This window comes from Sinohyriopsis cumingii, chromosome 15 (genome assembly GCF_028554795.1).
Source record: "Sinohyriopsis cumingii isolate HCF-2022 chromosome 15, ASM2855479v2, whole genome shotgun sequence".
In the NCBI taxonomy this organism is placed as follows: Eukaryota; Metazoa; Mollusca; class Bivalvia; order Unionida; family Unionidae; genus Sinohyriopsis; species Sinohyriopsis cumingii.
Window position 1 is genome coordinate 36801834 of NC_142975.1, and position 144179 is coordinate 36946012.

The 144179-nt window shown below is 35.0% G+C and overlaps 1 protein-coding gene across 1 annotated transcript; it reads right to left on the minus strand.

The window, feature by feature from the left end:
• Positions 1–9461: 9461 nt before the first annotated feature.
• LOC149781619 (calsyntenin-1-like) lies at positions 9462–117736 on the minus strand. Its single transcript, XM_089935664.1, has 17 exons — positions 117550–117736; positions 99151–99300; positions 87472–87664; positions 85123–85346; positions 57063–57209; positions 49087–49278; positions 46918–47190; positions 36883–37064; positions 35914–36043; positions 35053–35207; positions 31880–32031; positions 28083–28396; positions 26526–26702; positions 24082–24227; positions 20300–20423; positions 17749–17930; positions 9462–14259 (listed from the first exon to the last, which is right to left on the minus strand). Exons 1-17 carry the CDS (start codon positions 117611–117613, stop codon positions 14101–14103), a joined length of 2964 nt encoding a protein of 987 aa, XP_089791790.1. The 5' UTR covers positions 117614–117736; the 3' UTR covers positions 9462–14100.
• Positions 117737–144179: the final 26443 nt, after the last annotated feature.

Consider the following 144179-nt stretch of genomic DNA (forward strand, 5'->3'; position numbering starts at 1 on the left):
CAATTGCATTTCACGCTAGGGTAATTTGATAAATCTATAGTCTGTGTATATCTTCCCTCTTCACGTTGCTGCTGTATCATCTCAAAATCATCGCTGATTGTTTTCAACATTGAGTTGAATCCCGAGACCAACTTGATGAAATTGTTCGATCGTAGAGATAATCTCGTTAATATTTTCCTGGTCCATTTTACAACAAATGTATCTTTTTAATAAAAGATTTTATCAAGACTAATTCGTGTTGCTGGATCATGTAAACTTATCGTTATGAATCCATGAAGGGTTTCCTGAGCATGTGAGAAGAAGTTTTTAAACTTACCTATGTCCATGTCGCCGGGACACCATGTCTGATGAATGTTTCGAAGCGTATGTGTATCGACAACGTTAATAATAACCAAGAATTATAGTTTTCTCTAACTACCATGGGAATCTTGAGTAAACTGCTGAGTGACGTAAATGACATCTGTGTTTTTATGTCTGACCCGTGAACATATTCTGGCTGGATTTGCTTTATTGTCAATCATGACATAATCGTAAACCACTAAATTGTTGATATTCCTGTTAACATCCTCGACGGATGGTGTTTCATCGATGTTTGTGATGAATTCAATAACATAGTCCTCAGCTGCTGAAGATTCATTAAATTCCTTGAGAACATTATAGCATCGTTGGTCATCAACAGATGGCGATGCTAAATAAAGTTTGTCCCATTTGAACCACCTCATTATCAGGTTGAGCAACAAATGAGTTTTACCAGACTAGACGGACCAATTATACTATTTCGAATATAATTTGGTAAAACTGGATGATGCTTGATCGGTGCTTGCTCACGTTTTGCTGAAAAGACAATCACGTTCATACAATACAGATATAATACTATTTATAATCATGAGTTTATATTGTGTTAGATGCAAAACAGTTATTGGTACAAAGTTTCTGAGAGCAGCCACGTAGAAAAATAACACGTCGGAGCTTAGTGGTAAACGTCTAAAATGAAGCACACAAAAGTAAGTTTGTTAGTATTCTTGTTGCCAGAAAAAGCCAGTGATATTGCACACGAGAAAACATCTGGAACATCATGGGCTAGGCATCCTGGGAAAAATATCTTCCACAATATAGTTATTCTGGTCCTGGAACTCGCCTTGATATTAGATTTGACGAAAAATATCAACAAATAACAAGCGATTTTCTTCTAAATTGCGAATGAACAAATGTGCCTTGTTCATGATATCGCATATGAAAATCCAGATCTAAAACAGCGACATATTGCATAGCGGATGTCAAGTTAATTCACACTCTGAATTCGATAAAGTATACAAACATACGAGAATCACTCTCGAATTTATTCATAAGATCGGCGATAAAAGGTAAACTAGCGTTGGGAACGGGAAACTAAACGCCCATCAATTACATAATGAGTCGATTTATTATAGTTCTAGAGAATAGTGGTTCGGTACATCAGCAATTAAAAACTCGCCGATTCAGCAGGTGTGGCACGTGTTGTTGCGACAGGCAATATGGCGTATGTATATTCCACGTCATCAAACACTTTAACATGGATGGTTTGATGTCAGCACTCCCAACGAAGTTAATCAGACAGATATCTTGTTTTCACCATATGATGTACATAAAGGCGCACATACAAATACACTTTGATTGTCGTACATGTTGCAAGCAAATATAAAGAGGCTGAACCGTTATCGTAAAAAACAGCAACTGAAGTCTCAGCAGCGTTTGAACGGATTTATCAAAGTGGACCTCGGCCGCATGTTAACGTTGGTCTACGGTAGCCACAATTGCTACAGATTGATCCTGGCAAAGAATTTCTCGGTTCAGTAACGATGTTATCAAACACTTGAACAACGATTCTTTGGACATCAAAATGCCTAACAATTATTGCACTTTCAGGAGAGATCTCGTGAATGGGTTGCGAGACTTCATTATGTAGTGGCCTCGTAAAACAATGAGGTAACGCGTGGAATTATCAGCAATTGCGAAAAAATACATACCACGACGAAAATCAGCAGATTAGCTACAACAACCAGTGTTGTGCAGCAAAGTAATGGTGAGGTATTTGTATGAACCTTGTGAACCTGAAGTGATACAGCAAGAGCAACTGATCCCGTGTGGAGTGTAACAACACACAAAATATACAGCGTGGTAAGATTTACTACAGAGCCACCAGCCCATTGACTAGATTTAACAGCTCCTCAAAGTGGATTTGAGCATAAACAATTACAGGTAATTCATGAAAACACCCAGTTACCACCAGACTGGATAAGGCGTCGCAGACGCTAGAGGGGTACTTCCCCATCACCACGCTCCAATAAAATAAAAGAAAACGTTAACAAGAATGACACGTGTTGAGGAACGAATCTCCTCTACGTCTATTATATTCAAGACACGTCGGAGAGACATTTTCGCGTATGTGGCCGAGACTACTATTGTGCCATATGTCATTAGGAAAATATTGCCACAACGTTATTGCGTAATGACGCAGTGACTATTTTGTCATTGTTTGAGCATCATGACGCATTCCACATCCAGATCAAACTGGCGTAATTGTTTTCTTTTAATTGTCATATCTCGCATAAATAGCCATTTTTTTCTTCACTGTGCTGATAATTCCTGGTTTGTTTGTGACGCTGTAAGCAACTCCAACACGTAGACAAACCTGTGAAACTGAGACATTTTGTCTATCCAGATACTGGTATTTGATATTCTTAATAACTGAGACGAATGAATTGTTATTGCATATTCCAGGGTCCAGCACGATGCGTTTAACTACAACGCCTGTTGTACAGCCTCTATTGGAACCTCGACGATGTCATTAAAAACGAGTTTTTGTCTCATGCCGGTTCAAAGAATATCAACGAGTATATTTGGTATGCGTGTATCTGTTGGTAGATAACATAATGGAACTAGCTGATCAGGATTTTTTTTAAACTTGTGAAGCTCAAATAATTTATGCCGAAGCGAATCAAAGACATTTCTCCTGAATACAACTATTTGATCATTAGGGCGCCATACGTGGTGATTCACCTGTAATCGAAGGAAGCTGTCCACGGTCGCCCACATGATAATTTCAGTAGATTTAGTTGATAACCAATCAAGAAACAGTGTTAAAACATCTTTGGATACTGTACAAATCCTAGATAATTATTCTCGGGATACATGTTTTCACCCATACGTTGATGGGTCCATGCTTCACCTCACATCTAAACAAATTGATACGTGCATACGCCGACACCACTTCGTCTGTTCTCGCTAGCAAGCCGGTGAGTTGGTGTCAACTCATTCATGTCGGAGTTTAAATAATTATATGGTACCTTTAGTTTTCCAGAACCACCTGGATCATTCAGATAGACGCTGCTATATCTCGTGATTTGATCGTTTACTGACGGTGATAATGAAGGTTCTGATAAATCGTTATTAAATTATTAAACAGCAGGTGCTTTAACATCAGCTGACGCGAGATAATTGCGTCTTTGTTCACCTTTTATTCGCCACGAATCCCAACCGGCACCGCTAGCAATATCGATAAATGGTTTCAACATATCCAGTTTACGAAGACTAATATAAGAAGACTCTGTGGAGACTCTAACAACGTCATTAGGAAAGATGTTAATCATCGATAATAGGCTTATTTGCGAGGATGTCAACATATATCTCAAATGAGTAAACTGAGGAGAATTGCCCTCGTAGTACATAACTATTGTACCCACATTTTCCATGATCACATTTATCCGTGACGCCAACAGACCTCGCGCGGCTCTGTCTTTCACAATACAATTTAATTCGGCTGGGTCCATTATTACTCTTGTGCAACGACGTGCATTATCGGATGATGAACTCTTAGTGAACTTACTGCAGCTATCATGGGCGTTTTGTGGTAACCAGACATGTTTGTGATTTGTATGAAATTAGCTCCGAGGTTACAGTTAATGGTGTGGGAATCTTAGCATCGAACATAAATCGTAATAGCGCTATTCGAGCCCAACTACGCTGCTTTTTGTTTAACAATGGTTCAGACCGACACTTGTATCCGGTTTATTAAAGTGTCAGCAGAAATCATATAAGAGGAATTATATTTTGTGTTCCAAAGACCACCATAGCCAAACCTCATCGAGAAATTCTTTCGGATTTTGACGCCATTCATTTCTTGTTGGGCTATATGAGCCACAACCGACGGCGTTGTGAAACAGTTAACGAGTAAATCATCGCTGTGACCGTCATATTTTACTGCAATCTGTGTCATCGTACTTTGGAGTGATTCCTTTAGATAAAAAATGCCAGATAGCAGAAGAAACCGATCAAATGTTGATTCATCGGACTAAGTCATCTCTGTGAAATAGCCAGACTAATACAGGGTCACGCTTACTTATTTTGTAGATATCCTCAAAAATATCGCAGTCATAGAATCAAATAAAATGGAGCACCTTGCTACAGTATTTACCGGAATTGTACAAAATGTATTTGGTTTTTGTTTTTACAATAATTGGTATCTTCAGTGTCTTTTTGTCTAAAATAACCACGTCATCTACCTTAGCTCATTTGATAAGAGTTTTCCCATTGTGCTATTTTTTATTCTTGATTCTGCAATTCCACTTCCTCGTCTCGAGTTTACGAAATGTTCTCTGGCACGTTGAGCAATACAACTTAGCGAGCCTGTTTTGATTGGACCAAGAGCAACATCCATATGATAAATTGCGTAAACAACAGCTGTAGCAGGATAGGCGTTTTTGTAGTAGGTGCTGTCTATCCCGATAAATGTTTCTGGTTTGGTATTTTTATCTATTATGACGACATTGTTATATCGCCGATATTCTTTAACAGGGTCGAGTTTATCACGTATGATCCACTGTGATCCATCTCTTATATGTTACTCACGGTAACAAGATAGACCTGAATGGATGAAATGACAACACAACACAATGTGATGAAAGATGGAAGTTAATGAAATGAATTAATAAAAACATGTATATACTCTACAAATACAGTGCGATACTTTCACGCTCTAAACATACTACTCATTCACTTACTTTACACAAGCATTGACAAATAGGAAAAGAAACGTGTTTCATACATTCTCATGCAATGAAGATGAGGTTCATATAATCTCATGTAATGAAAGTGATTCGAATATCATGTAATGAATCGAACATCATGTAATGAAAGTGACTCAACTGTACTCAGCTGAAACAACATATTCAGTTGAAACAAACATGACTCGTGACTCCGTCATTTGTACAGCTGGTATGATTCACAACCACGAATGACTATTAAATAGTTGGAAACAAAACTGCAAATTTAAACGTTTCGACCTGGTTTACGTGTCCATTGTCAAAACACACAGTTCTCTTGAATTCTTAGGTTGGCCCAGGCTTGTATTGGTCACAGACACCCTTCATGGATCCACCATGCACACAAGTTTACAAATCAGCTGTTCTGTCTTTGTATGGCTTTAATGGTCACACCAGCTTCCATCCTCATACAGAGGGCAAGACCAACAGTCTGATATACCCGTACATACATACGCAGAGACAGCTAAAACAACAAATTGGTCATAATAACAGTTATGGAAATAAACTCTCAAGATACATGCTACTAAATTAAACTCCTAATAGCAACTTGTAACAATTCAAAAGTTCATAACGTTTCGAATTTGTGTAATGGTAAAGACAAGGTTTCATGCTACAACATTAAAAACTGAATGTGCTTCACATATCAAATCAAAAAAAATGTTAACACTTACAACTATGGCTGTAGAACAAAAATGGGGAACGTACAACTCCTCAGAAGATACAAAAAGCCGGTGTATCAATTGGAGAAGAAACTTGCCTTAAATCTACAGGAGAATGAGTATTGGTAAGGGTAAAATACCAGTGCATACCGTGCTTTTGGTGTTTCCAGCAGCATGCAATATCCAAGGAGATAATGCCAGTTCAGTCACTTACCTAGAAAAAGAATTATCCACCCTAGGTAACTTTGAGCACATGTACGATGAAAATGAAACTGTTCTAAGGCGAAACCAAGTTATTTCTTACCTCATTCTGTGACACTCAGTTATCAATTTTATTCTGAAAAAAACGCCTTCTTGTCCTGTGGATGCTCATTTTTTTGTGAGCAAAATTTTAATTCATTCTTGAACCTATAAATATTCTATCATCATCTAGTTTAAACGACTAAACATGAATAGCGCCAATTTTCTAAAACTCATTATTTGCTTGTTTGATAAAATCATGCAAATGTAACTCAAATGGTACTTGTTTCTTATATTTGGTTAATCAGTCAAAATTAAATCCTGATGCTGATGGCTCGACTGCAGACAATCTTACAAACTAATTTTGTGTTGATCTTATGTATTTTTGATGGGATTAAAATCTGTTTTATATTTTGATAAAACTGTATTCCCGATGAGATGATGACATTGTTGTTGCAGTAATCTCGCTTTGTCCCATTTACCCATGGTATACAAATACTGTTTTAAATATATAATATACATCATGTCTAATTACCTTTCATCTAATTAGACTTTTGCTAATAGTATAATGTTAAATCAGACATAATAGCTGTAAGTGGTTGATGATAAGGTCAGCTATACAATGTGGAAATAATTGCCACAGTGACTATTGCAGTGTCAATTTACAAAGGGTCAGAAAAAGAAATACCAGACCTCTACCATGTCTAAATTGTGGGTGGGTGTAAAGGAAAAAGCTCAATTATGTGTAGCTTGTGGCGAAAGAAAACAGCGTGCGCTAAAAAGATACTTTGATATAACAAATGCAACTGATGACATAAAAATAAGAGACACTCAGGATTATATTGTTCGGTATGTCAAAAGTAAGGAAAATAATACGAGACAAAACTATTGTATAATGGAACAAGCAATAATTGAAATCAATAACACTGATGAATTTGTGAAGCATCCGATATTTACTAATTACGAAGCGAGCAGAGCAGGTGTTATACGAAACTGTTGACTTTTTAAAAAAAAAACAATTGGTAGTCATCAAATATAAATATTAAATAGGTTTTATAGGTTACAAGAAAGACAAGAAGTGGGTCTTCATGTTGACATTTAGAAATGTGTGATATTTTTGTACACTTTTCTTAATTAAAGGACGATTGTTCTTTCCCCGATACAAATTGGATTGTTGACCAAAAGCAACAAGTGATCCAATGTTTATGATGTATCGCTACCCAGAATTACACAATGTGCTGAATAGGCCGACATAGTGGTAGGTATGACATTATTCTTACCACTGTCCTATTTGCAAATGCCAACTTCGCCTAACATCATTCACTCTCTCTGAAGTACTTATTATCTGTAGAGCACTCCCATGACTTCTGGTGAAACAATGATTTTCAAAATGGCTCAACAGGACTTTCACTCTACTGGCTGAAAAGAATGTCCAAGATGTCAAGAAAACACTTCTTCTTTTTAATTGTTTAGTGTTTAAACCATCTTTGTAGCCATCTAAAAACGTTGTCTCATCTTTGATAATCTTTAGGAATAACATGATTTTAACATTATCTGCTATGGTGGATATATTGGTTTGTAACTTGGCACCATTTTTAATTCAGGAACAACAGACATAAGAAGTCTTCTGGTGTTAACACCATGTTAATACGACTTTGTTTTGGAGAAGCTTTGTTGTTGTTGTTGTTGTTGAAGGGTTTAACGCCATTTTTCAGCTCACGATAGGCTGTACATGGCAGCCAGTATTAATGGTAGAGGAAGAACCCGGAAAAACCCCAGGAAAGAACCACCGACTCACGAGAAGCTACTGGCAAGCTTTCTCACATACCCACATTAGCCGAATCCGAGACTCGAACACACCCAGAGGTGAGATGGCAGTGATCCGTAACAGAGAGCACTTTAGACCACTCGGCCACTCACGGCCCCTTTTGGAGAAGCAATGATAATAATTATTTCAAGATGGACGCTATGAGTAGCTATATCTGATAAAAGACTAATACCATTTCAATTTAGTACCAACTAGACATCATTAAGAAGTCTTTTGGTGAAACCCCAATACATGATCAGCCATCTACGAAAAGTAGTGATAACAAGAGTTTCAACATGGCCCCTGTGGTGGTCATATTTGAATCAGATTGGTACATTTTTCATTTAAGACCAACAAGACAACATAAAAGGTCATGCAGTGAAAACCCTGTTCTAATACAACCATTCATACGAAAGAAATAGAGACAACTTTTTAAGATGGTCACTACGGTAGGCACATTGAATGTCTGAATGGCATCACCAGGACATCATAGAAAGTTGTTTGTAACAACCTCACATTCATCTGACCAACCCTTTAGTAGAAGTAGTGATAACAATATTTTCTAGATGGCTGCTGTTATGGCCATATTGGACATCGGACCAGCACGGTTTTCTTTAAGACCAACTAGACATCTGATAAACTCCATTATTGTATTACTTTTCATTCAGGCATGTAAGCAATATGATTTTCAATGATAGTGACCATACTGGATATCACATCGGCACCATTTTCATTTAGAACAAACTAGACACCATAAGAAACCTTCCGGAGAAAAACCCATGTCGATGTGATTTGTGATCAGTAGGAATAGCAATCAAGATTTCCAAGATCGATGCTGTGAGCATTTGGCATCAGATCAGTCCCATTTCATTCAAGACCAAATAGGTATCATTAGAAGACTTTTGTGCAAATCCCTTGCTAATGACATCCATTTAGACACAGTGATAATAGGATTGTTAAAATTGTCACACTTGTGGCCATATATTAAGTCTACACTGACCATTTTCATTTTGCCCCAATCAGACTATAAAGCAAATGGGTGTACAATGTTTGATAGCATTTCCCAAGTAGTTTAGGAAGAGTAGTGATAACAAACTTGTTCCAATGGATAAAAGGATGATGGCAACAGACAGACAGACAGACCATCCCAAAAGCTCTTCCAGTGTATGAAGTTTTTTTATTAAAGAAAAACATTGTAAAAATTATGTCATTGGGACCATTTTTTGCCAGAGATGAACGTTTTTCAACAAATATTTACCAAGTTTCATGACTGTGAAAGGCATGTTTCACATAAATGAAGCAAAAGGCAAAAGTCCTGTCAATGGTATTTATGAGAGAAACAGAACAACAACACACATTTTGAAAGCTAAAACTATGGATAGGAGGAACATATTCACCAATGCATCAAAAATTTGGCTCTTTTGATGTACATTCTAATACTAAAGGTGGAGAATCAAAATAAAACCCTACCTTACGAGAGTTATCTTTAATCTGCAGTGGACATAGAGTAGGAAAGTAATTATTTATATCTTTATTCTTAACATGTATCAATATGTATTCTGTCATGGATTGTGTTGCAATACGTATCAATGCATAATACAGGCAAACTGTTTTATGCCTTACTCTGTCATGCCTATAATTTGCAGGCAAAACAAAATTGATGGGCAAGAACACTGGTTTTTAGAAACATTTATTTCAAAGCTTGATGCTAATTTAATTTCCAGATCGTCAGGAAAAGGTTAATGTACAAGAATGGTCAAGAAATATGAGCATATGTTTTGCACCAAGTTATACATTTCTTGCACAAGTAAATTATTTGCAAAGTAATGTCCCATATCCCAACAAATAATAATAATAATAATAATAATAATAATAATATTTGCAACAAGCCAAGTACAATTAGGGGTACATTTTAAATACAAAAGTACTCATTTTTCTAACAAAGTGAATAGTGACAAAATTTACACAATTTGATTTAAAACTTTAGTTCAAAGTTCACCGCCAATAATACTAGTAAAATAGAAATAGAAGACATCTTCTAAAAGGTCAAGGTATGGTTTGGAACTTCTGGGACTGAGAAAAAAGGTATCATAAAATGATTTAGTGAAAAAATATCAAATTTTGCAAATATCTTGTTTACTATAATTAATATTTTATCATTTCTTCTATTTAAATTGGAATGTCAAGTACCTTGTTCCTAATATTAATTTGTAGATAATATTATTTTAAAGAACACTTTTAAGTCAACACTGTCATGACATTATTTTCCAGATTTATAAGAAGCACTGAAGATTCCTTACATGGAATGTTTTAACATCTATCTTAACTAATGAGTTTTATCCTATTCTGTTTCTTTGTTTTTAAAAAAAACTTCTTTTGATTAAAAGTCAAGTGAAAATATCTTTTTTTTTATAATAACCACGCATTGGCTTTTTTAAAAAATGGTGTGAACAACATTTGCTTTAGAAAATGCAAATAAATTGTCATTCCAATAAAACTGTTAACAGTACATTTTTATTTTGCTATTACTGACCCTTTATAGAAAAATCCACATAAAATCTCAATGTATTCATGATTTTCTTTTTGTCTGAAATATCTTCAAACAAGATAAACAGTCCATAAGACTAAACAATGTAAAAAAAAAATTCCATGGAATGTTTTTTTTGTATGGTTTGGTTTGTTTTGGTTTTGATGTTCTGTTGTACAGCAGCACAGTAAGGTTATGTTCTTACAGACAATTGGGGCCTTGCCCCAGGTTTTAATGTTAACCTGAACAAGATCAATATTTACAAGTAATACAGAATAAATGAATAAAAAGCAAGTATAATATAGCATCACAAATTATCACAACAAATTAAATTCACAACACAAGACACCGTACAATGAGCTGAAAGCTGAAAACACAAAGTGATGGAATGGAAATGATTTTCAGGTAGTAAAATTTAAACCACTTACCTAAAGAATCATTAAATGCAGGTAAAATATACAGCATATAATAATTTTGATCCTTTGATGCTAAAATGCTTTAAAATAGTTCCCTACAATTAATAATCATGAATGAATTTTTAAATACATTATCTATTTGCACTGTGCTCTATGACTTAGTGCAGGTATGAAAAACCTCTGGCCTTCTCCAAACCAGTACTTTTATGTTTCATATAAACATTTGCTATTGCTACAACAGCATTTATAGAAAGCAGGGATAGATCATAAAAGACAAGGCAAAATGTTAAAGCTCTGCAATACAAAATGGTCACCCAAGTATTATCAGGTGCAAAGAAATCATTCTACCAGGTGTAAAGAAATCATTGCATGCTCAAGGCTGCTGACTGGTTTGATGACTATGTAAAACACATCCTAATCAACACTACTCCATTTCTTGAAGATTTCTTTCTGTTCATCATTTTTACAGTCTGTATCAAATTAGATCCCATGTATCTTTCTTTTTCTTTCAACAAAACATAAGGTGAGTTTTACTGTATGCAGTCTTTATTTATTCATACTTCTATGCAAATGGGCAAAATGCAACTTGTCTGCATAATGAACCTAAAGCTTGCCATCATTCTAAATAATTTATTTTACATATTTCATATATCGATTGATATAATGTGGGATCCATGGAAAGGCATTTTCTTGTGTCTGGTATATAGGTGTCATTCTAAAAATGATAAATTCATTTATATACCTTGCATTTGTGAATAGAAATCGACAGTGTTTGTGCATTAAAATGAGTTTTGATATCTGCATGCCTAGTGAGTTGGTTCCCACTTTCCTTCAACTATGTTCCAACCTATTCTTGCATACAGGTGCATGTGAAAGTACATTAAAAGTGCTGGTGCTAGAGAGCAAGGTGACATGTACCATTAATTATGACATCGATTCAATTTCTTGCTTGGGATTAATTATAACTCTCTAACCTCTTTGATCATAATAGTGTTATTCCATATCAATCTCTTTCAAAGAACCATGTATCTATACATACAATGTGAGATCAAGAAATAAGCACCTTCTGTGTTTGACAAAAACAAAACATAAAGTTCTCTGCCTCATTCTTAAGGCTTGCCCTTTTGTAAAGTAAATTTTTGTCTGCAACTCCCAAAAACTTCAAATAGCCACAAGACTTGAAATGAATAAAAACTAAATCCAAAGGGTTGGGTTCACAGTGCCTTGGATTTACAAAGTTCCACTATGACTGCACATGTATATTGTTTAAGTATTGTACAAAAAATAAAATAAAACGTTTTCAAGTTTGTATCCTTCCAAAAATCATCAATAATAACCTCATGGAGAGCTCATATGTCCAGCATAAATATAAAGCAAAAGATGTAAGCACACGTTTTTGTGTATTAAAAATATGGCACTTAAACTGCACAGACCTTGGTATCAATCCATACTTAAAAAGTTTGCATATACTGTTTAGTCTATGTATACACTTGTTTAACCTCTTTGAATTCAGCAGGATATTACTAAAATCAGAAAATGATATGTTTACAACATTCTGGCTATACCGTGTTAAAAGTTTTAATATGGAAAGCAAACACTGGTAAACATCAACTGATAATGAAAATAACTTCTCTTTGATTCTGCAGCTAGTTTGGAGTTTGATATCATATCACCTCTCCTTATATAAATATATGTTTGCTTGTAAACTATCGCAAATTTTAGAACCAAATATAATGAGAAAGCAATATAATGTAATGCAATGAAATAAACACTGCATTCATCAAAGAAAAAAATTCTGTTTTCAAAGTGAGGTAGAAACAAAGTTGTCTTCATCTAAAAATATAAAATACTATCACTGTTTCAGCTGAATTAGCATTCTGCTAAAAACAGAAAAAGTCTGTTATCACTTCCGCTACATGGACAAAAAATTAGACCACCACTAAACAGTACATGAAACTTAGGCATACAAAGAATCAACTCCACATCTTGACACATCGCTAGGTTGGGCAAATAGCTTTTTGATAAATTCTGCCTAAAAAGATTTAGCTTTATTCCAATTTGCTCAGCTGAAGAAAAATTATAAATTCAACCCTAGCATAATGTTTTCACTGAAACCATCTCAATTCTCCCAAGTGCCCAAGATTCACCGTCTGGGTCATTCAAGACTTCCTCCTATTCTGCCGAGTAAAATTGGAATGGAGAATACAATCTCTAAATACAAAAAAAGCACCTGCTCATACCTCCTAACTTGCAGGAATGTAACATAAAAAAATCATAATATACATATACAAGAGAACCTACCCACATACATATTAGAGCAGAGGACATTTAGCAAAAGATGAATATTTTGCAACATTAGAGAGAGGAGAGTCCATTTCATCCTTAGTGGCCTGTATATTACATACGTTCTTAAACAGCTGTACATGAAGATGTCATTTGGTACACATCCAAATCATTAACAACTACAACAACAACAGATGAAACTCGTGAGAATGTGCGCCATCTCAGAGGTCAAACAACTTACATACCTTGAACCCAGTGAAGGCACTTGTAATGTAGAGTATAATGTAGAGTGTAATGTAAAGTACACGTCCACAGAAGTAGCTCAATTTTTTTTGATCACATTAATAGGAACTCTGCGAAACATTAGTGTATCCTACCATATATTGTTAAGCAACTGCCTTCTCTGGGTACCATGCATGTTTAAATGAAACAGCCCTTCTGACTGACTCTCCACTTTTAATGAATAAAATTATTCTCATATTATAAATGTTTTTAAGAATATCAAAGTATGTTTGCTTAAAATTAGGACAAAGGAAATCCATAAAAAAAGTGCATACACATAATCCTTACCTAGTGAAAATAGCATTTTCTTCTATTTTCAAACTAAATAAACTAAATAAAATAACCACTAAAATTATCTCCCTTTCAAGACCAATTACTAACTTGTCATTCACAACAGCCATTTGTATTTCTTTTATAATAAAGATATTTCTATGTACACAGCATAAAGATTACTCTAAATTTTACTGACAACATTGATTCTGGTGAATACCACAAAAAGGACATCTTCAACTTCATTTAATTTCTGTCTGAAAGAATTTCTTTCATTGCTTCAGGACACAAGCATTAGAATTTTTTTTTAAACAGCAGACAATTTACCAATAAACATCTCTCGATTTACATACTGTTCACCTGAAATCTCTTAATTTTAAATCACATATTTAACATACAACATCTTAAACAATATTTAACAGTGTTTAAAAACATCCTTTAGGACTGACACACAAACTCACAAGCTTCATTTAAATTTTCATATAATTTGGTTTTTGCTGTATTTAAACAGGAAAAAATCATGCAAGAATTTTGTTCAGTAAGAAAGTGTTGAATCATCCCATTCTAATGTTTTATTTTCATTCTCGTCTTCTTCCTCTGAACTATCCTTATCATCATGGAAACTTTCTACATCATCATCTGTATCACTGTCGTCTCTTAAAGGTCGTACGCCATTTTCCTCGTATTCAAAAAGCTGAAAGATAAAATGTATTTTTTTTCTTCACACCAGAAATGTCTATTGATACTCAAACAAAGCTTTGAATTTAATGGGTACTTCTTTCACTTGGTTGCCTTGCTATTTTTTATTGCATTTGCAAATGATTATGGTAATTTATGGTAGTTTAACTGTTTCTTACACAATCATATTTATAACACTACCAGTTCTTATGGAGATATAATTTGCATGCCTTTTAACTTTTTTTCTTATTTAATTCCCTTTTTTTAATTTTATACAAAATACATAATTAAAATGATAATACAAAGCAGGTTTACCTTTAATTGAGGTAACAATACAATACAAATATCTCTCAAACACAATCAGCAGTTAATTAGGTTCTCAAAGAAATGCCTGTGGACATAGCTGTGATGGTAGACTGTCAAGCTTCATACAACTTAAAAGGTTGCTTCCTTGCTCTGGATAATTCATGGTCATTAGTAATTTCTCACACTCAGAGCATAAATATCTTCAGACTTCAAAATTTTTGACAATCTCACACTGCCTTCATCAGGGACTTGTATGTTGATCCACATGACCTGTAAAATTTGCCAATCTATACATGGAGTTTTTTTTATGTCACCTTGCTCTCGAGCACCAGCACTTTTAATGTAATCAGGCAAGAGCCCACCATTGATGTGGTTCAGATATGTGGATGATACCTTGAATAAACTCATGATTACCATGTTCAGGAGTTCTCTAATCAGCTCAACTCCACTGACCCACACTTCAGAACAAGAAAATGTCAAGCTACCATTCTTGGACACATATATGCATGTAAATGATGATGGATCAACCCAAGTCACTGTGTATAGAAAACCAACCCACACTGACCAGTACCTGAACTTTTTTCCAATCACCATCTGGAACACAAGAGGTCAGTAGTAAGATCTTTAACACACCAAGCTAACTCCCTAGTCTCTGATGAGACAGTGAGACAGATCAACTGGAGAAAGTAAAGCATGTTAAGTCAGCACTATGGGTAAATGGTTATCCTGAGTGGATTTTCAAACTTCCAGAAAAGCAGAAAAAAAAGCACACAAACCCAGAAGTAACCTAAATAGAACCAACACTGGCATGCCATATATCCTTGGTACATCAGAAGTCCCAGCCAGAGTATTCAGAAAACATGAGATCAACATATATCACAAACCATACAACTCTTTAAGACAACAACTTGCATGTGAAGGACAAAACTGAAAAGTTTAAAATTTGTGGTTTGGTTTATTATAGCAAATATATTGATTGTGATAAACATTACATCTGGGAAACAGACAGACTGTTAGAAACCAGGATTAAGGAACACATCAATAGGGAGTCATCAGTTATATATGAACATTGTAGGAATATGGGCCACTCTATCATTCCCACCCAAACCAAGGAGATCGCATCAGAGGACAATGTATGGAAAAGGAAGGTGGAGGCAACTGAAACACAACAGCAGAGGCCAACACTAAACAGGGTCAAGGGGCTTGATTTACCACCCATCTACATCAGTCTGATCATATCATGGGACCATTATAGGTGATGTGATAACATTAGTTGCTGATTAAAGCAGTGTTTGATTGCCAAAAATTTCGAACTCAGAAGATATTATACTCTAGGTATTGGAAATTATTAATGATCATGAAAATTTTCATGTTTGAATATAAGAAGGAAGATCTCATTAATGATATTTACACTGAAACTGAATTAAAATATACGACTAAAACACAAATTTCACTTGAGAAAACTTATTTAATTTCTATTTATTTCTCTAAACATTGCCACCAGAGGACGTAAATGGCATTTATCAAAAGTGTATCAGAAATTGTTATTCTGAATGTACTGAGAGTGTTTTATTGTAAAGCAAATGTCACAAAATATAGGTGGACACCTTAAAAGTTCAAATTTTTTATGCTGATTGAAATCTGCAGGTGCTACATCATTTTCGATGATAAAATGAGCAATATATAAGGGTTTTGTTGACCAATTTTGATGTTGGTTTACCTCACATTCAACAAATAAGGGTCGATTCTTTTAGCAATTTCTTGAAAAACATTGGAACCAAGCCAGCCAGTGTCATAAGCGACTCCATGAGTTATCCAGGTGCAAGTCAAAGAGGGGCTGGTGTATTATGAATATTAATGGTTTGAAGGGTTAGGGCAATACAGAATTGTATATTAAACAGGATCAAAGGGATAATCATAAATGGCAACATAATGAAAATTTCAATGAACATCAACCACAGGCGAGGGACAAAGTAACATGTGAGACTCAAAAATCATTGGTTAACAATTTTGATGAAAGATGGTGGGATGCTAGCAAGTTTTGCTGATATATGAGAATTATTACTTCCCTTTTCCTACACAAACATTCAAAAATACAAAAAGACATTATATCCGGGGAATAAAATCAATTAAAGTCAAGAACTGGTGACAGGCTTTTAGCACAGATCATACTGACATGCAGTACTCAGTCCTCTTAATCTATTATTGAACTTGTATTATCATGCCAAAGGACCATAACATTTTCAAAACTGTCCCACAAAAATTGAGTTCAGATGTTGAGCATGCACTTATTTGGTTTCATGGAATCACTAACAAACATCACTCTGACAGCCAGAGCCTATTTCTTGCCTTGTATATAAGAAAAAACAAGTGGGATCCGTATCTGCCTCCACATTATAAGCAGGCTCACGAGTTATCAAGGCATTCGAAAATTAAGTGGTGTACTGGTAGTTTTGGTAACAGTCTATTGTAAGAGCTGACTGTCATTGCTGGTAGGAAGGGTTCATGAATGGCAAACACTACAGTACAATCCAAATCAGTAATATGTTAATACACAAGATCAGGTGTGCACAAGCATGTTCAGCCACGTAATGAACAGAGTGACCTCATTAGTTGCCAGCAGCGAGCTCAAAAAACAATCTACTTCAATAAATGTTAACACCATAGCTTTCTACTTTTACAACGCTGTAAAAACACACAGCCATCTTATAAGCTGCCAGCAGCTAGCTCAAAAGCTGTATAAAAAAAATAGTTGTAAAAAAAATAATTGTTATACTGACTTTTCATTTTCGGCCAGCTACTTTAAATGATAATGAGAAGTCTGTGTATTATATTACTTTATCCCAGGCTCAAACTAAACTTTAACAAAGCAACATATTTAGCTGTTAACTTGGCTATAGTAAGACTCTCAATAATAATAAATTATATTTGTCTCACTACCTGACAATGTAGTTAAATTTGTCCTCCTATAAAATCTGTACATCAATATTTTTTACATACATATCACTACTGTCAAAGGATAATAGAAAAAAAATTATACAAAACAAGTAAATCTTGTCCCATCTCTGACAATTTTTGTCAAACCTGGTCATGTTTAACTTACCTAATATCATATAAAATGCATCATAATGAAAAGAAGCACAACACTCATATTTTGAATTTTAGAGATGTAGTTTTGGGCATTCTTTTTTATTCCTACCTCTTGATCCATGGGATTTACAGTGATGTTCAGCTCAGAGTTATCCCACTCCATCTCCTGTTTCTCATCCACCTGTACCACCTGTGTCCGCCTGTGGGCTGCACGGATACGGAATATGCCCAGAACAATCATGAACAGCAAGAAACCAACACACACAACAATAATGGCAATCATGCCAAAGTCTGAAACAAATCATTAACCAATTAAGAGTTTTTGTTTTTTTATGCTATCCTTAATAAGATCATATACACATCATAAATTGTTTTACAGTACTGTGAACTCTGAAACTTGAGACTGAAATATAGACGTGTTCACATAATAGCCAGCTGACGGCAAAAATAGGTTCAAGTTTTGATGTGTAGCTCTGTGATTTTGCTAAATTGTAGAAACTGTTTATACATTCTAACAACAACCATTAGCTATACTCTTCAATATTTTGCATGGTACTTAAAAAAGACAAAGTTTAGTCAACAAAATGAAAGAATTGAGCAAAATTGTTTCAAGTTAAGATTACCATAATTAACCCAAACATTCTAAAACTTTAAACTTTAACAGTTTTCTCTGTCAGTATAATTCATGTATTAATCATACATGTGATTTTACGGGTGGCAGAACAAAACTACCATTTTGAAAGCCATCTACTCCACATACCCTTTTTTATAGTTGAACTCTACTGCTTTTGAAAATGCTGAGCCTTTTAAAAAAGGTAATAATAAAAACGTTATTTTTACATGTTCTATCAGCACATTAGAGAAAACAGTCATTCTGGATTTAGGTAGATGTCTCCATCCTGAACTGTTCTTTGTGAAGAATTTGGTCAAAGGCAAAATATTAATGATAAACAAAACTTTCCCCTTCTCTTGGAAACTAAGAAAATCCAGAAATGAAATCTTGGACTTTTTATGTTCTGTACACTATCTTTTGCAAGCTTCTTTAAAAGGGCATACATCTCTTGTCTGCAGAGATACCAGTAGAACAAAATGGGGGTCCTTGAAAAAGGCAGTAGGTCCCTGAAGAGAACTGTAACCCTCCCTTATGGTGAAAAACACAACTGCATCATCCAAGAAGCCTTGAAAATAAAGGCTTAATCTGGCACCAACCTGACATTGGTAAGGGTTGCACTATGCTGGAGTTGGTACAACTCTCTAAGGGCAACTACCTCCTTTCTTCAGGAAGGGAAAGGAAATCTACAGAAGTCTTCATCTAGCCCTCACCCCCACCTCAACATAAAAATGATCAGTAGAAAGGGGCCTTAAACTGGGACTAATTTTTTAAATCCTTGGATAGGGAAGCCCTGGACTTTCAAGAATGGGGGCATGTCTTCACCAGTTTAGCTGTGCCTGGTACAGCAGCAAGGGCCATGTGCTGCTCATTCCATAAATCCTCCAAAGCCACTTTAACTACTAGCCCTCCAAACAGAATGTCTGCATCCAGTGGAGCTGCCTGTAAAAGGCTCTTGTTATAATCCAGCAAAACCTTAGATATTTCCCTCCGTGGTGAAGTAGCTCAAAGCACACAACAGACATCAAGTGCTCATGTCTCCATATATTGGACAGCCTCTTCGCAATCTCTGCAAAGCTGCTGGCAACAAAGTTTCCTTATTAACCTGAATGAGGCTGCTAAAGTAAGTTTGGAACATGAAGCATAAGACCTTGAATAACATCGTCCATCAAGATAGTATGATCTACCCATACAAGTTACAGAAAGTGAAACAAATTCACAAATACATGCAAAAATCAAAAAAGAATTATTTACCAACTGTATGACTAATGGTGGTGGCTAGAGTTGGTAATGAGCATGAGTTGCTGCCCTTTGTTTATTTGAGATAGAAAAGATGAATTTTCGTAATTTTAGCTGTGTTGGGTTCAGGAGGTAGCAGGCTTATATTCCTAATGTTAATGTGATTGAGGAATATATCTGAAGGAGAAATAATGGGGTCATCCAGATGTGATGAGAAGGAAGCAGGACCCTTTTCTGACTGTATAGGCCTGGCAATTTTTTCTGCCAAGTTTCAAACCTCAACACACCACAAACATCAAATGGAGCAGCCACTGTGCATATACACACTAAACAGATGGGGAGAGTGTCCCATGCTGACTTCAGCCCACATTTACCATCACCTTGAGGCATTATGTAAGATTGAAAGGAATAGATGCAAATAATAATAAAAAATAACCAAAACAAGAATAACTTAACCTAACATCAGTTTAAAAAGGGGCACAGGTACATAAAAATAATGATTGTGAGAAATTAACATATACAGCAGAAAGAAAGGATGTGATGTAAAGTCCCAATGTCAAATGACAAATTAATTAATGAAATATTCAGCAACCAAGAGACATGAGCAGAGATGCACCAAGTCCAAGGAAAAGGAGGATGGTATTCAAATTGTCAAAAGTGCATTATGGTAATGGACTGCGATGAAGTTTTTTTCTTTCTAAACCTCCAATTATTTCATTGGTGGAATTAATCTTGGACCAGGGACTAGCACCATCAATGCACGAATAGTAGGTAATGTATTACTGCTATTCAAATGTGTTTTGTGTCTTACTGTTTGTAGTGACATTAGCAGGTGCAACATTCAGCCCAGACATCTTCTCCATCTGAAGATCTTGCTGTTGAATCTGAGCATGTGCATGAACAAGTTGCACAGGTTCCTCACTGACAAGCATCACCTAGAAAAACACACATACAAAATTGCTTTAATGAGAATCAATCAACTTTCTTGGCATTAGAATTAGAATTAAGCCTTTTATTCTCAATACACTTTGAGAAACAAAACTCAAGTCCAAAGCCATAGTCAATCTAATTAATCCCCAAAATCAGCTGAATGTCACAAAAGTCCCTTTCTGAGACTGCTGCATTTTAATCATGTAGAGATACTCCAAGTATAAAGACTATCCATATATTGTGCGTACACACAGAAGGAGCCTATTATTACCACTCCAAAAGAAAAATAACTTTTTTATTCAAATTGTCTAAATATTATTTTCTTTCTGTGAAAGGATTTTTACTCATGTGACAAAACTTTGAATACATTTATTTAATTGATTTCCTTTGGAATCTAATGTTGATAACTGTTGTAACAGATCTTTAGCTATCTATATAAAACATGGTGTATGACACTGGTAAACATTTTAACATCACAAAATGAAGACATTTTCACGTGCCTTTAATAATTACAATAATTACATAGATACATAATTGATGTATTGGATTTTCCCAGCTCTCTGTTACAGACTAATTTATGGTTCTATCATGATATAAATATTGGTATGGTTTGATGTTTAACAGCCAAGGCAAGCGAGTCAAGTGCCTTGCCCAAGGACACATCATGGTAAGCATTGTGGGGTGATCTGATGGTAGGATTTGAATTTGTGTCAAGTTCAGCATGCTCACCACTGAGCAACTGTGCCTCCTGTCTCAATTAGTCACATTTCATGTTATGTAGAAAAGAGAATCAGACCTACTCTGCATTCCAATCTGTACGGTAACCCAATGAATGAAAATGTAGTTAAAATAGATCCAAACAGAGTAAAGTGCTATGGATCCATAAGTATGTAACAGATGTTCTGGTTCTCTCCAGATGCATGTATACAGTCAAACCTGTCTACTATCCATGAGAAAAGACACAGGAGTACCTCTGTATGAATGTTCACCTTTAAAAATTGTTTCTTTAACAAATACCATGCTCCAAATATGTGTATCATCATCATTATTATTATTATTATATCAAAATTAGTTTAATGTTCACTATTCAGCAAAACCATAAAATATGTGTACATGTTCTTCTCTCCCAAATTTGTATTCAACACAAAAATTCTGTATCCTGCACACATTATCTATCCAATAAATTAAATCATCACTAGGGGTGAAACGATTCATTGATACATTGAAGTATGAATACTTCTGCCATACTGATATACTATTACGTTACACTGAATTCTGATTTGTGGTTACTGTTTGCCCCAGACCAAGGTAAACAAAAACCACCAATTAGAGCATAGGATGTACTGGCAAAGCAACAGAAAAACTTCTGGTAAAAATGATCTGTAAAGTACCTATATCACACAACAGAAGCAAACTGGAATGTTTCTATTTATGCTGAGATAATTAATCAGGAACAAGTCAGTGGATTAAATAAATTGGCACAGAATCAATGAGGGGTCAGATTTAAAACTGTACAAGTCTGTCATCTTGTGTAAATTTTTATTTTATGTATAGATGGAGAGTGGATGTTGTCAATAGTTTTCCTTTTTAACTAACAAAAACAAGTACCTGTTGGCATGGCAGTTGTTTTGCATCTGCAGGAAGTACAATGTCATAGACTGTATCAGTATTCATCCACAATCCCATGCTGGTACTTGTTCTAGATGAGATTTTCCATGCCCGAGAAAATTGCACTATTTCTTCTGTTCTGACGATAGCATGTTAATGTCTTCCAAGTGAAGACATGAAATTTATGTATTTAAAGCATTCATGTAGTACAAAACAAACGGTGTGGTGGTCAAGATTACTCATGCATCTGATCAAATGGTGCAGCTGGGAGTGACTTAAAAGGTTGAATTAAAATCACTGACAACAAACAGGTAGTCAGTTTTGAAAGTTATTATTTTTTTATTTTGTCGATGATGAGAATGGCATATAAATATATGCCAAGTCTATGTCTGTAATCTTCATACTGGAAATACAACCAATATCATCACACATAAAAGTGCACCACCTACTAATGTCAGACCTTTTAAAGATGGAAAGACCATCCTGTTGATATTTGTATCAATAATGCATAATACAGAAAGCTGTTTATCATAATCTTATCAATACATGGCACAGGCGCATCGTTTCACCCCATATAATCACCAATTTAAATAACCAATGATCTTGTTTAGTTTTATGAACTATGATGAAACTCCCCTTAGATCATCAGTATTTTCAAGACAGTGCAGCATTTTTAGCACATTGTCACAGCAATGTAAAGACATCAACAAATATTTATATATGTAATTACTTTCCACAAGTAAACACTAACTTGCATTTGAAAGAACTCCAACTGTCTCCATTTTTGCCAGCTTTCGAACTAATTGATCCATTTTTGTCAAACCTCCATTCTAAAGAACCACTAATGGGCACAAGAAAATGGAAGACTGCTGATTGGCTAAAACATTGTTACATTTGTAGGTCATTATTCCAGACAAATTTTGACCAATCAGCTATTGTGTTTACATTATCAGCTTTATAAATAGATTAAAACAGCATGCATTGTGTGAAAATTGGCAACATATTTCTTGTGAAAAGAAATTAAATACGTATTGAAATATTTACTGGCAACTTCCCTTCATCCTGAAAATGTATCAACAGAACTTAATTCTGGAAAATACTGGTTACCTGGAGCAACTATAACATTACCCAGTCAGAGGAAAACACAATTTTTTGTTATTGACATTCCGTCTTAACTTCTGTGGTCTGACTCATACATGCACACACAGACACATCACATAGATTGATGAAAGGGAAGCTTTGTCCAGGGCAAAATGATGCCTAAATTACGGACAAGTGTCACTGTAAAAAGTAAACACCATTAGGAATTTGAGGGCTATGTGTAAAACTGCAACATTATATGTACATAATGTTTACACATTTCAAGGTTACACTGGGTATCTGTGTAAAACAAAACAAAGACATTCCTTTCTGATAGTTTCAAGACTGACAACATGCAGGCAAATTAGGCAAAGGTTATTTACAATCAATGCACACCAAATGTTAAGCAATGCTGTTACAGGTAGAAAATGCTCTCAGATATCACTGTATGAAACTACCTATGGTCCCAAGGACAAGTAAAGTTTTATTTGGTACAGCAAATTTTTACAAGGCCAGGATGAGTGGTTTTCATGAGTCCTGTGCAACCATCTTTCCTTTATCTGCCACACTGACCATGATCTTTGAATGCACAATATTGATTGGCTTCTCCTTACCTCCAATACAAGTCATCCACTAACCTTATCTGAAGATAATTTTCAATGGTATTTGCCATAATATGGCTGTGAATTATAAAACTATTAAAATGAACTCTTGATAATATGGAATTGTAGGTCACAACACATGTGGAAACAGTGAAAAAACAATGGAAAATGTTATTGAAACCCTGGTGTGAAGGTTATCTGTGGCCCTTTCAAGGTTAGTGGTTTCAACCATATTCTCTGGCAAACATTTTTATATTGTAAACTATGTATCAACTGATATCTTATTAAAATGTGTACCATGGGAGGGAGGGAGGGAGGAAGTAAGTAATGAAAGAAAAATAAAAGAAGGAATAGATCATTCTGATTCGGGTACCTGGACCTCCATTTCATTACTGGTAAACCTGCCATTCTGGGAGGAACAGCTGATGATGAATGTGCGACTGTTGATGTCTTCACCACGTTGGTGCACATACTGAATTCCCTGGATTACTGTTTCATAGTTCTTCACTTGATCAGCATCTATGGAAGGAAAACTTGTTTTAAGACAGGAAATTGCTTCCTTATTAAGCAAGAGCCAACATATTGGGCTTAAAAAGACCTAGTTTGTTTTGGAGTTAAAAATACATCAGACTAGGTTTCCACTTTTGCTGACTTGATCAAGTTTCATTCTGAGAGGGAGTGTCAAATGGTCATATTGCCAAACAACCTAATGACTTAAATTAAATTGCAAGCTGCATCACCAGGCTGCCATGATCTGTCTATGGTCCAGACACATTATTCCAATTGTCTTAACGCATTATAATCTTTTCAAGAGTTGATATTTCCAGACCTCTTGACCCTAATCAGTAGTTGAGTGAAGTAATATCCCTAGTTTTACCCACGAGTCAATAGTCTACTATACAAACACTGACAGCTGGTCTAACATCATTGCTTTTTCAAAACCTCACAAATAATGCATATGGCTTTTTTTCTCCAGTGTTGCTGATCCTTTGATTATCTGCCTTCCTTATCACCAAATGCAATAAGCATGAATTGCCTGATGTAATGTCAGTTCTAAGTGCAGTAAACATTTTTTGCAACTAAAAGTTAGGTCACACATTTGTGGAGTTTTTGTTCATACAAAGGCCATGCTGCCATGCAAAGTGGGTGACTAAGTCACCCACTTAAAATGTTAACTTTGCATACAAGTTTGATGACAGGATTTTTGTTTAAGTTTAAGGCAGACTTCCCCAACCACTTATTTTGACCACCCAATGAAGCAATTGTAATATGAGGAAACAATTTGTCATTCTGGACCCAAACTATCTTGGCATATATTTTGTTAAAACTGCCATCACTATGTCACAGGCTTTAAAGGAACAACCTTAAAATCAAAGTGAATTTAAATTGAACAATGAAAGCTTTTCCAACATCCTTTTCCTGACAAGAATACCAAAAATGGTGCTTATATCAAATTGAAAGTTGGTATTGGTATGTGTCTGAAGTTCCCTGTACTCTCCAGCAAGCGCCTGTATAATAAGATGATGGTGAGAATATACTCTCTAAACAAAGTATTTTATGAAGGCTTTCATAAAATATGGATCAGTGGAATGCATGAAAAATTCAGTGTCATTTCTTGCCAAAATTAATAGCAGACAACCTGCTGATGGTGAATAAGCCAAGACTATACATAAAACCAAACTTGTATAAAGTAGACATTTTTGCAACTTGGCAGGAAGGTATGAAAATGTGTAATTCTACTGTATATAGAATAAGATGGACTCCATAGTAATGACGATAACAGGGTTACTGTCTATACTCACTTATAAGTGAGGTATAACTGCAAACAGCATCAATCCTAATGTGCCAAATACATAATGTACTGGCAGATCTATGCAGGTTTCAGAAGTAATCAGCAGAACCACTATAGACCTTGATCTGCCTGTGCATTATTTTTTTGTTAGAATGGGAGTACCATCTATACAAGCCTTTAAGTCTAACCGTACACAACATAATAATGCTCTAGCGGATCAGGGTCTATAGCAGTTTGTTCTACTGATTATAAAATGTCTATTCAAGTTGCACATTGTGAGATGGTAGATTCTAGTCAATACAGTTTGCAGCTGGACCCAACATATAAGTGATTATATATGGTAAACCTGTTACCACTACTGCTTTGAAGCCCTATCTTATCATTTATGCTAATTGATCACAAATAATACCGCTTTATGTTATCTGTCAACACTTTTTCACAACAAACTTATATGCTTCTGATGTCATGGCTTCAATCAAAATTGTATACAAGCTTGAATTAAGGGCATCAGAACAATAGAACATCTCAGGCACTTCATTTATAAACAGGGAGGAGCCTATATGAACAGAAGTCAGGCTGACACAAGTCTATACAGTTGCAGCTAAAACTAACTTAGAAGCAAGAACTGACATTACCCCCTTTACCTCAACTGATAACCCTAATTTATCATTTATGCTGACTAATCCCAAATCCCACTGATTTTTGTTTGCTTGTCATCAGTTCTCCACAACATTAGACTTGAACATTGCGCATATCATGGCTTTAATCAAAACCACACAGACTCTTGGCTTAAGAGGAACAGAACATCTCAGGCACATTAGTTATAACAGCGATGATCCCCTTACATGAACAGAACTTGGGCATACACCATTGGTATGGAAAACTGTTATGCACATAAAAGTGATACCCTAAACCAGAGACCATATTTTTATTGAGTTCTTCTTGGAAAAGGAAATCATACAGTAAACGGTTCTGATGTGTTGTTATATATACAATCGATCAAAAAAGTAATCAATTACACTTACTGATAATAACAAGACCAGCATTGGTCTCGCTGCCTTCTAATCTCATGTTAAACTTGATCATCAGGTCCTGTGGCAGGGTCAGATGCTCAACATGGAGGTTCAACTGTGGCTCAGTGCGAATCATGCAGCGGTCCAGCAGAATGTTGTCCTTTGCATCATTCTTTGCCTTGGTGTCTTCTGTATAGCACAAAACAAAACATAATGGCATAGTATGAGCTTATGGTTAATTGACTGATTGTATTTTAATATCGCATCAGCACTGTTAGGCTATTTAGCGCCATACAAAATGTTATATGTAGAATCTTTTAAAAATTATAAAAAGTCTCTTATCAACCAGCGATATAAAAACCAAATAGTTGAAATTAAAATGATATGATGGTAACGGTGAAAAATAAAGCTTCACAATCAATGTGGGATGTAAATGGTATGTGTTAATGAAGACTGATGAAAAGGTATTGAAAAAAGGGATGGTATATATATTGCATAAAACTAATCTAGGTGATAGCATAAAAGTTAGAGTTTAGAGTAAACGTTCACTGCTTTCAGGAACTCTATAATACAAGTGATGTGTATTGTATCAAAAAGTTCCTTCATGTCATGCAGATTGTATACTGATCGCGCATAGATTGCAGGTCAAAACACTCTATCATAAAGTGCTTAACAGTGAATGGTTCATTGTAAGAAATGCACTCTGGTGAGTATTCACCTTTTAGTATGTGGGAGTGGGTTATATAAGCATGACCAATTCGAATTCTTGCAAGGACTAACTCCTCCCTACGCATGATTCTGTAGGAAGGAGTCCGTTCTCCTAGGGTTGGCTTGATGGCATAAAGTTTATTATTCACTGCATTATTCCATGATGCCTGCCAGACTTTGGAGATTAATGACCGATGGATCAAAACAGTTTAAACATTTGGATAAGGTATTTGGTCTTGGAACTAAATCAAATGCGCAGAAAGCATCATTTCTTAAAATTATACTTGTGCTTTATTGCGTGGAAAACATTTTTCTTCTTTCAGTCACAATGACTTTGATCTCTGACTTCTAATTAATAAGGTTCTTTCTCACCGTATGTACAAACTATCTACAAAATTTGGTAGCTATAAACTGGAGAACAGGTGTTACTGTGTGAAAATAGTTTTTCTTCCTTCCATTAATGTGACCCTGGTCTTTGACATATAGACCCAAAACTTGACAGGTTTTGCCTAACCCCAAAAATAAGCCCTCCACGTTTTGTAATACAGATTATTAAAATTTCCAACTACAGTGTGGAAACCATATTCATTTTTTTTAGCTACAGTGATCTTGGTCTTTGGACCCTGAAACAGAAAGGGTTCTTCCTTAGCCCAAGACAATGTTTGGTAACTAGATGGTGGATTTTAGTTGCTGTGCAGAACTATTTTGCTATAGTGTGAGAAAGTATTGGTTGGGGGGGAACATGGGTGCATTGAAACAGTGGAGAGGTATGGTAGGGCTTGTGGGTGAATAAGGAGACTTCTAATGTAAGTCTACAATGAAAACTTTAACATAAGTATAACTGGTACTGCATACACTTACGCTGCTGCAAAGTCTTGGACATTTTGTATTCCAGCCTCTGTCGTTTGTCACCAGAAGAGTTATTGTCAACAGTATACGATGGTCCTTTGGCTTCTTCTACATCTTCTTCTGCAATATCAACCTCCTTGTCTGGGATGGGGAGTTGTGTATCAACCTCAATAATTATGTCTCTGAAGATGAGGTCTCCACCACGTAATGATGTGGGTGTTGCATGGTAGAATTTCTTTCCTGAGATTGTAATGATAGGACTTTGGGAAGGCTGGACAAATACATAGCTTTGAACAGTTGCAAGGATCTCCTCTGTGTGACCACAGCTGTTAACAGATCCAACAAGGAACAAGTAAGATGTTATTACTATAATCTTTGTTTCTATTTCTATAATTTTCATCAATGTTTGCATCCTATTGCAAGTTTACACCCAAAACAGACTTAAAAAATTACTGAATTACACTGTTGATTTGAACAAATAGCATTTCCCCCAAACATTTAGAGCAACTGTTAATGTTGGTACTTTAAAATGAATTCTAACAGATGATGACATTGAGTCACAAATTGGTCCAAGTACAATAGCTTGGCTCAAGCTAGTGGGCAAGGAGGGGTCCAAGTATAATAGCTAGTGGGCAAGGAGGGGTCCAAGTATAACAGCTAGTGGGCAAGGAGGGGTCCAATTATAATAGCTAGTGGGCAAGGAGGAGTCCAATTATAATAGCTAGTGTGCAAGGAGGGGTCCCAAACTAATATTCTTCTGGCTGAAATTTTTTCCAAGGAATCCAAGATAAGACCATTTCTTCATTTCAACTGTCGTGCTGAAACTAACTCTGCTATTCCCTGGCTGTAACAAATGCCTCAAATTGGCCACCGTGGCAACCATATGAGATGTAATCAGTATCCTTTTCTATCTGGACAACCTAGAGACCATTAAAAGTCTTCTGGTGAAAAGCCCATGACCATTCAGTAGCAGTGAAAACATTAGATTTTCATGATGGCTATTATGACAGCCATACTGGGTGTAAGATAGGTACCATTTTCACTGAGGTCCAACTAGATATCAAAAGAAGTCTTTTTGGTGAAAAACCCATGTTAACATTGCCATCTATTCAGGAGCAGTAGCTATAACACGATTCTCCAAATGGCCACCATGGTGTCCATACTGGTGGTCAGATTGGCACACTTTTGATTTAGGACTAACATCTTACGCCTTCTGGTGATAACCCCATGTTGATATGGCATTTGTTCACTAGAATTGATAAAACAATTTTCAAGAAGGCTTTCATATTGGCCATATTGGATATCAGTGGTATTTTCATTCTGGAACAACTAAAAAGCTTTTAGTAAAACCACTTGCAGATTTGACTGCCCAATGAGAATTAGTAGTGATACTATTTTTATACTGGCTGTCCAAATCACAGCATTGACATTTTTTACAATGAAGTTTCATGTCAATCCTCCAGGAAGTTAAAATGTAATGATAACTAAAGAATGACTGAAGCTCAACTTGTTTATGAAAAGCACAGATACCAAAGCAGCTAGAATTGCTTTTTTATGTGACCTTCATTTACATGATAAAAACTAGATCAAGTGCTTTAGAAACCTATGATTGCTGCTTAATGTGGAACTCAGTTGTAAAGAATTTATGACGAAAAGCCATGATTTTACTGGGGGTCACCCCTTAAGCATTGAATCAAGTTGAATTATTGGTCTAGTGCAAAAATGGTGACTTCTCTGCCAAAAACGCACTTCAAGTTTTCCTTAAAAAAACTTACACTGATAACTATTTTGATTGAGAAATCAATGAAACATTTTACCATATATTCATAAGATGAGATCTCATACAACCATGCAATAGTCTCACTGAAATGGTCAAGACATGTACAAGGCTGTATGTAGGCCAAAGAGAGCAACTTTTGTTTCTTGATGAGAATCACCAGTGTAAACAGGTTCATGAATTAGACACACATGAAGCTATAGTATAGGCTAATAAAAATGAAAAATACGTATTTATATTTTTTTCCGAACTCTTACACAAACGCTGCCTTTTGAAAATTAGTCCCAGAATATTTGTAGATAATGTTTTGACTACTGTTTTTAACTAGTGTCAGATTTTTTTCAAATGACTGTCACTCATCTAACAAAACATTGTAAAATAAGTTTGCAGCCTTATAATCAATCTCTTTAAAGCACAAACAGAGCAGAGCATTCTATGTAGTTCTCACACTAAGGAATACATTTTAAATCAATAAATGTACATTTTCAAATGAAAATATATGTAATTCACTACTCCCTTGCATCTCCCTCAAACTCACACATTTCACTTTTTTATCTGAAGGAAGAAGTCACTACTCCCAATCTTCTGGCTCTAGTTTGACCATTACTTTATACTGATCAATTAGGTCTTAAACACATTTTATTACAACAGATTATACAAAAAGCAACAGTGCAGCTTAGGATTTTATAAAGTGGGACCACTGTAACATGTCAGTGCTATAGATTATACAAGAAGTAGCCACATAGTAAGGGACTATAAAAGGTGGGTCCACTGTAACATGTTAGCGCAATACATTACATAAAGGACAGTGGCTTAATGAGGGACTTTATAATGAGGTTCCCAGGTAATATGTTCTAATTATAGATTATACATGCAGCATTAACAGAATAAGGGACTTTGCAAAGTGGGAGCACTGCTACGTGTTACAGATTATACAAGAGGCATCCAAATATGAAGGGGCTTTGCAAAGTGGGAGTTCTGCTACATGTTACAGACTATACAAGAGGCATCCAAATATGAAGGAACTTTACAAAGCAGGATCACTGAAATGTGTCACAGCTGCTGCAACAAAGTGATAGGTACCATTACTTGCAGACCCTGGTGCAAATCTCTACAGAGTACAAATTAAAAAATCTCAAACCTGTATTGTTATTTCTTCACATTTAATCTAAACCAGTGACTTTATAACATAATTTGGGGAGGGGGTAATATGTGCATAGTCAAGACAGTATAGAGGCTGGTGCATGCAGCCAAGTTGATGGGTGCCATAACCCATAGATATAGGTTTGAATCTCCACAGAGTATGAATGAAAAATTCTAACTTCTATGATAAAATATCCTCATATTTAGAAATTCTGTTAATACAAAATCCTGTGTGTGTGTGTGTGTGTGTGTGTGTGTGTGTCTGCAAACACAGACACTTTTGTAAAAATTCCATGACAAAGAGCATGTATTAGCAATAATGTCACTTTATGAGAGACGGAAGTAATTGGAGAGTCAAATTTAAGGTGCTCCCTTAAGTACAAATAAATAAACAGAAGTCAGAGAGTTTAGTGGAGGGATATTAACAGCAGTACTGCTAATGCAAGATAAATATCAAAGACATTGTAGTATGCAGGAAAAATTCTTTGGAGACTAAGCCTACATGGTTTTGTTTTACCCTTAAAACAACTGAGGTGCACCTCTAGACTTGGTTAATTGGGCCCCTGACTTTGTACTGATATTGTCTGAAACTATTAAGAGTGTAAATATAAACAGAGCTGTGGGTCTGCAAATACACTGGCATCAGATTTTAATAACAGTGTCTTTCCACAAATATTCTAAAAACCAAGTTTTCATTCAGTAAAGGCTGACAAGTCTAATGAAGGACAGACAACACATAATGGAAGCATGGAGATGACAAAAGCTCACTTAATTTGGTGGACAAATGACCTAAAACATTTGTGATCTTTCTAAGGCAACCCTCAAATTCATGAGTTTTGTAAAGCAAAGAAAACACTGATATTGAAATATCTGACAAAGCATAACTTACTGGACACTGGTTTTAATAGATAGGTTCCTTCTGCCAGGTGTTGGGTATGCCCGACCATTACTGTAAGTTACTTCCTGCAGCAAACCTTCAACCTCTGTGGCATTTGTTCCCATGATGCTGAATTCAGTCATCTCATTGTTGAAACTTACGGCCTGCAAACACAACTTGAAAAACTAGAGAAATGGACAGCAATTTTCTATGTTAATATATCTTTGCTCACATGCATCCTACTTCTACTCCTCTGATGGAAATGAATACACAGAAAAAGGAACTATGTAAATTTCCTGTCCAATCACAAATGGACCAGAAATATGGCTTCCAGGGTAGTAACAAACTCAGCCAATCAGAATCAAAATCATTTCATTAATATGCACTGATCATGCTCATTAACATGTACTGATCTTGCTCATTAATATGCAATGATCTTGCTCATTAACATGTACTGATCTTGCTCATTAATATGTACTGATCTTGCTCATAATATGTACTGATCTTGGTCATTAATATGTACTGATCTTGCTCATTAATATGTACTGATCTTGCTCATAATATGCACTGATCTTGCTCATTAATATGCACTGACCTTTGATCTTCCTCATTAATATGTACTGATCTTGCTCATTAATAAGCACTGATCTTGCTTATTAATATGTACTGATCTTGCTCATTATCAAACACAAACATCATTATTTTACATGTACTCATTTGAAATGGAGAAAAAAATGTAGAATGTACACATGTAGTAACAGCACAAGTTTTAAAAAATGCCTAAGTCTGGTACAAGTTTAATTTAAAAATTACGTTTTAGTACTGATGAGACAATTTCTGGTAGTGATGCGCATGAATTTTTTTGTGATAATATGTATTACTTTGTGAGAAAAATAAAATTTGAGGCATTGGGGATCATCATTTATATTTTTTTTAAAAATAATAGAGGTAATGATAACTTGTAATTGAAAACTGGATTTCTTACACGAGTTTTAACATGCAAAGATTAATATGTTTGACAGTACTGAAGAGAGGCACTGTTTTCATTTAGGACCAACTAGACATCGTGAGAAGTCTTGTAGCACAAGGATAATCTCAGGTGCGGTGATAACAAGATTTTCAAAATGGCCATTGTGGTGGCTTTACTGGATGTGCAAGCAGCAGCATTTTCATTTAGGACTAAGCAGACATTATAAGAAGTCTTTTGGTGAAAAGCCCATGCCAATATGACTTTCCATTTAGAGCAGTGATGACAATTTTCAAGATGACTGATATGGTGGGCATGCTGGACTTTAGGTAGAAGCTATTTTCATATAGGACCAGAACAAAACATCATATTAATTTAGTTACAAAAAATTAGCATTAAGAGATTAGTGTTAGGACTGGTTGGCCTATTTTCAGGATAATGTGGATGGGTGGGACATCATGCTACATGTCTGCAGGCATAATGCCCCAGTGCTAGACATCACTATAAACTGTCACACTGCAGACATCATAGCGATGTGACTGAATAATTGTTAAAGCTACATTAAAAATCCAAATCACACATACACACATTTGGATATCACCCCATATTCAGGAGAAACAACCGTAACAAGATTTTCATGATGGATGTTGTGATGGCCATAATGAATGCCCACCATCTGACACTAGGCCAACTAGCTCATGAAATGTCTGTGTGATTAAAATTTAATGACAATCCTTCAGGTAATTTAGGAGAAATAGCAATAAAATAGTTATGCTAACAGATCGAACTCTGTTAACAACATCAAATCCCATAAACTCCTTTGGTCTATGACCAGTAAAGCTAAAGTCTATGGAACTAGTTATGTTCACATGAAGATGAAAACACCAACAGACAAAAAAATTCCTGTTTTTGCCACCAGAGCTAGGTACCACGAAAAAATTTGTACCAAAGTCTACTGCAGTATTTCATAACATACTGTAATTATGTAAAACAGTAAACCGCAATTTTATTAGGGACCTACAATTCAATGTTCTGGGGTTGGGCAATGGCCGGACACTACTTTAATTTCCATCTGTCAATAGCTGGAAAAATCATCTTGTTCTTATTTACAGCATGATAACATCATATTATATCCATGAAATTACTTACAAAAGATATAAAATATCTCAAGATAAAAGAAAAGAAAATAGTTCAGTTCCAAACAAATCACACCCCCTCTGAAAATTAAACTGGCCAATAATATATGAATCCGATATGCATATATTAATTGTTGTACAGTCTAAACTAAAGTGGGGGGATTACGCTCAAACTACAGCTGATACAGACATTACTGATAAAAATGGGAAGTGATACTATCCAATTTCTAGCTATACTATTGATACAATAGGCAGATAAATCTGAATAGGATGCCAACACCCAAGTAAGTAAATATAAACACTCAACAAACAATACAATATCTAGCAGACTTGAGAAATTATGTACAATTCATACAGAAAACAAAAGTGTTCCTAAAAGTCATTGGCTGAGCAGTCTTAGAAAGGAATACATATTGATAGACGCTATTAAATAACTCAAACATGATTGTGGATTGTTTATTTTCTTTTAATCAATATTTTCCCCAAAAAAAGTTAGATTTGGCCAGAACATTTCACGACATTCAATCTGTCCACGGGATTAAAGGATTATATATACAATTATATTTGTAATCCGTGACAGATGCAAAGTTTCGACAGGAACAAAAACAAAGGATAATTTTTGGAACTTTTTGACACATGTATAATGAAAAGACTGTTAATATCATTAAAGGTGCAGCAAGATTCCTTGGGAATTTCTGTACATTCCTTACTAATGCAAATTATCTATGTACCATTAAATTAAAAGTACCATGGAAAGTATCAATGGAAAAATACTGCAGTATCTCCAGTAATACCATGCACCACTAATTACCAAAGTCTCTATATCTGCAAGTGGTAAATTAGAAATATGTTCATGAAACAAGAATGCCCTTTCTCAGAGACCTAAACGTAAAAACTGGTAAGACATATGGACATAACCATCAACCATTTCTGCTGAGCATCAAAGTCAAAGCTGGTATAAAAAATTGTACAGATGGATGCATTTACCAGGTCACAAGGATGGAAGCATGCATCTACCAGGGTCATGCTATGTCATGGATAAAACCTCAGCAAATAATTTGTGTAAGACAAAGTCTGCTTACAGTGCCACTAGACATTTTCTGCAAAGCATTGAAGTCCAAGCTTTCCTGGCAGCTGTTCAGACACTTGATGACACGGCTACTCTCCATCTTTCCCTTCAAGATGGTCAGTCCAGCCAAATAACCCTTCAGGTACTGGACATACTTCTTATCACTACCTGTTGGCACAAAAAATTGTAAAAGTCACTAGCTGTAAATATTTGCAATTTTTTTATATTATGTTATTCATTTGGTTTGGATTCAGTTCATTACAACTCCTGCAAAACATCAGGTGGTGACATTGTGTTGACATCAGCATGTATGGAACACTTTCCTTTGCCAACCATAAGGCTAATATATTGTGTTGCTTGCATTTGGTGTGGTTACGTTCATTTTTGTGGGTATAATTGTCACTGTTTTGTAGAAAAAAAGGCATTTTGTGCATACTAAAATTCATGGATTTGGTTGTCAAAGTTTGCATATTTATAATTAATTTCATGAATTAGGCAAGAGAAATACTTAAAATAAAAAAAAATAACTTGACTCGTCTTTTGAATGGTTAAAACAGTACTTCCACCAGTGTAAGCAAAAATCAAATACTCGTGTGGCAAAAGTTTGTATGTACATGGAGACTTGACTGACATAGTCAAAAACACTTTCCATTTGTTAATTATAAAGATTAAAAATGTAAAGGAGAGAAAGTGTGAAATATCTATAAATATATATTTTCAACATCAGAATTAATTTATTACCAATGTAAAAATGAAATATGCTCAGAACATCAAATTTGTAACATGTCATACAATTCAAACAAATTACACTCCTGATGAGTGTACATATGACCTAGATAATTTTAAAAGGAAGACTTTTTTTTATATTTTTTACCTCTCCAGCAGGCTCCAACAACCAGCTTTGTGAAGTGCACCCTATCAGTTGGATGGAGTGGCCAGTCATCAATTATTTCCTCATTGTCATCATCTGCTATCACCATCTGGCCATCCATGTAAAGTGTCATCTGTAATGAGACATTCAGTTTACATTGAAGACATGGCCTAAAAGACAGGATAGCATACAAAGGTGACATGGCACAAAATGTCTCACCTACAAGCCATGCAGTGGTGCATAAATAAAACAAAAATTTCTTTCTAAAAACCGTAAAACCTTTGACAAAAAATCAAAACTGTTACGCTACCACACTGCTTGCAGAAAAACATTAATGATAGATCGATGCTAAAGCAGGCAAGACAAAAATCAACCTAACTCTGCCAGAGTCATTCCAAAAGTAATCCAAACTTTGCATAAAAAATTAGTTCTAAATTAAGTGATTAATTTATTAATTGCAATGCCAGTAGCTGGTAAAGGAAAGTAACATTTCCATTGGTCAGAATGTTTCCACGTGATCAAAATGAATTGCGTTTATTTCTGTATGAACTGTAAGGAGAACTACTTTTCAAAGAATACCCACTTCTATAAATAGAGTCACATGTACAGCATAAGATAAACACTGCCAGTGAAGGCAGACACAAAGTAAGCATTAAAGGAAAAGAAAATTCTAACAATTTTTACAAAAAATAATTGAATAAATTTGGCTTTCATTGGTTCAAGGACTGGTATTATGATGACCTTATTACAACCATGCACGACAATCCCAAGTGCTATAAATAGCTACGTAACAGAAAACCCCAAACGTGTATTACTACACTCAATAAAGATTTCTGTTTTTTAATGATGCAAACAAAATAACATAATGTATAAATGAAATTTCAATTATAAGAGTTTAACGGGTTTTTTCTGAGTACAGCCGTTACTTTCAGTCATTCTGAATGTAAATAGCTGTGTGTAAAGTTAATCTACCTGTGTCCCATTGCCGCTGATAGCATAGTGATGCCACTCTCCATCATTCACCTGAGGTAAATGCCAGCGCCACTCAGCTGGTTTGAAAACCTGGAGATCATCAACATCTTCTGCCTCTCGACGAAGCAAAAAGATCAGCTTTCCATTGTGAATAAACCAAGAATAGTGATGACGATTCATGTCTGAAAATATAGCAAGACTGTCCATAACTTTATAGAAAAAAAAAGCAAAACTAAACACAAAATTTAACCTTGGCACCATAATGTTGTGCCAAGAAAATGGCATTTCTTTGAACATTTCAATCTGAAAAGTACTAATCTTGATTTCTTTTTCAAACATTAAAATCGAGGAATGAAAATTTTGACTGTTTAATTACACAACTGTGAAAAAATATTATCTAATGAGGTACACATATTGCTATATCACTCATACACTATTTATTGATTCATAATGCCTTGCAGCCCACATATTCTTTCTCTGTGCATCAGAAGCCTTGCAAATTTTAAAAGAATATATTTTATTATTATTTTTCAATACCTAAAGATTTTATTCATACATCTGTTCTTTGCTGAAATCTTTGCTTGCCAACAAATATTTTCTCAATAATCAGGTTTGTTTGGGCAAGTATTTTCTTAATTGCAAAGTAAACGGGCAAACCAGTGTAATTAAATCATAGCAAAATAAGAACTAACACGAGTTCCTGAAAACGACAGAGACTGTTGGGCAAAAAGAATTTCCAGGAAATCAAGATCAAAAAGACCATTCCTTTCTTTTAGCTGCCATCTCTGATATTATTCAGTAATAATAAGATTTTAAAATCAGTTGCTGTGGTAGACCTACTTGACACCAGACCACATTTTTCATTTAGGACAGAGCAGACCCCACTTTAATATGATCATCCATGAGTAGTGACATCAATAAATCTACATGACTTGACATGATAGGTCCAAGACTTCTTAAGGCAGTTGCATCTGCTATTGCTAATAATTTTACCTTTCAGTGCAATTGTAGTTTGAGAACAAATAAAATTCCCCAATCATGAAAAATTGCCAAGGTAACATCTCTACATGACGCTGGATCAAAAGAGAATGAAAACAACAGCAATTCTTCCATTTCTTTCCAAATTACTAAAAAGCATGTATTCTTTTATGAATTATCTCAGAGATCACAATCTACTTCATAAACATCAATATGGCTTTCAAAAAGATCATTCTTGTCAAACTGTGCTTACCTCTAAGACTGACAAGTAGCTCAAAGTCTTAGATGAAGGAAAGTTAGTTGGTAGTGTAATGATTGATTTGCAAAAGGCTTTTGACCTAATAGATCATGAAATTCTTCTTGTAAAGTCAAATATCAATCAATGTATTGTAGGTATTCTTAAGTGGTTCACATCTTACTGAACAATAGGTCTCAACAGAAAACATTAAATGATAACTATCTTATGAAAACCACATTTAAATATTACATTCCATTCATAACCAGCATTGGTTATATAAAATAAAAAACATTCAAGATGGCTGCTGTGGTGGCCATAATGGGCATGAGATCAGCACCATTTTTATCGTAGTACCAACCAGACATAATAAAATGTCTTTGAGTTTTAAATCCCATATTAATCTGGCCATCCATTCTGTGGGAGTAGTATTAACATGATATTAAAGACAGTTGCTATGGTAGCAATATTGGATGTCCAAGCAGCAATGGATGGATTGATGGATGACACTATCCCGTAAGTTCTTCTGCTCTATGACCAGTAGAGCTAAATATAAGCATTTCCGGTTGGTAAATTTGATCAAAAGTATACATTACCATGTAAGCTTGCTTTATGTATGATGATATACATCACCTCAGCATTTTAAGCTTTGCTTTATGTGAGCTGACATGCAAGAATTCAATGACAGACTGGGGGGGGGGGGGAGTTGGAAGGCACTGTTTAAAATACTCGACCACTCTCAAAATTTTAACTGCAGTTATCAAGAATTAGAACAATCTGTACAGTCTATTACACTGGTCAACAGTGAAATCATTACTGACTTGAAAAGGCCCTAATCTGTAGTATTTTGGTGTGCCGAACACGAATATAACCGTGAAAAATTTGTATTGGCTCTCGTTTTGAAGATATTCATATACCTCATTTTCTATGTTTCACTGTGTAAATTTCTCCAGTAGGACTGCAGCAACATCCGGAATAATGATGTAACATTGCATAATACCATCATGCTCACATCATCCACAGTTGATTGCATCATTTTCTGATGCAATGCAATACTAATGCCATGCGGCTGCTGAAGTAAGTTGACGTCAGCAGTGTACTATACATGTGTAGGCCTATTATACTAATGCCAGGCGGCTGCTGAAGCTGACGTAAGCAGTGTACTATATAAAGCCCAATCAGATAGGTTCAGCATTTAAAATATTTTAGACGTTGTGCGAGACAGTTCAAGCTACTGTTACATAAAACTTATTATTTTATCCATTTACGTACAATAAAGAACAGTAATGCCTCGAAAGTGTGTTAATACCGCGGACAATTTTTGCTATATTTGTGGGGAAGTGACATTTGCCAACCAGAAGAAAAGTATCAATTCTCAAGTGAAGAAGGCATATCATCTTTACTTCGGATGCAAGGTTGGTGACCAAGACAAGCCTTGGGCTCCGCATATATGCTGTGCTACATGTACAACACAGCTTTCACAGTGGTTGAATTGCAAAAGGTCATCAATGCCGTTTGCAGTCCCAATGGTGTGGAGAGAGCCAAGCAACCACCTAAATGACTGTTACTTCTGCTTGGTTCCTCCTCTTTCCGGCGGAATAACGAAGCGAAAGAAGTCGAGAATAGTCTACCCAAACATTCCGTCTGCATTGAGACCAGTTCCACATGGTGAGGGACTTCCTATTCCAGAACCTCCAGCAGAATATTCTCTTGATTCATCTGACGAAGACAAAGGTGAGTCGACCTGTTCTTCTCCTGGTCCATCAGCATGCAGTGATCCAGATTTTCACTGTGGTGCATCATCAACCCCACACAGAATAACACAGGAAGAACTAAATGACCTGATTCGTGATTTGGACTTATCAAAGAACAAGGCAGAATTGCTAGGATCAAGACTCCAACAATGGAATCTTCTAGAAGAAGATGTCACAATTACTGCATATCGAAAGCGCCACCAGCAATTGGAGCCTTTCTTCAGAAAGGAAAGTAATCTGATATTCTGTTCCGATATTGAGGGCCTCATAAATGCTTTAAAAATCACTCATGACCCACAAGAATGGAGACTATTTGTGGACTCTTCGAAACTGAGTCTCAAGGCTGTGCTTTTGCACAATGGAAACATTCTTCCATCTATTCCAGTAGCGTATGCTGTCCACATGAAAGAGACATACGATAACTTAAGGCAGCTACTGAATTCCATTGAGTATAACAAGTAGAGCTGGCACCTCTGTGGTGATTTGAAGGTAGTTGCCCTTTTAATGGGACTGCAGCAAGGATATACAAAATACATGTGTTTCTTATGCGAGTGGGATAGCCGAGCAAGGGAAATGCACTACATGAGGAAGGAATGGACTCACAGGCAGAATGTAGCCATTGGAGAGAAGAATATCCAACACCCAGCTCTGGTTGAGGCTCAGAAAATCTTGCTACCACCCCTTCACATCAAACTAGGTTTGATGAAGAACTTCGTGAAAGCCATTGACCGGACTTTGCCAGCATTCCGATACCTGCATGAAAAATTCCCTCGACTCAGCGAAGCAAAGATTAAAGAGGGAGTTTTTGTGGGTCCTCAGATTCGAGAGCTTTTCAAAGATGATCGGTTCAACAACTTGCTGGAAGGTGACGCGAAACAAGCATGGAATGCTTTTCGCCTAGTTTCTACAAACTTCCTCGGAAATGTTAGGGCAGAAAACTATAAGGAACTAGTAGAAGACATGTTGATGAAGTATAAGAAACTTGGCTGCAATATGTCTCTAAAGATTCACTTCCTTCATTCCCATTTGGATTTCTTTCCTAGCAACTGTGGTATTGTTAGTGATGAACACGGCGAACGTTTTCATCAAGATATCGCAACAATGGAACAAAGATACCAGGGAAAATGGTCCACTACAATGCTGGCTGACTACTGCTGGACACTCCTCAGAGATGCTCCCGAACAGCTGTACAAGAGACAGGCGAAGAAATCTAAGATGTAGTCAATGACTTGATTTTTTATAGGTAGGCTATTACAGTTGACCTTTTACTATTGGAATGCATTTCGTTATGTAAACATTAATTTCTTGCAGATTACAAAAAAACTAGAGCCAATTTTGCAATTTGACTGTCATATTCGTGTTCAGCACATAAAAATTGATAAGAATTGACTAATTTTATTTCAGTAACATGACTTTTGTAAAAATTTGTTGTCCAGTGTTATCATTATCATGAATTAATTAAATTAGTGCATTTAGACTAATCATACCTTTAATCCTCGAAAATCCATTATATTTGCTCAGTTATAATCACATTTAACCATTTATATATGGTCATTAATGCAGATTCTGTTTGCATTAAATGGTTCAAAACAATTTATACTTTTTAAAAAATCTTCAGTCTGATGCTTCCAATGTTTATCAATGTTAGTTATCTCAATGTGTGACAATGTTACCTGTTTATCTGTCAATTATCTCTTTATATTCAAATGTTACATGTTTATCTATGTTAGTTATCTCAGTATGTGACAGTGTTACCTGTTTATCTGTCAATTATCTCAATATATCCAAATGTTACATGTTTATCTATGTTAGTTATCTCAGTATGTGACAGTGTTACCTGGTCACCTATATTACATGGTTCCCACGCTTTTCTAAATATAATTTTCCAGGTCTTTTCCAGGGTTTTTCCAAGGCGATTTTTTTTCCAAGCTTAACAAATGACCATTATTGAATGGAGTTAGCCCATTACCTCATGCAAGCGCCTTTTGACGCCTCTGCTCCATTCGCACGGAAGCGCCTTTATGATGTCTGCTGTAAGCATCAGCCATTTTACGCGAATTTTTGTAGCGCCACCTTCGGGGAAAACTCCCTATTAGATACTACATTTATTTCTGCGAATGACAATTACGTCAAATCACGTGGTGACTGTTTATACTCTGGTCGATATCTGCTATTTAAAGTAACTGGGTCATAATCTCCACTCTCCAAAATGGAGGTCGTGGATTTCATTCAGTACTTATGAAGTTTTCACGATTAGAATCACAACTATGAAAGTTTGAATATCTTAGGGAAAGGCTCTGATACTGATGTAGGCAGCAATTAGTTTTTATAAATTATCAAATTCAAATGACTTAGTGATGTAGATGCGGACAAAAAAATTGTAAATTTTGAGTATGAGAAATGGCAGCTACAGTTGGTCATGCAGCTTCACCGACTTGACAGTGAACGAGTTCTCTCAAGATTTTATAGCACATAAAAAAATTATTCCATGAAGAATAATTGCACAGCTGTAACAATCGGACTTCACTCTTAAATTTTTCCACACATAATAGAGGTGTACCAAAAATGTAAAATGGTTAAAACTGCTGTTGAACACATCATATGCTACATTGCTTAACATCTAACAGGCAGGCCTATGCATATGGAGTCGAATAGGTAACAGGTGTTCTATTTATAGCACATTGCACTGGGTAACTATGCTCTATGAGGTAAAGGGTTAAAGAACATTCTAGATTATAAAACATGCATTTTCCAAATCTGAAGATGTTTCTCTTTCAAGACTCTCCAAAACACACGTCAAATAAGATGATCATGTACAAAACCACAAAATGAGTCACACAAAACATTTTGACTATATTTCCATAAATTGGCATTTAAAGCCATTTCAATGAACAAAATACAAATTCAAAATTTACTTTGCTGACCTGCATTATGTTGCTACATGGAAATAACATAATGATCAAAATTTGTTTTGTTTCCTTTCAAACCTTTAATTCTAAAGAATTTTAGAGCATTATGTGTGCATGTTATACAAAGTAAACATTTCCTATCAGAGTATGAAAAAAACCCAATAAATGCAAAGTATTAGAATCTTATCTTGTTACAAAAAAGTTTAACCCTGAATTTTTGTGCAAATAAAATCACAAACAAGATTTTTCAACCGACCCAAACTCTTTAAGACAATTTGGTTAAAGATTTCATCATTTAAAGACATTTACAAAAGGGTTTATTTAAATTTTGACAAAAGACCTTTAAAATGATATACTGTTGTATAAACAAGGACTGAATTTTCTGTAAAATCAACATGTTTTCTTGTAGTTCAATAAACTAGTCCCCAAACCTGTATTGATACATGGGCCCTTATAATTTCTTAACATATAATAAAGATGACGACAATTTCCCATTTCTCCTGCGTTCCATATAAGATCTGAAACCAAGCCTCAAGCTAAATATCACTGTGTAATAGTTTTGCACCAAAGTTCAGCTCAGAGATTTAAAAAACTTCTAATCCAGGTTTCCGCAGAATATTCAAACCCCATTTTTCACATTTGGACATTTTGGATGGAGTGTGGGTTCAGAGCAATTACATATAAAAAAAATGTAGAATCTGCTGCCACCATAAGGAAGCTTACCAGTGGGCCTAGCAAATTTAAACAAGGTTATATCGACTTATACCTGTATGAACTCGATAGGAAAATTATTTATTTCCTCAAAAATGGCAAGTATTATAATCGTTATGTCTTTAATCCAATGATAGACTAGATGAAACTCAGCATAGATGAAACCTGACCCAGTACTTGCCATTTGCGTTAACAGTCACTTGGCTTCACAAATCTCAAACAACGACATTGGAAGTCCTATAGTCACATGATATCAACAGCAAACTCCTTTTTAATGTTATTGTGCAAAATTTCAATTATATTAAATGAAAGTCTGATACCTTTTGTAAAAAACTGAAATAACATAATTCTCAACATATTCATTTCGAGAACAACTACAAGAAACTTGGCCAGTCTGATTCATCAAGCAGAGTAGTCTGGTTCCCTGCTTCGTATGCTCCCTGCATGAGAAAGGATATGTCAATGTGGTAGTCAGGTGATACAACAAAACTCTGAAGTTAGTCTCAGAATAAATATAGAGAATTTTGTGCTCTTTTGTTTTTGTATTTTTATTACAACCAGTATACGACTTTCATTTAATATTTTCTTCTACAATATTTGAAAATGACTGTTGTGAGATTCTGTGTGCTCATACTACATGCTATCGAAATCACTAGTACCAGCTCAAATTTCATCAATGCATTAGTTTCATCATCTTTCAGCAGATTAAAGACATAATGATTTCAATACTCTTGCAATTTCTGAGAAAAAAATAATTTTCATGTCTATTTTATGGAGGTATAACCAGATTTAACAACATTTAAGTTTGCTAGCCCATACGCTAAGTGGCTATGCTTTAATGCCACCATGTTGACCTCTTGTGATGCTAGACTGGTTTTCATACCTTCCATTAAAAAAAATATATGGATATTGAGCTGTCTGTGAAACAAAAAAGTCTACTTGATGAATCTAATCCACTGAGCATTTGGATAGTCTCAACAAATATATTTATGGCAAGCACCAAAATGATCCATGCTGCAACCTCCTAATACTCTGGTTAGAACTCGATAATTCAAGATCAGTTCAGTTACGACTCAATTACTTAACTGTTTCGGGTGTCACATTGTGAGGAAAAATCCCAGGTTCTTCCAGAATTTTGTCAATATATGCAAAACTGAAAGACTTTTCATGGTCGGGAAAAAAATTATCATTTCTCCTGACATTTTTTCCCGATTTATCAGTAATGTGGCAACCCTGATATTAGTTCTCAGGATGTGACAAAAGAATATTAGATGTTTACCTGTATTAGTTATCTCAATATGCGGGAATATTACATTTACAACTATAATAATTGTCTCTATACAGTAAAACCTGTCATGAGCGACCTCTGCTATGAGCGACCACCTGTCATTTCCGACCACAATCGTAATGCACGGATCGATTTTACTATATAAACGCTCTGTTATGAACGACCACCTGTTGAACGCAACCAGCGACCACGATTTCTTGGCAAAATATGCATTTTGACACTGCTATGAACGACCGCATTGCCAAAAAATCAAAACAGATTGACACCACTGACCTTAACCTAATCCTTTGTAAACACTAGAGCTCGGGATAAATGTAGTATGCAAACAAAGTGCACATTAAATAACACTATAGTTGAACAACCATATATCAGGATAAACACGTCTAACCATCATTTAATCCTTTGTAACAAGACTGCATAAATAGCAAAGATTGCTCTAATAAAGTATTTGAAAAGAATTTGTCTTGCTACAGTACCAGTTTTGTGAAATTTACAACTCCAGCGTACGGTGTCATTTGTAAACTGCAGTAAACCAGACTAAAGTACATGTCACTAACCGCCATTGTAGTGCCGAAGTCATGTGAATAGCCAGTAAGAGTAACATCAAAGGGAGTAATGATGGATATAAGCAGTCAATTTAGAGGTTTGTATTTTTTCTTTATCTTCATGAAAACTCACAAAACGCCGGTAGCCCTTACGTTCCAGTGAGAAATCGTTTGAAAGGGCTTCAGTGTAGGTTTGAGTATGTCGTTTGTCTTTCCAGTTAATCCATAATGCCTGGAGGGTGAATGAGCTCATTGTCTTTAATACTAGTAAGTGAGAATCATTTCTGGATTTTTTTTAAAATTATTTTTTATTTCTTTTGTTAGTGTATCACCAAGCCACCATCTGTTTACCTGGGTGCAGATGGTCGGAACATTTGTTTATTGAGCTATAACGCTGTTGATTTAAACTTCGTCTCAGAATAAATGTATTGTTTCTTGATGAGTTAATTATGTCTTTTGGTTTCATTCATTGGTACATAATATATATTTATTCCACATTTCCCCAAAACCTGATCAAAACTGATAGTCTTTATAACGTCAACACTAACAACAATGGCAGAATCTCTGCTGAAAAAAAGAAAAATTTTAACACTGGAAGAAAGGATTAATGTCATTGAAAGAAATGAAAAAGGCGAAACCACTCGCAAAATAGCAGTCAGTTTAAGCGTCGGTAAAATGCAAGTTCAAAATGTAATCAAAGACAAGAACTCCATTAGAAACGAATGGCAGAAAGGTGCACAAGCACAGAGGAAATATGCCACGGCACGACGGACAGTTTACGGAGATCTGAACGAGCGAGTATGGGGGTGGTTTTGTGTTGCAAGGAGTACATGTACATCATATCTAACTGTTCATTTTTTGTACATATTAATGTGATGTTGAAATATAAATTTTATTCTCGTTGTTTGATAGATGTATATCTTTATTATATAAAGATATTTTGAGAGGAATGCATGCAATATTTAACAAGATTTATGAATAAAGGATATGATACATGTACAATGAGCATGGGTATTATTTATTTTTCAACAATGCTAACTATTGACCCTGAAAACCAGTCCATTTTCACACACCTCTTATGAGACCACCTTTCTTGAGAGACCACTTTTGGTTGGCAGAAGGGGCGGTCTCTCATAACAGGTTTTACTGTATGACAATACATGTTTATCGATAACAGCTATCTCACATTGTAACAATGGTACATGTTTATTGGTAATGGCTATTTCAGTATGTGACAATGGTAAAGTTTATCTATAATAGTCATTTCAAATATGACAATTTTACATGTTTACCTATAATACTTATCTCAATATGTGACAAAATAATGTTACATGTTTACTCTTGTATGTTTATCTATAATTTACTGTTGTATGTTTATCTATAATAGTTATTTCCTATATGTGACACAATTATGTCACATGTTAACATTTATATATAATAATTATCTTGTTTGACAATGTTGCTTTCTATAAAAATTATATCCGTATGTGACACTGTTACATGTTTACCTATAATAGCTATCTTAGTATGTGACACAATCACCTTGTACAATGTGAAATTTCAATAATCAAAATATCAAAACAAATATGAAGTTAAAACTTTTTATGTTCCTTACTGTCTCCATCTGACATGCAGAGGATCTGTTCCTTCTCTGATTTTCCATCCTTATCTACATGATCTGGGTATGAGTGTTTCATCCAGGTGGACAGTGTGAATTCCTTGGTCAGTTTGTGTCCAACGTGGCCACTAGGGATTTCCACTGCATTGGAATGACCATCAAATGCAAAAATCTGGTCACTCTCCTGGCCATCATCTGTGGGAAGGGACAGTGTCCAGTTGACATTTGGAGAGGGTGTTGGCAGCAGATCTATGCTATCACCATCAGCTCCTTAAGAGAAAACAAAATCAAAATTGGCCTAGTTATTTAAATGTTAAAATGCAAGGAATTCTCAACCAATGATAAGCCCGGTCTACCTTGCCTGTTCAAGTTATATGCAATAATATGCAAACCATTAAAAGCACTTATGGCCTGGAGGGCTTTACTTACATGAGATCAGATAAAATAACGCAACCCTTGAGACAGTGCTATTCATGGTCTAGAATACTAGTGTCAATAGACTGCTCAACATGTTTGTAATATTCTAAATCTTCTATTCTTATGTCACTAAAGAATCTGTCTAGGCAGTATATGAGGAATAACTTGTGATACTCTTTTAAAGGCATTTTCTACTACTGTTTAAAGTATTACCATCAAGGGAACAATATCTAATAGAGATAACTACTGCAAGGTCTGATCATTTATCTAAATCTGAGTTCCCTCTCTTGAAATAAAACTACCTGACTGACTACTAGATATATAATAATAATAACAAGAACTTTGTATAGCGCCTAATCTTTAGAAGCTCTAAGTGCTTTACAACATTAGACAACACCTATAAGATAAAAAAAACATATAATAAAATTATTACAAAAACAAACACCATGAAATTAGAAAACATTAAAAAAACATCCTGAGAATATTTGAGGTAGGAAACATTATTAGGTCTTTAAGTTTATTCTTGCAGTCGAAATAAGTGAGTTTTGAGAGCACTCTTGAATGGGATCACTGTCTTTGTGTCTTAGTTCAGTGGGCAATTCATTCAACGTTGCTGGGCCCTGGTATGCAAAAAAACGCTGACCATATGACTTTGTTTTCATAGTGGGAATAATGAGTATACGATTGTCAGAAGAGGAGTGTAAGTCTCTTGCTGGTGTGTACACATGGGTGAGATCGGATAGGTATGTTGGGCTAGAGTCCGACATTGAAACGTAGCACAGAGAACAAATTTTGTGTTTGATTCTGGATTCAATGGATAGCCAGTGTAGGGTACAAAGCAGCGGGGAGGTGTGTTCTGATCATGGTACTCTAAGTATGATCCGAGAAGCTGTGTTCTGAACTTTATGAAGGTTCTGGAGCAGATATTGAGATGAACCAGACAGAAATGAGTTACAATAGTCCAGTCTTGAAAGTACTAACGAACACACAAGTGTTTTAGTGGCATCAGCTCAAAAGATATCCGCGAATTGAGCTGATGCATCTCAGCTCAAGATATGCAGCCTTGCATATGTTCATGACATGTTGGTGCAATGTGAGAGTACTGTCCAGAGTAACACCTAGGTTTCGTACTGATTGTGTGAATGTAATGTTGGCATTGCTGATACTTATTGTTTGAAGTAAAGGATGTGAATGAGAAAGTCTTTGTGTTGTGATCAGAATGGCATCAGTTTTATCTTCTAAACATATATTTATCATCTATATATTCTTTCTTAATTTTCAGGTGAATTTCACAATTCATCTAATACAGTAACAATTGCTATGACATCAAAGACTTCCAGGAAACCTATTTTAGTAGTGGGGGTTTTCCTATCAGATGGCAATATGAATTTTCAGCAGCAATCAACTTCTGAAGGAAATGAATAATAAAGAACAATGGAAAAATCTGCAGAAAATTGAGAATCAAGATAGAACATTTGGTAGAAACTGAAATCAGACAAAATAAGAAATCAATAGGAAAGGACAACTTTAGATCAAATCAATCTCACATGTGCTGGTACAAACACTTCAATTTGCAAGCTCTGTAAGTGAAATTTGAATGACAGGTAAAAAGTGAGTGTGGTGCCATGCACCATCCAAGTACCAAAAGGAATTTACATAATGTTTATGATGCATTTAACAAAAATATATAATCTCTTAAAAGCGTTGATAAAACATTTAAACAAGTTTTGTTCAAAAGCAAATACTCACCACATATTTTCCTCTGTGAGGTGACAGCATAGGTGTCACGATCGCAGCCTTTCCCAATGTGTTTTGTTGCCAGTTTAACTTGAACATTGATCCTGTCAGGGATGCAATCTTGTTTACACAGCTTAAGATGTGCTGATTCTGCAACTTTCTGCTTACCGCTCAGGGGAATGTACTCTGTGTGCTCAGGAATGTCTGTAAATAGTGAAATGCAATAAGAAACGAAAATGAGTCAATAAATTAAGCAAGTAGGCCAGAGCCTGAAATCAAAGTACAGTGGAACCCCACTATAATGTAATAATTGGGGTCCAAAATATTGGATCACATTAATATCGGGGTCATATTAATGCGAGGTTTTATAGTTTTTTACTTTTTTTAGAGAACAACACATTGGCACATATATGTGTATTCATGTCTAATGTATATGATGAATAGGGTATCAACATCGTTTACTATCATGCCATGCAGTTCATCTATAATACATGTAATCCCATTGAAAAATTGCAGAGATTTACAAACTTCAATATCTTTTCCCCCTGATCATTGAGTCTGAATTCAACGTCTAATATACAGCATGAACACAGTATCAACACCGTTTACCTGCCATCTGATATCATATCATCGAGGCTTGCAATTAATCGAGAATATATGTAATTACATTGCAAAAAATGGCATACATATTTAAACTATTCAATAATTTTGTCACACATCATTATGTGTCTGAATTCAATGGAAAAAATTAACAGCAAAATTAGGTTAAGAAAAACTAAGCATGTGTACGGTTCATTACGTTCCAGGGTCTATGAATGGTGTCGGTCAAAATTTTATACTGATAAAATTTTCTGATATGCATTTCCATGTACATTTATCCATTGCAAATTTCCAATAATTAATGCTTGTATGCCTATTCGTTTGATCAACTACAGCAAGAATAATTAAAAGTCAACACATGCTTTCAGCTTGCATATAACTTTAACTTCCGATATTGTGAATATCGAAAGAAACATGTGAAAACTACTATACCAATCATTGCACAAAGTGCAGAGAACGACTTGTGTTTGTGAACTTGCTTTTCCATAATGGTAAAATATTTTTATAAAAAATAGGAAATTAATAAACGAGTTCATAAGCAAACCCCATAAACATGTAAAACCCGAGAACTAAGTGCAGTAAGCCTGCAATGGTCACGAGTCACTTTAATATAAAAAAATTTTAAGCTGAATGCATGTACAATTTCATACCCTTTCAATTTTTAGCTAATATAGTAGACATTATTTACTGGTCAACTGATGCATCTAATAACACCGCCAAGCCCAGCAAACATGTTAGCAGCTTTCGTTTTTTTATGGTTATTAAATTGTGAGAATCTTTTATCAACCACCACATCGTGTGCTACTTGGTTGTGTATGCAGTTAAAGAGAAACACATGTTGGCTATTGTTTGAGCAATAATTGTATACAGAATTAATTGAAGACAATCACAAAGACGACTTATTGGCTTTACTCATGGATCAGTAATAAGTAACATTTCCAAAAATGTTTATTTTGGCATAACACTTCAAGAACCTGGCGATAATGTTAAATTTATGAAGCTTGGCCACGATCTTATTATTTTAAAATTCCTACATGAACTTTTCCCCAAAATGATAATAAATGTTTTATACACTATTTCTCGTACTTAAAAAAAATTACATACAGGTATTTAAAATTTCAGGTACCATGTCACGGTCATATTAAATTAGAATTCATACGCGATCTCTTCCCCATAATGATAATAAATTTTGTATACACTACTGCAAGTACTTTGAAGAAAAAACAATATTTCCTGTGCGAATGAATGTATAAAATTTCGGAAGCCACGCCACAACCGCGTTATATCTGGATTTGCGTGATAGCGGGGTTTCACTGTATTGCTGTAAAAGTGTAAAAGGTGACCTTGAGCCCAAGGTATAAAAATTTAAATGAGCATGCCATAGAATGATTTATCTTACCTTCATAATGATCCAGACAAAGTATGAACAGGGTCCATCAAGAGTAAGGAAATATAAGCAAACATTTTTAAATCACAATCTAAACACAAATTTGCTTTGACTGTGACTTTGATTCCCAAGTCAATGGGGCATTCCAGTATGCTACAGAATGAAACATCTTTGGCGCATAGTTATTCATTGTAAGTATAACAATCTTTCAAAGGGTTTAAGAAACATAATCAAATAACTAGGGGTGACACAATGTACATACACCATATATCAATATGATTTACGATATGTAACCTAAAATACAATACATTAGCAATACACAAATGAACTTGATGGTCTTTCCATCTTAGAAGGTCTGTCAGTGGAATTTGGCACCCTTTTTAAACATGTTGTCATATTAATTGTCTTTCCAGTATGCAGCTTACAAACATTCACTTGGCATCTATTCAAACGACCCATTTTCATCCACAACAAGACAACAAAAATAGTTTCAAACAGACTACCTGTTAATTGTCAGTTACTTTAATTTGACCTCTAAGGTCATTTCAGGTTGCCCCATTTTAACAGATGCATCATGGTCAACATGCCCTTTGTTTTGTACTGCAATAAAGCTTTAAAAACATCTTGTTATCAATTTCAAGTCTTCCCTTACATGTGAAAGACATTATGGTGTTATCTTCAAAACAGAAATAGTGTTAATTTATTTTTGCATGGAAAATCTCAACTAGAGTAAGTCCTGGGATGAGAGTGGGAATGAATATCAATTAATCTATCACACACCGTACTTGTTGCAAATGCAATCAACTGCCATGTCCAAATGCACTTGTTCTTATTAGTGAAATGAGAAAGGCTATTGAAAACACCCACTCAGCTTTTAATAAAAGAAAAATTATGTTTATTCATGAAGACAAACTCATGCAGTCTGAATTCTGCCTCATTGCAGATTCTGTGCTAATTTTATTTAGCCAGATGATATGTTCAGTCACTGATTAAATATTTCAAGATAAAATGAGACATTCCAGATTTGCTCCCAATTAACAATTTAAGTAGATTACAGCTCATTTTATAAAAACATTTGCACCAAGTTTCTCTGTTGCTTTGCCAATATTGTGTGTCATACAGGAAATAAACTAGATTAAGTTCTGATTGGGGGTTAGTGTTTACGCTGGACTGGGACAATCAGAATTCAATGCAACATATTTCAATGTGTGAATCCAGAAGAGCCATTGATGCAAGTTGACAAAATATAAATCAACTGAATAACTTTATATGAATATGTTTATTCAATGATGAATCAAGTACTTCATTATATATATTTAACATATTCGGAATGCTTAACATGCAGTTGGGACAAGATAACTGGCATGGAATTGGGAAAGTGGGAAGGGGCATTATGCTTGGCAGTTACCATTACTGACAAAAATGAGTACTTGTGACCGTGACATCTGTTGCAGATGAATTCTCAATTTAAAGAATAAATAGGTAAACAACAATTTTCATGACTGCTGAATGTTAAAGTAACTTGTACAGGGCAAATATCATTTTGTATCAAATCTCCAACTCTTCTATCCATGTGTGGCAAAGTAAAAGTATCAATGCATCAATATGTTCATGAATCATTTCATCGATGCAAACTTTAACCAAAATCTTACAGATAACACAAATTTTCAATCAATGTAAAGGGGCAAGCAGGCAGCTGCAAAGTAATTTGTCTTCATTTTATAACGAGTCGTTTTAAGTTTAGAAAATGCAACCATAATGCACATTTTCTATGACCGACAAGCATACAATCATACCTACAAATGAACTGTCTCAGTTTCATAATGGTGACTGCCAAATATAATTAGAATCTAATAAGGGCTTAAGGAAATTCAAAGAAATGAACTAAAACAAAAAAACAAAACAAAAACATTTTTCAAGACAGTGACCTTGACCTCCTGGTAAAAGTAGCAAATAAGCACTTTGTAGAATCAACTGTCTCAAATTCTTAACAAAAAATGCCAAGTTTAATGTGAATCTTACAGTGGTTTAGGAAATATATGCTAATAAAAACAAAGATTCCAGAAAAAAGTGACTTATGTCTCACTCAACTCGGGGCTTGGCAAACAAAACAAACAGTTTTACTGAGAATTTTTTAAAAGTTTTCTTCAGTGTCTCCAAGCAAGCAAAGCCAGTTAAACAAATTTTTTTTAATGCTGTTGTTTTGGTTTTTTATGTTAATAAACCAAACTATATAACAATTAACCAAAAGGTAACAACTACTAACCCACACTGGACAAACTTCCATGGCATCAATTTTTATAATCCTTACCCATTACTGATCTTTAACATTCAAAGAAATAAATATTTATTTTTTGCAAATTAGTCTGGCATTACAAAAAACGAAAGAAAAATAGTTTATTTTTGGTCAACTTTAAAATTTAAATAAAAGTATTAATTAAAGTTTTGATTTTAAATGTCAAAATTTTAACATGCCTATAATATAAATTCCAAAGAATTCGAAAAAATATTTATAATTTCTCTTCATACCACATCCAAATACAGCTGATTGGTAAGATAATAACCATGTATCATATCAACAAATGTTAACTGCATTTTGACTGTAATGTACATGCATAGCTGTTGTTGATCTTAAAAAAAGGCAATTGGAAGGTGGGGGGTGTAACAGAGAAACAGTTAGCTGTTGGACTTCTGTACTGATACAATTATGATCATAGTTTCAGAACTTGTTATGTGAGTTTATCGCTTTATGTTTAAAATGATTCAATAATAATTTGTACTTTCATACCAAGTCTACATTAAGAACATCACACCTAAATGTTCTCCTCTTATAATGAAACTACTGATCATTGAACAGAAGGAAACGTGTTAAAGAAAATCTATATTCAATTATTTTCTGAAGGCTGAATTATGGCTCCTCTAAAATACTGTTAAAATGAGCATGAATCTATTTTAAGATCAAATTTATAAGTTAAGCTGACCTTAAAACAAAATGATCATAATGACCAAAGTTTGTTCGATGGGAAGCGCGCACAGTGAAATCCTGTGTAAAACAACAGATCCATATGAGGAGGTCAAAGTCATTTTATTATCATGCAATAGAACTTTGATTATACATCAGGGTGCGGAACCAAGATGAGGATAGATGGATAATAGAATATGTACCTTAAAAATATTATACAATAGTCCGAGTCATAACAATATCTACATATGTACATGTACTTGTTTTTAATATTTTTGATGTACAATGCCCTGATGGTTAAGAGAGACTGATGATTAATAGGGTGAAGGATAATCAAAGTTCTACTGTAAATCGAAAATTTATACATAAAACAACCACACATAAAACTGCACCCCTGATTCACAAACTCCTGCAACACTGTCAAGCAGGCCTACTAAAATATGATGGAAAGTTTCAAGTGTGATGTCAGTGGAATTTACAAAATCCAGCTACACTGTAAAGCAGATTGGTTTGTTTCCAACTCCATACTGCTGCGGTTGTAAAGAAATTAATATCAATTCTAAGTGGCTTTTAGCTATTTTTAAAAAAATGGGGGAAAAAAATTCCTGAAGCAATAGATGATTAGGTTATACTGGTATGTTCACTGGTCCCCAGTAATGGTCCATCATTTCTATTGAGAAGTCTGCTTAAAACAAGAGGCGGGAGACTATAACCATATTAAAAGCTTTAACATCAATCTTCACCAACTGTACACAACACTTAAACCATTACCATCAGTGTAAAGTGATCATTAGGTTTCACTTTTCCACTAGTGTGCATATTGGTCCCTTTGCTATCCAGTTGCAGAATATATTCAAAATATTTTTTTTAATCATTATTTGCAAGGTATCTGTAAATGCTTTGCTCAAGCAAGACTGCAGCTTGCAAACATCCGTTGGACACCAAGGTATCTGCAAATAGTGGCATAGTAATGTAAAGCTTTTACAAATAACATCCTAAGTTTATCAAATAGGTACTTGGAGAAAAAAAATCCAGTTATGAAAACTTGACTTTGCTTCATAACACTAACGAAGGTTTTTCAAAGACTTCTTATTTTTACAATGCAATTACTCTGCCAACATTGACATTGACTTTCCAAATATCCACATATTGGATATGATATTCTGAATCACACAGCTACCAAGACCTCAGAAAGAATCCTTAGTTTTGGTGAACAAAAGCATAATGATCACAGCAAAAACATAATGGATGGCATGTATGCTTCAGGTTAGTATGATGCTATCTGTTTAAATTTCTTCCATGCTGCTGATAACATATGCTATGTATGCAACTGTTTCAAAGTTCATCAAGTTTCTAAATTTTCATTTACATTTGATGGCACATCAATGCCATCTGTCCAACATTTCAAGGCCTGTATATTGGGATACTTTGTATGAAAGTTTGACCAATTCTCTTCTGCAGTGTCTTTAGATTAAATTGTGTAAATGTTTTCCACCCTTTAGTACCGGCAACCTTTATATCTGATGACAGAATAACATCATTTATAAACATGAAGGCTTTTAAGCTATGACACTTTCCATCAAATGACCATACTATAAGCTATGACAGGCATCAAGTTTTGGAATCAGGCAGTGCCTAAAAATAGACATGTTTTTGCATAGAACAGAACTCTGATACAAACTTGCTACATCTAACAGTCTACAGATACCTGTACACACCTGTACAGTCAATACAAATTAAGGTCAAATGAGAATAAATAATGTTTCCAATGCTCTATTTTCAGAACAATGAATCTTTCTGCATTTTTACCCTAGTAATAAAATGAACAAAATTATGTATTTTTACACACATTATCTGAATCTTTTTGTCATCTTCATTTCTGCCATTTTTCACCATTTTGGTTTCATGTTATATACATTGTTTTTCTTGCATTACTACACTACATTCTGTCTACTAGTCTATCACATTAATACTTATGTATTATTATCCCTGCCTGTGTCCACAAAGAAAACTCAAAACTGCATCTCAAAATATTAGTTCTTTACTTTTCATAATTTAGCCAAAATAGCATGGATTGCAGAATTTTCACAAAATATTTACAAATGTATAAAAATTTCTGCAACATCTGAAATGCCTGGCCTCTCTGTTGTAGGCATCATACACCTGGTGTAACTTATCTGTGACTGTAGTGTATAATTTCCAAAACTTTTAGCTATCTTACAGGACAAGTGTGTGTGTGTGTGTGTGTCTGTGCGATTTGGATTTTTAACATAGCTTTAAAAAAAATTCAGTCATACTGCTAAGATGTCTGCAGTGTGGCAGTTTATATAGTGATGTCTAGCACTGGGGCATCATGCTGCAGACATGTAGCATGATGTCCCACCCAGTCACATTATCCTGACACCAGACCAACCAGTCCTAATAATAACCTCTTAATGCTGAGCACCTAGCGAGGCAGCTGTAAGTACCATTTGTTTAAGTCTTTGGTATGACTTGGCCTGGGTTTGAACCCACGACATCCTGCTCACGTGGTGGACTCTCTAACCACTAGGCCACTGGAGCGGTCCTTATAGGATGAAGTATTTATGGTTGTATTACTTCCTGTCAACAAAAAGCAGTGTACACCTTCTGATGGAGTTGGTTATACATAGACAATATGTTGAATGTAGATTTGATCACTTACCTATCCAGCCATTCTGATGGAGTTGGTTATACACAGACAATATGTTGAATGCAGATTTGATCACTTACTTATCCAGTCACTTTTGATGGAGTTGGTTATACAAAGACAATATGTTGAATGTAGTTAGACTGGATCACTTACCTATCCAGCCACTTCTGACAGAGTTGGTTATACATAGACAATATGTTGAATGTAGATTTGATCACTTACTTATCCAGTCACTTTTGATGGAGTTGCTTATACAAACACAATATGGTGAATGTAGTTAGACTGGATCACTTACCCCTCCAGCCACTTCTGATGGAGTTGGTTATACATAGACAATATGCTGAATGTAGTTAGATTCGATCACTTACCTATCCAGCCACTTTTGCATTTTTCCCTAATCTGGATATTAACAAATGCTGGATGTGACTTTTGTGAACCGCAATTTGTTGCCACCACCTCCAGGATGAAATTGTGTCGTTCTTTGTAACTCACTTCTTCTGTATTTCTTATATATCCTGAACAAAAAAGATATAAAAGCATTTTTATTTCAACTGATAAAATACAAAATAAAACAAAAAGAATATGCAAGATATCCTAATAATTATAAGATACCTGAGTGCTTGATGCACTAATTCATAAAACCAAATGATTGCATCACTGAAAAGTATACAGGACCTTCGAAAATTGTTAATAATTTATGACCGACCTACCATAATATGGACACATAGGCTTCAGGTTGTGAAACCAACATGATTTCAATAACAGTGTCATAATGAAACAATTCACTCACCACCGTGTTCTTTTTGTGTATTTGATAAAAGAAATATTTTTATAATAGGTTTTTATGTAATGACCTTTACTTTCGTATATGTGTATCTATATATATATATATATATATATATATATATATATATATATATATATATATATATATATATATATATAAAAGTAAAGCACAAAAGAATGTGCAGCAATCTAAATATTTTCTTACTGATGATACTTTGGATTGCTTGGATCTTAAATTATTATGCAAGTCCACTGGTATGGAACAACATTCCCAGTAAAATAAGGCAGGCTGTTTGCATTTCTTCATTTCATAATTCAAGTCTCAAATGGATGAAAACTAAAGACAAGTGAACATTTCTCCTGCTTTTTCTTTTCACAGTAAATTTTTTAATACAGGATGATATTTTATTATTTATATATGCTTATGTGTTCACTGATGCTTGTGCATATGTTCTGAGCATGGACCTTTTGGATTTTCGGAATCACTCAATTCTTTAATGTCAAGCCAAATTTATCAGACTGTGTTGTAAGCACTGTATATACAACAGCTAGAAGACCTCAAAGTAGATTAATTCTATAAATAATTGACCTACCATCTCTAAATATAGTCATCATCATCATCATCATTATTATTATTATTATTATTATTATTATTATTATTATTATTATTAATGCTCTGACATTTTACAAGAAAATATCCACAAGATGATTAATTTATATCTAATGGCAAGCAAACATACTCAGCACATTTGATTGGTAATTTTGGGACAGTCTTTTGTAGATGTTTTAATGGTGTTCCCATATCTTCAAGTAGATCTGTTGGAGGTGGGGCAATTATCTCAGAGCTTTTTCTTTTGAAAGACCATTTCATTCTTCTCTGCATTGAGGAGTGTGAGGTAAAAGGTGGGCCCTGTTATTTTTTCTAGGTTTCAAAAATTATATTGTTCCATAAGGATACAAATTAAGGACAATTCATAAATCTTGGTTGCAAGCTGATCATCAAACCTCTAATTATTTTGCCTCTTTATAAAAGGAGCTTAAGTGACTTGCACATAGCAAACACTTGGTTTGTGTTTTATGTCACTACTGTTTGTGATTGTGGATCACTGTGTTACTGTAGATTCAGAGTAAAACAAGAGTCTTTATTAAAAGTGAGTAAAAAGTGAATTAAAAGTGAGTTATTTAGTGAGAGAAAAAATGTTGAAATTCTGCTTTTAAAATTATTGTGCATGTAATACTAATAAAATACTGATGCTAGGATTTCACTGTATATTATAGTGCAATTTCTGCTCATCCTTCAGCAAATCTCTGAACGTACATTTGTAAACAAGTTTATTATATAATGGAACTCGATTCTCTATAATGAATCATATCTGTCAGATGTATCTAGTACACATTTTACTTGGCTCTGTTGCTATCACTGACCACGTTTACAAATCAGTATGATAAAGTACCAATTTATTTTAGATACTTTAAGTTTAATTATGTAAGATTTACTTACAGTGTTCTCAGTGTTTGATTAGTCAACTGAAATGAGTTGTTTTAATACAAGACTGATGTGACAGCTAGCTCATGCCCAGGAAGGTTTTGAGGGCCTATAAGATCTTTTTAAAATTTCCAACCACCATTATCTGACTTGATACAAAACACTAATTAACAGATAACACAGGCCAACTTTTAATTGACTGTAGCAATGTACCAAAGTTATCCTGGTTGGAAAGAAAATCCCCCACACCCAACACACCTCTTAATTTTCCCACTAGATTAAATGGTCTGTCGCTAATAGTCTTTAATTTTGTACATTAAACAGAACTAAAGTGAACTGTAAAGCAAAACAGAACCAATAAAGAGCAGCTTAGTATACCATATATACTTGCTTATAAGGCAAGTCCAACTGCAAACTGCACAGATCATGATCTGCTGTCATATAATGAAGTGGGTCTGTGCAGTTTGTTAGGAGTCATCAGTAGAACAAATAACAGAGAACCTGATCTGCAGACACATTATGTGATGTCAGATCAGGATCCTTTTTGTTTGCAGTTTGACTCAATTTACATGTGAGTATAGATGGTAATAACTGAAACTGTCAAAGTACAAAGTACTTTCACCAGCAAATCTTGTACCAGTGATAATAGCATTATTATAATCAATGTCAATGAGGCATTTTTTTAAAAATGATTCATGATGTTAATCCTATAAAGTGTAGTGACAAGTTTTGTGGAGATTCTGTAAGAACAAGTCTGGTCTGTTCAAGCTAGATTACCACATGTACCTAAATAGACGCATCTAGCAATACTGTAAAGTACACTAGACGTAATTTAACATGTACATCTCACTAAGAATTAACATGAATTAGTGTTGCATATAGGATCACCAGGGCAAGGGATACTGTATCCTCTACCCTACAAATCTGGAGGACACAACATTTTAGAGAGATAAATTAAACAAGTGCTCTCAAGTGTCATAGATCATCATCCAGTGTCTCATCAATTGTACACTGATGACACCTAAATATACAAATCTAGCCACCCAACTGAAGTTGATGCTACCATCCTAGGTGTAGAGAGGTGCATTTCTGGTGTGAAATCATGGATGACATGTAACAAGCTGCAGATAAAGATGATAAAACTGAGGCCATTCTGATCACAACACAAAGTCTTTCTCAGTCACATCATTTACCTCAAACAATAAATATCAGCAACGCCAACATTAAATTCACAGTCAGTACAAAACCTAGGTGTCACTCTGGACAGTAATCTCACATTGCACCAACATGTCACGAACATATGCAAGACTGCATATCTTGAGCTGAGACGCATCAGCTCCATTCGCAAATATCTTTGAGTTGATGCCACTAAAACACTTGTATGTTCATTAGTACTTTCAAGACTGGACTATTGTAACTCAATTCTGTCTGGTTCATCTCAATATCTACTTCAGAAACTTCAATACACAGCTGCTCAGATCATACTTAGAGTACCACGAAAAGAGCACACATCCCCGCTGCTCTGTACCCTACACTGTCTATCTATTCAATCCAGAATCAAACACAAAATTTGTTCTCTGTGCTACGTTTCACTGTCAGACTCCAGTCGAACATATCTATCTGACCTCACCCATGTGTACACACCAGCAAGATACTTACGCTCCTCTTCTGACAATCGTATACTCATTATTCCCACTATGAAAACGAAGTCACATGGACGTTCTTTTGCATACCAGGGCCCAGCAACGTGGAATGAATTGCCCACTGAACTAAGACACAAAGACACAGTGATCCATTCAAGAGTGCTCTTAAAACTCACTTATTTCGACTGCAAGAACAAACTTAGTGACTTAATAATGTTCCCTACCTTAAATATTTTCAGCATGTTTTTTAATTTCATCGTGTTCATTTTTTTGTAATAATAATATTATATATGTTTTTTAATGTTATAGGTGTTGTCTAATGTTGTAAAGCGCTTAGAGCTTCTAAAGATTAGGCACTATATAAAGTCCTCATTATTATTATTAAGTATTATACAATGCACAAATGGTGTTTTAAAAATGGGATAATCTTATTTGCTTCAACAGTTTTGACACCTTCACTTTCTGGTCTGCACTGTTCTATCATATTTTTTCTGGACGGCAGTATTATTGCATTAAAAGTTTTATTGTGTGCTCAAGTAACTCATGAAAACATGTCTGAATATCTGGTCAACCTGAAATGAACTTACACAGAATTTTCCATTCCTGGTCTTGCTCTCCTCTGTTATCAATACCTATGTTTTCTTAATTACTTTTCTTTCAAAATAACAAATCATTATTTAAATGACAAATTCCTTATTTGCATAAATTTAGTCTCCTTTGTCATTATTTTAACCTCAAAATAAATATACCTTGTTATAGGGGTGACTTTAACCTCAAAATTGTGTTGCATTAACAGCTGTCAAACACTTTCCATTGCAACTCGACCTACTACCACACACCATGATGTTTTCAATGCCATTTTTTTTTAAAGATATTTATTGCCATCTTAAAGTTTTATACCTTTTGCATCTTTGGGTGTTGCTATTGTCAACAAATACATTGATGGACATCCACTAATGAAAAACTAGATGAAAAAAATACCAGTCAAGGGGGGGTGTGTGTGTGCACTTGGTCAAAAAGATTCTGGAGGAATGGAGACAACAAAAGTGCAAAACTGATGAATTCACTTTTTGTGGAACCAATTTCTTGGTGGCTACTGACCATGAAGTTAAAGATATATTGCTGTGGAAACAGAACTACTCCCCTTTTCCATAAATATGAGCTGATGAAAATATTATTTTTCATAAAATTGTGAAAATTGACATCCACAAAAATACCATACTCATAATATACTAATTAACACTAATATACAATGATTAAAAATCTGAGAATATAGAATAATCTCATCTTTACTCCTCACATTTCTCACACAATAATACACTATTTAAGCTAAAACTTTTCCATAAGATATTTTTGACATTGCTGAAACACTATTTGAGTGCTGATGCAAACATCCAAGACAGAACCAATGCATAATAGCCGATGAAACATTGTTGAAGAAAAATGCAATAATTTCTCAAGATTTGCTTGTAAAGCCTGCCATATTTTTTTCTTTCCAAAAGGGGTGAGATTTGGAATGCAGGAATGACTGCAATTACATTGTTTTAACTTCTAATAGGTAATTTTAATCAAGGGGTTGCACATTGGAAATCACAAAGGTGAGAGGGTATGCTTTGTTAATATTATGGTTTAACACTTTGGTAAAGATAAAGCTTCATATAAAACAACCTGGTAACTGAGTACCAAGGTAGTCAGCAGAATTTAAAGATGTATTTAACAAAATTTTGATCAGAATGATGTGACTGTTTATGTCCAATCAGACTGCATAAACTTTGGTCCATTCATAATAATTAGAATTACTTCATATTTGGTATCAGGTACCTTATGTTGTGGATTTTATTCACTCTTTGGTATCAGGTACCTTATGTTGTGGATTTTATTTACTCTTTGGTATCAGGTACCTTATGTTGTGGATTTTATTCAGTCATTGATATCAGGTACCTTATGTTGTGGATTTTATTCAGTCATTGGTATCAGGTACCTTATGTTGTGGATTTTATTCAGTCATTGGTATCAGGTACCTTATGTTGTGGATTTTATTCAGTCATTGGTATCAGGTACCTTATGTTGTGGATTTTATTCAGTCATTGATATCAGGTACCTTATGTTGTGGATTTTATTTACTCTTTGGTATCAGGTACCTTATGTTGTGGATTTTATTCAGTCATTGATATCAGGTACCTTATGTTGTGGATTTTATTCAGTCATTGGTATCAGGTACCTTATGTTGTGGATTTTATTCAGTCATTGATATCAGGTACCTTATGTTGTGGATTTTATTTACTCTTTGGTATCAGGTACCTTATGTTGTGGATTTTATTCAGTCATTGATATCAGGTACCTTATGTTGTGGATTTTATTCAGTCATTGGTATCAGGTACCTTATGTTGTGGATTTTATTCAGTCATTGATATCAGGTACCTTATGTTGTGGATTTTATTTACTCTTTGGTATCAGGTACCTTATGTTGTGGATTTTATTCAGTCATTGATATCAGGTACCTTATGTTGTGGATTTTATTCAGTCATTGGTATCAGGTACCTTATGTTGTGGATTTTATTCAGTCATTGGTATCAGGTACCTTATGTTGTGGATTTTATTCAGTCATTGATATCAGGTACCTTATGTTGTGGATTTTATTTACTCTTTGGTATCAGGTACCTTATGTTGTGGATTTTATTCAGTCATTGATATCAGGTACCTTATGTTGTGGATTTTATTTACTCTTTGGTATCAGGTACCTTATGTTGTGGATTTTATTCAGTCATTGATATCAGGTACCTTATGTTGTGGATTTTATTCAGTCATTGGTATCAGGTACCTTATGTTGTGGATTTTATTCAGTCATTGATATCAGGTACCTTATGTTGTGGATTTTATTCAGTCATTGGTATCAGGTACCTTATGTTGTGGATTTTATTCAGTCATTGGTATCAGGTACCTTATGTTGTGGATTTTATTTACTTTCTGGTATCAGGTACCTTATGTTGTGGATTTTATTCAGTCATTGGTATCAGGTACCTTATGTTGTGGATTTTATTTACTTTCTGGTATCAGGTACCTTATGTTGTGGATTTTATTCAGTCATTGGTATCAGGTACCTTATGTTGTGGATTTTATTCAGTCATTGATATCAGGTACCTTATGTTGTGGATTTTATTTACTCTTTGGTATCAGGTACCTTATGTTGTGGATTTTATTCAGTCATTGATATCAGGTACCTTATGTTGTGGATTTTATTCAGTCATTGGTATCAGGTACCTTATGTTGTGGATTTTATTCAGTCATTGATATCAGGTACCTTATGTTGTGGATTTTATTCAGTCATTGGTATCAGGTACCTTATGTTGTGGATTTTATTCAGTCATTGATATCAGGTACCTTATGTTGTGGATTTTATTCAGTCATTGGTATCAGGTACCTTATGTTGTGGATTTTATTCAGTCATTGGTATCAGGTACCTTATGTTGTGGATTTTATTTACTTTCTGGTATCAGGTACCTTATGTTGTGGATTTTATTCACTATTTTGTATAAAGTACTTTAACTTGTTAATTTTCTTCACTATCTGCTATTAGGTACTTTATGTTGTGGATTTTAATCACCATTTGGTTTTGGGTAACATGTGTTCTGGATATTATTGCTGTTATATGCCATGAATTTAATGATCCTAACAATAAAGATTTTTTTCTGTCTCAAAGAAACATGTATATATATATATATATATATATATATATATATATATATATATATATATATATATATATCCATCCTTCAACGGGGTCAAATTCAAGTTCAAAGTTACCTCTTTCCCATGCCAGAATGACATGAAAATAAGGATAAATGAGTGCAGTGAGCTCAAAATTATAACATTAACAAAAGGTCACATAAAACAGTCATTTTCCAAAATCAAGTAAAACTGATATTTACTGAGCTTCATGAAAAAATCTAAAGCTTTCCAGGTAAAACAGTTGTCATACAAAAAACTTTGTTTTGCAATGACAATGACCTTAAAAATCGGTTGCTATTTAAAACTAATGACAAATGTTGCAGCACAAGTACTCTTTTTTTCTACTTTGACAGAATGAAATATGAAATAAACTTGCTTTTATTACCAATCAGTCTATAATCTCTAGAGAGTAATAATTTGTTTACCATCTATACTCGCTTATAAATCAAGTCAAACTGCAAACCACAAAAGATCCTGATCAGCCTTAGCAGATCGGACTATCTTATTTGTTCTACTGATTACTCCTAACAAGCTGCAGAGACCAAGGTCTGACAGTACATTACGCAATGTCAGATCTGGGTCTGTGCAGTTTGAAGTTGGACTTGTCTTAGAAGCAAGTAGAACAACATTCCCAGTGACATAAGGCAATGTCTTAAATGGATGAAATCTTTAGAAAATTGTAATTTTGCATCATTTTCATAGTTGAATCTTTCAATGCAGGATGATATTTTATGTTTTATATATGTTTATGTTTTCACAGATGCCTGTGAATGTGTTCCAGGCTTGATAATTTGAATTTTAAAATTAATTATTTGGTGTCAAGCCAGATTCTTCACATCATGTTGTATATATTGTACATAACAGAAAGAAGGCCTCAAGGTAGATTAGTTCTGTAACTAAATGAGTTACCTTCTCTAAATAAAGTCTTTATTATTATTATTATTATTATTATTATTATTTGTATTATTATTATTATTATTATTATTATTATTATTATTATTATTATTATTATTTGTATTATTATTATTATTATTATTATTATTATTATTAAGTATATACAATATGATTATGCATTGAATTCCACTCATTTTCTCAAGTGTATTGTGTGTTGATTTAATATCTGTCAGTAATTGCACAGACCAAAAAATAACATAATAATGCAGACAGGCATGTAAATAGTCATGAAACACATAAACGGGGAGTTCATACTGTACACTAAATATGAAATAAATTTGTTGGGGCCCTGTTTCAATAACACTAAAATAGGTACATGTACATCTATCTGCTTTCCTGAAAACTCTGTTTATCCATGAGCAGTATTAATCATTTACAGATACTTAAAACAAATATATTTCCTCAATAATGAATATGGACTAAGGTTTGGGATTTAAAACATTTCAGTCACAAACAAGCAATCAATGTCAAGAAGGAATGCCTTGCAATCTATCAAAATTCAAGTACACGTCGTTCTAGGCAAACATCTATTGTCTATTATACTTTTTTAAAAACTTAATGCAGTCTCATACTCAGACTTGAAATGTGGGTGTTAAAGAAGAACATGAATAAAACTTTCAGGATCATTCTGAGCAAAGACTAAAACAAGAAAGTAACTACTTTTTTGTACATAAATATAAATTGGTTTGGGTTATGCATGATTCTAACCTTGACAAGTGAACAATGACATTTAAAGTTTTGTCTATTTAGCATGCACACAATTTACATCTCATTTGTGTCTGTAATTTCTGTGTACACGAGTATGTATGTGCGAGTGTGTGTATCTATATATGTGAGCATGTGATATGGGTATTGACAGATTGTAATCTGTATATATCTTTGTATCTTATATGATTCATGATTAGTTCTATTATACAACTATTCGAGTTACAAAATATATTTTCTTGTCATTTTGTTGCTACTGACCACTCTGCTGGCCTAAGTGGTTCCAACATCCACCTCTGATGCAGGAGGTAGCAGGTTTGAACTCATGCCGAGTCATACCAAAGACTTATAAAAAATGGTACTAACAATGCCTCAATAGGCGCTCAGCATTAAGGATAGTGGGTTAGGACTGTTCAGCCTGGTGTCAGGATAATGTGACTGGGTAGGACATAATGAATCATGTCTGTGGTATGATGCCCCAATGCTAGATATGACTATAAACTGCCACTCTGCAGACATCATAGCGATATGACTGAAAAATTATTAAAGCAACTTTAAAAATCCAAATCTTGCACACAAACACACACACACATATACTTCTTGTTAATATAATTTGTACTCCTTTTTACCAAATTTGCTTCCAAGGACAAGATCCCTGCAGTAACCAGCTAAATTATTTGTGCATAAACATTTTATCAAAGACAATGTGCAAACTATATATACAATATCGATGTTATGTATATTTAATTGTTTTTCTGTTAGTTTTAAAAAAAGATTATTTTATTACATGTTATTGTAATGTAACATTGTTTACTGGATTTTACATTGTCCAGAATAGAAACATTGTATCTAGTTTCTGACTTTGTTTTATCTATTAAAAAATTCTTTCTCAGAGTAGGAATCATGGTCATAATTGGACAATGTGACAAGTATCATGTGTCAATTGGTAAACAAACTTCTATGTTTTTTTTTAAAGGATGAACTTTTTGACCCCCATCCAGTAATCTGTTTTGCAGCCTAAGTAGTCATATAACTGATGTTATGAAAAAAATTCTATCAGTCAGGCTTAAAATGTTTGACACATTAAGTTGTATTATGTTGCGACCAGTTTGGTCTAAACTTTTATTTTTGTCAAATTATTGAATTCAAGTGATTATTTTCTCTGGGGGGAAAAAGTGCTCTGATATAATTCTTGGACAAAGACATTTACTGGAATTTATATGGAATTCAAAACTGGAATAATATTCACAGTGATTCAACAAGAGACTGTTGACATATCTGCACTTCATAGGTTATTACAGACATCATTGCCTTCCATCTTGAATTATCATCGGGATTTAGAGAGTGACTTAAAATTTTCATTGATAGAACTTGTGTTTTTCAATTCTTTGATTACAATTTGGATTTAATTCACAACTGTACATTCTTTTTTCTCTTTGTATTCTGGGAAAATAAATTATATGTTAAATTTTACAACGCTTGTTGTCTTCACTCTTTTTTGTTACTTATTTTAAGAGCATTGACTCGTAATACTACTTTTTCTCAGGTATTAAAAGAAAACATGAGTACCACAGTTATCATCCTAACCACAAAAATCATTTATTGTACTTTTAGTAATATTTTTGTAAAAGCTAGTTAGTGAAAGGTTTGCAATATTTCATGTAATTAACACTTTGCCACATAAATCACATCTGGATAACTCTTTCCAACCTGGATACCTTGACCATATTTCAGTGCAAATGCATTTGGGCACCTCTAGGTATTTAAATGTTAGCATGTAGGCATGTTCTGACACCCCTGTCAAATCTCCACACATGTGCTTTTGGATGCACCTGGTAAACAACTGCCATTTGCATGGTCAATTTATATTGCCATCTGATAGGAATATCCCCTCTAATAAACCAGGCTTTCTGCACATTACAGTGATGTTATGGCATATGCTTGTGTATTAGATGAATCCTGTACAGACAGTCAGAGATTAGAGAACATGTGAAATTCCCCCAAAATGCAAATGGCTAGCATTATTCTTGCTGGTAGAATCACAGAAACCAGACTAACAGATCCATTTAAATTTATCTTATCAGCTTGTCACTAATCATGAAAAATTGTTTTATCAAGGAAAAAGAACAGAATGACTTGAAACAACTGACGTGGCAATGACAATATTCACTGATTTTGAAATCCAGCCTTAAGTGATATCTCTTTTATAGCATACTAACCATGGCCTCACTGCTTAATGTACAAGCAAGCAAGAAAGTTGATGTCTGTCATTTAATACTTAGAAAGGAAAATTAATCACAAAACACTGAACCTGACAGCTTTAAATATGCATATATTAATGTGCAATTTTCTCCAACCAACCATGTTGGGGTCTTGTCAGCTTGTTGTGTGCTGTTCTACTCATAGCTTACTGTACAATATATCGCCACACATGAATACGGATTAGTTGTATTCTCTATCAAGGAAAAGTTTAATGCTTCATTCCCTCCCAAAATCTGCATGAAATTACAATGATTGTGCCCTCGCTGAGTCATACCAAAGACTTAGACAAATGTTACTAACAGCTACCACACTTGGCATGAGATCAGTGTTAGGACTGGTTGGCCTGGTGTCTGGGTAATGTAACTGGATGGGAAATGACGCTACATGTCTGCAGCATGATGCCCCAGTGCTACATACGCTGCCACAATGCAGACATCATAGTGATATGATTGGAAAATTGTTAAAGCTATGTCAAAAAATAAAAATTACACACACACGCACGCACAATGATTGTGGCTATTTTTAAAGTGATTGTCTTGCTGACATAATACATGATTATCCGGCACTGTGTTGTGAATTAAGGCATCGGACCATTACTGCAGTTATCATCAGTTTTCATGAAGGAACAATTCTGCGGTTTTCATTGTTGCTTCGAACCAAGAATTTAAATCCCCAATGAAAAATAAGCTACTTAGTATGATGCCCCACCAGTTTTCTTACTGTGTTTCATTCCTAGAGACTAATATTTGATAAATCAAGGTCAATACTGTAATCTGGTAATTAAATAACAGCTTTTACATGTGTTCATTTTATCTGTTATTTTAACCTTTTGAAACAAGAATTATAAATCATTTTATATTGTTTCAATCCACATGTTCAATAAGTTATCCAATAGCTTTAATTTTAAACTCACAGCCTTAAATCAGTAAGTGAGGTAAGGATAGAGAGAAAATAGAGAAAAAGCATAAGGTATTCAAACAATAGTAATACTGAAAATGAAAGAAAGAATAATACAAAATAACAGTATACGAAAATGAAATTTAATACTTATTCAAATCAATCTTTCATTCAAGTACAACTATTGTTGAAATATTTAATTCCTTCTGAAAGCACATTTCATTTTATCCATGCATTTTAATCCAAAAGAACATCAATCCTGTAAAATACTATAACTATTTTTTCAAACACTATTATTAATGAAACACTATGCATATACACTAATTACAGCAGAGTATTAAAGCTCACACTTCACAGATTTTTGGACAAAGCCACTGTATCAACATCATGTCAATCAAGTCTCATGGTACTCACAAATGCTTCTCAGGTAAATAATTCCCGAATTGCTGAATTAAACAAGTCCAGCTTTCTCAAAACTACTGTTAATTAGGTCACATTTTTCAACCATTGTCATGTAGTCTGCAATTATCCATTCAGTTGGGGGGGATCATAGTTGAATTTTACCACTCTTAAGCCACCGTGTTAACGCCATGATCATCAGAAAGTACTGATGGTGCATCTTGATGGACAGTGGTGTAAGTAAGAGATCATTCATATGTACTGTAATAACCAATTGGCCTAGTGTTGTTTGCTGTATTTTAATAACCGACTGGTCTAGTGTTGTTGGCTGTGTCGGCTTCCTTTGATGTCGAGCACTCAAATGAAAACATGGCAAAAGTGATTAATCTTGACAGGTGTTTTATTTGTGCTCATAGAGATGGAAGTATTGTTTGAGTGTTGTTGGCTGTGTCAGCTTCGACTGATGTTATTCACTTGGTCCTAAACACAGTGTTAGTATTGAACTTCAGAGGTCTTTGATTTGTGCCCATACAGGTGGTAGTATTGTTTTAAACATTAAAGTGACCACCATTTGCATCGGCATAGTTTTATTCTTTTGTATTCTTTATTTTGGGTATTTGCAGAGGTTAAAGCATGAAATTAAATACCAACTAATATGCAAATTTTGACAGGCAAAACCACGAATTTAAGTATCCATGAAAAGCCTTTTATTAAAATACAAAACCATAAAAATTGAGCCCAACAAAAATAAATGATACTACAGTAATTAGTTTAGAGCGAGAGAACCAGTTTACTGATGGGGGAATAAAAAATAAGAGTTTTAAATATTCTGAGATGTGCACAGACTGGCTCTGTAAATGGATTTAGTCTTTTTTGGCATTTCATAAACTTCAATATGTGTACTATTAGTTGACAACAAAATGTTTACTTTCATTTTCATATCCTGTATTTATTTTCCCACTAACAAAATATCATGTGAATTCTTGTTTGTGGCTATGTTATTAGGTGCAGACCAGGCTTTCACTCTATTTGATGCTGTTATTAGTTGCAGACTAGGCTTTCACTTGGAGGCTATCTTATTAGGTGCAGACCAGGTTTTCACTCTATTTGAGGCTATCTTATTAGGTGCAGAACAGGCTTTGACTCTATTTGAGGCCATCTTATTAGGTGCAGACCAGGCCTTCACTTTGAGGCTGTTATTACCAGGCTTTGACTCTATTTGAGGCTATCTTACTAGGTGCAGACCAGGCTCTCAATCTGAGACTATGTTATTATGCGCAGATCATGATTTCACTATTTTAGAGGCTACCATATATATTCCTGTATAAGCCAAATAATTTAGGAAAAAATAAAGCCCTGGAAGAATTGGGGTCAGCTTATCCATGGGCCAATGTCTAAACTTGAAAGAGTTTTTAAGAAATTTATTATTGCCATAGTGGCTGTAAATCATGGGACAAGGAAGAAAAAAAAATTCCTGTGTCCTAAGAAGCATATGCATGTGAAACAAAATACATTATCTATGTCCCAACACTTACTGAACTGCTATAAACTACTGTACTAAGATTGCTTTTGTTATTATTTAAATAAAAGTAAATAAAGACTTCATAATTCATGGGCCAGTTTAAGATTCCCTGGAAGACCAAGCTGTACAAAGGTCTACAGTATTTACACAGTACAAATCATGACTAGTGTCACTTTAATCCTTGTGTATTCCCAAACATATTGATGCAGATTTTATTTTATTCATTTTTGTTACCAAATACCATTCTTCCAGATAACACTTCAGCTAGTTGGTAATAGCTGTTTCAATTACGCTAATCCACACACTCACAAGTTCTTTTTCAATGATATAAGCGATGCTACAAAACTGAGGTAATTTTTATGAAAAGTTACACATATTTAATAGTGCAATGAACAACCTGCATAATTGTTACATGTTCATGAAAGAAATGTAACAATAAAGGCTAAAATTCTGAATACAAATCAACTAAGATCATCATCAATCTATTTTACTTTTGTGTTTTGGCTAAACAAAATCATAATCCACACAGCTGAAAGCTGGATGTTTCGGCGTCTCCTTTTTTATAATTGATGGATTTGTCTTTTGTTTTCCGACATCATGACAGGCCAGTTAATCATTAAGACCCTGAAACTGGCTTGGGTTAAGAGGGAATTTTGTAACACAGGGTGTAAGGTCACTTATATCAAAGCAAATTACAACTCAGTTTTAATGTATTAGCATAATTTTTGAAGCATTATCTCATAAACTTTATTATTGTATTTTTAATTTATCATTCAAGTTTAGTGCAGTGGTGCCCATGATTCAAATCCAAGAGATATACTTCATTCAGCGAGTTCAAACCTACAATGTACATGCGATGGCACCATTATGTAAGTACGCTGATTGCATATGTCTGAGATTTGAATCAAACCCTACTGTTGTTCACTGTTGTAATACTGAGATAATATTTTAATGAGTTAGGTATTTACAATTTCAAGGCAAAATAAAAATGTAATTACTGTTATACTGATATAAAAAGTCTAATGCAACAACACAAGAACAAACAATAATCAAGTCAAAAGGGAGAGGTAGTGTTACAGCAACCCACGAATGCTCAATACTCATCATCTACCTCTTGTGATGTCGTCTTCGACTTTTGGGTCAACTTATACATGGGTCATGCACTCTTTAGTGTTTATACCTATTCAGTTATACGTAAATGGGTTTATACATGAGTACAGACGGTATCTTATTAGGAGCAGACCAGGCTTTCACTGTTTGAGGATATGTTGTTTGGTGCAGACCAGACTTTCATTCTGTTTGAGGCCATGTTATTAGGTGCAGACCAGACTTTCTCCTGTTTAGCAGCACAAGGTAAAATAAAGTGCAGCAGAAAACCTGTTTTTCACCACTGAACGAAAGTTATAAAACTAATGAATGTAAGCATGAATGGTTTGTATGATAATCAAATGAAGAAATTAATTTTTTACACAGTAACATGGATTTAATATTTTAACATTCTATTATTCTATGGGAAATGAATTAAAAGTAGTACTGCTTGTACTTGTAAGATGAATACAGCGTAACAAACAAAATTCAAGTTCTTCAGACTGTAAACCTGTCCAGGTGCTTTTGTCTGCCTTTTGAATGGTCCATTATACTTTCTCTACTAAAACAGGGAGAACAAACTGTCTATGTCACTCTGGGATAGTAAGAACACATGCATCACGCATTGTTTTGCCAAATCTCAAGTTTACAAGTGGGTTTTGTAAAGCTGCATACTTAAAATCCTGGACTTGCGAATATTTACAACCCAACCTTGGAAAATTGGAGTGTTTTGGGCACTGGGGAATACGGCCAAATTTCAGCCTAAAAAAGTAGCAAAAATCCATGGATGGTGTGGACCCCATTTGTGATTTTGGTGTTGTTATCATATACTGCCACCGGAAGTATCATTGTTAGATTCAGCACTAAATATCCTATTGGCAAAACAATGGAGATCAGTGATATCATGTAGATTTGAGATACATTTACATGTCCCACAACTTCCTGGCCCACATAAATCCTCTTTCAAATTCACTGCAATATACAGCATTAACATAGAAGCATGTTTGCAAAAATCAGTTGAGTCCTCCACCATAGTACATTTGAATTACTGGTAATGTGTTTTTCAAATATAAACAGCAACAGTCTACAGGAATGTATGTACTCTATGTAACAATGACTGGATTCCTCACAACACAATCGCCTTGCATGACACTATTATTTTACGTTTCATTAGTACAAAATTTATCGCACTTACAAATTACACAACGGTCAGTGGAAACAAGAGTCCCTCGATGGGACTAATGATCTACTCGGTGAGAAGAATTACCAGGAATTCAAGACAAGACCATTTCTTCCTTTTAACCATTGAGTGCTGAAACCATCTCTGATATTCTTCAGCAATATCAATATTTTCATATTAGCTGCTGAGGTGCACATATTGGATGTCAGTCTGAAGCATTTTCATTAAGGAAAAATTATACATCATTTGAAATCTTTTGGTGAAAACTATGTCAAAATTATCATCCACTCAAGGAAAGTAGTGACAACAAGATTTTCAAACTGGTCATCATGGGTGCAATACTGGATGTACAACAGCCCCCATTTTCATCTACAACAAACTAGGTTTGATAAGAAGTCCATTGCTAAAAATCACATCTTGCTGAAGCCATCCATTTGCAATGAGTTGAGATAATGATACTATCAAGATACAACTTTCTGGAGTTGCAACAGATTTTCAAGATGGCTGCTGTCGTGACAGTACTGGAATTCATATCAGTACCATTTTCATTTAAGACAACTAGACATCATCAAAAGACTATTAGTGAAAACCTCATGTTGACATGACCATTCATTCAGAAGAGCAAGGATATCAAGATTTTCAAGATGGCATCTGTGTGGCAGCCATACTGTATGTCAGTTCGGCACCATTTTCAACAAAGCATAACATGAAGTCTTCCTGTTAAGACACCATGTCAATATGACTTTCTGTTCAGGAAGAGTTGTAACAAGAATTTTAAGATGGCTGCCCTGGTAGCTATAGTGGATCTCAGATTGGCATCATTTTTATTTTGGAGCAGCTAGGCAACATAAGAAGTCTTTTAGCGATAATCCTATTATGATATGACCATCCGTTCTGGAGAATCAGTGATAACAAGATTTTCAAGATGTCTGCCATGGAATCCAAAATGGATATCTAAGCAGCACCATTTTCATTTAGAACCAACCAGACTATGGGATGAATGTATGTCAAGTTTTCATGGCAATCCAGCACCTAGCTTATGAGCAGTAGCAACAACAACCTTGTTCTGAGGACAGATGGACCACAGGCAACTGACCTCCCATTAGTTCTTTTGGCCCATGACCAGTATGCCAATCAAGCAATAAAATTATCCATGACTGATAACCTTAACCTTGGCATTCTTCCTAACATAATACTGAGATATTATCAAAACTATCATTTCAATAGGGCAATATACAAAGAGCTTTATGATTAACATCACTATTCAAAATCAAATTGTGACAGGAAGACCCACAAAATCAGATCACAGCATTTTCTGAATTTGTGCTTTATTGTGAGGGAAAGCAGTTTTAATCTACAACTCATTTTTCTTTCTTTTTAAAAACTGTCTACCACTGGCAATCATAAATAGATAATTAAACAGATAATAACAACCTACATTAAAACTGGACATTTTTGGAACAAACATCTGTGTTAAGACTACATTTAAACAGGACACTTTTGGGACAAACATTTTTTGTGTAAAGACTACACTTAACAGGACTCTTTAGGGACAAACATTTGTGTTAAGACTACATTTAAACAGGACACTTTAGGGACAAACATTTGTGTTATGACTAATTTTTAGATTGGATAGATTATTGGAGTAAATACAAAAGAAGTGACACTCACTGAATATCACATAATTTTATATATACTCTCATGGGGAGGCTTTGTAAGAGTTCGCGAAGTTATGGTAATGTACTTTCTAAACTAAATATAGAAACATGTGCAGCTGGTCTCCATAATAACAGTCAGAATATTTTATAATAAACAGCCTTCAATAACTCATCAATCTTGTGACACAAAAACATTATACATAAATGTCATCCAATACCTTGAGGCTGTTTTCAAAATTGGCTCAGGGCAACTAATTACCAAGGCATTATTCTTATATATGCACTAAACCACAATTAAAGCTCATGTACTTGTTTGGCTGTGTAATACTGGATTGCTTGTAATTTAACAACACATGATAGATGAATTGTATCAAGGCAAGTGGAATAATGTACTTTGAGAAGGGGCTCTCTGCATGCATGCGGCTGCAAACCTATTTTTTTTGTCTGAGCATGATTTGAACCAACATCCTCCTGGTTGACAAGACTGCCAATCACTGAGCCACTAGGTCTCCTTTGATCATAAAGTAACACTAATAAAAGCTATTTTCGTGGCACTATAAGATAGAAGGATTCAGGTGTTCCTAAACGCTTTGACTTTGCAAGACTCATTTGACAGCTCATGAACTTCTGATATTATGTTTTTGTTTGCAGTATTTCCTTTGATAATTAAGCTGTAATGGAGAGTGTGTATGTGTGTAATTTGGATTTTTAACATAGCTTTAAAAAAAATCAGTCATATTGCTACAATGTCTGCAGTGTGGCAGTTTACAGTGATGCCTAGCAATGGGGCCTCATGTTGCAGACATGTAGCATGATGTCCCACCCAGTCACATTATCCTGACACCAGGCCAACTAGTCCTAACACTAACCTCTTAATGCTGAGCACCAAACAAGGCAGCTGTTAGTACCATTTTTATATGTCTTGTAATTGAGAGGAAAATGAACAAGACTGAGCTTTAGTCATTGTCTTTACTAAGATGTTTATCAAGTGGTAAAATATCTGAAACAGACCACAGAAAAGAACAATTTTCAAACATAAAATGTTTTTAATATAAATAACAGATGACAGAATGATCAAAATAAACTTTTAATTCTACTGGCAGTTGGTTATCTGTTTAAAATGGGCTGAAATTTCTTTTGAAATGCAAATTTTAGGGTGGTAAGAGTTGTACTATTATAAGCAGCTGTTTTTGTCATGCTTTAATTACTGTGATTTTTTAAATAAAGTTTTTATATTTAGCCACAAATTTTTATAAAACAATGTTTTGTACACAATCCAGGTAAGTACAATTGATATGGACAGAGAAGAGTTACCATCAAATACCGGTTAAATGAGGCTTTCACAAAAGTAAATCGTGTTTCGCCATCATATTGTAATTCTTTTCAATACAATGTGTGAAAGCAATTGGTCCATCACTACATTTAGAAAATGCAACAGTACTGCCAAGAATCCAGAGCACCACTTCGTTAGAACTGGAACAAAACTTTAGAAGATTTGTAACCATGATGTAATCAAAATTACAGAAAGTCAATAAAATTTTAACCAAGAGCTTCAGCTTGAGCTGGAGTACGTCAAAAATGTTTTGGACCAACAGCTTCAGATTGACAGTGTTCCTGCAGATTTCATAAATACAAATTCCAAGACTGTTCCAAAACTTAGCCATTCACATAATTCTAAGGACCAAAATATCTTGTATTATCTACTGTAATTGTGTCATGTTCAAAATAAGTCTTGAATTGGTGCTTAGCACTAAATGAAATTAGAAGTTATCAATTTTCTGAACTCCATGAATTCCATGACTTTTCCAAAACTTTGCTAGGTGTGGTGGAAATGCCATGACTTTTCAAGGTCCTTGAAATTTATTTTATAAATTCCAAACCTTTTCCATGATTCCAGGATCAGTGGGAACCCTCTCTTGATATGGAGTAGCCAAATTGTTTTGAGCAGAGAGCTTCTGCTTATCTAGAGTATATGAAAACAAACTTAGAATACTGATACCATATTTACTGTTTTCTTTTCTCTGTTTGCATAGACAGGGTTCATACAAGAACTGAAATTTAACGACTTCTGCATGACTTTTCAATGACCAGTGTTCAGTTTTCAATGACTTCTCATGGTATCAAGTTTAATTTAAATACAAGAAACATGCAAAAACAATACATAAATAGATGTACATGTAATAAAATATAAAGGGAAATGATATTTATTTTAAAGAAGTCATTGTAACTGGACCCAGATGTTATCGATTGCTCTTTGCCTTCTATACTTTCGTATGCAGCTGCAACTCCAATGCTTTCACTTCAGAGTTACTGCCTGGATTTTACCTCCCACTTGTTATGAAAATAAGGGCAGATGAACAAAAAGAAGAGAGGAGAAAACTGCCTTAGTTCACTATTTCCCTATCACTTCAAAATCCGTTTATCACTCTGCTGAAGTCCTAATAAAATCAAAATCTTTAAAAGCTGTTGTCTCTGTCAATTTTTCTGAGCTTAATCTGTTCCTCACACATATTTTAAAATTGTTCTCTGCTGAAATGCCCCTGCTGATGTGACATATATACACATCTGACTGCCAGCTGAAACAAGTTTGGAAACGGTTCCTTATTATTATTATGTACAACATTTCACAGCTCACAGTAATGTCTTTTGAATACTTTATTCTAAATTAAGTCTTTTTCACTAACATAAGCCCCTCCGTTTAACATTTCCTATCTTGAATTAGTGCTTTACTGACTAATGTGCTAGATATTCTAACTGTTCCATAATGTTGTATTAGGATTTTTATGTTCATTAATGCCTTAATGCCAGACAGGTATTTTGATCAAATAAATATACTTACTTCCTAATTTTGTTTTTAGATATTTATTAAATTAACCTCAACCCTTACATGGCTATATGTAGCTGTGCTCAAGGTACATGTATTTTAAACAATGCATTTGGAAGAACAATTAACTTTATTTTATTTACCCAGGTCTCATAATTACATTTTTTTTCATCATAAAACTTAAGATATCAAGCTAAAAGCCAATTAAAAATTGAAATCTAAAAATTGCATTTAATCAAAATTTCTGGACTAGTTTTTTCGCCAATAAAATGGAATCAGCAAACATGTTAAAATGTAAACACTTTTTTTTAATGTACCCTTAACTAAATAAATGTGTGATACACCTCTCCCTTGATAACTCACACACATCGGGGTCAAAAAACACAGACTGCACTGTAAGCAATGGTGTGAATTACCGAGGGACCTTACAAAAATCTACTAGACATAGAGAACTGCGGGGTTTGGGATGGGGAAATGGGGCTGTTCAATGACTGAATCCTCATTTTAAAATCTCATCGAGAATAACTGTCAATAAAGCGTCAATTAGGATAAGCTCAAAAACTATTTGTTTTAGTAAAATCTAATTTTAATTATCAACCAATCCTGGCCAGCCAAACCCATATATATCTATTATATATTCTAATGTGTCCTCCAGTGAAGTGCCAATTAAATTAAGTGAAGTGAATGCGTGTTAATGATGTCATGTGAAAGGGGTGCTATGCATGATATATGATTTCATGTGGATTATGATAATAGTGGAATTGGTAGCACAACAGAAAATAAAAACATACTTCAAATCGTACACTGTGACACAACGTAAACTAACTCACATAAAGTAAAATTTCCAATCATATCTTTATTTCTTTAACCAAACCTCTAAATCTCACATGCTTTCAATGACCTAGGTGAAATATAAATGACTGTCAAGGCCTTGAATTAAGGTGTTCATTTCTCAATGGCTTTCAATGGCCTTTAATGACCATGCAAACTGAGGGAACAAATTTTTCTTCCAAAGTAAATTTGTTATGCCTTTATAGATAACTTTAATTATCCAAAGTTCAAACAAGAGGAATTGACAAGAACCATGTTCAGAAAGTGGAAGGATAATATGGAGTCCAATTTTTTAAACCTGGAAGAACTGTATATAGGATTGATGACACTAATACCCACCAAGGTATACCCAATTTTGGTGCCTAGTTATAAAAGGCAGTAGAAACATTTAATTCTGATTGGTTATGCTAAATAAGGGGCATGTTTCCCACATGAAATTTCTTGGTTTTAATATGAACCATCACAAAATTTAGTCAGTCTACATTTTCCCGCAAGAGGAAAATATATAGGAGACTGTTGAGATTGAATTTAGAAGAAATTCTCTCATAATAATAATAATGAGGACTTTGTATAGTGCCTAATCTTTAGAAGCTCTAAGTGCTTTACAACATTAGACAACACCTATAAGATAAAAAACATATAATGATATGATTACAAAAACAAACACCATAAAACTGGAAAACATTAAAAAAAAACATGCTGAGAATATTTATAAAACATTTATCATAGGGACCAGATGTCTGGAAAGTCGATGGACACAATTCTGACTGTAGAAGCAAGCAAAGCCTGAAAGCACAAGGTATTTGCGTCAATCTCATGTAATTCATTGATACCAATATAATGATTTGCTTGAATTAATTTGCTTATATTTGCATGAATTTATTTGTTTAAATCCATAGATCAATTTGAGTATAACTGAGTTCATCTATCTGGATTTGTACAAAGATCTTCTTTATATAAGTTTGACGAACTGTTTGTATTTGTTGTCTTGATTATTATAGGAATCGATATTCTAAGAATTTCATGCATTACTTTAGCTGATATGAGTTACAAGAATCCATGTGACTTTTCCGATCTTAGATAATTTCACATATGACTTGAGTGTGTATTGACTGAAATTAATGTTGTCTTTGCCATGAAGTGAGATTTAATGTATGCTAAAGACCTGAATGTGTTTTCACTGAAAATAATGTAGTTAAGCCATCTAATGAATTTCATTCATTCATTTGTGTAACTGAGACGAGAACAAACTGTTATGTCTTGTGCGATGTTAATGTGAGTCAGTGATGAAACAGCCGTTAGGAGGTACATTAATCTATGAATCTAGGTTGTTTGTGGTCTGCCATGTTTGGCTTGACCAGACAGCCTTTGGTATCTGTTTGCATTCCGATAGGATGATATCTGATATAACGAGAGGGGAGTAATGATCTATTCCCAGTAGGATATCTAACTGAAGATTTAGGTTGCTTCTCTGTTTATTTTGAAAGGGGAAATAGCTCCACTGATGTATCCACGTATCTACTTATCCAAGTATCTACATATCCACACACTTATGTATCCACCTACACACAAAAAGTTTGAGTGCTAAAGAGGCGAGACAAAAGAGAGTTTGGAGAAGAAAAAAGTGAAACGAATAAGAACAGCCACAGTGAAGTTGGAGTGAACCGGAAATAAGCAGGTTATGAAGTTGTGCAAGGCAATGACTTCGACTGTTCTCTCGATTCTATGATGAACCAATTCTATCATTTAAAACAGATCAACTATTTATATAAGTATATTTGAGTTTGAAATTCGGTGAATGATTTATTTCTAAAGAAGTGTGTCTTCCTAATGTAATGTATTATCACAGTTGTTTATGTAATTGTGTTTAATTGTTGTATTTCATGTACGGGGGCTTCGTGTCATTCTGTTCAATATATCTGCTCGGATCTCACTTTATATTAATCTTTACTCAACCTCTATTTATTCCATCTATAAGTTTCACACTTTATATTAATCTTTGCTCAATCCAGGCAACAACACAGAGGGCCATCACCCTCTAGATAATGATGACCAAATAAAGCGGACACATTGTAAGAAGGTACAATCCACCAATTAACCCCACCAACACCTACAGCCCCCCCCCCACTTATTCTCTGTTGTGCTACACGAGTTTCCAGAAATTCAAGATGAGACCATTTCTTCCTCTCAACTGTCTGTGTTGAAACCATTTCTTATATTCTTCACTGATAACAAGATTTTCAAATCAGCTGCTGTTGTATAAAAATTTGATGTCAGCTTAATACGTTTTTGTTTAGGACAATGCTGACATCAGTTGAAGTCTTTGGTGCAATGCTGACATCAGTTAAGTCTTTGGTGAAAATCCCATCAGTCAGTGGAAGCAGTGACAAACAGACTTTAGAGATAGTTGTCATGGCAACTAAATTGGGTGCATGACTAGCACCATTTTACGACCAACTACGTATCATACAAAGTCTGTTTGACAAAAAAAAAACAATTTGATATGCAGCCCAGTTTGGTAAATGCATCTTAAAATTACATCCTTTATGTGCTCTCCAAGGCCAAAGGTAATACAATCATAAACTAACACTTCCAGGGAGCAATTCCTAACAATGACTATTGTACCAAGTTCAAGTTTCTGCGATAGTAGTCTCTGACATGAAATATGTAATTAAAGAATTTCAGAAAGATATATTTTGCTGGTGAATACTGAAAGGCAAATTTTATACTGTAGAATATTCACCATGGTAAGACGTTGATATATTACAGAATACATAAATATACCTTTGAGGACTGAAAATTCAATACATGGAAAGTGTTTTGTAAAAGAGCAGGGCTACTCATTGAATCTGACAAGATATATTCGCCCAAGCATGCACAGTCATAGCAGATACATTTTAATTAAGATGAAAACTAAGACATTTATTGGTTTACTGTACAATTATTGAATTGCAGAGACTTAAAATGTTTATGTTACTTTTTATGCATAACTTGAAATGTAATTATCTGAGAGGCTCACAAGTCAATTTTGGCTTCACAGAAAATCATGACACTTTACTGAAAACATAAAATGCTAAAGTTATTTATGTCTTCCTGATGATACCTTACAAAACAGCTCCATTGAAATGTTATTCTTTTGCAAATAATAAGCAAAAGAATACTGAATTACTTATGCTTTATCTCATATCTTAGAAATGAATGTTAAATTGCTGTGTTGGACACAGACAAAAAAACAATTAGATTCAAGATGAGAAACGAAGATATACATGCCAACCCTTGGTGAGGAAAAAGTGTAATCCAAGTGGACAAAAAGAGTAATCTGAGCAGAAAAAGAGTAATCCACATATAACATTATAAAAATTCAATGAGCATATGTACAAAATGATTTATTTATCCCTCTGGAATTTTAACAACAAATATCAATTACTGCTTCAAGTTTTCATATATAACACTTTCAGCTTTAAAAAGCAACAGACTCTCATACTGCATTTCAAAACACTTTGAACAAGCTGAGACTATAAATGTTTTGCACACCAGCAGAGCACTAAGTGCTGGGTTATTACAGAGCCTGGATCTAAATTCAGTTTTACTTTTGTTAACAATGCTGAACAATCTCTCACAGTCAGCATTAAAGAACCAATATTCCTTTCATAACCTGACAAAGAAGAGGAAATTTATATCTTCCAGGTATTGGGTCTTTCAGCTGGCAAATAAAATGAAAAAAAATCAAATCTGTCCTCATGAAGTACATTGTCAGGTAGAGTGCTAACTTGATACTTCAAGAGTTCTCCTTCTAATTTATCAGCAGCCTTTCCTGCAGCATGGTGCATCATATGACAGCGATAACCTGATATGTACAATGATGGAGACATTTTTCAAAATAGAGAATGCATCTCCTTTATGAATTCCAGTCATTACTGATGCAGCATCAGCTGAAAACCCCATACAGTTCTGCCAACTTATATTTATTCAAAGCATTATCAAGCAAATAAAAAATTTTCTCCAGTGGAATCTACTTTAATTCTGGTAATGAAAGAAGAGCACTCTGACTTTGCCCTTTTCATTGTCAAAGTTTCTTACACAGACTGGGTATAACATTTTGTCATCATAATCACTACTCCTGTCTGTTGCAATACTAAACGGTCCAATTTTCATGGCTTCTGCAATTTTAAGTGAAGTATCTTCTGCAAAACACCTAAGAATATTAGATGATGTGTTCTTGCACATGCATATTTTCTCAACTTTGGAATCAGGAAACATCAGTTTTATCAAAGGACCAATGTAGTCTTCTACTGCTAGGTGTAATCCATGTTCTTTTAAGAATTCGGTAAATAACGCCTCTGCATTTATAAAATTTGTGTACACAATTTAGTTATGCTGTAAAAAAAGAAGTTCCCTTAGTAATGGAGTAAGTAAAACAAGCTATTTCAAGGTTTCTTTGTTTTACCACCATGACCAATATTAAAGTCCTTTCCAAACAGCCTGCAAGGGTGTCAAGCTGTCGTAGAATGGAACGCTATAAAAAGTACTTCATGTATTCATCTCTGAATCAATTTTTCATCTTTTCTAATCCATCTGTGAAATTATTTGAAAAACACTTTTGCTCTAACACAGGCATCAACTAGAATAAATCTGACTTGACTTTTAGTGCCAAATATCTACAGACTGGTTCTGTACCAGTTATCAATTTGAACGAAGAATCTGCAAGCAAGGATTACAAGTCAGAAAACCAGTCTGTTCTCTCCTAACTAAGCCATACAGCTGCTATAAATAGAAACTGAGATCAAAAGTTTGAAAGTAGAACCAGCCTACTTCTTGGAAATAGGGCATTTGCTATAAATAGAACATAATACTGTTAGGAAAGTGCATGTAAGTCTACGGACACGCGTACTCATATGTAGTAGTTACACAGAAGCCATTTTTTCTAGAACACGGTCTGTGGGAATAATGGGATGTTAATAAAAATGAGAAAACAAATTAATTTTTTGGGGAGGGGGATATACCAAAAACGCGTAATCTGAATACATTTACATGTAACGTATAATTTAGTGTAAAAAAAAGCGTAATAATTACGCCAAAAGCATAATGGTTTGGCAGCTATGTATTTCTGCCCACTTTTCTGGTGGTCCAATCAACTGGAAATCGACTAATGTGCAGAGATTGCTCAGACTGTCAGGCTAATGATTAAAGAGGAATTGTAATTAAATTGTTAACACTGACAATCAAGTCTTCAAATCTCTGCAAAAGAAAGCGCAAAAGAGAGATAACTAAAGTTTTCTTCCTGTTCTACACTGGCCGGCTTATTTTAAGATGTTTCTATTTTTACATTTTACATGTACGTAGTCCCAGGACATTTAGTCTAGTGCATAACGGAGTGCTTTTGACAGTTATTTAATGCAATTAATGATGGTCAATTGTACCATAAATGTGAAGACTGGCCAGTATCATATGATGACAGCAGGTTCAACAACAATGGTGGTCACAGCAGTGGGGCAAGATGACTGAGAAAAAATCTAAAAGTTCTCCTTTCCAAAAGATGTAGATGAAGAAATACATTTCAACTGAACAGCCAATGCATGATAACACAATAACATAGACGAAGGCAGTCAACAAACACATATATCATGAAAAACAGCACACAAATTTTAAGTAGCTGTGTCAAGTCTGGTTAGGAATTTTTTTTAAAAATCAAAACCAAAACAAACATTCTTCTGTAAATAATCTTTATATTATTTATAACATTTCTTTTACTAATATGTCAAAAGAGAATATCAAGATCTGAAATATTACTGAAGGAATTATTGTGATTTCCTTTTAAAACCATTTTTGTTCTATTATTTCAAGATTTATCATCAAAAGAACAATATCCACGGAAGATAACCACTATCACGCATAACCTTTATTTAAATATGAGTTGTCTCGTTTGATGTAAAAACCTGTCCTGAATGGTCAGTGCATGTATACTTTGTTAGTAAATATAGTAAGGCCGAGAAATTAATTCCTTTTAACAGTAATAGAAGCTATACTGGTAAATGTGAATGTACACAATACCATAAGGCATGGAGAGATTGAAAATATGGGATGAAAATTGTCTATGATGATATTATTACCAAAGCTGACAGAAAACTGATACCTGCATCTCAATTCACAGGCTCCAGCTCCACAAAAAAACTCCAGACAAAAGCTCAACATTGTCAATGACAATGATAATGCCATGGCCACCAGAAAAGTTGCTGTAGTTGTTAAATGGTTTTTAATTTCATTTTGAGCACATTATTGGCAATATCATAACAAGGTAATTCAAGTCAAGTGCCTTATCCCAAGGACAGCCAGTGGCAGCCAACTTATGCTGACTTAGGCAGGTATGGGGCCATGACCATTGGATTACCACTTTGATGAGCTGTCAACTGTATTATCACGGCTCCCTACTAGAAAAATAATTATAATAGAAACAGCAAAGACTTGCCTTTTTTATCAATGGAGAAAGGAACATCAGGTGTAACTATCTCGTAACTGCATACACCCCTGGATTTGGTCCCTTGAGAAGATGCACAGTGACTATCCTCATAAGCTTGTACCTGAAGGAGGGGGTCATACAACTGACCCTCTTCCATTTCCACAAAATATGTATTCTCATCAAATTTGGCACTGAAGTTGCTGGATTTTTCCACCTCAATGTGTACAATAGCCCTGTCAAAAAAAAGTTTTGAACTTCTGATGAAACACTGATAATAACATCATCCCTTCTGGGCACAATCCCATCTCAGGCAATTTTTAACATTTTACTGTGCAAGAAAAACTGTGTAATTATATATACTCAAAATGGTATAATGGTAAGAAAATTTAGAAACAAAGTCAGTCTGGCAGCTGAAGACACTTTCAACATTTTGCTGGTCAAGCAAAACTGTAATACCTACCCAAAACTCTATACCAACTATGAAGAAAGCTTTTAAATTTTGTGAAATTTCAGAAAATTTTAAGTTTTTGGAAAAATGAACATCTGTTTATTATTGCAGACTAGAATATGCTACAACAGTGTTGCACCTACAATCTCAAGGCATGGTTCACAACATTTTATGAAAAGAGTGGGTAAGGACTTTGTACAATTTGGATTTGGATTTTTGTAATATGTAGCTTTCACAATTTTTCAGTCATATCATTACGATGTCTGCAGTTAGGCAGTTTATAGTGATGTCTAGCACTGGGGCATCATGCCACAGACATGTAGCATGATGTCCCACCCAGTCACATTATCCTGAGACTGGGCTGACCAGTCCTAACACTAACCTCTTTATGATGAAAGCCAAGCAAGGCAACTATAAGTACCATTTTTTATAAATCTTTTGTATGACTGCTGGGGATCGAACCCATGACCTACTGCATCCAAGGCGGATGCTCTAACCCAGGGGTGGGCAAACTATGGCACACAGGCCGCATGTGGCCTGCCAAGGGCTTTCATGCGGCCTAGGAACAAGTCATCATTCACACTGACTCTGTTTATGTTACTCTGTTTATCAAATAAATGTGCTTCTTTTGAAGTTTAAATTTTCAAATATTAACAACATATTAACAACTAAAAATTAATTATGATGTTATTTAGAAAAACCTTTTGTTTTTGCTATTTCAAATATTATTTTACTTAATGAACTATGCGGCCTGCGACAAGGTGTAAATTTGTGTATGCGGCACTTGCACTGGAAAGTTTGCCCACCTCTGCTCTAACCACTAGGCCACTGGAGCAGTTGACTTTGTACAAAAAGTGTATTGAATGTAAGAACAAAACGATGTTACAACTATTCCATTCTGCACTTCCATACTGAAAGTGTCCATGGATTCTTTTGAGGTGTACCAACTGGTATACTGACTTCTGTTTCCTGGTTTCTTTGAGTTCTTTGTGATGAACAAAAAAAATCTGTTAGTAAATGTCACAATAAATCTAATATTACTAATGAGAAAGAAAGAAAAAAAGGACTTTTTTTGAATTTGCCTTAAGGTAAGCACTTGTTCCAGCCTTACTAAAGTTTAATAAAACATAAGCATATTTCCAATTTGTCAGGATTGGTACAAACCATGCATGGGTAGGGGACACTGTGTTTCTCACCCTCACAATTTGGGGGTCACAACATTTTATAGGGACAAAAGAAAATTGGACCCCATAATGAATGAATAGTGTGAAAGAAAACAATTGCTTTGCCCATTTTTCCACCTTAAATTTGTTATCTGCAGTTTACTATCTTTGACATTTACATTATTCAGATCTTGGAACGCTTAATTACGCGCATTTGGACGCCAATTTTTGATCTGAGACGCAGAAAATCACTGAGGCGGGAGTCCTCCATATGCATGTAATAAGTGTGCAGTGAAATTCAAAGACTTGTCAGTCCTGCTTCAGCCACCTGCTTTGTGGGAAAATGCGTTGATCAATTAGCTGTGCTGATATTTACAATGACAGAATTCAGTGACTGAAAGACCCCTTGATGCACATACCATTACAGTATAAGAGTACTTCAAAAAGAACATGATGCAATAGCTGGGTGGCAAGTTCAAAGGCTTTGACTGGCGGCTGGATGCGAAAATGTACTGATATTTACAGTGATTGAATTCAGAGTCAGAAAGACCCAGAAATGTACATGTGGTCATTTATAATTTTCATTTACAATGTGCTATAATGTTCATCCCATGTCAGATTTTTAGACAATGAAGAGGTCTTGATGATAGATCTGCTGTAAGCCATGTGTATAAATAAGCAAATACAACTAGAAAACATGGTAAATACTTCTAGCAAGCATTACTTGACATCTTTGTTGATTCCTACCTATTTGACTCGAGTGAAGGTCCTCCGCAATCATAGGCTACAATATTAAATTTATAGTTCCGCCTCTTGTCATAATTTAAACATCGCCCCTCCTTTACTTTAATGTCCACAGAACCCAACAGCCGATTTTTCAGCTCCATGATGAAGGGAACGTTGTGCTTACTGGAGGTAATTTTGTAGCCGCAAATAAACTCTGAAAATAAATAAATATGTACAGTAGGCTAATCCAACATCTAATTACCAATAACCAACAGAACAGCTAAAGAAACCTAAGACCTCGTGTAAGGAAAGTAGTTTCATAAAATTAGACCATATGGCATTCAACATTAACTCTTTACCTTCTGCAAGTACTTGCTGTCCTGCCTACTAAGCCTGATAAGCAGCCTGCCTTCTAGCAGCTGTTTGTTGTCAGAACCCCAGAGCATCATAATGGCTACCTGTGTGAGAGCTTCTTGAGTTATTTACATGCTGTCTACATTTTCTGTATCAATTTTGTCCCATGCAAACTATGTAATATAAAAACTTTTTTTAAACACTTAATATTTTTTTGTGCCACTCATTTCCACCAACAAGTACATATAATCCACAGGAATCAATGTTTATATTCACATATTTATAATAAAAAAATATATCTCAATATATCTGTGTTTAAAATGTATATTAGATTACTTTTCTCACCACTATTTTGCACACCAATGTGTCCACTATTTTACTGCAGATTTGGTAATTATTTATGATACTGCCTGAAGCACGTAAAAAGAAATCTATCCCATTTGCATTTTCTTCTAAAATAAATGATGGCCCAGAAACTGCCGTAAAGTCGTCCACATTTACCGGTCTCACATGTTCCAACCAGATTTGATTCTCACGTTTCATCCTCTGATTCAGCTCAATCTGAAATGTCAGGTGTCGAAACAGGACTTGTACTAATGTCCAATTCTTCATCTTGCATCTGGTTCAAATCAATATCATCACTTTCAAATCCTTCAAAACTTCTATCAGAATTGTTGTCGGAATACATGAATGTTGACATTTTGTTTTACTGTCACCATTGACCTCGTTTTCAATAGAATTTCCCGCTTATATGCTGTAAAACTACTAACAGAATATGTTCATCATTTTATGTAAGGAATATTTTCATTGGCTAAATATTATAAAAGAGAATGGATGTTTGTAATTCCATCCAATACCAAGCTTTAATATGAAACGTGTATATGCGTATCTGGGGTTTCTCAACCCTTGGCCGGAAATGCATGTATGAGCTAGCCGGGACAGAGAGAGTATTATTAGCAGCTTGTATATGCATCTCTGGGGTTACAAGGCTATTTTTATGGTTGCAAGAATACTTTGTAAAATAAATAGCTTGATTTCACAGATACGGACCATTGTGGGCAAGCGGGTTTCAGAGAATTCTTGAACTGGCATTTAGAGATATCCTCAGGGATGATAAGAAATTTCATTATTACTTCCAATGAAGTCATGACATTAACACTGTACTAACTGAACTATAAAAAATTGAGTTTTGACATAGACGTATCACAAAATAAATGTCGCATGTTTTTAAAGAAAAAAAAGGAATCTTGTTTGGTGTTGTACCTACAGTTAGTCTAGTTCCCAAATTGTGGACTACCGATTTGACAAGATACTATAAACACCACTATGGGAAACAGACTCGTCAAGAAAACAAAAAGCAGTGACGTAATAGACAGATTTTTCGGTACATGTGATGGTCGTTCAAACCAGTTGGAACGATCTTTCATATGTTGAATATTTTGAAGAAAGAAATGTTATTTAAACAGAATAATGAACAACTTCATTAGAAAAAGCGCATTATTAAAAATTATTATCGACGTGATTGTAAAATGAGGATTCAGTCATTAAACAGCCCAGTTCCCTAACACTGATCCCCTCTATGGTTTTCACGATGTCAAAGCGATTTTGTAATCAATTTTTGTAGGTCCCTCGGTAACTCTCGCCTCGCTTAAAGTGCGGTCTATGTTTGTGGACCCCATCGTGCACAAGTTATTGAGGGAGAGGTGTATAATGTATTTTTTTAAAATCTAAGACCAGATCACCCTAATTTTAATACCAGAAACGCATATTTTTTCTTTGGCTAAAGCAGCAACATATGCCATTTCAAGATGCAATAAAATCAAGGCAGTAGACCAAAATTCCATCATGGTCCAAATTAATTATTCGGTTCTGCAGGTTGTTTTTTTTTTACTTTGCAAAGTCCACTATTTTTACCTAATAATGAGATATGTCCATCCGTTCTATCAGACACAAAAAAATGGTTTTCTTTTCTTTTCAAAGAAAATAAAATAGCATATTAATTTCTTTTAAAAAAGAAGATATATTTTATAATTAGTTTTGCACAGAATCTGAAAATGTTTCTTTGTTGGATTTAGTTTCACTCAGCATGACATTAGATATATGTATTTAAAAGACCATTTGATGGATACATTCTCTAATTAACGTCTGGGTTTTATATTGTTCAATTTAGTACAAATTGGCATTTTGGGAGTGTTTTTGGAGTAGTGGGGTACCATTTAACTGAGGCAATGTGAGAAGGACAAATTTGGGGCCAGAAATAAATCAGTTTCAAGTGGATTTTCATTTATTGAGGTTTCAGATTAGAGAGTTATCACTACTGATGTCATCAGGGGGCCCCGAGTGGCCGAGTGGTCTAAAGTGCTCACCGTTACGGATCACTGCCATCTCACCTCTGTCTGCATGGGTTCGAGTCCAAGGTTCGGCTAGCGTGGGTACGTGGGAAAGCCTGCCAGTAGCTTCTCGTGGGTCGGTGGTTCTTCCCTGGGTTTTCCAGGGTTCTTCCTCCACCAGTTATACTGGCTGCCATTTATAGCCTATCTTGTGCTGAAAAATGGCATTAAACCCTAGCACAACAATAGAACAACAACTGATGTCATCTGGCCAATGTGGGTATGTGAGAAAGCTTGCCAGTAGCTTCTTGTGGGTCGGTGGTTCTTCCCGGGGTTTTCCCAGGTTCTTCCTCAACCATTAATACTGGTCACCATACAAAGCCTATTGTGTGCTGAAAAATGGTGTTAAACCCAACAACAACAACTAGTGATGTCATCAAAGAATTTCAGAACAACCATATCCTTTAAAATCTGCTGTTTCATTAAATCCATCTTTATTTACAGAGATGGGAAGTTACATAACAGACACCTTTCACAATGGGTTAGATCTGGATAAGGCAGTCCCTCATCATAAAATTTGTCAAGGAAGTCAATTAAAAATACCATGATATACCGTATTTTCACGTATATAAGACGCGTCTTATATAAAATTTTACTTACCCTGCACCCTAAGTGCGTCTTATATTCGTGGGCGTCTTATCTAATTATTTTTTTACACAAAACGAAAACTCAGTCAACAATTTTTGTAATAAACATTTACTAAAAATACCGTTTGTCTTGATTTAAAATCAATCTATTCATCTTCATCGTCATCAGTTTCTGCTTCAAATCCATTGAAATTTTCATCGAATTCACTCTTGTCGCCAAATACCTCCATAGCCACTGATAATCGATCATCATTGGAGTCAGTGGTATCGGATGTCCGAAGAACTGATATCGGCGGCCGGTTCTGGAATTATCCCACACTTTCTGAAGCCATTGATGATTGTTGTTGTTTTCACTTTCTCCCATGCCCCCAGAACCCAATTACTCACCTCTACGTACGTTGCACGACGTTGTCGAACAGCTGGCGTGAAGGTGTGCTTACCGCTAGTCATCCAACGATCCCATTCCTCACAAACAAAAGTCCTAAATGGATGATTGACGGCAACATCCAAGGGCTGGAGCTTACAAGTCAGACCACCCGGTATAATGGCTATGTGGGCTCCAGCATTGTGGATGTATTTCTGCACAGTTGTCTCCTTATGGGCAGCCATTGCATTGAAAATCAGAAGATATTGCTTCTTGAAAAATCCGCCTCTTCTTGTTCTGAAGCACTTATCCATCCAGGTCTGCATCGCCTCTGTATTCATCCAGCCTTTTTATTGCAGACAACAACAACTCCAGCTGGCAAAGTTTCTCTGGGCATGGTTATCCTTTTAAAGATAACAATGGGTTTCAGTTTTCCTCCTGCAGCTGTGCAGGCCAACACAACAGTTAAGTTCGTTCGTTCGTGTCCCGTGGTATCAACCGCTACTGTCTTTACTCCTTTCTCTGTCACTGATCTGCTAGCTGGAATATCGAATGACATTGGAACCTCATCCATGTTGATGATGTCATCATCTGCCAACTTCAGTTTAGTTATTTCCTTCTGAACAAAGGTGTTGAAAACATCCAATTTATTCTCCCAAACATCTGAAAGCTTCTGTCCAACAGTTGTACGTGCCCGGACTGCAAGGTTGTTCCGTTTCATGAACTTGTACACCCAGTTCCCACTGCCACGAAAGTCCATGATCTTCATTTCTGTAGCAATAATTCGAGCCTTGAGTTTGATCAATATCGCTGAAACATCACGGTTACTGTCACGTTTCGAACGTACCCAGTTGGCAAGATTTTCTTCCAAGTTCGGCCATCTTGCCTTTCTACCTCTACGAGCTCGTTTCCTTTGATTCATCTTCTTAAGCTCCTCTTCCTCCAACTTCCAGTCACGTAAATTCACGTGCAACTAAAAATTAGTTCATGTGCAACTAAATTCTCTTCCAGCAGCTCTGTTGCCATGCTCCTTGGCAAACTTGATGACGTCTAATTTAAAATCAGCCATATATGATTTTCGCTTCGTTATCGTGAAAATTTTATAAATGCTTAAGAGATTGATCACTCATTTATTTATAACAAGAGATTGATCCCACGTATACCCTATATACCAGTATATACCGGTGTTTACTAACCCCAGCTGCTGAAGCCTAGGCCTAGCGGCCTAGAAGAAGATAAGACCAAACGATAACCATTGCGGCCCTGCCTCAAACAATTCTTTGAGCTTCAGCCAAAACGATCAATGGAGCCTTTTTTACATTAGGTGAGTGATCGAAACATTGGAGTTATTTGCGTTTATGACAATGGAAAGTACATGTAGCGGCAGCCACTTTGATGCATGTGGTTTGAAAACGGATGTTCACCGGTACATGTTTGAACAAAACAACACACAGAATTATTCAAAAGATTTTATTAAACTTTATTGGAACAATAATGTAATAGTACTTAACAAAATAATATTAGATACAGATCAATACCGTAAGTAACTTATAAGTTTTTTAAAAAATCAACGTTATATCATCTGCAGTCAAAATAGGGTTTGCTCAGTTCGGCAGATGGCGTGGCCAAGTGCGTCTTATATTCGTGGGCATCTTATTTAAAATATTTTTTACAGAAATCGTCAAAACCCCCTTCTTATATATGGGTGCGTCTTATAACTGGGTGTGCCTAATATACGCGAAAATACAGTATGCAAGATTGCCTTGTATTGGGGTACATTATATGCAGAAGGGATCCAAGATCATCCTTTTGTTACATAACAGAAAAATATTAAACCTGACTTACTGTACACTAAAGATGTCAATGGGTATCAGGGTACTCAGGTACCAGCCCGTTCATAACCCGGGTAATAAAATGAGCCACTGAGTATTCATTTCGTTGATGTAAAAAACTGTTTACATGACTAGGATTTCTTGTATGATGGGATGTAGGAGTATATAAAGTGTAAATATATGAATAACAGACACTATACTAGGTAAGCTGTTTTTTATTTCACTAAAATCCAGCAAAACCTAATGAAATAATGAATATAAATGTAACCATGTTTTCATTGTCAGTTTTTGTAGTCAGCCTTGATGATGCTCTAGTACTCAGCCTAGCAACCTGCCTAAGTAGCCTCCGCAACTGATATGATAGCACTCAACGGTAGTGAAACTGCACAACAGCTGTAGTAGCTAAACTACTAAGTAAATACAGCGTGACCCTGCTATAGCATGCTCCGTTATAACACAAATTCAGATTTAACACAGTCGTAGCATGGCTCCTGAAATTTTATATGTATTTGTCTTCTACATGAAAAAATAGATATTCTTTTAAAGTACGAAAAATAAAGTGTAAAATGTTTATTCAAGAATCGCATAGGGCTTCACCAATGTCACAAACTGCGATTTTCTTTTCTTTTTGGTGGCAAAATGTACCATCTGGTGATCATTTTATTGGCGATACTGTTGGCTGTTTGAACTTGAATATACAACCACTGGTTTGGAGTGGAGAAATTCAGAGGCCCCATGAAAGGAAGCCATAAACTTGATATAAAATGCACTGAAATTGATCTATTGTTACATAAATAATTTCTTTGTCCATATTGACAAACCATCTTAACAGTGCATTGTTATACCATAATTCACTTATGTTGACATTGAGCATGAGTACTGTATGTCGTGAGATATCCGCTTTTTTTGTTGTTGACATTTCTGGTAGCAGAGATCAACCGGAAGAGACATTATTTCTTTATCTTTTGTCGGATTTTCAGCCACTCGCTAGAAATTAATATATATACATAGTCTGACATATGTGTGTGGATGGCAAGTAAAATTCCACTTCTTTCCAATCAGAATTAAATCCTTAAAAACACCCACATTTTCTGTACTAATCCTTGTCATCAGACCAGAACACCTGTGTCTCTATCATCCGTTGACACTTTAATTTCTAATGCATGACAGGAAAGCATCATTTTTCTACCACAAAATGTATTTTTTTAAAAATCTTACTTGTTGGTCTATTCAACAGGCAAGGAGGAACTGTATCTACAATCAACCAAATGATGGCCATTTCCTATTTTAAAAATGTATCCAGATAAAATAGTTTGCTGAAATTTCAAAGATAACATACCTTTGAAGCCCTGATTGTTATGAAAACAGACTAAACAAATGGAAAAAAGTCTCAATCATGCAATACAATTATTTGATGTTGCCGCCACAAAAAGAAACAGGCATTTGTTTGGTTCTCCAAAGCTGGCTTTAAGCGGTGACTTTAATAATGCGAACACCTTTCAAAGAAAGCCGATTACAATCTTCAATAAAAACAAAGAACTTTCCTTCAAAGAATTCAGTACCAAACTTAAATAATAACAATGGAATCTGCTGGATTTTTTCATTTTCCAACATGACTGGAATACGTTTACTGTGGCGTGAAAGTTTCCTTTTTGCACGGAAAAAGTTTGTGATTATGAATGCTACTAATGGCAGCTTAAAATGCAAACTAACTTTTACCGACTTGGGATGTACTGAAAAGTAAATGTACTTCACCATTCATTACCTGACTGTGCTATGTTTATCCACTGAATTCAGACCTACATGACCTGTGACAAAATTATTGAATATTTTAAATCTGTGTGTGGGCATTTGATAGAATTACTTGTATTGTATTCAATGTATGTGATGAGATTCGCGAGTGAGTACATGGTGCTATACATAAGACATTTACGTACCAATCCATGGTTCTCTAAATAAAGTAAAATACTATATATGCCTTCTGTTTTCACTACAGATGTGTTTCCCATTTAATACGCATTGATTTAACATGGGAACTGTGCCTATGAAGCACATATTTTACCTCACGCATTTATTACCTACACCCACCCACCCGCACACTGTTTGGGATACATGCAACATTTTCTTCAGCTAAGGTGGCGCTCACCAGATAATATGTACTTTTGAGAGAGTGACGTATGTAAGGTGAAGTAGTTCGCATTTAAAACATGCACAGTGGAGAGAATGTTTGCATACCTCCATGCTACATTAATGTAACGTGGATGATATTTCTTTTGGATATTGTACTTTTGGAAATTTTACATGATTTAAGCACACTGCTAACTAAAATGACTGCTCCCTTGTGTTAAAAAATCAGTCTGAATTAGTCTAAAGTACACTATACATAGCAGCTATTAAAATAGGGAAAATGAATTTTGCCAGACTAGACAATACCAGCTTCTGAAAGTGCAATGAATGAATTACCAAATATATAAAATGTAAAAAAAGTTATCGGCTCTTTTTTATACAATTTACCTCTGAAGTTCAGGAAGTGAAAATGACCAAGTAGAGCTAGCACTTTTTTGAAAGGTGCACATTTGAAGTAAGGCCAAGCTGTATACTCTATAACCCATAGTACACCCATCAATCATACACCAAAATAAAGGGAATTAAAGGTTCTTTGCACTATACCTAAGATATACAAGGTCTTTTTTAAATAGCCAGTATAACCAGTGAGGAAAGCCAGGGACATTCTTTTTCTTTAAAATCCTAACCCTATGCAAAATGCGAAACTGTATAGCGCCACCTAACTTACCTGGTTGCTTATAACATGGTTTGGTCTTAACACAGTCAGGTTCTATGGCTCTCGACTACCATGTTATGGCGGGGTCACACTGTAGTATACAGGTATATACTCTTATTTTTTTACTACCACACACTTCAGAAAACACGAAGATATGCACAAATTACAATTATATTGTTGAAACAACACACTCCCATTTTTTAAATGACCCTATTTTTTTATACTCATGGGGCCCAATTGCCCCAATGGGGTAATTTCATAGCAGAACACTCCAAACCATGCACTGAAAAATGGTGTTAAATGAAACAAAACCAAACCAAACCTAGTTCTGTTTTGTAGAGTAAGTTTCTATGCAAGCTAAGTAAACACTGCAAACTGCCAATTCCTATGAGACTCCAGCTTCCCTGAAACAAATAATCTGGCTTAACAATATTGATGGTAGAGGCTCGAGTGATGATTAATTTCAGCTGAGCATCAGCATCAACCTCCATCTCTTTCCTATAAATCTAAACAGGAGCATCCAAACTAATCAGTTTTACGCACCACAGAAAAGAAAAGGACAGCACAAGAGATACTGACACAAACTGGATACCAACCAGAAAAGAGATAGCCAATAAATTCGATCTTGATCCAATACACACACACACACCGGATTGGAGTTAGGTCAACAAGGATTATTTTGTCTGGCCTGAAGCTGTAATTATCATACTAGACTGCTGTCTTAAGAGACCAAATGGAAAAATAGTGTAATTACATGAGAGGAAATACCCTTAACTCATTCAGTCCAATCCCTCCTGTACCCTGCTTCTGAGCTCTTTAGTATCGTGGTTATTTATTTAAAAAGAAGAACTCCAACTTTTACCCTCCTGCACAGGCATGAGCCATACACACAACAACAAAAAAATCACATTTCTAGCACAACTAGGCACTACTCTAAGCAAAAAACTCTGGAAGCACTGAATTATCTGACTGATCTGCGAAGGTGTTGATAGGATTAACATAAAGGAACCTTGACTATCGAAGATGTATGACCCAATGTATGACAAAAAAGGAAAAGTACTTTACTGCAAAGGTTTTTGGGTTAATAAAATCCAAAAAGCAAATTTAATTTCCTTCACAAGATCACTAACTGGTGACCAGTGATGACATTAATTGTGACTATCACACCCAACAGGCTCTTGTTTAGTTTTCTGGTCCAGATTTACTGCTGAATTACTTTCTTCTTAAGGCTGCTGACTGCTCTCAAAACTTCCTCCAAGCTACATTCATCCTGTGGAGAAATTTTGTGAACTGGTCACAAGATCTATTTCTCAGTCAGCAGTGAGGGGGGAGGGTCTGCACCGAGAGAAAACCAAGCTTATGTTGAATTATATGAACTGGACACAAGTGTACCAGCCACCTTTAAAGCATCTTCAACAATGTGATAACAAGTAAACAATTTTTAAAAAATCAAAACTGCCAGAATAATTTATTGTTTGGCTGCTCCTTTTATATCTTGCATCTGCCAAAATTCAGCTGCTTTTTATTAAAATACTTGAAACCTATCATTGACCACCTTTGAACCTTTAAATTACTTCTAACATCTCAAAAATCAATATGCTGGCAAGCTTCCTCAAGTACTTACATGTCAACTGTCAACTTCAAAAGCATGGTGGTTTTTATCCTAACAGGAAGACCAACTCCAAATCACTAATGTTTATTTTATGCATCGAAATGCACTTTCATGCAGATTGTACACAGACATCCAAAATGTGCCTGTCTGTGAATTGGACCAAGGACTTGAAAGAACCATCCATTTTGAATGTGGTAGGGCATCAAAAATTGCTTACACAAGGTAAAGGGTTAATGAAAGTCATCAAAATGAATTTGTTTGAAAAATAATTTTGAAAAATAATTTAGTAGCATTATTAATAAGTTAATCTGCAAACAAACCAAAAAGGTTGAAAAACTTCATCATTAGCCAACATGTATAAGTTTGTAAGATAAATTATAATAAAAACAAATGAAATCATAAAATGTGTTTATTTGGTAAGAATGTAGTTAATGATTTATGTGCTAATATCATAAAACATGAACATATTATAGAAATGGGAAAGATAATGCAAAAGAAAGTGGCCTTTTATAGACCAAAAAACAGGTCACAAATTTACAAATGTTTTTACATGTTAACTCAGTAACCCATGGCACCGTGTTTACATGGCAGGAAGTAGTAGCCTACTTCCATGCTCTGTAGGAGCAACTCCATGTATGATACAATAAAGTGGGTGGTATTATAGAAAGGTAGACATATGTAGCTCTACCATGATACCAAAAAATCTGAAAGTTCTAGTTGCACAACAAAATACAGAAGTAAAAACCAAATTTTTTTTCCACACAAAATTCGCATGTAGTCGGAATCCGATTTTGTGTCCGGATTTTAGACATTTGGCCTCAGATAAGGCAGACCAGTTGGAACTGCACACTGGCAGATAAACCTTTGCAAAAGCTAGAACAATATGAGCATTTGAACAAAGAGTGGTCTCGACACGACAATGATGGGTTTGTTAAGCAAAAAAAAAATTAAAAAAAATAATAAAATAACTCCAACTTTTACCCTTCTGCTCATGCGCAAGTGAATTAGCCAATGAAACTAGGCATTAGGTTAACATGAAATAGCTTGGAAGATGATGTATTTGGATGTATTCAGAAATAGTCCACAAAATCTGCTTCCTACTCACATTTCAGCCAAAAACGACAAAAACCTCCAGTGGTTAATGAGTTAATACAACCATAAGAACACAGAACAATTCTGTTTAAACATAATTAATCCACTAGCATTCCAGACCAGCAAACTGAGGTACATCCGAGTTGTTTACAGTACGGATGTTGATAGGAAAGTAATGTTTTCTAAATTAAAACAGAAAATAAGTATTTTCCACAATAATCCCAACAACCTGATAAGACTGTTACCTAATTTTCTGTTCTAATTTTGAAACAATTATTGCTACCAGGGCACATGATAAAACCTTTGCTGTTTTGTAGCAAACTAGAGTCTGTTTCCTATGTTTTGTTCATTTTGTAGTAAGTTATAACCTGTTTTACATTATTGCGTTAAGCCCATATAATACTATCACTCATCTTAAAATCTAAATCAACGATGCTACACTATATACAGACCATGGGCCACATGCAGCCCAAAAATACATAATATGTGCAGCCTACGGCCAGTTTCCTTATTTGACATGTTTATGCCTTTATTACAGACACAAAACTTTTCCAGTGCAGTCTGCTTAGATCCAGCAAAGGTCAATTCCGGTTCATGTAACTATCTGAATTTTGCATCACTGATTCTAGATAAACCAATCAAATCAAATTGTAGTTATTAAGCATTCCTTTATATTTTTATACTTACTTGCCCCACCCACCTCATCATCATCAGTGGCTGTGATTGGCTGATCAAACCTTACAAGCGTCTCATCTTCGAAGATCCGCCCCTCAAACACTGGAACACCCTTGTCATTTTTATAACTGGACTTCAACACTGGGGCAAATGCATTGGGTTCTGCAATCAAAAAAGTAAAAGTAAAAAGATGCTTAATATTTTTATCTTTCAGTGCAAGCCAAATAAAGTTTTGGAAGATACAAGCAGGTAATTAATGCTTTCCAGAGTTTCTCATGCTATGTGTTGATCTCAATCAACAACAGAAAGTCAGCCAAAATATACTGTAAGCAGCACTTCAAACGATTTAATACAACTATGTGTGGAAATATCCCCACCAGATCCACATGAGCAAATTATCAGTGATCAGCCTGTTGTTGTCCAAATAATTTGCAATAATGGAGTAAATACAAATCTGCAAAACTGACATATTGAAAACACTCAATCAAGGCCACCTATTTGTGACTCTAGTGGAACAATGACCAATTAGATTGAGAACCAACACACCTTGTTTAACTGAGCAAAATAAAAAAGGTATATGTGGTTCTGGGTACCTGACAGGTCTGGGTTTTCTCCTTGCAGATCTTACATTTAAAAAAAAAAAAAGAACAAAAATATCTTTAGGACAAAACTTAACGAATTAAATTCAGGATGAAAATGACTAAAAATGTCCAGTTTATGCTTCATTTAAATCCATCTGGTTAAAAAACAAAGTCTGTATCAACATATCTACCACAATTTTTGGGTTCACTGTAACCAGAATCACAATTTTTTTCAACTGGCCTTACCACCCTATGCTCTGGTTCTTGCAATGAGTTGTACCAATGGAACATTCTTAAAGGACAAGAAAATTTTTATCATCTTTTCAAAATATAGAGATATGTTACTTTTACATTATTTTGATGAGGAATTTTGAATTTTATGAAGTGCAACTTTTTGGAATAGACAAATCCATTTACAAGGTCTAAAAGATGCATTTAACGAAGGTAAGGGTCCGAGATTTTTTAGATCATTTGCTAATAGGTAATTTAACTGAGTACCAAGACAGCCACATTTGGTCATCAACCTACTGGTATTTTATCGAATGATTAATGCTATCTAGCCTATCTTGGCTGATAAAAGCACATTCCAAAAAAGAGATTGAAAAGATGGATATTTGTTTACAATACCTCATGTATTCTGGAAAGACATTTTCATCTCTTGAAAACTTAATAAATCATCATGTCAATCATCGGGTTTTTCTATTAATGTGAGTTAGGTCTCATGAATGTGATACAATTACATGCATGTCTGCAAACAGAAACACATGAACTACTGACGTATCATATGACAGGGATTTTTTCTATGTATTAAATAACATTTGCAGAATTTATGCTTTGATGCCACTTGAACATAAGAGTACAAGAAAAAATTTAAAATATGGAAAACTTTTATTTGTGGACATTTTTCATGGCAATAGCATGACAACTACGACTTCTTATGTGTTGTCACTAACAAAAGGTACATGTGTCTTGTACCACTTAACATATTAACCCCTAGCAACAACTTTACGGGGCAGGAGGTAGTAGCCTACTGCCGAGCTCTGTAGCGTCATGGTCATGCATGATACACTAAAGTGGGTGGTATTATAGAAAGGTAGACAGAAGTAGCTCTACAATGATACAAAATAATCTGGAATATCGAGTTGCACTACAAAATACCCAAAATTCGCACGAGGTCGAAATCTGATTTTGTGTCCGGATTTAAGACTTTTTGGTCTCAGATCTAAGGCAAACCAGTATAACTGCAAACAGACAGATGAGCCTTTGCAAAAAGTCCATTTAGCAAAAAAAAAAACAACAAAAGTCTGACTTTTACCCCTCTGCTCATGTGCGAGTCAAACAGCCAACAAGAAACAATGTTTCTAACATAACTAGGCAGTATGCTATTGAGATGACCAGAGATTTGGTGTTTTCAAGTCTATTCAGAAATAGCTTTCAAAATGTGTTTCCTACTCAATTTTCAGGCAAAAATGACAAAAAGCTCCAAGGGTTAATGTGTTAAAGCCCTGGTTTTATTGAAGTTGGTGTCTGCTAATATCTCTCCAATGTATCTTAGATAACTTTCTCAGCATAAAAAGGGACAAGCCATTTGTATAACATGCATTTTCCTCTGGTTCTCTTCCTGCTCCTGTTAACACACACTCATAGCCCCAACCTCAAAATACGTTACTTTCTTGGCATTTTAAGGTGAGTTAATCTATCAGCATGAATTCTTCTTAAACCACTAGGTCCTCACCCCTCAAAACTACAGCTTGAAAACCAAGGCAACACATCAAGTATAGGCGATGCATGAGATGACACATTAATAGATGCATAACCATATCAAAAGTTTGCTTGGCATCATGGCCTGGTGAGCTAAAAGTTATAAGAGTTGGCACAGCAGAGCTTTTTCCCCACAAAAAAGCATGCAAAACAGTAATGTTGCCTAAAAAGTAGGAACAAGAAGATGCTGGCCTGCTTGTCAATGCAAAGTTCAATGTACTGCTGGAAATATTTTCACCTTTACCACATTGCCAACAGAGATGAGCATATCACAGAATCAACTATCTTAGCTTCACATTCATCCCAAGTACAAAAGAAAACCAGCACATCATAGAAAGAATTATCCTAGCATCCTCATAATGCATACCAAGTATGATGGAAATCTATCAAGGGATTTTGAAAATACATGTACATGCAACTTAAAAACTCTAACCAAAACTGCAACTGCCATGTCTCACTTCCCAACAACCTACACTGAAGAAAATAATATGAAAAAACTGGGTCACTGGAAAGACTGCGTAAGATTAACATTCTGCTGAAATAACAATCATTATTCATATGTTCCACATGCATTATTCATGAACCTTGTGATTTAAAGAAAATACCATACAACCAGTAAAAAGCAACCAGTAAAAAGCAATACAAGCAAAGTCATATTTCTATGCCATGGAAGCACAACAAAATAGATAAGACAAGGATAAAACTCTTAGTATTAAATACTATGAATGCATCCTAATTAAAATATATTTAGGAAGTAGGTCTGTCCTTTTAAATGGGCATATACAATACATATACCAGACAACTAACTATTAATCAGCATGTACTGTACAGTCAGCAGAGAGTCCTGTGTAACTGTTGACAATGCAGGACATAAGTATTCTAGACAGAATGGTGAGCACCCTTCATGACAAATGCTGATAAAAGGATTTATGTCAAGCCAAGCCATCTTGCAGGCCATTATAAAGCTTCAAATCTAATTCTTTTTATCATAGCCACTCATGATAATGGCTCCTGTGCAAGTGTATGTACAGAGCTCTTTCCTGATAATGCCACACGCATAAACCCTAAAGTGGCCCATTCTAAAAGATATAACTTTATTCAAACACAAGCACCTACTCCCAACTTTCCCCAGAAAGATAGTAACGACATTTTCATTCAGAAGTCTTGGTTTTCTTCTATAAAACGCACTGGTACTAATCTCCAGAGAATGCAGAACATATTGAATCTTATCAATCCTAGACTCCCATAGGCAAAACCGGAAGTTTCCATATGAAATCTTCATTTGGTCACAACAAGCTTGTTCTCAACTATGCAGAGTGACATAAATGCTGTTTACATTTTATGTATAGCTGAGAGGAACGGCTGTGTTTGAATAAAGATTTATCTGTAAGAATGCTATGTTAGTTTTAAACAGGGTTAGTGCCTTATTCTATAATCATTTTCAAATCTAGTAATATCTGTTTATAATGTATTTCATGTGCAGCATATTATTCTTGATAAAACTTCAAAATGGCAGACTTGCTAAGCGAATCTTACTACAGACATTGCAGCTCTATGTACTTAAAACATACATAGAAAAATGGCAGACTTGCTAAGCGAATCTTACTACAGACATTGCAGCTATATGTACTTAAAACATACATAGAAAAATGGCAGACTTCCTAAGCGAATCTTACTACAGACATTGCAGCTATGTGTACTTAAAACATACATAGAAAAATGGCAGACTTGCTAAGCGAATCTTACTACAGACATTGCAGCTATATGTACTTAAAACATACATAGAAAAATGGCAGACTTGCTAAGCGAATCTTACTACAGACACTGCAGCTATATGTACTTAAAACATACATAGAAAAATGGCAGACTTCCTAAGCGAATCTTACTACAGACATTGCAGCTATATGTACTTACATCATACATAGAAAAATGGCAGACTTGCTAAGCAAATCTTACTACAGACATTGCAGCTATATGTACTTACATCATACATAGAAAAATGGCAGACTTGCTAAGCGAATCTTACTACAGACATTGCAGCTATATGTACTTAAAACATACATAGAAAAATGGCAGACTTGCTAAGCAAATCTTACTACAGACATTGCAGCTATATGTACTTACATCATACATAGAAAAATGGCTTAAAATGGCTATTTCAAAGTGATACAAGTTATGAATGGCTGAGCACACTGATGGTGTAGCAGAGGTCTCACTAGGATTTTAAAACTAGGAGTCCAGCCAGCAAAAGTTGCAGTCCCCTCCAGGGCTCAAGCTAAACTTGAATTTTTGGGAGAAGTGACTTATCCTTTTGAACAGAACAGGGAAAAGTGGACACAAAGCAAGAAATGCAATACAGTAGAACCTGTCATGAAAGACCAATCCTTCTGCCAAAAAAGAGACCAACACATTACATATATGCCAATACAAAAAGATAATTAAATCTTCTTAACCAAATGGCAGTTAATTTACTGTCATAAAATGTGTACTATCATCGGTTTCATTGCACTTCATCCTGGAACACATTTATCCAAAAATCAAAAAGGCTAATGATTAATCTTCTTTCTAATAAGCTAAACTTGAAATTTAAGATCTTTCTTTTATCACAACAAGTTAAAAACCAACAAAATCTGCACTTTCAAAGATTTCTAAACATGTTTGGAACAACCCCTGTACCATGTACAGGAAAGCAAATGCATACATGTCTTAGATCATAATGTTCGTCCTCATTTCTTCGTTCAAACATTACCGCAACAATTCATACATAACACAATACAACACATAAAATTACAGACAAGTCTCTTTTATATTTGGTATATAAACTAAACCCTTCTTTCCTAAAGAATCAACACACATGTGAGTGCATCTATTTTTAAAAGGAGAGGTTTTCATAATGTAATCACTCACTTTAATATAGCTTCATTACAACAGTCCATTGACAGAGTTGCAAATTTATGGTTTATTTATTTGTCTACATACTGGTAGTAATGTTAGGCAATGGTTAAATAATATCTGCTTTGCTGCTTTTTTCTGTATTTTCCACATGTATGTGTCAAAGTCAGAAAACAGCTTAGACCTTACAATGCATCTCGCAAATTCCACAACAAAGCATTTTCCCATACGTTTCTGACCTACATAATTTGCATTTTAATGTTAAATCCTTAATAAAATAAAACCTAGGCTTTGGGGGCCCCAAGTGGCTGAGTGGTCTAAAGCGCTCACCATTACGGATCACTGCCATCTCACCTCTGTCTGTGTGGGTTTGAGTCTCGGCTAATGTGGGTATGTGAGAAAGCTTGCCAGTAGCTTCTCGTGGGTCGGTGGTTCTTTCTGGGGTTTTCCCCCGATTCTTCCTCCACCAGTAATACTGGCCGCCATGTATAGCCTATCTTGTGCTGAAAAATGACATTAAATCCCACAAGAACAACAACATAGACTTTGCTTTGAATGAATTGTATATTTTTCTAAATACATCTGCCTGATGATTTATGAAAACAGACAATCTAATAAACTCCCAGACTTAGCAGTGTCAAATATTATTTCCCATTAGGACTACTGGTTCACTTACAGTTTCAAGCTAATTTTATGACAAAATAGTGTACAAGAGACAGTTAATATATATCCAGATCACCGATTCTGATCTTAAAACACAAATTGACATTTAAACACTATTGTTAAAGTTTCGAAACACAAGTTTGTATGTTTTCATCATCAAAGGATAGCATGCGGAAATTGGGCAGTAATAGTTGCTACCTTGCTCCGGAAATGGTTAATGGTCAATCAGCTATCAAAACACATGCTTGTGAATGGGCAAGAGTTTGTCAACGTAACTGATATCAAAATTATGCCTAGCTACTGAAGTCTTCTTGAATACATTTCGCTACAACACTAAAACTAACCGAACTAAGGAGAGGGGGCATCACAAAAAGTATAGTCAGTCAGGCAAACTCGTTCCCACTTTCCAAACAGAAGAAGGCTATGTTCACATTTTTTAGGCGACTGGTAGGGCGACCCCTGGCCCTCCCAAAAACACTACTAAAATTAGAAGAACTATTGGTTGCCAAAGCCTATGAACTTGCTATTGCATCATGTTCTTTTGATGAACTCTTATAACAGCAACATGTACATCAAGGAGTCTTTCAGCCACTGAATTACCGCTCTGGTGGCCTAGTAGTCAGAGCTGCCGCCTTGGATGCGGGAGGTTATGGGTTCGATACCTGGTCAAGTAATACCAGACTTATAAAAATGGTACTAACAGCTGCCTCTCATGGCGCTCAGCATTAAGAGGTTTGTGTTAGGACTGGTTGGCCTGGTGTCAGGATAATGTGACTGGGTGGGACATCATGCTACATATCTGTGGCATGATGCCCCAATGGTAGACATCTCTATAAACTGTCACACTGCAGATATCGTAGTGTGATAACTGAAAAATTGTTAAAGATACATTAAAATTCCAAATCACACACACTCAGCCACTGAATTCTGCCATTGTAAATATCAGCACAGCTAACTGATCAACACATTTTCCCACAAAGCAGGTGGCTGAAGCAGGACTGGCAGGTCTTTGAATTTTGACGCACACCTATTACATGTATATGGGACTCATGCCTCATGATTTTCTGCATCCCAAATAAAAATTGGCGGCCTAATGCACATGATTAAGCATTTGCGAGACCTCTGTGTAGTCACCTAATCTCATGAGTGGATGTTATAGTTTTCTCCTTTTTAGTGATAGAAATGTGAACCTTTCAGCACACAACAGCTGTTCAATTCAAAATGTTCTAGCATACCTGTCACTTGGATATTGCCAACCAATCTAACAGTGTTACAAACATAATCATAATCTGGCCATCCTATGTGGAATACTTCAGACTTTTCGACAGTAAATTTCTGTCAGCAAATAATAACAAATGGCCAAAGAATTAGCATCAATAAGAACCATTTTGACAATAGGTCAGCCATGACAAATAACCGATACTTCAGTGTCTGATTATGCTACAATACTCTCAGTAACCAAAACTTGAAATGGATGCTGCCAACTTTATAACACACCTGATTCATGCAAGTATCTTTCTCAAGTACTGCTATCCTGTGAAAACAATGTAGCACACCAAACACACTCAAACAGCATCTATTTCTTTCTCTCAAAGGCTGTGATTTTTCTCTCAAAATACTCAAACCAACTGTTTCAATCAGACAAGATTCAGACCTAATGCCGAAAATTACAAATTGACCAAAATGGATGTGCCACACAGGAATACGAGATTGGATGAAAATCCATCCAATAAAATCTTTACAACACTTCCATATTTATACATGATTTTTGGGGGGATGGATGATACCCTGCGGCTGCCCCATATTCCCTTGCCCCAATTCTGGCCAAAAGCATGAAAGCTGGTATGAAGTAACTTAATTTGTGAACTTTAATTCCCAACATGCAGTCTCATTAAAATAGTGATCTACTTACAGGAAGTCACTGACGAAGGTTTAATTATAACAATATTTTCCTTCATACCCTTTCTTTAAAAACAGCATACACTGTATCTAACTACCCTGTCTGCTCAAGATGTACATGGCAAGTCTGCCATTTTGAAGCTTGATAATGCATGAATTGCTCTCTATCGTCACTAAACAAGTTGAAAACAGACATTACATAAATCCACAGTGAAAATTATTATAAGTATCTGAGAAACTACGCATAATAATGGCCATTTAATGATCATTTTAGTATTTTAATTTGTAAATGAGGTAAAACATTTTGAATGTCTCTTACAGTGATACTTATCAACAGTGGCTGAATGTGCAAATGGCATACAAATATGAGCAAGGAATCAATAAGTGACATTTCCAATCAGGCTACAGTTGATCACGTTGTATTGATTGGGAGAAAGAGAGTAGGTGTTATCAATAGTTCTCTGACAGAAACGTGTTTTTGTAGTTGAGTGTGAAGACTGATGAGCACTGCACTGCACCAAATTTTGTAAACAAATTCTTTGGTATTGCAAAGAAAGAGTGATCTACCCTAAAACATAGCAATCTACAGTAATGAACAGAAACACACTGTAATGGATATTAATGTACAGTAATGGCGATAAACATACAGCAAAAGAAATTAACTCATTAACCCCTGGCGCTGCATTTACATGTCAGCAGGTAGTAGCCTACTGCTGAGCTCTGTAGCATCATGGTCATGTAGGATACATTAAAGTGGGTGGTATTATAGAAAGGTTGACAGATGTAGTTCTACAATGATACCAAATAATCTGAAGTTCTAGTTGCACTACAAAATACAGATAGAAAAAAAAGAATTTTTGGGCCCATTTTTTTTCCACCCTAATTTTGCCTACACATGTTGTTGGAATCCGATTTTATGTCCAAATTTTAAACTTTTTGGCTTCAGATCTAAAGCAGACTAGTCTGAACTGTACACAAACAGGTGAACCTTTGCAACAAGTAAAATAAGATGGGCATCTGGAATAAAGAGTGGTCTTGATTTGAAAATGATGGGCCTGCTAAGCACAAAAAAAAAAGGACTCCAACTTTACCGTTCTGCATATATGCAAGTGAAACACCCAATGAAAACTGATGTTTCTAACACAACTAGGCATTAGGTTAACAGGAAATCTCTTGGAAGTTGATGCATTAGGATGTATGCAGAAATAGCATAATAATGTGTTTCCAACTCAAATTTCAGACGAAACGACAAAAACCTCCAAAGTAACAGGAAATGAATCATTTTGCACGTACCATTGATTATTAGTTTTGTTGGAAAATTAAAATTATAGGTTTTGGTTTTGTTGGTCATCCCTTGACATTAATATGATATATGATTGTGCAGTTGAGGTACAATAATAGACCACCACTTGAATATACAGCAAGGTAGCATATGTTGCAGTGTTAAGTACATGTATATTTAATTTGTTAGTTTTATTTTGCTCATGACTATTTGTTATGTATAATTGTATTTTAAACTTGACTTGTTCCAGAATCAAATTCATTGTGTACCTGACCAGTAGCTCTTTTTTTTTTCGAAACAAATAAAACATAGTTAATATTTCTCTGTGAGGGTGGTTTAAGCACACCTTACCCTTGATAACTCGCGCACATCGGGGTCCACAAACATAGACCGTACTATAAGCGAGGTGCGAGTTACAGAAGGACCTCCACAAACTGAAAACAAATCGCTTTGACATCAAGAAAACCGAGGGGTGGGGGGGGTGGGGGGCAGAGCGGCGATAATAATTTTTAATAGTGCGCTTTTTCTAATGAAGTTGTTCGTTATTCTGTTTAAATAACATTTCTTTTCTCAAAATATCCAACATATGAAAGATCATTATAACTGGTTTGAACAACTATCACGTGTACGCGAAAAATATGTGTATTACGTCATTGCTTTTTGTTTTCTTGACGAGTCTGGTTCCCCAATGGTGTTTAATAGTATCTTGCCAAAGTGGTAGTCCATAATTTGGGAACTAGACTAACTATTGATACACCACCAAACAACATTCCTTTTTTTCAAAAACACGCGACATTTATTTCGTGACATGTCTACATCGAAACTCAATTTTTTATTGTTCAGTTAGTACAATGTTAATGTCGTGATTTCAGTGGAAGTAATAATGAAATTTCTTATCATCCCTGAGGATATCTCTAAATGCCAGTTCAAGAATTCTCTGAACCTCGCTTGCCCACAATGGTCCGTATCTGTGAAATCAAGCTCGTTATTTTAAGAAGTATTCATTTTGCTTGGCTGACTTGTTATCTTTGATCACAGTTATGAAAGAGTCGGTTAACTTAAGGTAGTTTCTGTTACATACACAATAATGTTTATTACAGTGTTCAATTGATCAAATGAAGTGAGTTCACCCGACATACGACCGAGGCCACTAGATTTTAGGTTAGTCCGATTTTTATGACTTTTAACTTTTCTTTTATTCCACCTCCTTTTTTATTCAAAAGACATAATTAACATGATAATACAAAGGAGGCCAGCTTTTAATTCAGTGCAACAATACAACAAATACTTCACAATTTAGTTATCAAAACACAGTTGGCACTTAATTAGGTTCTCAGAGAAATGCTCGCGGACATAGTTGTTACAGTAGATTGACACATTTTACGTTTAATTACAAGAGGACACATTGCATTTATGATGATTACACTTAAAAGGAACTAAAAGATCGAACTAGAACACAAATTTCAATTGATACAAATTTTATTTAATTTGTATTTATTTATTAAGTACTGCTTTCACTCAGTGTAAGTGACATTTTCATTGACCGAAATTTCCTTACATATTGTTAATTGCAGTGTACTAGGAATTGTCGTTTGGAAAGAAAATGTAAAAAAAACTATCAGCTAATTTTAAATTTGATATTTCATAGTGTTGATTAAAAGTTCCAGGTCCTATATACTGTTTTCAGCGATAAAACGAGCGATACATAAAAGTTTCCGTTACCAATTTGATCGCGATTTTCTTCAAGTTCAACAAATAGGGATAAAGTTTTGGGATATTTTCAGGTTTAAAAAATGGGATCCATGTCTGACACCACGTTATAAGTGGGTTCGCGAGTTATCAGGGTACGAGTTATCAAGGGAGTGGTGTATTATGAATGGAAGTAAACGTGTTTATCTTGATCTGGGTCTAGGACACTGGAATTCCCTCATCAGGAACCTGTTGTACCTGATGTTTCCCATGTTCTTTCTTATCATTTTAGTAACAGATTTTATCTTGTTTACTACATACAATAGTCTAGAAATTAACTATTGACACTGATCCTTATTCTTCTTTTGTATCTTGGCTTTTATATAAATTTGTTTATCTGAGACATAATTTTTGCACTTCACATCAAAGGCAGAATCAGTCTTATTGTTATGTTCAGTATTTCATTTGGGTGTAATTATTTATTCCAATTAATATTCACTGAAAATACAAAGTGCTCATCTATAATATTCTTTGGACTGGAACATTAATCTGGAATTAAAATAATTTCAGACAAGGACATCATGGACTATATTAATGTGTTTGTGTGTTTTTGGATTGTCAATGCGAGTTAAATCACTATAGCACATTTCAGCATCAACTTCTGTAACTACTTCAACATCATTTATGGAGTTGAAAAATGCATATTCAACAGCGATGCTGCCACAGATATTGACGAAATTTAATATTGGAACCATCCTGTCTTATTTTCTGGAAACTAGGGCAGATTTCAAACCCATATAAGAGAGTAGCTTTGAGCTGTTTACATCTGGACATGTTCATGTAAGGAAACGGTGTTGAAGTAAATTTAATCCTGACAATCAAAGAGCAAGTTGTTCAAACTATTTCTGTGCATCCAAAACGTCACTATAATAAAATGTATTTCATATGAGTTTATCAGATTTGTTTTTGAAAGCCTGTGGATAATTTACAAATAAATTTCAATCATTTAATTAATTTTATTTCTGAAATATTTATAAACAATGGACGCCATTTTGTTATGTACATGTACCCAACAGTGTTTGATTGGCTGAAATATAAAATAACTCGGGAGGTTATTCGGATAATTACGGAGCAACTCGGTTAAATTCGGTATGAAATGGGCTATGCTGTCTGCAGTATGTTAGTTTATAGTGATGTCCAGCATGTGGCATCATGCTCCACCCAGTCACATTATCTTGACACTAGGCCAATCAGTCCTAACACTAACCTATTAATGCTGAGATCCAAGTGAGGCAGCTAGTACCATTTTGTAAAAGTCTTTGGTATGACTCTGCTGGGGTTTGAACATGCAATCTCCCACATGGATTATATAATTGTGAATCATCAAAAAGCCTGCTGGTATGTCTCCAAGTTCCAGGCCACTACATGCACATCGACACATTCAGTGTTGGATCTCATTTCAAACACAAATGGAATTTAATTAGAACTTTACTCATTGGGACTGGTGTTAGAACTTTTTTGGACTATTCAGGATTCAATTCACCATAAACTAAGTTCCTTTTAAATTTTCACTTTGTCATGAATTCAGAACAATCCCAAAGTAATATTTTTTGTCTGAAAACAATCAAAAAGCACTTTTTAATTCCAATTAATAATTTTTTTAAATAATACCTCTAAAATTCTATCTGAATACAATTAAAAGTGATTTGACTAGAATGATGTTAAATTAGGTATAAATAATTCTATGGAATATAAACATATACAAAAAAGACACAATAAGATGAACAGGATGCAGATTGTTTTCCCATTAAATCCATAAACAAGTTCCTTCTAGAACATTCCAAAGGTAGACACTGAACTAAACTATCAAGAACCAACTCACTGATAACTTAAAGCAAGAAAAAAGCAGGTAGGCTTTCTAAAATCTTCAATGGTTAAAAGGCAATGTCAACAATCTACAATCATGGACAAATATTAAACATGCAATAATGATATTCATATTAATGTCAACAGTTAAGCATACAATATGTATGTAACAATCTGACGAAAGTGTAATCTACTAGTTTTAATTGGTTATGCAAAATAAAATAATGATGGCTATAAAACTATCAATTATGTTTAATTACATGTAGCTGGTCCTAAAATATAAATTGACAAAAACTCAGACAATTAAACTTCAAAAGTCTCTTAAATAGAAACAGAATTAAATGAATATATAAAATTCTTGGACTACACTGTTATATGTCATTGTTATTTGATACCACAGAATATTATATCAGTTCTGTATATGTGTTCCAGGAATGTACACAAACGTTAGCATATATATTAGGGGTATCCAACATATAGCCTGCTGGCTGGACACAGCACACCAGACTTGGTAGTCTGGCCTGCAGACCAGGTCTCTTGTTAGTGTCAAATTGTATGCTTATCATAGTTCATGATATGTATGGCTCCATTAAAGTCCATTTATATCAAATCTGGCCCACCATAGCAAACAAGTTTGACAAACCTGATATATGAAGTAACGTCAATAAAGGAACAACAACAACAAAAGGAAACTTTAAAAAAAAAAAAATGTTTTATTTTATTGTAGCAATTTTCCCCTGCATTTCAAGTCAACTGTTTTCATAAGCATTCCCAACAATGAGATGGTCCAGTTATGAAAAGACTGATCAGGTAACAAGATGGGTCATGTGGTACCAGTGTACATACAGACTGAAGGAGAACCAATTCGGGATTCTGATGCGTATCGTTCTGAGTCAGAGCATAAACCTTGCAGAAAAGCTAGATCGTTAATACAGTCATGAGGTATTTAATCTCATAAATAAGCAATGGGTGAAATGCCAGAGAAGGTTTACCATGACTAGCAATACCAAAGTTGGTAATAGGAAATAATTATCTCTCTCTGGAAAGCCTGATTATGAACAGCAAGATGGAAGGGAAACCAACGCTGTAAATATCTTCTTACACACACTCTTGTACACATTATATAATGTATAATGCAACAACATCTATTATCTCCATTGTGTTTGTACATAATGCCTATTTTTCATTAATGAAATTCTAGATGCATTACTGCATTTCCTCTCCATTACTCAGGGATCGTGCTGGGTTTCGCCAATGTCACAAATTGTGATTTCTTTCCCATACTGGTGACAAAATATACCATATGGCAATCTTTCTTGCGACAAAAAGTTTTGGCTGTTAAAAATAATATATACTATACACTGTAATACAGTCTTGGGGTTTGGAATTGAGAAATTCAAAGGCACCATGACAGGAAAAGCAGCAAACTTGAATATAAAATTGTACTGGTATCTATTGCTGTATAAACAGATCCATTGTTCATACTGACAAACCACCCTAACAAGGCATTGTTATACCATAATCTGCTTATGCTTGTGTGATGACTGGCCTTAGTACACTGTGCTGTAATATAACCCAAATAGTCATTCTATTTGACTAGCTACAATCTACCTGACAATGGCAGTTTTGCTGAAACTTCAAAGAAAACTGATTACCATTGGAGCATCAATTGTTCTGTATATATACTAAGCAAATGAAAAATATTGTCTCCATCAATATTTTACAATTATTTAATATTGCTACAGCAATAACAAACATTTGTTTGTCCTTCAAAGAGGGCCATTAGCGGCAGCTTCAATAACACATGAACTATCATCAAAGCAAGCCAAAGATCTCTGATCAAAGAAAATCGGCAACAAACTTAAATAAAGCATTATTTCATTTTTCGTTGTGATTGGAACATATTTATTGTGCCATGAAGGTTTCCTGTTTGTAACAAAAAGTTCATGCTAATGATTGTACCAATGACGGTTTATAACCCAAATTAAAGTTCCAATATTACGAAACAATATATAACTCGCCAATGAGTTAAATGAAGTTGGGATATTTTGCAAAAATGTTAAACTTTTTAATTTGTTCACGTTTTCATTTCCCTACGAATAGCCTCATCCCCTTGGTACATCAGCATCACGGTAGTCATCTCTGGCTGACCAAAACTGAGGTTAATTTAAGTGTTTGTACATGTACATATAGCATATAAACAATTATACAGCCACATGCTACTAGGATAATAAATATCAGAGTGAATTGTTTTGGTAAACGTTTGTTGACCATTTTTATATATAATCGTTTTAGTTGTTTTCTAACGGGATTTGACTGATAGTGATACATTTTTACATATGCATTTATATTATATAACACATGGAGTATACTACATAAGCATGTCAGTATACAAGTGCATTTCTGACTAGTTGTCTTCATTTAATCAAAATCTTCATTTTTTTTCTCTGCCTAAATCCTAGTTTCTGATGACAGGTCATCTCAGAGTTGTACAAATTTCACTTGTATGAGAAATTTAAATTTATTTTCAACCCCACCCCCTTTATCTAAACATCTACTTATGTCAACAATATTACCTTGGTCCAGAGGGTGTCAAGATAAATGGATAGTACTGTATTATGAAAATGGTGACATTTGTTAAAATTAGTGACAAAATATTGAGGTTGTCGGTTTTTTGGCAAAAACATTTTTTTAAAGCCAATGCCATTTCTGTTACTGATGCTCAACTTTTTAAATCAAACCACATGAAAAAATAAAATGGGAATAAGATCTCCAAATCGGAGATAGAAATAAATATATGAATATAAGTATGCTTAGATTCATGACTATACATTTCTTTTATATTTGTTGACATGTGTGTGTGCAATTAGGATTTTAACGTAGTTTTCACAATTTTTCAGTCATATCGTTACAATGTCTGCTGTGTGGCAGTTTATAGTGATGTCTAGCACTGGGGCATCATGTGACAGACATGTAGCATAATTTCCCCACCCAGTCACATTATCCTGACACCTGGTCAACCAGTCCTAACACTAACCTATTAATGGTGAATGCCTAGCGAGGCAGCTGTTAGTACCATTTTTGTAAGTCTGTGGTATGACTCGGCCGGTGTTCTAACCCACGACCTCCCACTTCAGAGGCAGACACTGTAACCACTACGTCACCAGAGCTATTTGTTGACATAGTATTGTGAGTATAGTATACTTTAATGTACATTTAAATTGCAGTTTCATTACTTTACACCAGTGACATCAATTTTCATATCAATGTCAATAGATAAACAACTGTACAAAATGAATTAATATTTACTCCATTACTTCAATTTCTTTTAAATTACTGTATTTCATCTAAATTGCTATCCTTAGGGAGCCAGACAAAATGGCTCAAATCAGTGATCCTATTTCTGTAGTGATATTGTAGGACAATAAAACATACTGTAAAAGAACCATGCTACAAAAGACCACCTGTCCCCAGGGATCAGATACTCCCTCTAACAGATTTAATGATTAGGCCCCATATAGTGTTGTGACTTGTAATGAGAGGCCACCTATTTTTAGAGACCAATGGAGTTTTTCTTATGAAGAGTGGCAAAAGGGGTGGTATTTCATGGCAGGTTCCACTGCAATGTATGTCGAGCATTTCATGCCTTAGTACTGCAACCCCTTAGCAGTGCCGGATTAAACCATGTGGAGACCCTTAGGCAGTCGAAATCTTGGCCTCCCCCCACCTCGCAAATAATCTCCTAATACGTTTTATTACTATTATCTTCATCCGTTCTCGTTTACCTCTAAGCCACAAGGGCTCGTATCATTGCTTACATTTGCCCTGTCATACATGTACTATAAAATTACTACAAGGAAGGACACTTCTCTCCTTTCTCGCACAACCCGTTTAAGAATAAACGCCGTCATACTACCTTCTCATTGGTCAAAGGAAAATAAGTTATAAATAAATGCAGGACGTCATTTTCTTTTAACCAATGAGAGGACAGTGTTCTATTCAACAGGATCAAACTTGCATATTAAACAGGCAGGATCACGGCCATGTCGAGCAGTATCATGGGGAAATGGTTTGGCATTCCATAAAAGTATGATAGTAAGCCAAACTCTGGATATGTATACAAAGTCGATTGCCTGAGCTTAACATCGGTACCAAATTTATTATGCTACGCAAAATGTAGCTTGAAATAACATCATTTATTTTTAAATGGGTCACGCGAGAAAGGAGATAAGTGTCCTCCTATGTACTTTGTAGTTGTAGTTATTATATAGTACATGTATGACAGGTCAATTGTAGGCAACAATACAAGACCCTGTGCCCTATGCCAGTACCTACTCGGCCTATTTGGTAATCCATCACTGCCCCTTAGCACTAAAATTATACCACCATGTCAGCCAATTCTGCACAACAATACGTCATTTCTGTAAACATTGGATCACGTGCTATTTTGGGTCAAAAATCCATTTTGTATCCAGAAAGAACAATCGTATATTAATTAAGAAAAGTGATATTCATAAAGTGTCCAAAAATATCCCACATTTCGACTTGAAATGCACATAAAAATGTGATTTTTAAATGGCAACTTTAAGATCCACTCCATGACCTTCTTGAACCTGTAAACCAGAAAATTTGATTTACTATTCATCTTTTAGAATAATACAAATAAATACATTATATAAAAGATGAAAATGTGTACCTTGAAACAAAACTGTATTTTAATCCAAGTTTCCAATTTTGCAAGAAGTTGTCCCACACGTACAAAATCGTCTGCTACCCAATGTGTCTACTTGCCGCTAGAACATAAATTACCAACAAATACCTTGGCGTATAGTCTGTTTCTAAATTCTGTAGAAATGTCTCCCCATCAACAAGACATTGTAATCACATTACATCCTATTCACTGTTGTTTCTCTTCCACGTAATAGCTTATTTTTCATAAAATGTTGAACTTTTTTACAAGAGCAGTTTAGTTTGCTTAGTAACTCTTGCCATTTATTGGCATTTTTACGTTGAATTTTGTCAAACTAGCTTTAAACCTGACCTAATTACTCGACTGAACTGCTGACAGAAACAGCCCAAAGTAATATTTTTCATTTCTGTAGCCCAAATGGATAAACATGACATCGTTTCAAAGCTATGCGCAGAATAGGCCGACATATCGCGAGTCAGAAAAACAGGGGGATGGTATCCTCTGTGTCCAAAATTAATATTATTTTGAATAAAATATTCTCGTGACCATTGCATCTTTTCAAATGGTAAGCATTGCTGTATTTTATTTTTGTAAATCGCTCAAATTCCGAATGTGTTTTGCTTCAATATTGGAAACGAAAACCTTAGGTGTGCAGAAATGCCCGACAGCAGTGTACCTACCCCACCCCCCAAGTCTCCCTCCTAACAACCGTACTAATACAAAGACGTATCACCTGATATTTTTGTTTTCGTAGCACCAAACCATAAATAACAAGTGAGACGTGTTACACTGACTGAGAGAGCAAGTACATCGTCTGTACAAAAGTCAAATAAACATGGGAGAAATTTTGGATAATGATCAAAACGTCAATTGTTATTCCTTGTGCATCATTAAATAAACTGATTGTAGAGCCCAAGTTATCCTGACATAGCCACGTGGGGCTGCCTTTACGTTGATAATATTCCTTAATCATAACAGTACATTAACTTTAAGCCTCTTCTCTTGTAGGCCAAGTGAACTATGGTATTGTACAACGTGATTATATACGGTCTTAATAACTGACAAGCGTTCTAACCTAATGTGTTTACCTGATGTACTTGATGTATATCCAGCAGCACAAATAATTAACAAACTTGTATATATCTGATACATCGCCACTGTTTAACCAAATTGGCGAGATATCACCTATATGTTTTCTCTTTGTAAGTCTACCACTTAGTAGTCCACCGTTCTACAATCTGACAATATGGCTGACAGTTGTGTTGAATATGCTAATAATTAGTGACGCAAATAGTTCCGGTGTATAGTTGGTCACAGTCAGGCTAGTTTATGGGGGAATTACCCCGGAATTTCTTAAACGTTTACACGAACTTAAATCACAACAGTTGTATTGGACAACTTTAGACAATGGAACATAGTTCGTATGCAATTTTATTTGATGGATTTGTGGGGAATCATTTGCCCATGAATATATAAACGAAGAAGTGAAACTATAGCACTAAAGTTCCTGTCGTTTACAAGGAATGTACTGTTTCACTTTATGCTGTAAAACTCAAAATCCATCCGTATCTATTAACTTTTAAGTGGTAACTGAAATTAAAATTGGTATCTATGACAGAATTTTCAAAATAAAATGAGAAAGATTTGACTGATACAGTAAAGGGAACTATTTCGCTTCTAGATTGTACACTGTACGCAAGGTAGAACTCGTTAATATTTTTAAAAACAATTTTGACGTATTCGATCAGTGCCTTCAGTCATCGCACTTAGTATTAAAATATAAAATTTAAAAATGCGGCAGCTGACAACCCATGTGCGGAAAGAAGCAGCGCAAGATCAACACAGATAGAAGTTGAACTATTATTTAGCTATACATTATTTAAAATTAATTCCTGTTGGTATAAATTTCGTATATCACTTAACTGCTATCGTATTTAGAAGAAAAAGGCAACATTTTACATGACATTTATCTTTTAGTAATTTGGCGTGTAATGAAGCATCTTGTATATGGTGCTACCGATATTTTGGTGAGAATATGAAGTGTATAAACTGAGTTATTAGTACAAACCATGTTCGCTGTCTAAACATGGCACAGGCTAGAGTTAATATCTTACACATGGTTACTGTGACCAGAGAGAAGACCTGGCATCTTTAATCGGCACAGGCGTTAGATAGCGCAACTTCCCACCCGGGTGTTACAGCTTTTTCCTAGACCAGAGGAACCGCGAGAGAACGGGATGTGTTCTAAATCCGTTCCCACGTGGACAGACAGCGAGAAGGACATTGTCCGCTAAGTTTGATTTGATCGAATCAAAGCGACATCCAGTAGGAATTTAGACGGAGGGTATGATAACAATTTCAATCCGAATTATAACTTCTAACTAGCAACCGAAAACTTAGTTCTCCTGGGAAGATTGCTGAGCAAATATGATTACTCCATGAAAACCACTCGTAATTTGGCAGGAAAACTTATAGAGAGATTCTAAGGAAAGAAAAAGCTTCGTAAAGCTTTTTGGGGGACAGAACTTCCGGTTCAGTTAAGTCCCGAGTCTCTAAGAGGGGAGACGGAAGGAACACTAGCAGAGCAGTCGGAGTCGAGAAGTCTAGCCCGTGAAGAGAGTCAAGGAGGAGGATGAAAAGGAGTCGAGGAGGAGAAAGTGGAGAAGGAGGAGGAGTATGAATTAGGAGAAAGTCGAGAGGAACATGAGAAGGAACTGAAGGAATAGGAGAGAAGAATACACAGATAAGTATAATACAAGGACAGGTGTAAATCTATCTCACACTACAAATCAAATGATGCAATAGGCTATCACAGTATCGAGCGGAAGGAGAGTACTTTGGAAATTTTAATCATTTGATTATTGAATTATCATTAAATTGTTCTTAGTTGAATTTCACTTTTTTTGTATATTCAATCATTTAATTGTCGGCATTGCTGACTGGGGGCTGGGGACTTTACATCTAACTTTCACTAATTTGACTTCCAACCAAAACCGAGCCTGGATGGGACTTCAATAATAATTTAAATAAAATATTGGAAGCACCTCACCCCACACCTACCACCAGTGACGGCATAAGAAATCTCGCCATGCATTACATTGCTAAAAATGTTTGACTATAACTGATGCTCTCTTTCTTTCTTTCGGTAAGATCACTAAAGTCTCTAACGAGAAATTTAACACAGAGGCAATAATTTTTGCTTAAAAATGTCGATATGGCGACAACATGAATTTAACATTAGACCACCATTTTGAGGATTTACAGGGATACGAGGAAATGTAATGTTAAGATTCTATATAGGTTTAACGTTATGGGTCTCTATGGCGACAAACAGAATGTAACGTTATATGTTTAGACTATAGATTTATCATTGTATGCCTGTATGGCAACAATGAAAAGCGTAATGTTAAAACGTTCATAGGTTTAATATTGTGGGAGTCTCTGGGAACAAGATAGGGAAATCTGTGCTAAGACTGTCATAGGTTTAACATGTATGGGTCTCTATATGGACAAGACTAGAAATTTAATGCTACAATTATTGTTATTATTCAACACGACGTTTGGAGTGACCAACATTACCTACCCATCATATCACACCTACCATCCAACACACCGTTTGTAGCGATCAATACCCAGATATTATCCAACACCCCACATTTCATATCCATCACCCAAATATAAATCTACTATCCAATACGTCATTTAAACGACCACTAGCAATATACTATCCAATATCTAGTCTTCAATTGTCCATAGTCTATTCATCTACTATCAAATACTGCACATGTACTATCCAACATGCAGTTTATAGTGATCAAAAACCAGTTATCTACCATCTCACACCTAGTCACCTACAATGCAATACACCGTTTCGAGCGACCACTACCTCGCACTTACTGTCCAACTCACGGTTTTGAGAGACCAATACACGCTTATCTACTGAATACGCACGGTAGGATTAAAGGTTGAAAGAATGGGAATAAAATATAGAATTAAATCCACTGTAAGCAACTTAACATTCTTATCACCTTATAATTGTCTTATCTATTATCCTCCTTTAAATAAAGTGAAACCCATATTTCCCTAAAACATTCCTACCTTCCCCTTTAAAACAAAACTGCCAGCCAATGGTAATACTGTCACAACTGGAGTTATAGAATTCAAAAGAGTAGCCTCACACATAGACAAAGAATCTTATATATATATATATATATATATATATATATATATATATATATATATATATATATATATATATATATATATATATATATATATATCCTGAATATACAAGAGAATGCTTAATAATACTAACAGAATTTTAAGACATATGAGTAAACAGCATTATCATACAAGTTAGAGAATTTAATTCGTTCTCTAAGGAGATTCCAAACTGGGTCCGCGGATAAAGGACACACATTACCTTGCCTGTACGCACCGATCCCTATACCATCTCGGCTACCATATCACTTCCGTTCTGTCTGGTGTATAGCTGCAATCCTCGATGATTATTTCTATATACCTAAATTTCTGTCTTAGGAATCCAAAATGACTCTTAAAATTAATTACCGGGTCGACGTGTACGTTTGTCTGCTACGAATAAATGTCTTTACCACCGAGTCAGTCGCATCATTTTTGTTTTCTTGACGTGTACATGGTTGAGATGGCATATGAATCGGTGCTTACAGGCCAGGCGAAGGGTGCCGCTTTCCCGAGGGACCCTGGATTCGAATCTCCGTAAAGTACTAATTAAAATTTTCTAAACTGTATCATAGGGAGACCCATCAAAACCAAAACCTCAGCATATCGGAGTCCTTTCTTGACATGATTTTTGTCTTATTCCTGAATTTTTCCTTCTTTAATATCATCATTTTCAACTAATAAACCGAAACCCTTACACTATGTACACCGAAAAAAAAATCGATCCTAAATTTCAGTTTTACACTTTGAAATATCTCCATAAAACCGCAGCTCATTTGAAACATGGAAATATATTCAGCTACTAAACACGCTGGAACATATTAATTATGGTTAACAGGTACTCTATTGGTGCGACCTGTGAAACAAGGACCAGGAAAATGTCCAAAGGGCAGGAGTGGTTAAAAACAACACTTGACACGAGTGCCGACACATATTAGGGCTGAAAATTAGGCTAATCTGAAGTCGTTGCACCATACAAAAGAACCAGTTTTTTTAAGGCTAATTACATGCATTAATAACTATATGCTGGTAGGTAAGCTGTTTATAAATATGCTTATCTGCTGATTATCTAACTGTGATTTATGCTCGTCATTTGTATATACGATTAATAAAACATTGATTTCTTGTTCTGTTAAAGTTAATAATATAATGTGTCAATCCAAACAAGCACATTACCAAAGAAAAGTGCTGGATGAAAATAAAATTAACCCACAAGCTATCTGGAGAGGTTTTACAGAGTTGGGTGAAGGGAAATGTAAAAGCAAAACTGAACTTTTATCCCTCGGTCATGATGGCATTTATACCGACAATCCAACTGACAGCTAAAATATTTTTAATGACTTTTTTTGTTCAAACTGCTGAGAAACCTAAAGAACCCAGAACTTCATCTGACCATCCTGGAACAAAACAAAATTGTGATAAAATAATATTAAATAATATAAAGTTTGAAATTCCTGAAATGAGTCCTGAATTTTTATTTAAATATATTTAAAAAATGAATGATTGTGAAGCTTCATAACTTGATATGATTGGGCCAAAGTTACTCGTGGTAGCTGCAGCTGGAATATTAGAGAGTATAGCTCTCATTTGCAATGAAAGTATTAGGTCTAATAAATTTCCACAGACATGGAAAACTGTTACTGCAACACCACTGCATAAAGCTGGAACAAGAGATTATGTAAATAACTACAGACCGATCTCTATCCTTCCTTGTCTTTCCAAATTACTAGAAAAACATGTACATTATTCTTTTCTCAACTATTTGAACACTTCTGATCTTATTCATGGTAATCAGTCCGTAACGGTAGGGGTTGTTGACACCCTTAAGTCCCGTCCCAGCATATATAGCTGGTTGCGACTTTTGAGTGACACCCTTTTATATCTAAAATGTGTATGGTGCATATGTACCTTGTCCTTCCCCAAGGTCTGTAGATGTTTGTGTTTAAAAAACAATAATGCAAATAAAAATTTTGTAGGGTTGGTTTTTGTTTTATCCATCAAATCTCTAGAGTTATAATTGTCCCAAAGAAGCAGGTGGTGTACTATCCACTAATTGTCCGAGCTAACAGTAAGTAGATTTCTACCGGTAGCTTCGGATTAAGGGTCGTACTCTTCTCCCTAGGGCTATTGAACCCAGGGCTAATTTCCTCCCCTTTTCCCAGTTGATTGTTTTGGTAGAGTGACTTTGCCGAAGTCATTTGTCCTTTATATGGTGATTGTTGTCGTTGTTATTGTTATTGTTGTTGTGTTGATGTTGTAAGTGTGAGTGTTATTGTTATAGGACAGTCAAATTCTCTTAGTTCTGTACTATCTAACTTCCCAAAAATAATAATTGTATGCGTATATATATTCTTGTTTCTTGAGTGTGTGTTCTGCATCTGAGTAGAGTATACCGTAGCATACTTCTATATTGTATTGTGTATTGGGTGTAGGGGCTTTAAGTGTTTGTTTGACTGTGCCGTAGCACATGGTAAAATGCCATGACTGTTTATTTCTTTTTTAAGTTTTAATTGATTTTTATGCCTTAGCATACGTATAAAGAGTTTGCTCCCATTACGGATCCCAAGGGGAGTCAACTTTATTTGACCTTCCGTAGGAGCTCTTTTGTTTGAAGAAGTTAAGTACTGGAGTATATTCTCGCTATGTATATTCATTTTATTGGACACAGTTTTGTGGCTCGTTTGAGCCGATTGCCTCATCTTTTTTCTATTTGTGGGTTGCCACCTGACTATTTTATCACTTGGGACGGTCGTCCAGGGGCAAGGATTGAGACTTTTTTGATTCATCCAAGTGTTTTGGATCCCATGCCTGATATAGTGATCATCAAGTTGGGTGAAAATGACATTGGAACTATGGAGCCAAATGTGCTTGTCAATCAACTGTTGCAGTTATGTAGGCAGTTTCTGGATCAAGGTGTCCAGTTTGTTGTAGTTGGATCATTGGAGGAGCCTGCGAATTGTAGATCTATAAAATCCAGTTGGCGTTTGCCATTCTTCTTACAAATCTGTCAGTGTTATCTTGATCATCACTTAACTCACGACCGGATCGGATCAAGTTCAGGCGTTTGGGGACCGGAAACCTGATAGAAACAGTAAGTGATAAATTGCTCCAGGGCAGTTTCCAAAGAGACCAGGCCGTACCTAAACAAATCTAGGGCGGAATCTCAATAAACAACCACTTATTTTCGGACCAAATCCATTTTTCAATCAGTAGATGTTTGAACGTCCCCAGAGGTGGACCATAGTGAAATTGAGAGGAATTAGACGGTACTACGAGTTGTGCGCTCGTTAAAAGGCAGGAATTCTAGTGAAATTATAAGTTTTGATTTGCGGACAACGGCTTCTTGAGATAAAATTCTTCGCCCGAATTTGTTTTACTAGGTCTTGTAAGATTGATACATTGTTATATTTTGTTTGTTTGTTTGTTGTAGGTTTAACGCCATTTTTCAACAGAAGATAGGCTATAAATGGCGGTATTAATGGAGGAGGAGGAAGAAACCGGGAAACCCCCGAAAAGAACCACCAACCCACGAAGCTACTGACAAGCTTTCTCACATACCCACATAGGCCGAACCCCGAGACTCGAACCCACGCATACATAGGTGAGATGGCAGAGATCTGTAACAGCGAGCGCTTTAGACCACTCGGGGCCCCCATTGTTATATACATTTTATTTAATAGAAATGGAATCTTACACGTATAGCTGAATTATAAACATACCGTAACGTAGCATATAGTGAATTAGTAACATGCAAGATTAGCGTATGCAGATTGTTAGAATGGAATCGAAGTGGTGCAATTTGCTGCTATGTTGCATCATAATGCATAACTGAATTTATTATTGAATTGTGTTATAACTTGTACTTGCTTTATTAGTATATGAAATTATAGATTGTGAATTATGCAGAGTTAGTCATTGTTGGACTTGAGCACGTATAATTAGGTATTTGAATGTCTAGTAGGGTAGGAAATGTATATGATTGCTGTAAGGATGCACATTTCTGTCAATCTATAACGAACACATTAACTTTAAACCAGAGAACAATTAATTAGATTGAAGGGTACCTGTGCTTGTTAAATCGCTATACTTCAATGATTTCTAATGTTTGTGTCGGGAAAGGAAGTGATTCTTAATTAAGCATTCGTTCACTTAACCGTTAGACGAATTGAAAAGGGAAGGGTACCTTCAATTTTATATCGGAAATATCAGATTTGAAATTTTCTACATCTGTTGTTTGGATTTCTATAAGTCTTGTTGACCGCAATCATGGCGCCTATTTATAAAAGATGGGAAATATATTTAATCCAGATTGGTTACGCTAAAAAGGGGCACGAAAATTTCTTGGGGTTAAATTGCCCTCATCGAAATAAATCTAGGTAGTCAGTCTGCAATTTTCCTGCAAGAGTGAAAATATAAGGGATTCCGATATTGAATTTGGAAGACATGTTCTCGAAAAACATTGGTCAAAGGGACCGAATGTCTGGAAAGTTACGGACAAAATTTTGGCTGTATAAGCGAACAAAACTTGAAAGCACAAGGTATTTGCGTCAATTTCATGTAATGCGTTGATACCAATGTAATGATTTGCTTGAATATAATTGTTTATATTTGCATGATTTTATTTGTGTAAATCTATAGACCAGTATTCTCGATAAGAGTATAACTGTGAGTTCACCTATCTGAAACCGTACAATGATCTTCTTTATGTAAGTTTGACGAATTGTTTGCATTTGTTGTCTTGATTGTTGTAGGAATCTAAGAATTTAATGCATTACTTTAGTTTATATGAGTTACGAGAATCCGTGAGAAATCACCGATGATTTCACGCATGATAACGACTTGAATGTGTGTTCACTGGAGAAGAAAAAAAACGTAGTTAAGACATATAATGAATTTCATTCATTCATTTGTGTAATTGAGACGAGAACGAAACCGTTATGTCTCGTGTAATGTTAATGGGAATCAGTGATGAAATAGACATAAGGAAGTACATTAATCTTGTGAAATTAGTGTTGTTTATGGTTTGCCATGTTTATCTTGACCAGATAGCCTTTGGTCTTTTGAATTCCGATAGAACGATATCCGACATAACGAGAGGGGAGTAATGATCTGTTCCCAGTAGGACAACTGATAGAAGGTTTAGGTCGCTTCTCTGTTTACTTTGAAAGGAGAAATAGCTCCACGGACGTATCCACAAACCTACTTATACAAGTATATACGTATCTATATACTTACATATATACCTACCCACACAAAGTTTGAGGGCTGAAAAGAGGCGAGACAGTAGGTAGGTTGGAGAAGGAAAAAGGATGAAAGGGACTGAGAGAAGAAACCACCACAGTGATGTTGGAGTGGATTGGAATAAGCAGGTTATGAAGTTGTACAAGAGAATGACTTCGATCGTTCACTCGATTATATGATGAACCAATTCTATAATTTAAACATATCGGCTATTTATATAAATATATTTGTGTTTGAAATTCGGTGAAATATTTATTCCAAAAACAAGTATGTTTTCTTAATGTAATGTATTATCCCAGTTGTTTATGTAAGTGATTAAATGTTTGTTTTTCCATGTACGGGGTCTCGTGTTATTCTTTTCTATATATTTGCTCAGATCTCTATTTATTCCATCTATAATTTCACACTTTATTTTAAAATTTACTCGATCAGGGCAACAATACTGAAGGAGATTACTCCCTAGATAACGATAGCCAAATAAAGCGGACACCTTGTAAGAAGGTTCAACCTCGTAATACCACACCACCAGTAGCAATCGCTACAATTGATGTCGATGATGATAGGTGATGATGATAGTTTACTATATCGAGAAGTTAACAATTAGGGATGTGTATGCATGTATTAGAAGTCGTTGATAATATTGTTATTGTTATAGCACAATTATTATAGAACACAGTTTTATGGAATACTTAGGTGCGAGTACGTAAGTTGATCTAATAGTTTATTTTTTATTATCCTGATGAAAGGTTCGTGCGAGTTTGATCAATTCTTCTGAAATTAGAGCAAGACGACAAGATTATACGCCCCTTCTAATTCCACAGGAAGCATTCCGGGTGGGTGTAGAGCCGACATCTGAAGATCGCAGAGAGGGAAGACAAGTCTATAGCACGTGGTAGGCGTTGTTGTGACTTGTGAGGAGGCGCCGTGATAGAAGAAGCAGGTGTACCGGAGGTGTCAGAAGGACGGATCCGGAAGTGCCACGAGAGCACGTAGTCAAGAGTACCGTAATTACCAAAAGAGAAACAAGAGACGGACGTATGAGTAACACAGACAACACTGAAGGGAAACACTCTCACTTAGGACCTTTAATTCGGCAACCTTGTATTGCTCATTGACTGTATTTGTTCGAAAGAAATTGTGATTGAGAAATTTTTCGATGAAACTGTTGAATGTAACTGATATATTTTATTAAATTATTACACTTTTAACTTCAAGTATTTATACACCTAGACTGTTGGCATTGCGGACTGAGGGCTCGGAGTTTTTTAAATTTTAATTGTCCACCTCCGGTATTAGAAATAACACCGTAGGAGGCAAGGCACGGACACAAATGTTTGGCTAAACGAGGAGACATCCTCTTTCTTTTTCCTTTTTTGGGATGAGAGTGGTGTGCACTGAAATGAATTGCTCGACGTCGTAAGTTTTCATGACGGGCACCACTCGAATCTAGAGTGTTTTCAACTGGCTAAATCGTGACAGTTCTTGTTTTGTTAAATCCAATAAACTTTGAAACACCCCTGTTCTCTCGTGGACCGTGATCATGGGAAGGGCTTTTTTTTTTTGCGGACGCTGCTGCCGCTAAAGCAACAGAGGAGGTGAACAGACCTTTTGCTAGAACGTCAGTTTTGAAAAATAAAGCTTCCTACGAAAACGAAAAAAAATAAAGTCTATAACGCTAAACCAAAGCCTCTAACTTGCCGAGAGTTTCTCTAATTTGGTTAGTTTATTTTGTTGCTTTATCTTTGACATTTGTGTTTTTTCGGGACATTTATTTGAGGTTGTACCTCCTCTGCTGCTATAATTATATCATTATTATATATCAATAATGGCACCTAGTCCTGAATCTTATACAGCTAGATTAGCTAGAGAAAGATTAGAAGCAATCAAAAAGTATTTACCTGTTCGTGATTCTCTTAGACAAAAACTTCAAGAGCGTCAAGAAGCACAAGTTGAATACGTGGAGGGTACAGAAAAGTTATTTAAACCTGTTACAAAAGTTACTGAAAGAGCTGCAGAGGCAACTGAAGGTCTTCGTCCAATGTTAAAACAGACTGCAAAAGATACTAAGAAAATATCAAAAAGAACTAAACAAACAAGAGATATCTTAAAAGATATTTCAGGTTAAGCAGATGCTGCTCAGCCTGTTGACGTAGACGATGATACTCAGTCTAATGACATAGATAATGAAGTACTTGACGATATTGAACAAGCTCGTATTAAAGATGATAAACCAGGACAAGGAAAAGTTCATGCAATTGATAAATTTAACGATGATAGTATTTCGCACATAAAAAATATTAAAGGGTAATTTACCTACATTTGCGGTGGATAATTATCATAACAAAGAAGCGTTTTTGAAGCCCGTGTACTCTGATAAATTTGTAAAAGATGAAACCTGGTACGATTGGGTTTATAAAGTACATTATAAACTTGATAGGATCGATAAAAAAAATAGATGCAAGATATAATGATTTTACTCATGGAGTAAGTAAATACGTCAAGAAATTACAACGACTAGAATCACAACAAATATTATAAATATAGGAGCAACTATCTCCAACAATCAGTAGTAAAGAAACTGAACAAGAAGGAAAACAAAAGGAAGAAGTGTTAAACGAGAGAGAGAAAAAGAAAAAGTCCCGGGATTTAAGAGAACTAGACAAATATGGGAATTACGTTCTTCGCCAGGTAAGAAAGATGCAAATGAAACAACTGGAAGTGGTTCTGTTACTCTGTCCTGACAGTGTTCTTTCTGATGTAGATAGATTGGAAGTTCCGATTGGAGGAAAACGTGCAGGAAATAATTCGCCAATGTTCAGCCAGAATATAAAAAAACCACCAGAACCAAATATGAACGAATTCCTCACAAATGAGAAACTTTTTATAAACGGTTCCAGAATACCGGAAGACGCATCTCCATTAAACGGTCGTATTGATGAATATGTTCACCTCATAATCAGAGAAGTACAATGATATCATGATGTTAATGAAGAGACATTGTCTAATTATCCGATAAAATTAAAAATGCGTATAAAACTGCACATGCATTATTAGTAAGTTTATTTAAAAATTATATTCTGGAGTATCCTAATAAATATCTAAAAGGAAAGATTATTGAAACGATACAACATTTAAATCAGGTTATATCAGATCTTGTCTATATTAATCAGAAAACTATTTGGTTTATAGATAAAATGGATTTTTGAACTTTCAAGTACAAAAACTGGCGTAAAAGAAACTTACAAAGAAATATTTCTCGATTATTATAGAGTAACTAGAGAAAAATTTCCAACGTATGCAATACCAGGATTTGAAATCGACGGAATAAAAAAAAAATCACTTAACGATCTTATCAACGAAACCTTTCCCAAAATACTCATTATGGCGAAAAATAACCCCACTAGCATCTTTTCTCAAACACAATAATAATCCTTACGGTAAAGGTCGTCATATTTCACCAGGAATCGTTAATATAACTTCAACAATCGCAGCCAAACTTGTTTGTGACGTAATTGATGTCAGCTTTCAAATACATCTTGAAAAATCAAATCGGGCTCAGCATGGATATATTTTATATATATTTACTCGGCAAATTCCTCCTGGATATTTAATCGTACAAGAAAAGATAAATTCTGTTTATCTTCTATGTCATAATCCGCTATTATCAAGAATAAATTTCAGACTAACTGACCAGTTCGGACATTTAATTGACCTACGCGGGGAAGTTCTGAATTTCAATCTGTATGCGAAATAGTAGATTCCTAACTTTGTTAGGATCATAGATCTTTGATCTTAACAATTTTTAACCTCGGCGTGAAATCCGATCTTTTTTATTCTGATGACAAAATTATGTATTTTTTGTGTAAAATTGTAAAGGAAATTCTGAAAGATTTCTTAAATTTTAGGCCAATAACCCCAGCACCTTTTCTCTAATAGATTTTAGGATTTTTGGCTGAAATATAATTTTAAAAAATGATTAATTTTAGCGATTTTTCAACAAAATTAAGACAAAAAATCACAATAAAACCCAAAATCAATTAGAAAAACGCTGGGGGTTTGACCCTCACAATTTTGGAAATTTGGCGATTTTTCTTAATATAAAACGACTAAAATAGTTTTTTTTTTTAAAAAAACATGAATTTTGACTAATTTTAATGAAGAAAAAAATCAGGATATTTCACAAAAAATAAGTCAAAAAATATATTATTTCAGAAAAAATAAAAATCATACAAAATAAAATATTTCAGAAAAAAATAAAATATTTCAGAAAAAATAAAAATAAAAATATTTTATAATTATTCAAGAGATAATTATGTAATGTAACAACTTGTGGGTTTTTTCATACACGACAGAGAGGCACATGAAAGCGCCATCAAAATAATAATGACAGTCTCCAGTAAACACAGAACAATTTGGTGTTGACGTAGTTATTGACGAATACGGTAACGAAGACTTTTTATTGACGAAGGAACAATTAGATCACTTGCGGCGAGAACATATTTCTATGACCACGTGTGATAGAGATCAGTTTCTGAATTATATACATTCCTGCATTAATCTCGATCAACTTAAAAAAATATTGTCCGGTTCTGAATTTAAAAAAAATAAAATATTTTCTAGTCAGTATATTTTCTCACATGAGATAATATATCAAGAAAGAACGTCCATTTCATCATTCTGAGTTTTTGTTAACAAAAAAAAATCATCATTATATATAGTTAGTATATTTTAAAAAATTAAAAATAATGTCTAGTTACTATAATTTTTTTTTACTGTTTCTCATTAATCACTCTCACTAGTGACGTTGTTACTAGAATGATTTTCACAAACGAGTGTTTTTATTTTCAATATCTGATATAATTTTATTCATTGTCTCACGCGTGTATTTGAAATCTTTTTTGTCGCGTATTCGTCAAATAATTTTGATCTAAGATTATCAATCGCGATAGAAAGAGGCACGAATTCTTCTACTTCTGTATCTTTCACTGTAGATAAAGTTTGTAACATGATTTCATGTATATTTCTCATTAACCGATTTTCAGATGATAGTGTATATCCATCCTGAAATTTACGATTTTGATTCAAAATCAGAAATGATCATTTTAGGATTACGTTGAATGTTTATAACATCATTTTTAATTTTGTTATTGCAGAAATGATAACATTAATATTTCCAAATTCGTTTTTATTATATACATTTATATTTAAATGTATTTTTAAAAAAATAAACCGTATCATGGTGAGTGGTTGGGTCCTTTTTTGAGTCCTTTCTTATGAACTTCTCGGCACCCCACGAGACTTTTGTTTAGGCCGACATTCTTTCTAAATGTCCTTGTGGGGTACCCTTCAGTGAGATTGAGATCACATCATGGTACGGTTTATTTTTGGGGGCGCCTCAAATTGCTTCATAAACATACCTTCAGCGAATTTTCTAAACGAAACAAAATTTTAGAATATTCAGAAGGTTGTCTATGCCTTTCAATTTTATGCACACCTGCCCCCAAAATCATACACCGGGGAGGTGCAAAATGCTCTCACCATGGTGTTCGAACGTGATGAGGAGGTGTACATGAAAAGCTTTCAGGCTGCATACAGAAAAACCTATATAATCGGTACCGAGATTGGAACCTCTGACCCCCAAGATGAAAATCAGACACGCTACGTCTGCGCCATGGCTCCAATCTTACGTTTCAGAAATTATTATAAAGTTGTCTATGCCAGGTTGCTACACACAGTACAGTGTGGAATCATTTCTGTTTAGAAACTTGCTGTGTTTATTTCTTCACGATATATATATATATTTATTCTGTCTTGGCAAAATCATAACAGATATCTAAAGAAGCTATGTTGTACTGTACCCCGTGTTCTTTCTTTTCTAGCAAAGTGTTTTACCTTGATTTCGCTTTTAAGTTAGAACCCATAAATATCCTTTACTACTTTGAACTATTATATAATTACGTTACTTCACTGATACAGATAGTTAATTAATCATTTGCAAAATTAAGAACGTCTACGCAGAATTATATAACAAAGAATTATCTCCCTTCCTCCATGTCATTGACCTTAATCAAGGGAGATAACCGTTGAATTACTATTTGTCAAGGAGGAAGGAGGTATCTCCCTTAAATAATACTGATTAATATATCAGAAAAAGATAATTATTTTATCTTACATTTTTTGTGTATGTGAGGAAACTACGGATATTTTATATTTTATAGTGATTTGTGCTCATTCAACAATGACAAATGTAATATGTCATAATGTTGTTTGGGAAACATTTTGTATTTTTTTTTTATAGAGATTTTGAAAGTTTCCCAAGTGACAAACTATATATCATGATGATTAATTTTGTTATTAAAACCTTCAGAATGACGAAATGATCATTATATCCTGATATATTATATCATGTGAAGACATGTAACATGCGAGTGGGGAAAGTGATCAAATTACTATATTATTATTAATTATGTACTACTTTCCCCAGTGACAAAGACATATATCATGATGATTTATTCTCGTAATAAAGGTTCAGAATGATAAAATAAACGTTCTATAATTATTTTAGCAATGACCACGATGATACAAAAAAATTAAATAAATCGTTAATAAGTATAATCGAGGTAATTATTTAATACCTACCGGAGATAGCTTAGCTTGACAATTATCTCTAACAATAATGGAAAGTGATTTTTTGTTAATATTTTTTTGTTGAAAATGCTGATTTGTATATTTTATTTGCTACATAATATATTGAAGCAAAACAAATATCAACATATTTGCAGCTGCATATGACGATTGAAATATTATTTCTTCGACATTCTCTAATTTTGTGGATACAACTGCTTTGGCGCTCTTATCATTACAGCCAATATTTCCAATTCTTCAGTTCTGACTTCTTTGTGTGATAACTTGTAAATTACTTAAATAATTACATTTTCGATTTGAGTCAATATGATCGATAACTCCGTTGAAACACAAGAATATAAATTTATGGCAGAAATATGTTTTCTTCTCAACAATAAATCTTAGATAACCAAAATTATTAACATCGTCTTGTAAAGGTATTTTTCGTCGACTGTACCTAATTACAATTACACCATCAAGATTTGCTTCATAATTCGTTATGAAATGATGCTTCACAAATTGTTGGTTCATATATATATATATATATATATATATATATATATATATATATATATATATATATATATATATATATATATATAATTTGTTTAAATAATAATTTGTCTAGATCATTACTTTTTTAACCTTGTCACTGTTTTTTATTTTTTTAAATCATAATATCTTTTTAGTTCTCTATATTTTTTTACCACCACATTGTACACACAACTGTTTTTTCTTCTAACTCCAACACCACATTTCAAACATGGTTTAGGTCCTAAACTTCCATTACGAACACTTTGCAAATGATGTCCGCAGAATTCGTTTACGCAGGCTTTGTTACAGGGAGTCAAGGAACCTATCACCAGCCACCGGCATTTATCCTTTGCTGCAGTCATTATACATATATATATATATATATATATATATATATATATATATATATATATATATATATATATATATATATATATATATATATATATATATATATATATATATATATATATTTAATATTTGAATTTAAATGTTTGTCTTTATAATAATATGAACGAATTTGAGAGATTATCCAAGATCAAGCCTTCTAAAGATAAATATAATCTTGACAGAATATCCCCTGACTTACCAGTAAAAACTCTGGTTCATCCGAAGAATAAAAGTTTGATTAATAAAATTCACGACGCAAAGAAGTAATTTAGAAAAGATGGCGCATCTCATGTCTGGTCAACATTTGAAATCACCAATGGTGTCGATGCTACAATGAACGACAAACGAGCGGCATCTATCATTAATTATCTCGACAATCGAAAATATCTTTTAAAAGTAAAATTTGTTGTATTAGCAGAAACAGATACTTGGATTATCCGTGACAAATATGATCATGTCCGTCATAACGAAAAAATTGCCATACTGAGTAAAAGTTCCAAACCAGGAATGTTGACTGGTATTGACAAACCGTATTATGAAAGAGAGTATCATGTAACAGCAGTTATTTATGGAATTTATTCGATAAATGAAAAACCCAGCGTTGATAATCTGAAACCGATACAATTTTTATAAATAAATTGTGTAGCCGAACGAGTAACAGAACATTGTACCGTTTCGACTTCTGGAAACGGTCTAATGGACAAAAGACGTGGAATAATAAACGAGTGGGGAGAAATATTTAAAGACACCTGGGCGTCCATCAAAGATGTCGCTGAGTTAGGAAGAAAAATAAAATTCCCAATAACCGTAAAAACAATAACCGCAGAGATTTTGTATGAATCGAAGTATAATTCGATAGATGCTTTGCTTCGATTGAAATTATTGATCACAATGCGCACGCGTGGAGCAATGCAGTAGGAATATTTCCACGAAATCGAACTGTTAAGTTTTTTCAAGGAGATATTTTTGATTTTATTAACGAAATAAGTAAAAACGATCCTGTATCAGTATGGTTATTTCAAAGTTCTGAAAACGACGATCAATTGATTAGATCAGATGGAAGTATTTGTATCGAAGAAAAAATTAAATTTGATCAGTTTGTACGACCTCATGGCGTTATTTATCTGACAGATTTTCTTCACACAAAAATGGAAAATCTTGCACGGCGATATACTGATGATACTGAGCAACTGTTTTACTGTTCCGTCAGTTGCGGTTCATTTTACTAGAGAGAAAAATTCGTGGAAATCAACTCGGTTTGATTTTATTAATGATATAATATCGAGTTGTGTCGAATACGGACACGGTGGATTGTGGAATACTTAATACGATTATAAAGATGTTATCTCGGTTGATATGGTTGCATGTTATCCGGGACGTTTTCTTGGCATGGGAGAAAGTTCTGTATATTTTAAAAGATTCGGTCATTCGACACACGAAATGACCAGAGTATCGATAAATGGACCATTGCCGAATTTTCACTTGACTGGATTCGCTTGCATCGAGTCATTCGAGTTTGCTAAAGGTCTTCGTCCAATTTGTTATGCTTGGTTTGGCAAACATTTTTCAGAAACAATGTGGGCACCAACAGTATTATTACTATATGTGCTCGACATAAAAATACGGATATTTTTGACAATAAGTGAATCAATTATATCATATGGTCCGCAGAAAGAAGTTTGGTTACCACAACAAAAGAAATATTCCGATGACGAAAATCCTGATACAACCGATTATGAAAATAAAATTGCAAAAGAACTTGTTAGAAAAATAATCGGTAAATTCACCCAAGGAGGATCATATGATCATAAACGACATTGTACAAGATTGATTATAGATGATGCTGAGTTAGATTTTATAATCGCTAATACAACGAAGAAAAATACGTTTATAAGTCGAGAAATAGCTTTCTTGCCAAATGGAACCAAATTAGGTACAATTGTGAGTTATATGGACGTTGAGTCACGCAATTTACTCATTTAAGATCGACTATACTCGCATACGTTTCGATAAATCTATTATCGATGACAAACAGAATTTATGTGTTGGCTGTTAGAGTCGCTACGGATTCGTTTTATATCAATAAAAAATATTCAGGATTGTTGGAAAAATTAAATATAGACACTTATGCATCATGGGGCGAATGGAGAATAAAACAGGAAAATATACTCGATTATTCTGAATCCGCTGATGTTGAAATCAGAGATATTTATTGCAAAAAATATCAGACATTAAAGTTATCATCTGCACCGTCAGTGTATGATCCCGTAGCGAAACATAAAACAGTTTATCTTAATGGACCAGGAGGGTCTGTCAAAACAACTATCGTGATTGAACTATTTCGGAATTTTGATATGATTGTTTTAACCCCTACACACCGATTTGTAAGAGAAATGAGAGAAATAAGTACTAAATCATGTACGTATCACAGTTTTTTTTTTCGATGGAAGGGAGATAAATGGACTCCTGATCGAATGGGCGAGAAATACATTCCAAAGATTATCGTTTGGGATGAAATATGTACAGTGTCGTTAGAAACATTAAAAACATTTCTTGACTGGTTATTAAAAAAAATACTACTGTCATAATGTGTGGCGATCATGGTCAACCACCACCTTTTCTTGGATTGTCTCCACACGAATGGCTGAGGAATTTTCTTGATTACTATGAAGAAATAACTGATGATCATAGAGCACTTGATGCAGAATTAGGAGAAGTTAAAAAGTTAATCAGACTACAACTGAATAAAGATCAGTGTGAAATAATGCGTGAAGCAATTTCAGAAATCGCTATTAACAATTTTTTAAATTTGTGGAGACTAAATGATTTGATAGTTGCAAGTAGAAAGATAGTTCGTGATACACTTCAACAACAATTATTTATGTTACATAAAGAAAAGTTTCCGGAATTACAAGTGCCGCTGTATTATTGACCAGCAGATACGCGACGGCAGAATATCGACGTTGATATACTAGGATCGTCAGAATAACAAAATCTTATATTAAACGATATTGTTTTGGTTCCACGTCAATGTTGTTGAAGATGCACTGAAAGTGAGCAAATCTCCGTAGACGCTAGGATACGCGATAACGATTCATTCATCTCAGGATCAACTATTTCTGATACGCGTGTTTGGATCGTCGATGATCGTATCGAATGGTCAAATCTGGTTTATCTCGCAGTGTCTAGAGTTAGAAAAATATCTCAGTTGCGGAGGGTTATTATAGACGTTACAGAAGCCACTGGCGATGTCTTCGATAAATGTCGAGGTAACAATGATATAATAAGAAAAAAAAATAGCCGGTTATAAACAGTATGACAAAAAATTAAACACGACTTTGACCTTCATGCTGAGTTTATAATGATGTTGAAACAACAACAGAATAATCATTGTGCGAGTTGTAATATTTTAATGCTGTGGCGATACTCGAGTAATGATCCAAGACAATTTAATGTAGACAGAATTAATAGTAAGTTTGGTCATACACGCAAAAATGTGATGCTGAGCTGTCTTGAATGTAATCGACGGAGGCGCTAGCTAAGTGAACGCGGTGGTAATTATTTGTCTTCAGGAATTATTTGTAATTGCTCGCGCACAAATCCACGTTGAGGAGCAGTTGAACCCAATCTGTAGATTGCTGGTCTACCCGTGGATCTTACCACGCTAAATATTATATATATATATATATATATATATATATATATATATATATATATATATATATATATATATATATGTGTGTGTGTGTGTGTGTGTGTGTGTGTGTGTGTGTGTCGTTACATCCCAAATAAGATCAGTCGCTCTCTTTTTACCGCCTTCAAGTTCGCCGAGTTCATATAAATATCTTACAGTAACATTACCTAATACTGGTTGTTTTGAAAAATCATTTCGTTTTACTGGTTATGGTTTTTTTTTGTAATTGCATTAATAGATTTCATGGAAGTTGCACGAGTAATTTCATTATTTAATGCAGCTATGGCACTTGGTAATCTTGCAACCCATTCGCAAGATCTCGTATTTTGAACTATTTCCTTCGCATACTGATATCCAAAAAACCGCTCAGCGAGTGTTCGATTAAATCGTTCAACAATTGCCTGATCAAAATGAAATGCAGTATGTCCTCGTTTAATTTTGACATCATGTTTATTCATCAGAGATGATACTGCACCAAGAAATTCCTTGTCAGGATCAACTTGTAATAGTTGTGGTCATCGTAAGGGTCCTCGTTGATAAATTCGCTCAAAAGCAGATACAACTTCAGCAGTTGTTTTAGCTGATAGTGGCTCTACTTCTTTATACCTACTTGCAACATCAACGACAATTAGCTCATATTTGTACGTCATTTGACGTCTCCCAATTTTAATAGTATCATGTGGTAAAAATAAAATATCCGCCTGATGAACTTATTAGGACTGCTGACATCAAAATGTGCATGCTGAATTCGTTTAGGCGGTGATATTTAATTTTGCCATATTGCATGTCGTGCTAACCAATTTGCGGCGGCAGAACGTTCGACACCTGCTGCTTCAGCGAGTTTACTAATTGCTGCTCTACCTCTCCAGTATCCCTTGGACTATAATAAATTGATTCCATTATTTAATAATTGATTAATTAATTACCAGCCCCTAATGCTAGTTTACCTTTCATCGCAGATCTTACCAACCAATTCTCTGATATTTTTTTTATATTATAGAATTTGACGATTGAATCAACTTCACTTCTGCAATATGTATATATTGTAGGTTTTTGCTTTTATATGCTACATCATGAACGTGACATGCTTTATCAATATCGTTTACAGGATATTCATCAGGTTTTGGTCGATCTTGGTTATCGAGTCGGATATAAAGTCGGGTACCAGGACCACAATAATTATATCCTGGAAGATGTTTTTCTCCAGGGTATTTAGCCCAAGGAGTTTCTGGACATTTTGACTTTAGTGTAGCAATATCACCACCGTCTTTACGCTGAATTCTGGGTAAAAACGAGAAGAACAAAAATTCTGTTACATATTGCACATATTCCACCATATGATATTCTTTTATTTTTTGTTGTAACAGAGGATACATCAGTAGTTGGAGATTTAACTCTAAAACGTAAACAATATAGATTCATGTATATTTATAATATGGATGTAATTGATTTCTCAGCGACACGAAAACGAGAGCCCATAAAACATCATCCAGCGCTACCGAATTATGTTAGAATGATTATAATAGGCCCGTCTGGAAATGGAAAGACACAATTACTACTTAATTTAATAATGAGATGGTTAAAGTGGGACAAACTGTATTTAGTTGCACCATAAGTTGATGATCAGAGATGTTATGCTGTACTTAAATATTTTAATGAAAATGCAAAATTATTAAATGAAGATGGTGACGATATCATTGATTTTATAACTGATACTGATGAAGCGCCGTCCGTAGATGATTTAGATAGACTTATTAATAATTCAGTTGTATGCGATGATGTAGTGATGGATACACAATCAAATCCAGCTAGAATATTTTCTTGAGGCAGACTTAAAAATACTAATATAATATATGTCACTCAACGATATTCACAAATACCTAAAGTGATCAGAGATAACTGCAACATTTTAGTTGTATTTAACGGAGTTGATACACATACTCTGAGAAATATTCATCAAACTTGGTGCAGCGGAGATATGGAAATAATTAGATTTAAAAATTTCTTTTCAAAAGCACAAACTACCCCACACGGATTTACAACAATAAATGTACACGATCTCAGAACAAGATATCGTGTGGGTCTTGATAAAATATTTGGTTAATAATTATAGCAGCAGAGGAGGTGCGACCTCAAATAAGTGACCAGACGGGTAACCAGAAACACATTTAAGTGACTTAATTAGAGAAAAAGCGGGATAATTTTTCTAATTGGTCAGGATTTTTTTTTTATTTTTCGTAGGAAGCCTTAGTTTTCAAAAATGGACATTATATCAGATAATCTGTTCACCTCCTCTGCTGCTGCTAAAGAAGAGGTCGGTTTCCATTTTCTTCATCAATTTAGGAAAACGCATGTTAAATCGGATTTGTCTGGCTTCATGATCAGCGACCAAGCCAAAGAGGCTGGAGACAAGGTCACGGAAAGACGTTGTTTGAGGGAGTGCCTCGCAAGTAGGCGCTATTTTCTTCTTGGGACCTTCTTTTCTTCGGGTGTGCCCTGTTCACGGCACCACCGCTAATTTTGGAACATCTTTGGGGAGATGACTTTTTCTGGGTGGTCGCATGGGGCATTAAGATTCCATTTTAAGAGGAACGATTGATCACACCTCGTAGAGAACCACTCGCCTCCCACGGTTCAGAATTCGATCTTTTGGGTTTGTTTTATTTGTTTTCTTTTTTTTTTTTTGGTGGGGGTATGTTTTTTTTGTTTTTTTGGTCTAAGTATCGATTCTGCGATCAGAAAATTGTGACAAGGCCACTTTACGTTTGTCAAAACAGTGCATGGTTTTTTGAGGGATGTGGAAGATGCCTTTAACGTAACCCATCTTCATACATCTTTGTGGCTGGCTTCTAACAAATGCGAACGAACTTGAGCATTGATTAGCACGATTGATGCCGTACAGGTTATTAATCAAATTGGCTGAAAGATGAGATTGAAAGGAAGTCATGTTGACAACTGTGAGACAGAAAAGAAGTTCAGCAGGTCCTTTTTATACTTTTGTTTCACGCCGATGGTCTCGTGTAAATGACCGGACATCCGTCTTGGCACCAGTCATGAAAAAAATGGGTACAAAACTTAAAATAATCGGGAATGGTGGATTTAAATAGATGAGTAAACAGGCATGAGGTGTTTGAGTTACATCGTCGTATGTATAAGTCCGCCAAGGAGTTCCTAGCTGTTTGCTACCACTTGCGCTTAAGATTTTTTTCTGGGACTTTTAAATGAGACTACATAATGGGCTTTGAGACTGATGGTACGATGTGTTTTACTTTTTTGAAACACATTTTGGTAATTTATATGGCATTATGGTGATGTTCTTTGCGTGTAAACCAAAAAAATTCTTCTTCGTCTTCTCCTAACGTTTCATATGACCCTCGTCTTCGCGAGTAATTCCTTCCACAAAGACAACGATATCACCTTGACTTCCTTGAAGGGGGGGGGGTGTAAGCTAAATTAGACTCTTTGTGACACACACGATGCGTAATGTGGACGATCCATCAAATTATCTTTGTGTTCGATGACAAGTTTGACGAATTTGGTTCGCCTGACCCACTCGCTCCAGCAATTAACATGTTAAAGAGATGGCGAAGATATCTTACCTGCCAGCTTGGACGATCTAACATTTTGTCAATGACTTTGTGAGCAGAGGAAGAGTAGGAAGAGAAAGATGTAGCGATAGTGGAGATGTTAAGAATTCTGAGAATAACATGGACAACACATGCTATTTTGTACTTTTCAGACACGTTTATTCGGTATTTAAAGTCACAACTTGACATGAAATACAAAAACACATAAGAGTCAAATGGCTAAGTACATCAATAAAATATAAAGCGAAACGATCAAAGTGGAATACAATGAAGTCAATGTACAACATTGTCTGTCAAAGTGTGCCGTAGAATTTCTAAAGTTACGATGTAATGTTCTTAGTTCTAATATTAGTACCCTTACTCCTACCTCGTGGACAGGGTACTAACATGAGCATATACGTTCTCAGCCACGTTTGTCTGTGTGCCATAAAAGGACATTGAGGTCTTATTTTGGAACCGTAAACAAATCGTAGTAAAAATTTAACACGGTATGTGTCAGAAATTACGCGCATTACAAGTAAATACGGTTTATCGGCAACTTTGAAATTCCACCAAGAAGCGATTATTCGCCATTTGATTGATAATAACATAGCGTAGAATATCCAAATATGGTCTGGCAAGTCTTACGTAGAAAAGGGGTCACGGCGTGAGTCTGGTGTTATCTATCATGTAAGAGCTTAATAAATTCAAAATAAGCCACACTTCTTTCACAACATGATTATACTTATGTAGTAGATTTCTACATTGTTTATTTTTCTCACTTTAGTGATGATATTTTTGCTCCATTACATGATATGGGATCAGTTCGTAGCCTCAACCACAACAAATCAAGTTGAGACTACGACATCGTAGCTATAATGTTCTTTGAGTCTCTATACTATGCACATTCTCTAATTTTCTTTCAAGAATGGCCCTCCGTTCGTGTCTTGAACTTGGTTTCCGCTGGTCGATTTCTTCTGCTTTTTCTCGGATCATTTGCAAAATTCTTTGGTATAGTCAGCCACTTCTTGTGTCCAAGCATCGAAGACAAAGCTTTTCCAGTCACGTACATCTTTCCAGCGTTCGTGTAACCAACAAGCTACACACACATTTTTTTCTACACACAGAGATAGAAAAGTATCGATACCAAAGCCCAACGCTTTTAACAAATTGGGTCTCTCGTGCACATTTAAAGGTGCAATGGCCCTGATGTCATCTCAGGGACTTGTATCGTTGTTTACAATTGACCTGTCATACATTTACTATATAATAACTGCAGGGACACTTCTCTCCTTTCTCGCGCGACCCATTTAAGAATAAATGCTGTTATTTCAAGCTACATTTCGCGTAGCGTAATACATTTGGTACCGATGTTTAGTTCAGGCATTTGACTTTGTATGCTTTCCAAAGTCTGGCTTACTATCATACCTTTATAGAATACCAGACCATTTTCCATCGCTACTGCTCGACATGGCCGTGATCACGCCCGCTTAATATGCAAGAACAACGCGCTGGATAGAATACTACTTTCTCATTACCCAGTTGAGAATAAGGTATAAATAAATGCAGGACGTCATCTTCTTTTAACCAATGAGAGGAAAGCATTCTATTAAGCTGGATCACACTTGCATATTAAGCTACATTTCGCGTAATTACTATAAAGTAGCAGCAGGGGGGGCGAATCCGACATTTTGTCCAATCGTTATTTTGCTTAATTATTACTTTCTGCACTCAGCGGATCCGGTGTCGTCAGCGCCTGGTAAAAAAAAAACGACGTCGTCGTCGAGGGGATCGTCCGGACGTCATTTGGTTTAATTAATACCTTCTGCGCGTCGATCCCCAGCGTCGTCAGCGTCCGGTAAGCACATCGACGACCGCGTCGATGTCATCGCCCCCCCTGCTGCTAAGTGGCTATTTGCAATTTAACCGAATATTTGGTCAAGTCCGATACGATATCGTGTCCGAGGATCATGTAAATTTATCGTTACAAATCCATGTGGGGTCGACTGAGCATGACTAAAAAAGTTTCGAAAAACATTAAAGTCCATGTCACCGCCGCACCATGTCTGCCAAATATTTCGTAGCGTGTGTGTATCAACGCCGTTGAATACAGCAAGAATATTACAGTTGTCTCTGATTACTTTTGGAATCTGAGTGTATCGTTGAGTGACATATATCACGTCGGTGTTTTTATGCCTGCCTCTGGAAAATATCCTAGCTGGGTTTTTTTGATTGTCTAACATAACATCATCGTACACGACTAGATTGTTGACGTCGCCATCAATATCATCGATACCTGGTGCATCATTGATATCTGTAATAAACTCAATAACATTTTTTTTAGCGATCGCTGATGCATTCTCGTTGAAATCTTTCAACACCTCGTAGCATCGTTGATCATCTACGCTAGGGGCGATTAAATACAACTTATCCCACTTCATCCATCTCATTATTAAATTAAGTAACAATTGCGTCTTGCCGGATCCAGATGGTCCGATGATAATCATCCGGATCGAGTTTGGTAATGCTGCAACATGCTTAACTGGTTCTCTTGTTTTAGTCGCTGAAAAGTCAATTATATTCATGTCTCTATACATAAATTATGGATCTATATTGTGTAAAGTGTAGAGTGCGTACTGGCACAAATGATATGACAACCGCTACAACAAAAAATAACAGATCGGCGCTTACTGGCAAGTGTGCACAATGCGGTGCAAAGAAATTTAGATTTATTTCTATTAGACCCGGAGATGTTTTAAAAAAAAGCGAGGAGGTGATATTGCAGCCAAGTTATCAAAACTCCCCGGAACACCGTGGGCAAAGTATCCAGGAGAAAAACACCTCCCAGGATATAGCTACTGTGGCCCCGGAACACGATTAGATATCAGACTCGATGATCAAAATCAGCCGCGACCCGGTGAGTATCCAATAAACGCTATCGACGAAGCATGTCGGATACATGATATAGCTTATCGTAGCGGTGATCTGCAACAGCGTCATATCGCGGATGTAAAATTAATTCACGCGTTAAATGCTATTCCCGATAAATCCGTCAAAGAAAAATTGGCCTCATGGTTGGTAAAATCGGCTATGAAAGGTAAATTAATGATTGGAAGCGGAGCTTCTCGCGCTGGTAATTGAAAACGCTAGCGTTTATAATAACAACATGGAATCCATCTATTATTCTCCGAGAGGATACTGGAAAGGAAAGGCCGCAATTGGTAAACTCGCAAGCGCTGCAAAGGTAACAAAGGCCACTGCGGCTAATTGGTTATCCAAACAGGCTATATGGCAAATTTATCTACCACCACCTAAACAAATCAACTTTTCGCGCTTTGATGTCAGCGTACCCAATGAAGTTCATCAAGCTGACATATTATTTCTGCCGCATGACAACGGTTACAAATACGCGCTAACCGTAGTTGATGTTGCGAGTCGATACAAACAAGCGGAGCCGTTAAAAACAAAG

Excerpts from the sequence above, each read along its gene's own strand:
- LOC149781619 (XM_089935664.1), bottom strand. The coding sequence starts at position 117,613 with ATGTATCAGATATATACAAGTTTGTTAATTATTTGTGCTGCTGGATAT. Across the intron at positions 26,703-28,082 it reads GTCCAAGACTTTGCAGCAGC|AAGACACCAAGGCAAAGAAT; the intron begins GTAAGTGTATGC and ends TGTGCTATACAG. Across the intron at positions 14,260-17,748 it reads TAAATCCCATGGATCAAGAG|CTTTTTGAATACGAGGAAAA; the intron begins GTAGGAATAAAA and ends TTTATCTTTCAG.